At 36.1% G+C, this 131,009-nt stretch overlaps 20 protein-coding genes and 1 pseudogene across 31 annotated transcripts in view; 13 read left to right on the forward strand and 8 right to left on the reverse strand.

Annotated features, from left to right (window-relative positions):
• LOC115999212 (pentatricopeptide repeat-containing protein At5g04810, chloroplastic-like) overlaps positions 1–1,595 on the forward strand; it is a 7,457-nt gene extending 5,862 nt beyond the window's left edge. The window contains exons 9-10 of the mRNA XM_031239022.1: positions 54–183; positions 667–1,595. Coding sequence (XP_031094882.1) covers positions 54–183; positions 667–1,167 — 631 coding nt within the window. The 3' untranslated portion in view covers positions 1,168–1,595. The remainder of the gene's footprint in view (positions 1–53; positions 184–666) is intronic.
• A 1,278-nt stretch (positions 1,596–2,873) lies between these two features.
• LOC115997894 (protein SMAX1-LIKE 3-like) lies at positions 2,874–6,303 on the forward strand. Its single transcript, XM_031237314.1, has 3 exons — positions 2,874–4,199; positions 4,395–4,659; positions 4,864–6,303. The coding sequence occupies exons 1-3, from the start codon at positions 3,025–3,027 to the stop codon at positions 5,992–5,994; spliced, it is 2,571 nt and encodes an 856-aa protein (XP_031093174.1). The 5' UTR covers positions 2,874–3,024; the 3' UTR covers positions 5,995–6,303.
• A 17,884-nt stretch (positions 6,304–24,187) lies between these two features.
• On the forward strand, positions 24,188–26,985 carry LOC115999881 (probable inositol oxygenase). The gene is made up of 12 exons (XM_031239822.1): positions 24,188–24,323; positions 24,593–24,628; positions 24,727–24,793; positions 24,881–24,962; positions 25,057–25,261; positions 25,351–25,410; positions 25,504–25,556; positions 25,654–25,776; positions 26,251–26,320; positions 26,402–26,480; positions 26,570–26,651; positions 26,745–26,985. Exons 1-12 carry the CDS (start codon positions 24,290–24,292, stop codon positions 26,769–26,771), a joined length of 918 nt encoding a protein of 305 aa, XP_031095682.1. The 5' UTR covers positions 24,188–24,289; the 3' UTR covers positions 26,772–26,985.
• Positions 26,986–32,733: 5,748 nt separating this feature from the next.
• LOC115999556 lies at positions 32,734–39,562 on the forward strand (annotated as a pseudogene).
• LOC115998366 (inositol oxygenase 5-like) lies at positions 39,150–43,154 on the forward strand. Of its 4 annotated transcripts, none has more exons than XM_031237924.1 (11): positions 39,150–39,191; positions 39,480–39,597; positions 39,661–39,742; positions 39,849–40,053; positions 40,155–40,214; positions 40,298–40,350; positions 40,429–40,551; positions 40,640–40,709; positions 42,573–42,651; positions 42,743–42,824; positions 42,901–43,154. In XM_031237924.1, coding segments are annotated over exons 2-11 (783 nt in total). In that variant the 5' UTR covers positions 39,150–39,191; positions 39,480–39,595; the 3' UTR covers positions 42,928–43,154. The 4 variants fall into 4 exon arrangements, with proteins under 4 accessions (XP_031093784.1, XP_031093786.1, XP_031093783.1 ...); XM_031237926.1 differs by having other exon boundaries at positions 39,165–39,191; positions 39,480–39,546; XM_031237923.1 differs by lacking the exons at positions 39,150–39,191; positions 39,480–39,597; positions 39,661–39,742; ... (3 more) ...; positions 40,429–40,551; positions 40,640–40,709 and adding exons at positions 40,934–40,975; positions 41,264–41,381; positions 41,445–41,526; ... (3 more) ...; positions 42,213–42,335; positions 42,424–42,493.
• A 2,125-nt stretch (positions 43,155–45,279) lies between these two features.
• Positions 45,280–46,113, forward strand: LOC116000031. Its single transcript, XM_031240025.1, has 3 exons — positions 45,280–45,561; positions 45,677–45,723; positions 45,801–46,113. The coding sequence occupies exons 1-3, from the start codon at positions 45,390–45,392 to the stop codon at positions 45,939–45,941; spliced, it is 360 nt and encodes a 119-aa protein (XP_031095885.1). The 5' UTR covers positions 45,280–45,389; the 3' UTR covers positions 45,942–46,113.
• Positions 46,114–46,289: 176 nt separating this feature from the next.
• Positions 46,290–48,506, reverse strand: LOC115998182. The gene has a single exon (XM_031237675.1). The coding sequence runs from the start codon at positions 48,460–48,462 to the stop codon at positions 46,951–46,953; it is 1,512 nt and encodes a 503-aa protein (XP_031093535.1). The 5' UTR covers positions 48,463–48,506; the 3' UTR covers positions 46,290–46,950.
• An 894-nt stretch (positions 48,507–49,400) lies between these two features.
• LOC116000078 (uricase) lies at positions 49,401–55,328 on the reverse strand. 2 transcript variants are annotated; one of them, XM_031240097.1, is made up of 8 exons: positions 55,075–55,328; positions 52,394–52,486; positions 52,062–52,137; positions 51,002–51,111; positions 50,723–50,814; positions 50,383–50,556; positions 50,143–50,236; positions 49,401–49,783 (listed from the first exon to the last, which is right to left on the reverse strand). In XM_031240097.1, exons 1-8 carry the CDS (start codon positions 55,267–55,269, stop codon positions 49,700–49,702), a joined length of 918 nt encoding a protein of 305 aa, XP_031095957.1. In that variant the 5' UTR covers positions 55,270–55,328; the 3' UTR covers positions 49,401–49,699. The 2 variants fall into 2 exon arrangements, with proteins under 2 accessions (XP_031095957.1, XP_031095956.1); XM_031240096.1 differs by lacking the exon at positions 55,075–55,328 and adding an exon at positions 53,332–53,580.
• A 4,105-nt stretch (positions 55,329–59,433) lies between these two features.
• On the forward strand, positions 59,434–63,674 carry LOC115999557 (pentatricopeptide repeat-containing protein At3g18020-like). The gene is made up of 3 exons (XM_031239398.1): positions 59,434–59,682; positions 61,851–61,961; positions 62,142–63,674. The coding sequence occupies exon 3, from the start codon at positions 62,160–62,162 to the stop codon at positions 63,672–63,674; it is 1,515 nt and encodes a 504-aa protein (XP_031095258.1). The 5' UTR covers positions 59,434–59,682; positions 61,851–61,961; positions 62,142–62,159.
• A 16-nt stretch (positions 63,675–63,690) lies between these two features.
• On the forward strand, positions 63,691–66,980 carry LOC115998990 (pentatricopeptide repeat-containing protein At3g18020-like). Of its 3 annotated transcripts, XM_031238682.1 has the most exons (5): positions 63,691–63,875; positions 64,056–65,544; positions 65,587–65,667; positions 65,710–66,256; positions 66,412–66,980. In XM_031238682.1, exons 2-4 carry the CDS (start codon positions 64,074–64,076, stop codon positions 66,234–66,236), a joined length of 2,079 nt encoding a protein of 692 aa, XP_031094542.1. In that variant the 5' UTR covers positions 63,691–63,875; positions 64,056–64,073; the 3' UTR covers positions 66,237–66,256; positions 66,412–66,980. The 3 variants fall into 3 exon arrangements, with proteins under 3 accessions (XP_031094542.1, XP_031094541.1, XP_031094543.1); XM_031238681.1 differs by having other exon boundaries at positions 65,710–66,976; XM_031238683.1 differs by having other exon boundaries at positions 64,056–65,575; positions 65,660–66,976.
• Positions 66,981–69,981: 3,001 nt separating this feature from the next.
• On the forward strand, positions 69,982–72,200 carry LOC115999975 (apoptosis-inducing factor 2-like). The gene is made up of 4 exons (XM_031239958.1): positions 69,982–70,338; positions 70,476–70,732; positions 71,269–71,714; positions 71,793–72,200. Exons 1-4 carry the CDS (start codon positions 70,226–70,228, stop codon positions 72,060–72,062), a joined length of 1,086 nt encoding a protein of 361 aa, XP_031095818.1. The 5' UTR covers positions 69,982–70,225; the 3' UTR covers positions 72,063–72,200.
• Positions 72,201–73,061: 861 nt separating this feature from the next.
• On the forward strand, positions 73,062–76,487 carry LOC115999018 (vacuolar protein sorting-associated protein 60.1). Its single transcript, XM_031238736.1, has 7 exons — positions 73,062–73,130; positions 73,873–74,024; positions 74,849–74,942; positions 75,425–75,496; positions 75,604–75,715; positions 75,996–76,135; positions 76,270–76,487. Exons 1-7 carry the CDS (start codon positions 73,062–73,064, stop codon positions 76,321–76,323), a joined length of 693 nt encoding a protein of 230 aa, XP_031094596.1. The 3' UTR covers positions 76,324–76,487.
• A 189-nt stretch (positions 76,488–76,676) lies between these two features.
• Positions 76,677–79,247, reverse strand: LOC115999017 (glycosyltransferase BC10-like). The gene is made up of 2 exons (XM_031238735.1): positions 77,783–79,247; positions 76,677–77,090 (listed from the first exon to the last, which is right to left on the reverse strand). Exon 1 carries the CDS (start codon positions 78,886–78,888, stop codon positions 77,797–77,799), a length of 1,092 nt encoding a protein of 363 aa, XP_031094595.1. The 5' UTR covers positions 78,889–79,247; the 3' UTR covers positions 76,677–77,090; positions 77,783–77,796.
• A 6,145-nt stretch (positions 79,248–85,392) lies between these two features.
• On the forward strand, positions 85,393–88,671 carry LOC115998972 (dnaJ protein homolog). Of its 2 annotated transcripts, none has more exons than XM_031238655.1 (7): positions 85,393–85,538; positions 85,640–85,832; positions 86,751–86,916; positions 87,036–87,177; positions 87,262–87,538; positions 87,622–87,820; positions 88,038–88,671. In XM_031238655.1, exons 2-7 carry the CDS (start codon positions 85,683–85,685, stop codon positions 88,358–88,360), a joined length of 1,257 nt encoding a protein of 418 aa, XP_031094515.1. In that variant the 5' UTR covers positions 85,393–85,538; positions 85,640–85,682; the 3' UTR covers positions 88,361–88,671. The 2 variants fall into 2 exon arrangements, with proteins under 2 accessions (XP_031094515.1, XP_031094516.1); XM_031238656.1 differs by having other exon boundaries at positions 85,423–85,538; positions 85,634–85,832.
• An 894-nt stretch (positions 88,672–89,565) lies between these two features.
• LOC116000477 (putative RING-H2 finger protein ATL71) lies at positions 89,566–90,356 on the forward strand. The gene has a single exon (XM_031240566.1). The coding sequence runs from the start codon at positions 89,637–89,639 to the stop codon at positions 90,138–90,140; it is 504 nt and encodes a 167-aa protein (XP_031096426.1). The 5' UTR covers positions 89,566–89,636; the 3' UTR covers positions 90,141–90,356.
• Positions 90,357–92,092: 1,736 nt separating this feature from the next.
• On the forward strand, positions 92,093–93,141 carry LOC116000121 (putative RING-H2 finger protein ATL71). Its single transcript, XM_031240151.1, has 2 exons — positions 92,093–92,295; positions 92,404–93,141. Exon 2 carries the CDS (start codon positions 92,422–92,424, stop codon positions 92,887–92,889), a length of 468 nt encoding a protein of 155 aa, XP_031096011.1. The 5' UTR covers positions 92,093–92,295; positions 92,404–92,421; the 3' UTR covers positions 92,890–93,141.
• Positions 93,142–93,599: 458 nt separating this feature from the next.
• Positions 93,600–94,343, reverse strand: LOC115999558 (mavicyanin-like). The gene is made up of 2 exons (XM_031239399.1): positions 94,211–94,343; positions 93,600–93,844 (listed from the first exon to the last, which is right to left on the reverse strand). The coding sequence occupies exons 1-2, from the start codon at positions 94,341–94,343 to the stop codon at positions 93,600–93,602; spliced, it is 378 nt and encodes a 125-aa protein (XP_031095259.1).
• Positions 94,344–94,798: 455 nt separating this feature from the next.
• On the reverse strand, positions 94,799–99,244 carry LOC115999185. Its single transcript, XM_031238983.1, has 4 exons — positions 98,549–99,244; positions 97,026–97,181; positions 96,260–96,916; positions 94,799–96,112 (listed from the first exon to the last, which is right to left on the reverse strand). The coding sequence occupies exons 1-4, from the start codon at positions 98,912–98,914 to the stop codon at positions 95,084–95,086; spliced, it is 2,208 nt and encodes a 735-aa protein (XP_031094843.1). The 5' UTR covers positions 98,915–99,244; the 3' UTR covers positions 94,799–95,083.
• A 12,013-nt stretch (positions 99,245–111,257) lies between these two features.
• LOC116000110 (TMV resistance protein N-like) lies at positions 111,258–117,611 on the reverse strand. 5 transcript variants are annotated; one of them, XR_004094065.1, is made up of 7 exons: positions 117,469–117,611; positions 116,433–117,394; positions 115,166–116,270; positions 114,795–115,073; positions 113,924–114,703; positions 112,158–113,833; positions 111,258–112,045 (listed from the first exon to the last, which is right to left on the reverse strand). XR_004094065.1 is itself a non-coding variant. In XM_031240134.1 (7 exons), exons 3-7 carry the CDS (start codon positions 116,918–116,920, stop codon positions 112,667–112,669), a joined length of 3,819 nt encoding a protein of 1,272 aa, XP_031095994.1. In that variant the 5' UTR covers positions 116,921–117,064; positions 117,287–117,394; positions 117,469–117,611; the 3' UTR covers positions 111,258–112,666. The 5 variants fall into 5 exon arrangements, 4 of the variants coding, with proteins under 4 accessions (XP_031095994.1, XP_031095993.1, XP_031095995.1 ...); XM_031240134.1 differs by having other exon boundaries at positions 111,258–113,833; positions 116,433–117,064; positions 117,287–117,394; XM_031240133.1 differs by having other exon boundaries at positions 111,258–113,833.
• Positions 117,612–117,622: 11 nt separating this feature from the next.
• On the reverse strand, positions 117,623–121,940 carry LOC116000111 (TMV resistance protein N-like). Its single transcript, XM_031240138.1, has 5 exons — positions 121,237–121,940; positions 119,983–121,084; positions 119,541–119,810; positions 118,462–119,415; positions 117,623–118,370 (listed from the first exon to the last, which is right to left on the reverse strand). The coding sequence occupies exons 1-5, from the start codon at positions 121,752–121,754 to the stop codon at positions 117,816–117,818; spliced, it is 3,399 nt and encodes a 1,132-aa protein (XP_031095998.1). The 5' UTR covers positions 121,755–121,940; the 3' UTR covers positions 117,623–117,815.
• A 1,383-nt stretch (positions 121,941–123,323) lies between these two features.
• LOC116000389 (disease resistance protein TAO1-like) overlaps positions 123,324–131,009 on the reverse strand; it is a 17,326-nt gene continuing 9,640 nt past the window's right edge. The window contains exons 4-5 of the mRNA XM_031240468.1: positions 124,094–124,876; positions 123,324–123,986 (exon numbers count right to left, since the gene is read on the reverse strand). Coding sequence (XP_031096328.1) covers positions 123,375–123,986; positions 124,094–124,876 — 1,395 coding nt within the window. The 3' untranslated portion in view covers positions 123,324–123,374. The remainder of the gene's footprint in view (positions 123,987–124,093; positions 124,877–131,009) is intronic.

Raw genomic sequence — 131,009 nt, forward strand, 5'->3', positions numbered from 1 at the left:
TTTTTTTTTTTTTTTTTTTTTTTTTTTTTTTTTTTTTTTTTCCTTAAATGAAGATGGGCCCGAAGAGGTGATGTTTGGGAGGCTGCTGACCTTATGCAACAAATGAGAGAAGAAGGGGTTCAGCCGGATATTCATACATATACATCTTTCATAAATGCTTGTTGCAAAGCCGGAGACATGCAGGTATTTTAGTACTTATGGAGAACTTCAATTTCATATATATATATATATATATATATATATATATATATTTGGTAAATCTACCGGGTCTTTCTCCGTCCATTTAACGGTCCGGGTTCACCCGCATTCGCTCCGGGAGGTACGGGAGTTGGCCCAGGAGGAATTGTCACTTCTGGGAATTGAACCCGGGTTCTCCAAAAATTCTTCCCCACAAAGAGAGCTCACTTGCCACTTGAGCTCAATGTCATATATATTAACCATCAAAATAGTTACTTTTAGCATCATCTTAATCCTCACTTTGGTCTACCTTTTTGATTATTCTCCTAGCATTTTTTAGGCATCTCTAATGCAATCCTTTATTCCTTTATTGAGTGGTTACAATCAGCATTGGCATAGTCTCCTTAGCTTCTGTTAGAGCGCCTAAAATGCTGGTAGTTCTTTCAAGTGATAGAATGTTTGAATCAGTGTTGGCATATCATTTTTCAGAGAGCACTGAAAACAATAGAAGAAATGAAAGTCGTAGGAGTGCAACCTAATGTAAAGACATATACAACGCTCATACATGGTTGGGCACGGGCGTCTCTCCCAGAGAAGGCTTTGAAATGTTTTGAAGAAATGAAGCAAGCTGGATTGAAGCCCGACAAAGCCGTATACCATTGTTTAATGACGTCTTTGATATCAAGAGCTGCTGTGGCCGAAGATTACATTTTAACCGGGATCCAAAACATTAGTAAGGAGATGGTCGAGTCTGGAATGACGGTCGATATGGGCACTGCCGTCCATTGGTCCAAGTGCTTACGGAAGATCGAGAGGGCTGGTGGCAGTATAACGGAGGCCCTTCAGAAGACGTTTCCTCCTGATTGGAACGCACATAAAACTCATATTGCAACTACTGATATCAATAACAACGACGAAGGGTTAGACAACTGTGAATACGACTATGACACTTTCTATGATACCGATAATGATGGAAACCCTTCTGACTGATTATGCTTTTAGCGTCGTTAGTTGAGACTGGAGAGCTATCGAGTTTGTCAAATGGCGTTATTATAGCTTCCCGGAACTATCTGTTGGTACAACACAAGTTCTGAGACTAGATTGGCCTCGGTCACTCCAAATTGCTTCATGAATGTTTAGTAGGCATGCCATTAGGCATTGTATGTATAATTTCATTTATTTGATTTCATTTCTTGGAAAAATTTCTGTGATCAACTAGTACAGAGGAAGGGCTCTTCTTTTGTGACTCCCATGTCCATGATGCTATGTACTTGACCTTTGTAACTCTGATTGTGTTTGTGAGTTGAAGTGGCAGGGAGACAAAGGTAAAGACAACTCATAATGGAGACATGACATAAATCATAATCATGTACAGACATTACTTCACCTGAAATTGTTTTGGTTTTATTTTGTTGCTGGCAGTCTCTTTTGATGGACAAGTTGTCCTGTTTGAGATCAATTCTGTGGGTGTGAGCATAAATATAATATGAACATAAATGTGCACTCCAACTATCAGCTTAGATTTTTAGTTGAATGGAGCACATGCTTTAATTTGGTATCAATGCTTTAATTTGGTATCAAAGCTATGCAAAAGGTCATGGGTCAAACTTTCGCAGTCCAACTATCAGTTTAGGTTTCAATCCTCGTCTATAGTGGTTTTACTCAATTTAGTCCTAATTGACTTTTTGTGTCCGATTGAATTTGTGGGGGTAAACTCAAGAATCAAATATATCATTTTTTTTTCAAAGAGAAAAATATTGATGTACAGGCTGGGCCTGGTAACAGACCTTACAGTGGGCTAAAAGCAATGAAGTGGATGGGCTTTTGCACAAACAACCTTAAAATAGGTGCTTTTCTCAATCCAAACAATGCTTTATTCCCCTTGGATGTGGAGAGAGATTTATGATGAGAAGCTTGAATCACAAAAAAAACATACACAGTTTCCAATTCCTTCAAACAGACAGGCAGTCCTCCCTCTCTTTTCAGATCTCTCCTTTCTCTTTTCCTTCACTTTTCTCTTTTTACTAAAGCTTTGATAGAGATATATCTCTATTGCACACAATACCAATTCCATTCTCCATTCTCCATTCTCCATTCTCCAATCACCAACCAAAAGCTGCCTATTCATCATTCCTAATTTATAATAAATCTACCCATAAAACATAAAGCACCTAGCCATGATGTTTCCTTGTTATGTTGTATTTTTTTTAGGTTATTCTCCTATAATAACCCAACAACATACAAAACCTCAAATTTTTAATCATCAGGCAGACCAATTTCCAATTATGAGGAAATTATATCATGAACCACGATTCATTTTGCATTGTGAATCCTGATTCAAAATGACATTCAGATTAATTATGTGTCTGTCTGCACTTAACAAATTATGTATATGTAAATAAATTGGATGCACATAGTATAATTGTTAGACCAGAATTTACAATTCAAGGTGGACTCTGGTCCATGGTACAACAATCCCAAATTATCCTTCAGCTTTAATTTTAATTTAATTATCCCTTATGAGAGCCAAAAAGATAGACAATTTAGCTTTGCCTCACATGCTTTCCACTTTCTCATGCTAAGCCAACAACTACAAGGAAGGCACAACCCCCCCCCCCCCCAAACCCCACCCCTACCCCATCTCCTATTAATTCCCTTCACTACCACACCACAAACCCATAATCTGAACTCATCACTAGTCTCTTTCTTGAAATTCCCTATGAAATTCAAGAATCATCTCCTTCTCATCATCAATCTCTTTCTTGAAACACCATCACACTAGAGTTCTTGATTCTTGAAACCCAAAGACAAAAACTTGCAGGCAATTCAATCAAAACTAACAATAAGATGAGGACTGGTGGGTACACTTTCCAGCAGTCACTAACCCATGAATCTGCAGGCATTGTGAGGCAGGCAATGAGCTTAGCTAGGAGGAGAGGCCACTCCCATGTGACCCCTCTCCATGTAGCTAGTGCAATGCTGGCCTCTTCTTCAGGCCTTCTCAGAAGAGCTTGCCTCCACTCCCACTCTCACCCCCTCCAGTGCAAAGCTCTTGAGCTGTGCTTCAATGTCGCCCTCAACCGCCTCCCAACTTCCTCTTCCAACCCCATCTTAGGCCCCCATTCCCACCTCCCTTCCCTCTCCAACGCCCTCGTGGCCGCCTTCAAGCGCGCGCAGGCTCACCAGAGAAGAGGCTCAATTGAGAATCAGCAGCAGCCTATTCTTGCCTTGAAGGTGGAGGTTGAGCAGCTTGTGATTTCCATCCTTGATGACCCCAGTGTGAGTAGAGTGATGAGGGAGGCCGGGTTTTCGAGTAGCCAGGTGAAAACCAATGTGGAACAAGCTGTTTCCTTGGAGGTTTGTTCCACTAAGGAAGTGGCAAAACCATTAGTCCTAGGAAACAACAATAATAATAATAATGTTTCTCAGTTAAGGTTGCCATCATCATTTAGTAAAACAGTGAGGGATGATGATGTGATGGGGGTTTTGGAGGGTTTGATGAGCAAGAAGAGGAGAAACACTGTGATTGTTGGGGAGTGTTTGGCCACAGCTGAAGGGGTAGTTAGGGGAGTGATAGAAAAGATTAACAAGGGTGAAGTCCCTGGGGAGGACATGAGGCATGTGCAGTTCATTAGTGTTCCACTTTTGAGCCTGAGGAATGTGTCAAGGGATGAGTTTGAGGTGAAGCTTGGGGAGCTTAGGGCCTTAGTGAAAAGCTACATAAGCAGAGGTGTTGTTTTGTACTTGGGTGATCTTAAATGGGTTTCTGAGTTTTGGTCAAAATATGCAGACCAAAGCTCCCACTACTACTCTCCTGTGGAGCACATGATAATGGAGCTTAGCAGACTTTTGTGTGGTGGAATAGGGGAAAATAATAATGGCAGGCTTTGGCTTATGGGAATTGCCAGTTTTCAAACTTATATCAAGTGTAAAACTGGTCACCCTTCTCTTGAAACTCTTTGGTCTCTCCATCCACTCACAATCCCAGTTGGCACCTTGGCTCTTAGCCTCAAGCTTGAGAGGTATAGTATGCTCTCTTCTTGATCAAATTATGCTTTTTGTATCCTGTCAGGCTGGGATGTGGGACCTTCAGGTTTTGGGACCGAGGGAATTTTGTCTTGTGTGGGCAAATTATGCATTTTGTACCTACAAGTTGTGTGATGAGATGTTAATAAGGGTCCTTAATTTACAGTTTTTTGGTTTACTTATTTGTTCAGTGATCTGAATGGTGAATTTGGAAGCAAGGCTTTAGCAGTACAAGAAGGATCAAGCTGGGCACTTAGCAGACAACACCATAATAGTGTTGAAAAGCATCTGACTTGCTGTGCAGATTGCTTGGCAAACTTCAACAAGGATGCTAGAAACATAGCTAGCTGCACTGCTGTTGTTAAGACTGAGCCAACCACCACCACGAGCTTGCCTTCATGGCTCCAAAAGTGCAAAGAAGAAGAGACCACAAGACAAACCACCAATAATGATCAGGTATGCTCAATAACATATTCCATCTCAGTTAAAAGTTTAAACTGATAGCGAGTATCAATAATGGTACATATTGGGTTATGGCATAGAGAGCTGAGTCCAACAACCTGCTATCGAAAATTAAGGAAATAAAGTTACGTCTTCAGTAATAGTTATATTTTGGTGTAGTGGTAAGCGCTTTATCTGACAGTATATTCCTTATTCCAGGAATGTGATAAGATTAGTGATCTGTGCAAGAAGTGGAACTCAATTTGCAGCTCAATTCACAAGCAGCATACACTTTTTCCTGAGAAAACTTTGAGCTTCTCTTCACCATCTCCTTGCTCCTCAGCTTCAATATCTTCAAATGATCAAAGAAGCTCCAAGTTACACCAAAGCCTTCTGAGTTGGCCAGTCATCTTTGAATCAAACCAATCACCTAAAGAGCACCAATTCTTTGCATCTGAAAATGAGGCTGCAGAGGGTACAAATAGCATGATTATCCCAGATACCAAGCCAGACCTATTATCCAACCCGAATTCGAGTCCTAATTCCGCTTCCTCTAGTGAAGCGAGTGGGAATCATCATCATCTTTCCATGGAGTGTTTGAACAGGTTCAATGAGGTTAATTCGGAGAACATGAATATTCTTTGCAGAGCTTTGGAGAAGAAGGTTCCATGGCAGAAGGATAGTATAATCCCGGAAATAGTTAGCACAGTCCTTCAGTGTAGGTCGGGATTAATGGCGAAGAATAAAGGGTATAGAGGAGACCGAGAAAAGCAAGAGACATGGATGTTCTTCTTGGGGGTTGATTCTGAAGGGAAAGAGAGGATTGCAAGGGAGCTGGCTAGAATTGTGTTTGGTTCCGAGGATAACTTTACACCTATCGGGATTAGCACCTTATCCTCGTCCCCGCGGACAAGAGCGGATTCCACGGAAGAAGAAGTGGTGAGCAAGAAAAGGGCGAGAGATGAGCAAGGAAGAAGCTATCTAGACCGGTTCATTGAAGCGGTTCGAGAAAACCCTAGCCGGGTTTTCTTCATGGAGGATCTTGAGCAAGCCGATTTCCATTCCCAAAAGGGCATCAAGAAACTCATTGAAACCGGGAGCTTTACGCCGCCGCAAGACGGCGGCGAGGCGGTGGCAATGAAGGACGCCATTGTCATTTTCACCTCCGAAAACTCCGGCGCCGCCTCCAGAGCCCCCTCTCCTCCTCCTCCCCCACCAAAACACACTCAAGAAGAAAAGCCATGTTGGGATCTTAACGTTGCAAGTGAAGATCATAGTGACGAACCGAACAATGCTGGGATTTTGGAAGCTGTGGATAAACAAATCCTGTTTAAGATTCAAGTCCTGTGAGACCAGGAATTACAAATCCTGTTGGGTCAGGGTGTGGAATGGAAATCCATATAGTTTACTAGCACTCAGAAAATTATGTAGAATTTTTCCTTTTTTGTTTTTCTTTTTTTCTTTGTTTGTAATTTTATGTTGTTTAAATTTCAGAAAAAGAAATGGGGGAAAGGGGTAAAGTTAAGATTATCTGACAGGTCCCATAGATTTTAGGTGGAGTTGAAGTAGAATGAAATGAAATGTACATTTGACGTACACTTGTTTGTTCTTCTTGTGTTTTATTACTGTCAATAATTTTAATATATTTTATGGTTTTAAGCTGTGTAATCTCTCTTTGCTAATTGCAATATATAAATATAAGTAAGAAAGATTTTGTGAGAAAATGGAGTTAATTAATGGGAATATATAAAAAGTTAGGCAGAATTGAAGGTGCAGGAGGGATAAGCATGCATGCAAACACAGACAAAAATGAAAACGATGGATCAACAGGTTCATGCACGTCAAAGGATGCCTCTTTTTGTATTCTCCTCATCAAACACATTTGTCTGTCTAAGTGTGGGGGTGGGGGGAGGGGAGTTTGCATGATTTGCATGGCGAAGGAATCAATAATTTAAGGAAAAATTGAATTAGAAAAAAATCGTTGGTATATATAGTTGCAACATGTTTTACAAGAATTAAGTCCTTAGGAGATTCAAGTTTCACATATATGATTATAGGAACAAAACAGACCAGTCTAGTCAGTCTATCGACCATGCATTCGATACAATCACGGATTACAACTCTAAATGAGCGGGAGAACGGGAACATATTCTTACTAAAGATTTTCTGGGTGTTTCTTGTCCAAAGATTGTAGTGGCTAGTTAGTTTATTTTTCTTTTTGGATATCCCCTCCGAAAAAGATTAACATTAACTTCTAAAAACAAAAGAAAATAATAAATATTTTGACTCTTTTATTGTGTACCACATATTAAAGAATTCTCATCTAAATCAAATATTGTATCCAAATGATAAGTGGATCGGCTCAACTCAAGAACGTCAGACAACTTCAATAGGGAGCCAAACTAAGGATATTATATATGGTCAGGAAATTAACTGTTACATTAATTTAGCTGGGGATTACCCAAATGAGGACAATACACCTCACCCAGCTATACCAAAAACATAACTCTCAAACTCATAAAATTGATGTTTAAAATTGACATAAACATGAATATGTATGTGTGTCTTAGTTAACGTAAATCTCTTGCATGTGTTAAACTCTACATATATGGAGTGTCATTTTCCTTTCTAGAAGATGCATCCTATCCAACATTAAAAATATCTAAAAATCTATAATGAGAGTGAACAAAGGTTGGTACCATTGCCACAAGACAAAATACACTTGCTACTAAAATTCCACACATTCATTCCCAATAAAATAGTTGAGAAATAAATTCAAGTAACTTAGTAGCTCATTAAGTGAGAAGATCAATGGCCTGTGCGGCTCACAAGGAGCCCACCATTAGAGTGGTACCTTTCATTTATGTTTATTCTTCCATTACTGTTCAATACATTATGCTATAAGAATTGTACTATACAATTCTTTTGAACAAAATATAAATATTAAATTTATAAAAAATAATTTACGTTGTTGTTATTATTGTTGTTGTTATTGTTATTATTGTACAATAATATAAATATTTAATATATAAAAACTTATAAGACTAAATCCGGCCAAATTAGTACGCATGATTTATGTCTGTATTCTATACTTATTGAGTTGTACATTGCGCTACAAATATTTTACTATCATTTTTCTTAGATAAAATTACTATTACATAGTTAAACTACCATTGACTTTTTAAAAAAATTATAAACTATTATTTTTAAAAAATGTTTCAATATAACTATAATTTTAACATTGAGTACTAATATTTAGAATTTATTTTTTGTGCATCGCGCATAGAAATAATGACTAGTCTATGTATAAAATGTTAAATAGACATTAAAGATACTGCTATTAAATTTCTCAATAGCAATGAGAATTTCCATCCCGCTATAAAAAAATAAAGTACAAAGTATCATTTAAAAAAATATGAACTCAAAGTTTGGGCGGCATATAATATAAAATATGATATTATACATATGCGGATTGCCATTTTCCTTTCTAGAAGATGAGATTCCATCCTATCCGACATTAAAAATATCTCATGTATGTATAGAATGTTAAATAGACATTAAAGATATACCTCTATTAAATTCCTCAACAACAATGAGAATTTCTATCCCGCCATACAAAATAAAGCACAGAGTATCCTTTAAAAGAAAAAATAAACTCAAAGCTTGGACGGCGTATAATATAAAATACGATATTCATTACTTAAGAGTTAGTCCAAGAAAAAGCTCCTTTCTAGAGAAAAATTAGTTTGAAATCTCTTGAAAAAGAGATAATGGAATGTGCTTTAGATTATTTATAGTGTTTCTTTCCTCTTTTTTGTTTTATTTCCTTTTTCACTATAGGTTAATTTGCTTTATTTATATGAAATAAAAGCAAGTAGAAACCTTGAGAGACCAACTCACAAGACCAAATTAAAGAACGAATCTGATCTTTGAATTGAACCATCATAAACAAGTTGTTAGTAACTTTAGAATCACAAAAGCAAAAGTGTTTAGCCAAAGGCATTGGGATTGCCGCCGCTAGCTAATCCAACTAAGGAATATTTTTACATAAACTTGACAAGCCTAATCCCCCATTTTAGTATTATATTGTTTATTAAAATTTTAGGTAAAGAGAAATCATATCGATCAAGTTTAAAGTCGTGACATGCACATCATCAACACAGTGTTTTCTCGTCGATTAAAATTTTAAAGAAATAATTATTCTAGAAAATGCATTGATCGAAAAAAAAAATAGTTAAAATATCTGGTGTTATATTAAAAATTATTATGACCAAATTAAATATTTACTACTATGTTAAAACTTATAACTAGTAATTAAACATCACTCATACTAATTGTAAAGATTAAGATCTTATTATTGCGCAAAAAATTATAACTAATAATAAAAATACAATTTTATTTTCTTATATTTGTATAAAAATCAGCGCAACGTTTTGATATTGAATGTAGACTTAGCGCTCTAGACATCCGCCTAAAAAAATATAACAATTAAATTATTTTAAAAATTATTCCAAACATTTGCTAAACTTTTAAAATTTTAAATTTTAATATACCATTATTGTCGGACAAGGTAACAAAGTAGGATAAACGGATCGGATAAAGGACAAAAAATACACCTCCTTAGCTACTATAAAAAATGGATCAGGTTACCCCAAACTTTCCTATTCTACTAAGAATAAAATTTATAATTAATCCAAGCTTTTACAAATCAGCAAACTTCGACCAATCTTTGGGCATGGGGTAGGCTTAAATAATCTCCAAACTAGCTATTCAACTATTCTTCTTCTCCCAGTTATTCAACTATTCTACCTTTAGAGGTAACTGCAATTTAACAAAGGGATTAGTGTGTCCAATGATAGAAACTCTGGGTTACACAAAAAAAAACAAAAAAAAAAAACAAAAAAAAAAAACAAATCGAAACACAATATGGTTGGTAACTGTATTTTTGTACACATTTTACATGCACTTTACTTCATATTTAATCCCATTTTCAAGCATCAAATGTAGATATCATGTCAAAAGAGCTCTACCTTATTTGCTTCGTTTGTGCATTTAGGTGTAATATCTCTCACTTGAAACAAAACTGAGTATTAATTCATGCATTTTGAAGGGCATTGGAGTCAAATAGAGCATTTTGGATGCAAGAGTCAAAGGGAGCCAATGAGAAGTTAAGGAGATTGTTAAAATACTTCCCAGAGAGCCAAAGAGTGATGCCTTCAATGGTCATGATCACATGGACAAATGTAAGCAAAAGTGGAACAAAAGAGCAAGAAGTTGAAATTCTCGCACTCTTCAGTATTTGGACTATATCTCAGCCTAGAAATATCCAAATGAAGTGATTTTTTGTGCCATTGAAAAAAAAAAACTTGAAGGGATACAACTTTCATGAAGACCACGACGTCCAATTCTAACGTTAAAGCTATGGGTCACAAGTTCAAAAGTTATGTTCTTACCCATACCCTCTCGATCAATTGAGCTCATCGCATAGCTAGGGTCTTCCTAATGCAGTTACTTTTCTTGTGTGATTTGCGAATTATTACACATAAGCATAATTTACCTAGTACGTACCCTCAAATAGTGCCTACGAGTTTTCATCATCACTCAAAAAATATACTTTAAATTAAAAAAGAAAAAAAAAAGTTTCTAAATAATTCTAATTGCCAACTCATTCAACCCTCAGCTCATTGACTTGTATGAAGTAGAATGCATGCTTATCCAGTCACTGCTGATTTGATTAATTGGTAAAAAAGAAAAGAAAAAATTGTTAACGTGAAAGAGTTGAATATAATGGTGAGATGCATGAGACAAGAAAGAAATTAGTCAATGTCAATTCCATAAAAAGGGAGTACAGAATGAGTTTCACAATAAGGTTGCTCACGAAATGTCTCCTTTTTATATATGGTGAGATAATGTTTTCAATTTAATTAATCATATTAGCTTAATTGCTTTCACATTATACTCCTCCACTAATCTTATAACATCACAATCAATCACTAATATAATCAAAATCATACGAGTCGTCCATGTTTAATTGGCGATCCAAACTTTTTGGTGTAAATAAAATTAAATAAATTAAATAGCCTCAATGGGGAGTGAGTGAGTGGTAGTCCTTGTCATGTATATTGACGCCATGATCTCGAGCTTTGTTCCCACTTCCCATCATGTATTGATATATGGAGTGGGCTAGCAACTAAGCCACAAGTTTTTTTCTTTCTTTCTTTATTTTTAATAATTACTCCGTATTAATTACATTGGTATATATTTAAAAATAGTATTAATTTAATCATCATATTATTTTTTCTTATTGTTAGATTGCATACACCATATAATTTTTTTAAGATGACGAGAAAAACTCACAGTCATTATTTTAAGATGTGTGCTGAGTAAATATTGCAATTGTATAATAGTTTTTTTTTTTTTGTTTTGAAGATAGAAATAATTGATGTTCAAAATCCATTGAGAATCTTGACTATATTGCAGTAGAAGTAGTGTAGATAATGCTTAGCGAAGTTTGACCTATAAGATAAAGTGGAATATGGATCATATCCTATATCGTATAGTACAACATCAAATGGGAACACATTATTCTTGCAGACAAGTTGGAAAATTCAATATCAGAATTATATTCTTCAACATTATATATGCATATTAGTCCGACATTATATGCATGGGAGAACAGACCACTACATAATAATATTTGTCCTCATATATATATATATATATATATATATATATATATATATATATATATATATATATTCCGCCTTGCTAGCTTCTCTGATCTCTTATCCAATTAATTTCGTCAAATATTGTACGATTATATATGTCGTTGAAACATGTCAAAGTTTTTAAAAAGTATGTCGAACTCCTTTTCTATAAGTTTTTATCGCAACATTAACATTTTTATTATTTCATTTTTAAAATGCTCGCGATTAGATCAGATATCGTATCACATTGTTGTTATTAAATAAGTATTGAGCGGAGTAGATGGAGCGCAACTCCACACAAATCTTGTATTTAATTGGTCAGAAGTTTAATTTTTACCAATACCTTTTAATATAGGTAGGGCTTGATCATGCTTAAGTACGTAGAGTAACTTAATCAATCTCATCTATCTTTAAAAAAGAAATAAAGAGTTATACTTACTTTAACTAAAGTAAAAACTTAATTAAGCAATTAATAGTAAAAAAAACATTTAATTTACATGATTGTTTATGAGAGTTTAATTTTAATGATGTTGTGCATCATCAAGTTGTAAGTTTTTTTTTCTTCCCAAAAGAAAAAAAAAATCTTGCTCCTCTTTTTTTTCCCTGGACTTTTCTTTTTTCTTCTCTTTTTTTTTTTTTTTTTTTTTTTCTCTTCTGATCTTTTTTTTTTCCTTTGTTATAAAGAAAAAGTAAAAATAAAAATAAAAATAAAAATAAAAATATTGAAATTTTAATTTGCTCACCAATTTTTTTATCACTTAAAAATGGTTAAAATTTCTGACTACAAAAGTGAATGATTTTTTATTATTTTTTTTTTACTAAAGTTCTGTAGTTTTCTAACTACCCATTATCGGTATTTGAAAGTTTCTTATCACCCATCGAAGTCGATCAAAAATATCAACCGTCTTTGGTTGGAATTTCTAACCACCAAATAAAGTTTAAAAAATACCCAATGTGAACTACATATATCATGAAAAACAGTATAATAACCTTTAATTTAATTTAGTGGGTTAATAAGATGTCTTAATCTTGAAATTTATGGTGTAAGTCTCATTTGTTGTGAATCGATTTCAACCTGGCACCGGCTTCTATACAAGTATAAGAAAATAAAGTTGCATCTTTGTTACTAGATATAACTTTTTGCATAGTAATAAGCGTTTGATTCTAACAATTTGTATCCAAATGGACGAGTCTAAAATCATGTCATTAAAATGTGGTGCTGACGGCTACAAGCTATCCTGAGAAGAGATCAGATCAATTCAAAATCTCACGCAAGTAGATAGCTAGTATGTATAATGGAGGTAATACTTGATATGATATTATATGATATAATATAATATAATATAATAATATTATATATATACATACATATACATATATATACAAAATAAAAATTGCAATAATAATGATCAATTATTGATCGAAGTTGGAAATGGATGGTTAGTCATTAGTGGTTACATACCCTAATTAAAGGCATATGATTAGACAAAAATATAATAATAATGGAGCTGAGGGGGGTAGCCGTTATAGAAATGTGATGATATCTGAACACAATCTAGAAATGATTACAAATGAGGAAAAGAGGGCAAAAGGCATGGAATGGTAAAAGTAGAGAGTCGGCACTAAGTGTCCTTTTAGGGTTTTGTTAATACCCTAAAGTATCCATTATGTACACACTTTTGAAAGGCAATGCAACTTTTATCTCTTATTGCCAGTACTACCACCAACCTCTAACCAACACCAAGACAAGCTTCCACACTTCAAACTTTTCACTTTAAAGCCTTGCCTTTGTTTTAATTTATTTTGGACTTTTCTTTCCCTTTTTCTTTAACTCAATTCAATATGACTGAGTTATTACTTCCTCAAATTACAAATTTATGTCACCAGATTACAATGTATTCTCATATCCTCTACCAGATTACAATGTCTTCTCACTCCTCCACCGTCAACGTAACGATCCAAACCAATATAATAAGACTTTGATCATGTGGTATAATTAGGTCTGAGTTCGTATCAAGTCCTTTTTATGTATTAGGAGTCATTTTTTATAACCAGAAAAACTTGTAGTCACTATCTGATCTGAAGGTATGCATGCATTGAGTAAACCCTGCTCTAGCTCTTGTGTAATAGTTCATCACAAACCATACAAAAGAGGTAAAACACACCAGGAAGACCTTGTGTGACGGATAGGGGATTGACAAGACTTTCAATTCAGGTATGAGAATCGTGATCTACCTACTTTCGTGACTTGTTGAGAGCCATTTTAATCTGGCCTCAGAGAAATCTCCAATCTCCAACTAGGTACATAAATGGAAGAAAGGCCTAGTGTTTAGCACTAAGCAATAATGGAAATGCAAGTTAAAGCTTAGGGTAAGGTTAAGGAAAATAGTGATGAAGGTGGGATGTTGGGGTTTGAGCATATAATACATAGATATATGTATGTATAGTAGAATGAATGAATATATATGTAGGGTGTTTGTAGGAAAAGAGTAGAATGGAGACAAAGTTTCCACACAGCATGATGTTTTGCAGACTTTTCTTTTGGAAAAGAGAAAGCAGGAAATGGGAAATGGGTGATCTATATATCTTTCTTTTACATATGGTCACCATCTGCACAAAGCTTCCTTCTTTCTGTTGCAAGTGATTTTTGCATGAAAGTAAGGGAACTATCTCTCCGCCTTGGATCTGAAGCCTCTCCCTTTTTCTCTCTCTCTCTCTTTCTCTCTATTATCTCTTTAAATTTCTCCCCGGCCCCCAATACATTATACATACTAATAACCAAACAATGAGAGAATGATTTCAATCGGTTTTAGAATCTTTTCTTTTCTTCCCTTTCACCTTTGTTGCTTTAACTTTCTCTCTTCTCATGATGAATGCCTCGGATCCCTCAATAATCAGTTTCAAATTATGAATCAATGAGATTCAACTTCTTGCAAGGCTAGCTGGACTCACTTTATTATATTCTACTGCACTCCATATATATTTTCATTTATTTTTATATTCATACTACATACTCCAAACTCACCTCCAATCCATATATAAATTATTCATATAATTTGTAATCTATATTAACTAGCTTCTCCGGTTATGATATATAGTAAATATGTATTAGTTAAATTTGAGTTACTGATTTTACGCTAATAAATCAATGAGATTATGTAAGGTAGATAGAAGCTTTCAAAATGGGTTTAGCCTGTCTCTACTCTACCTGCAAAAAAGGGCAGGGCGACCTTTGGTCGGCCCATGGAGCTGAGGCTACCTAGTGTGTGTATATTAATGCATATATTAAGAGGGTTCAAGTGAGAACATATTCTCAAGTAAAGAGCATATCTGATTTATTTATTTGGTCAGATCATTATTTTGATTATTGCTTAAAAATAATAGCAATCCCGTATTTTTTATAATAATTATAAAATAAATTCTGTATTTTTTTTTACTAAAACCTTCTGCCATTAATGAACCGATTAGATGGACAGCTGAGATCAGTCATTATTGTTTATATAAGGATTGTTCTCATTTGAATCCATCCGTATATATAAAATTACAAATGCATTAATATGTACAAAACATGCCCACTCTAGACTTCTATTGTTTAAATCTTATGGTGGAGAAATCAACAATAGAGAACTATGAAAACATATTACTTACCACAAAACCGCACTCCACTTAGTAGCACACATAATCAACCTTTTAAGTGAACCACTGCCACTCTGCCAGGGCGTGGGATGGTAGCCTGATTGACACTTATGAAACATACACAGTACAGGCGTGAGTTTCAATTCTACTATGATCGAAAACCCGTTTAAGGTGCGCGTACATACTGTCAGAAAACCAAAACCTTATCAATGATTTCCAACTAGTAAATTGTGGGTAAAAACATATGATCGAATTCTGACAGTTGCAGTAGTACTACGATAATTACACTTAATGTGATAGGTTCTTTATGAAAACAACACTATTTAGTCACAGTAATTTACCCCTCCACAGGCAGGCGTGTGGACCACAGGAGTGAGAGATTGAATTTTGCCTTGTGGGCAAGAAAACCAAAAAACCTTAATATAATCAACACTCCAGTGCTGAGTGTGAGGCTTTAATTGTGTGGAGATTGGGAGATTCGTGGCCGAGGTTCGAGGTAAAATTGGAACAGCTAGCTAGGTAGCTTATGTTTGACGAGGAAGGAATGAGTTCACTGTATAACCACGTCTTCACGGCCCGACCCACCCAGGTCGGGTCTGCATCACACATAAAAGTAAGAGGATAAAGTTGGCCGCAAGGCAGACACTAAAGATACAACCTAGAAAGATAGTCATATATATATATATGTGAATATTATTGGGTTTTTGTTTCAGTTTAATTTTGTGTTTAGGGTTTATTTATTTGTTCAAAATGTGCAGCTAAGAGTGACGACCCAGTCAAAAAGAGGTGCCAACATAAAAGTGAGCAAGAATGTTTTTTTTTTCTTTTAATTTCTTTTCTTATTTTTTGATGAATAAAATTTTGTTATGTGCATGGCATCATGATACTGTTTCCAATGATTGTTTTGTCATTGTTCTGTGCCCCCACCACCCCACTGGTAGGCTGGATGGGTGGGGTGGGGGGTTGCGCAATACGCTCAGGCGGCATTGACATGTGCAGGCCATGGAGCATAGAGCTAAGGGACATAAATCATAATCTTCTTGAAACTAAAATATTGTATAGGGCGTCATATCCAATGTAATTATCCTACAAATATCATATATGGCAAATTATTGCATGGACCATGGTCCACACAGCTGTGTGGACCAAAAATAAAAAATATATTATTTTTGTATTGAAGGCACATTATTTTTATATTGTAAGTACATTATAGTATCAAATAATGTACCTTCAATACAAAAATAATGTACCCTAAAATAATGTATCTACAGTACAAAAATAATGTACCTTCAGTACAAATATAATGTACCTTTTATTTTTGATCCACACAGCTGTGTGGACCATGGTCCATGCAATAATGATTGGTCTAAAATGGACTAATGTGCCAAGTAGGCAAGTAGAGAGGAAAATTATTACCCTTCTTGAATTGAGTGGATTCGTTAGGAGTATTTTAAACTGGTTTATCTCTTTATAATTATTACGGGTAAAGTCAAGCACTTAAAGTAGACGTTTAAATAGTAGTTGTAGACTTTCACATTATTTCTCTTCTATAACGTGTAGTGTTATTCATTTACTTCATTAAGTATATTATTTTGTGTAGTTTAATTAGATTAATTTATAGCGTCATGAGTGTGACTATAGGCTTATTTGGTAAATGACGGATCAGTCATTTTGATGTTGTGACCTTGATCAAAACGTTAAAGAAGTTGTTTAGTTATTCAACGGTTTGGAATTAAACATTTCGGCCAAAAAAATTGGGCATTTTCCATGCATTTGGAGAAGGCCCATTTTTGTAATGTGGGTAAATCGGCTACCCGAACCCATTATCAACCGAATAGTGTGGACCATTCTCATTAGTCTTAACGGGTCCAAGCCCTATTTCAGGTCATAGTCGGAGCCCAATATTAGTGTAAGCAACAACATTCAAATGACCCAATTTTAAGCCCACTAAGGTTTAAACTAGCTGTCCACTTAAGCCCAATTTTGAATAAAACCGAGTTATCATCATCGGCCCATTACAAGATCTTTCGTCAGTTCGTGTTTCAAAGATTTTAAGAAGGAAAAATTGTAATTTATGTCCCTCCATATTATGTAAATTATCAATGTCACCCTTAAATTATTAGTGGTATAAATATTGCTCCTCAATTTTTAAAACGATACATATATTGCCCTTCCCAAGTGTAAATGTTGCCTCTCAATTTTCAAAACGGTACATATATTGCCCCTCTCATATGGTACGAGAGGGCAATATATGTACCGTTTTGAAAATTGAGGGGCAACATTTATACCACTAATAATTTAGGGGTGACATTAATAATTGATATATTATGGAGAGGCACAATTTACAATTTTTCATTTTAAGAATATTACTTTGAAAAATATTACGGAATATTAATAATCAATTAACATCAAATAATCCTTTACTCAGAAAAAAAACCATCAAATAATCCTCTATAGTGTCAATATTCAATATATGCACTAAATCTCATGTTAATATTAAATGTAGGGATAACAAGTATTTTTGATGTCTGTGATGAAATTTTTTTTATTTTCTCCATATATAAAAATTAATAATATAAAGTGTTTGTAGAGAATTAATAAATAATTGCGACACAAAGATTTGACGTGAAAACTATTATGGTAAAGAAATAAGAATTGAGAATATAACACACTCACAAATAAAGATTTATAAACTAAACATCTAAAATAAAGAATGTCTGAGAAACGCATGAGCTCTGAACCGATCTCCCCCCAACGGTCATCTGAGGACGACGACTTGCTGGAGCGCAGTACGAAGAAAACGAAGGTCCGCTGCGGATCTACGGGTTCTACGTCGACGGATGATGCTGGATCTTCTCAGTCAGGCGATCTGAGTTGGACTTGGTTGCGGAGACCCCGTTGGATGTACTGCCGGAGCAGGATCCAGCCGAGTCCGCGATGCAAGTTGAAGTGGATAACGTTTCCCCGGTCGAGGGTGGTTCTGCGGCTACGGACGAATCGGCGGAAGCTCCCCCCGGCGGTACGGGGGGAGGCGAGACCGAAGTCGTATTTGGATTCAGTGGTTGGCCAGGGAACGGATGCGGCACCTTTTTTAGTTGATATTCCACATGGGACTGACGTTTCGGGGAATGAGGAGGACGCTGATGACTTGGATGACGATCCTGCATGCCCTACTATACGTCTAACGGATCAGGAGAGGGAACGGATACGGGAACCTTGGAGACAAACTCTGATCATAAAGGTTATGGGTCGTCGCGTTGGCTATGCCTACCTCCACCGCCGCCTGAATTCGATGTGGAAGCCTAAAGGGAGGATGGAACTCATTGCCCTTGACAACGACTATTTCATCATTCGTTTTGGTTCGCGGGAAGATTTGGAATTCGCGAAATATGAGGGTCCTTGGATGATCCTAGATCATTATTTGATCGTCAAAGATTGGGTTCCCAATTTTGATCCTACGGCTGATACAACAGAAAAAGTCCTCGTGTGGGTTCGTTTTCCCAAACTACCTGTGGAATTCTACAATTATTTATGCCTTCGAAAGATTGGAAACAAACTAGGGAGGACTGTTCGGGTGGATCATACGACCAGTTTGGTTTCTCGGGGGAAATTTGCGCGTGTCTGTGTGGAAATTGACATAACCAAACCCCTCGTCTCTTCTTTTACTCTAGAGGACAAGGTCTGGCAAGTGGCGTATGAAGGCATACATCTGATATGTTTTTCGTGTGGGCTCTACGGCCATCGACAAGGATCTTGTCCCACGTTCCAGGCGGAGGCGATAGTCCAGAACCCTGTGGCGCCGGTGATGTCGGAGGGGGAACAGATGCAACACGACGATGTTCAGCAACGTCCACCTTTTCCGGCAGGACCTTCTACTAGAAAAGGGGTGCCTTCGCGTGCGCGACCCTATGGCCCGTGGATGATAGTAACGCGAGCAGATCGGAGACCTGCCGGTCGCCCCCCAGGGCAGACTGGTTCCACGGGGAATACTACGGGACCTCATTTTGCTACCGGTTCACGTTATGCGCCTCTAGAAGGGAATGATAACAGCGAGTCGTTCCAAGGGGATTGTGCCGATACGGTTGTTGGGTTGGGAATTGCTGCGCGGCACACAAGTGATCAGCCTGGAACATCACGGCAGCTTCCAGGGAACACTACCACGAGCGGTCGGTCGAGGCGGGCAAACGTGATTGCAAATGAGAAACAAATTGTGAATGAACCATCACAGAGCCGTTCCGCACCGGTCACCGGAGAAAGATCAACACCGAGAGTCTCTAAACTGGGTTCTAGGCGGGCTGCCGAAGAGGATGAACACATTGTTAACAGAGGCGAACAGGGGGGAAATGTCGTTCATTCGACTAGAGTGCTAAACGATGAACGTGATGTGGCACCTCTGCCGGGAAATGACAGATCCTCTCATGAACATCATGGTGATCCACCCGATGGTTTCGATCAGGAGGGAGACGTCATCATGGAAATTGAGGGTGATCAGGAGCCGGCTCCGGCGGAAGGCGCGTCCAGCCCTTCTGTCTGAGTCGTGCTTCATGTTTGTTTGTTTTTGTTTGTTTCTTTGGTTTTTGTCCTCTTTTCTTGTTTGTTGGTTTTCCATGAATTGTTTGATATGGAACTGTCAAGGAGCGGGGGGTCGTGCTTTCCTCCGTGTCCTTAATAACCTTGTTCAATCTCACAAACCGGACATCCTTAGTCTGGTTGAGCCCAAGGTCTCGGGCTACCATGCCACCTCTATCTGTAGAAAGTTAGGGTACTCGGACTGGGTCCGGGTTGAGGCTGTGGGCTTTAGTGGGGGTATTTGGGTTCTTTGGAATGCTACCCACGATGTCTCAGTCGTTTTTACTCACCCGCAGTTCATTCTTTTACAGGTTCAGGAACCGAACCATGCTAGATGGCATTTTGCGGTCGTGTATGGAAGTCCTACGCATCACTTACGTCGGAGACTTTGGGCTGAACTCACCGCTGTTCGACATAGTATTACGGGACCTTGGTTAGTTGCTGGGGACTTTAACTCGGTTGTGAGCCAGGATGAAACTTCAAATTACAGTGCTTTCTCGTCGCAAAGGAGCTCAGAGTTTGAGGAATGGATTCATAGCGAAGGACTTATAGATATGGGTTTCAGCGGCCCAATTTTTACCTGGTTGCGTGGAAGCTCGACTGGTAGTGCAAAGGGGGCTCGTTTAGACCGAGCTCTTTGCAATTCAGCTTGGCGCACTTGCTTTCCGGATGCTAGAGTGGCTCATTTACCACGCCTTTCGTCAGACCACACCCCGGTTCTCCTTATGGTTAGACCACGAGGGGAGAATAGAGGTTTACCTCCTTTCCGTTTTCAAGCAGCATGGCTCACTAACACGGGTGTTTTTGAGGTAGTGCAATCTTCTTGGCAGGTTGACAAAAGTTTTGAGGAAAACATTCCTAACGTTACTGCGGCTCTATCTCAATGGAACAAAACTACGTTCGGAAATATTCATCGCAAAAAGAAAGTGATTCTTGCGAGGCTGGGCGAGGTGCAACGGAGCCTATCCTCGGACTATCATGGAGGTCTTGTCAAACTCGAACAGAAACTTATGGATGAATACCAAGATATTCTTTACCAGGAAGAGTTATTATGGTTTCAACGTTCTCGTGAGGAGTGGATTGCCTCGGGTGATAGAAATACGGCTTTTTACCATGCTTCTACGACCGTCAGAAAGGCTAGAAACTCGATCACTACCCTTCGGGATGATACAGGGAATTGGATTTCAGACTCTATTGTACTCAAGGATTATGTCAGGGATTATTTTGTCCAACTTTTCGTCGGGGAAGCTGACCGGTGTCTTCCTTACACGGGAGAGGGTACCTTTCCGCCAATCTCACGTGCCCAGTGGAATGTTTTTAACATGGATATCTCTAAAGATGAGGTTCGCAGCGCTTTGATGGATATGGCTCCGTTTAAAGCCCCCGGACCGGATGGTTTGCATGCTGCTTTCTACCAGAAAATGTGGAATGTAGTTGGTGAGAGCCTCTTCTCTCTCGTTAAGAGTGCTTGGGAATCAGGTACACTGCCGGCAGGACTAAATGATACCCTCTTGGTCCTCATTCCCAAGTGCCACGCTCCGGAGACGGTTCGCCAGTTCCGACCGATTAGTCTTTGTAACGTCAGCTACAAAGTGATCACTAAAACGGTTACTAATCGCCTAAAGGGCATTCTTCCGTTGATAGTCGGACCTTACCAAAGCTCTTTTGTCCATGGGCGCCAAATCTCAGACAACATCCTGATTTACCAGGAGGTTATGCATTCGATGCATACAAAGCGGGGGCCGAAAGGTTTTATGGCCATAAAACTGGATTTCGAGAAAGCTTACGATCGGTTAAACTGGGATTTTATACGATCCACGTTGCAGGAGATTGGTTTCGACCATAAATGGATTAAGCTTATGATGCATTGTATACAAACTCCCACCATGTCCATCTCTTGGAATGGGGAGAGGCTGCCCCAGTTTTCACCACGACGGGGCATTCGTCAAGGGGATGCAATGTCCCCTGCAATCTTTGTCCTTTGTATGGAGAAGCTTAGCCAAGCTATCTCACATAAAGTGGCCGCAGGAGTGTGGAAGGGGGTTCGTTTGACACCGGCTTGCTCGCCTTTGTCGCACCTTTGTTTTGCAGATGATTTGGTTTTATTTTCTGAGGCGACTGGGGATCAAGTTCAGATCATTCGTGATAGTCTTGACCGCTTTTGTGTGGCGTCTGGGCAGATTATTAGTCAAGCTAAATCTAAGGTATATTTTTCTAAAAATGTCGACCCTGATCTTGCGACGGATATTGCCGCTCGACTGGGCTTTGCGAAAACGCATGACCTAGGTACGTACTTGGGGATGCAGTCTACTCACGGGAGGGTCACCAAGCAAAATTTCAATACCTTGTTAGACAGAATAAATAGTAGGCTAGATGGCTGGAAAGCTCGATTGCTATCAATGGCTGGTCGTGCTACTCTTGCACAATCGGTTCTCCATGCTATTCCTACTTATGCCATGTAGACCTCTTTTTTACCAAAGGGTGTGTGCATGGAAATTGAGAAAAAAACAAGACGCTTCATTTGGGGAGGAGTACGTTCAGAGAACAGTAATACCAATATCCATCTTGTGCGATGGGAGACGGTTACTCGCTCTAAGGAAACCGGAGGCCTGGGTATACGCAATTTGCAGCGCACTAATTCAGCCTTTATGGCAAAGCTAGGATGGCGTTTAAAACATGAACGGAATGCCCTTTGGGCAAATTTACTTACCTCCAAGTACGTGGTGGATGGATCTTCAAGGTGCTCTAACGTTTGGAAAGGCATACTGGCCGCTACGGATTTAGTTGAGGCGGGCACAATACAGTTGGTGCGGAGTGGTGTTCATACTCGTTTTTGGATGGACAAGTGGCTCCTACGTGACCCCTTATACAAGTATCTTCAGACGCCAATCGGCCTTCCCGATCTTTACGCGAATGTCCGTGATTTATGGGAGGAAGGTCGCGGTTGGAGATGGGAGTTTCTAGGTGCGCTCTTACCGGCAGCGGTGAAGCTTAAGCTTGCGGGATTCATGCTCTCAGAGGAGGCTGAAGCTGAAGACGGTATAGGTTGGGGGTTTGAACCTAGTGGCGAGTTCTCCATTCGCTCAGCTTATGCTCACTTGGATGCTCCGACGGATGCAGCTGACAATCGCGATTGGACTATTATTTGGAGGCTTAAAGTCCCTCACCGGATTTGCTTTTTTGTTTGGCTTGTTGTTCATGGAAGAATTCTTACGAATGTTGAGCGTGCGAGGAGGCATATTACGTCTAACATTTGGTGTGTCTCTTGTGCAGGTCAACAGGAGGATTGTGGGCATCTTTTCCGCGACTGCGATCACGCAACGGAACTCTGGAGGGCAGTGTTACGCCCAACCGTGCTGTCCCGCCTCGGCCAGCTTGGATGGGAAGAATGGCTCGTGGCGAATTTGCGTGGTGATTCTCGTTTGGGGTTTGGAGATGACTGGCCAGAGCGCTTCGCTATTAGGCTATGGTGGCTTTGGAAGTGGCGCAATGACAGAGTTTTTAATGGTCACTCAATGCCCAAGGACCAGAAGCTTCGGTGGTTAGATCGGCAGGAAGCTGACATTTGGAGCACTTTCGCAAAGCGTCGCAACATAGGGGTTTCACCCAGGAGTTGGGTGGTGTCTACTGTTGCTTGGATGAAACCGTCGAGGGGATGGGTAAAAATCAACGTTGATGGCAGTGTACATGCAACGCATAATAACATGGGATCGGGGGGGTTTGCCGGCTGTGGTGGCGTCATCCGAGACCACCACGGTAACTGGATCAGGGGTTTCTCGGCCAACATTGGTTTCTGTTCTATTGAGGAAGCGGAGGTCTGGGGGGTGTACCATGCTCTCAGTTTGGCTGCTCGTTTGGGGTACCAACGGGTCGTTCTTGAAACCGATTCTCGTCCTGCGGTTGCTCGTCTTAAATCCTCTGTCTCGACTGCTCGGTGTGTTAACAATTTGATTAGTCGTTGTTCGGCCCTTATGGCAGCTTTCCAAGAAGTCGATGTTCGTCATGTTTTTAGGGAGCAGAATAAGGTTGCTGATGGCCTTGCGAAACGTGCTCTTCAGGGCCTTGACGATTATGCTGAATTTCACGAGGTCCCAAGTACTTTGGCGCGATGCTTTATGGACGATGTTCTCGGTATGCAGTTTAGGAGGCGAGTCCCTATTACCGGGGTTGATATAACCTTGTAATTTCCTTTCGTTGTCTTTTGGGTAATCCCCTCTTCTTTCGATCAAAAAAAAAAAAAAAGATTTATAAACTGGATTTAGAATATTGCCATTATGATTTTTATTTGTGAATACAGTGCAACATCCAGGCAGATACAGTGAATAAAAAGGAAGTTTAGGATTCACTGATATGGAATATTTCAAGGTAAATAAATGCAAATAATAATAATAATTAATAAATAGATATTTGCATTACACAGAGCTGAGTCATCCAAATTAACGCATTATCTTACCCGTAATTAATTAATTACCCTACTGTTACGGGTGGATCAGTATTCATTTATGAAATTGCATTCAGATAAAGATATAATTATATCAATCTCATGTAACGATGACTCAGTTTCCTAGCAGCTATTGCCTTTAAGGACTCCAAAGTTTACAACTTTATTGGAAAAGGACAAACTCCAGTTACTTATAAAACTCAACCTTTGCAATCCCTTTTCTGCACAACCTCAGCAATTCAATTATCTTATTAGCAAAGTGTCATACGTTGCTTGTCTTTGTTCTTTCAAGATGACGATCCTTCTTCACCAAACCCAACCAGCTGGTATCTTTCCCCACTTTTTCTCAACTTCCGTTTGTTTGTGATTGATGATTTGAATACTAACTTTAACTTCAAATTTTTTTAATACACTCTGATATAATAATGCTAACCCTGATTAAGATGAGACTCGAATCCTTCATATTAGTAGTATCTGTTTGACATAATGCTAACCCTGATTAAAATAAGATATGAAACTGAAACCTTCATTATGGGATGAAGATAACACTGATGCAAACCTTAATTTCGTTATTTTGTTTTTTTTGCTTTTTCAGACTTGGAAATTCAGGAGAAAGGAATAGTGTCTGATGGTAACCATTCTTATTATTCTGAGAGTTTACCATGCCATGCATATAATAGTTTATGCTGCGATATGATTTTCTTTTGACTGTTTTGGGTGAATTTGCAGTGCCAAAGAAGGTGGAAGATGGTGGCTTCATTGTGCCTGAAAGCAATGCTTTTGGAAACACATTCAGGTCAGTTATCTTTTGATTTCGATTTCTGTATGGAATTGAAGGTTGTTTTAATATATGTTCACATTTTCATTGGGTTATTATTTGCAGGGATTATAGTGCAGACACTGAAAGAAAGGAGATTGTTAAGGCTCTCTATCGGCAGAGCCACATTAACCAAACCTATGATTTTGTAAGACGATTTTAGTAACATATATATGCAGTCTGGATAAGAACACGAGTTCAAAGAAAATGAGTTTTAATTTAATGATGAAAATATAATGTAGGTGAAAGAAATGAGGGAGAAGTATAGAAAGATGGATCGGGTGGAGATGAGCATATGGGAATGCTGTGAGCTTCTGAATGAGGTTGTGGATGACAGCGATCCGGATCTTGATGAACCACAGATTGAGCATTTGTTGCAGACTGCTGAAGCCATCAGGAAAGACTATCCTGATGAGGATTGGCTGCACTTGACTGCCCTTATCCATGGTTTGTAATTTAAACCAATGTAAAGCAAAGGCTAAATGCATTCTATTCTGGATTTCTAGTCTTTTAAAAATGCCATTTTTATGTGTTAGATCTTGGGAAAGTTCTGCTGTTACCAAGCTTTGGAGGGCTTCCTCAGTGGGCTGTTGTTGGTGAGCTATCTGTCAACAATTAATGCAACACAAAAGTTGTTTGAAGTTTTTATAATTTTTGTTCTAATCTTCAAATTAACATTATATTTTTAGGTGACACATTTCCTCTTGGTTGTGCATTTGATGAGTCCAATGTTCATCCAGAGGTTTGTTGATTGTTGTTAAACCAACTTTTATAGTATATATATGGATGGCTTGATTACAGTCATGAAACTAAAGTCTGTAAACAATTTGACACTGCAGTTTTTCAAGGAGAACCCTGATTACAATAACCCTGCTTACAACACCAAGAATGGGGTTTATTCTGATGGGTGTGGGCTGGAGAATGTGCTGATGTCTTGGGGACATGATGACTACATGTACTTGGTAAAGTTTCTTACTTTTTCCCCTTTTTCGGAAGGAAGCGAGTGAAACCCACAAACAGTACGTATCTTGTGCGTGCTTTGTGCAGTACCCACTAGGTAAACTCTACCGTTTATCCCTTACCACCAAATGACCACTTAAGCAGCTTGGGTTGCCATAGTTAACTTGACTTAAATGATGAAGGCAAGTTAGTAACCAACATTGTGTACTAGGTAAACTCCGTCATTTGACTCTAGCCAGTAAATAATAGGCAAATTAGCTTAGATTGGCCATAGTTGACCAGATCAAACTAAGAAGACCTAGTCCTTTGACCCTAGCGGGTACCAGTCTTTAAGTTTTCCAAACCAAAGGTCAATAAATTGCTTCTATTAGGAATTGAATTGAACCGGTAACAAATCAACAATCTGACTAACTTGGTTGGAGTTGTGGTGATATGTTTTAAGTTTTTATATAATTGATTTGGGTTTTTACTTGTAGGTGGCTAAGGAAAACAAGTCTACTCTACCAAATGCTGGGCTGTTTATCGTCAGATATCATTCCTTTTATCGTAAGTACTTTGAATTCTCCCCGGCCATTATATTTCTGTGATGTATGTATTTCTAAGTAATGTTATTTTTGTGGTATGAAGCTCTGCACAAGTCGGGAGCATACACTCACCTGATGAATGATGAGGACCGTGAGAACCTCAAATGGCTCAAGATTTTCAAGTAAATGCTTTCTGCATTTTCTTTTTCTTGTATTTGTTTTTTGACTTTCATTGTTGAATGAATTATTGTTGGTTTGTGTGTGTGTGTAGCAAGTATGATCTGTACAGCAAGAGCAAAGTGAGGATTGATGTGGAGAAGGTGAAGCCATACTATGAGTCTCTCATTAAGAAGGTGAATTTTGGAAAGTAGGCTAGTTTTTTACCATACTTGCACAAGTGGCACTTCACTTTTGTTTTTACTGATTTGCAAAATTTATGATTGCAGTACTTCCCAGAGAAGCTCAAGTGGTAAAATTCTTGGGAGTTTGGAAGTTATTGGTGGTTCTACTTCAACTATGGCTTATCTGCTTGAAAACTATTGTGTTGGATTGCTTTTTTCTTTTTGAAGTGTGTTCTGTTATTGTATTTTGGTGCATGTATTGAAAGGGAGTTGGAAATGTAATCTTTGGCTGAAATGGATTATTGTTTTAAGTGGAATGAAAATTAAAATATTTGCAGTTCCTAAAGTTCAAGGTTTTGTTTTTCTTTTTTTCTTTTAAAAAAGAATAAAGGGATCTGAAGGGAAAAACTTGAAACTATTTTAAAAATAGAATTATGACACATACAAAATTTGTTAGAGAAAGGAATATTGTGTGTCGATCCTCTAAAAGAACGGGTTGAAGGAAAAGGGGTTACCAACCACCCTTTTGTCTGTAGTTCTAATCTTTAAACAAATATAATCCTAATATTTTGAAAAACTTGTATTGAAAAATTTAACCCTTGGATTTAAGGATTTCATTTGGTAAGTTCTATTTCATTTGTTTCTGTTTCCATTATGTTTTTTATATATATCATTCTTGTGCTTTTATGTTATTCTGTGAGTAATTTGTTTAGAGCATCCACATTTGTGGATCATAGGAAGTTTTTTCAGACCAATAAATCAAAAGTGAGTTCATAACTAGTATGAGAAGGAATTTTTTTTGAAGTTTTTAATTTCTGCAAGTAATGGATTATTGTGCGGCCCAAACTGACACATTAAACATGAAAAATTAATGCAGGTGGCTGCGCGCCAGGTAAATCTCTTTTGTTAATTTTTTTTTATTACTTTTTCAGAAAGCTTTTCTATGCTTCATTTTCCTTCTTTTTTATTTTGCTTCTTCCCTCCTCTGACCCTAAACCCACATGGACACAAAAAAACCATCAAAAGTAAATAACTGATAAGGATGCTCTTAGAGCCTTTGAGTTAAAGTTGTATGCTTGTTTTAGATGTCTATTTGTTGAATATTGTATAAAGGAGATTCTTATTTTGAAATTATGAAGCTATTTTGCTATTTGATTGTTAATGTGTATTTAGCCTACTATTGCATCCATTAACATGTCATTAAGGGTATATTTGAAAACTCGAAAAATTATTTCTAAGAATGAGGGTGATTTTGTGGAAAATGACTTCCCGCAAAATTGGCGGAAGTCATTTTCCAATGTTGAGTACATGCTTCTTCTTCATTTTCTCTTAGACTTTCATTTTCTTCTCCCAAATAGCCAAATCTCTTCTTCATTTTTTTCTTCTCTCAAACTTTCTTCATTTTCTTGCTATTGGAGGAAGTCGTGAGTTCCGTCAACTAACAAAGTACTTTCTTTTTCTTTTTAATCTCTGGTGGACGATTTGATGACGAACCTCGACCACCGGAGATGGGTTTCCGACTGTGGAAATGAAAACCCACCGTCGAAAAGATGCGGAGTGGTTTTTCGCATTTTCGAAGCCGAAAATCAGTGCTTTAGTTTCTGGCTTCGTAAGCTATGCTTTATATATGATTGTTAAGGTATGCACATGCATGTCAAATTGACAAAAGATTATAAAAGTATGGTTGTTAAGGATAAGTGTTTCCTTAGAGAATTTTGTATAACCATTTTTATTTATTTTTGAGAATCCACTACACCTGTTTAAACAGGTATAGTGTAAAGTGATGCTTATATGGTCTATTCTGTAGTAGTGAGATGGTTAGGTTTTCTAGAAAATGAACCAAACACATCAAAACAATTTTTTAGAATGTAATCAAACACGAAAAACGAAAATATTTTTTGAAAAAATGATTCATTTTTCAGAAAATATTTTTCAAACACACTATAAAAGAATTTTGACCACAATGAAAGTTAGGTCAAAATTCTAGCAACTCATTCGATAATTCATATTTCTTAATTATCACTATGACAATATAGGAAATATGATGTTTGTTGTGTTCGAAGCCTCCAAGTACTTAATATTGATATGTTAGGAGACTGGGGTAATATATACCTTTGTCTTAGGTGGCTATTAGATTTAAATTATTGAGTGCATCCACTCAATACCTTGGTTCTTCTTAGTTCTTCTTCCCAATTAATCTTATGGATTGTAGTGTATTGTATGTAAAGTATGCTCTTTTACTCGAGTCATATTTCTTTCTTTATTTCATGTTATTATTACATGCTTTTGTGATTTAATTGCTTATTAAAGTTCGTGTTTGTCATCATCCTGACTTCTTCTATCTTGTTTTCTACTCTTACCGGGCGTTTGGTTGGAGGGAAGAAATTAGGTGGGAAAGGAATTGCAATTCCATGGAAAAAGAATAATATAATGTGGGAATAAAGTGGAGTTTAAATTTCCGTGTTTGGTTGGAGGGAATAAAATTACTAGGAATTTCAATTCCAATGTTTGGTATACATGGGAATTGAAAGGGAATAAGTAGTATAAAGTCCAAAATGCCCATTGTTATTAATATTATTATTATTAAATGACAAGTACACAAAAAAAATAACATATTCAATTCAAATACCACTCATATACTGTATCTCTTAAACTAGACATATTGTAATTAATTTTCATGCAAATACTTCATCAAATGTTAAGTTGCGTAAGGTCACATCCAAAAAAACATAAAAACAAAAGTACACAACCTAATTTTTTTTTTAATGTTAAGCTTTCTAAAAGCTTACATCCAAAAACAATTATAATAGACATATTGTAATTAATTTTCATGTAAAGAGAATATTAGACATCAATTTTAGGTTAAAAAAGAGAGGGGTAATTTTGTCTCAAGAGTATATTTTTTAATTCCTAAAATCCATGAAATTAAAATCCCGGGGGGGCCATGGGATTCTAATTCCATGAAAATGAGGGAATTGCAATTCAGCGGAATTGCAATTCCCTCCAACCAAATGAAGGAATTTAGTTGCCTTCGGAATTAGGTGGGAATTAAGTGAGAATGGAATTTAAATTCCCTCCAACCAAACGCCCTGTTAGTGCTAGTTTTTTTGAAATTTTATGATACATGTCATAGTTGCACCCTGGAACCATAATTTTAACACTATATTGTAATTTAATACTTTATGAAACTACTCGTCCTTTGAAAAAGTGATGTAGCTAGGGGAAGCACAAGAAGTTTGCCGTGAGATTGGGAGTAGAAATTACAATTCAACTCGACCCCAACAGAGAAAACCGATCCCCACTCCAGACGAGATGGACACAGATCAAGTATCATTTTATAATTCAAAATTTGGGACTGGAAATCTCCGCCCTAAAAAATTCCCGTGAGGATGGTGATTATTGGGAGTAATTTCTCGTCCTCGTCGTAGAACGGGGAATGAGGATTGAATTTGGCGACGGAGACAAGGATATTCGTGATCAATAAACAAGGATTAGAACACTTAGTTGGGCGTGCCAAAGAGAGATTATACTCTGTTGGTACACCTCGCCAAAAAGCTAGTAGCTAATTAATAAGTTAACTAGTTGAAATTAAAGTATTTGGTAAAATTAATTGTTGAATTAACTTATAAGCGTAAATAAATAAATAAAAAACATGAAAGAATAAATTAAGATATTAAGATTTTGATAAATGAAGGGTAGATGGTGTCTTTTTGTAAATTAATAAAGATGTAAAAAAAAAAAAAAAAAAAAAAAAAAAAAAAAAAAAAAAAAANAAAAAAAAAGAGTTAAAAAGTCCATAGCTTATTTTGAAACACTATTTTGGTAACATTTCAAAATAAGCTATTATTTTAGGCTTTTCTTGTTTTATCAAACCGAACTTATAGCTTATTTGTAGTTTAAAATAAACTATAAGCTCTGCCAAATAGATGCTTAACTTATATTTGGTAGAGTTTATAGTTTATATATTTTAAACTACAAATAAGTTAGCTAGTTATAATCTCTATTTGATAAAACATAGAGAGTTTAAAATAATATATAGCTTATTTTAAAAAGATATCCTAAATAACGATTCAAAATAAACTACTATGTAATAGCTACTAGCTAGCTTAAGTTATAATCTTTAAGCTAACTTATAAGTTAGGCATGCCAAATAGAGCTTTAATGTAACATTTCAAAATAAGTTATTCTGTATTGTTTAATTTTAACTACTCATTTTACCAAATAGAGCTTATAGCTTCTTTATAATTTTTTTTTTGGTGCTAATAAGATAAATTAAATGAGATTAGCTTCCGATAGACTTATAACCTGGATGTGTTATCATTGAAAAGCAAACAAAACAAAACAAAACAAACAAAAAAAAAAAAAAACAATATTTATCGCATAACAAAAATATTTCAGCCTTGTTTTAACGTCGCTCTTTTACAATATTAATTAGTTGGTGGCGTTATAACAGCATGAAGGTCTACCAACGTGAAATAGACAATAATATTTAAAAAACAATGAATAATGTTTAAATTGACTACTGAACGTATAACTTGAAAGTGTAATTAGACCGTTGAACAAAAAAAAAATGTAATTAAGCTACTGAACACTCCAAATGTATGCAATTTCACCTGATAGCAGATTACCTTCTATTTCATCAGGTTGCCTACTTACGTGGATGATGAGTTGATATTTTAAAATCTTTTTTAATAATAAATTTTTTAAAAATTTAAGAAATAAAAAAAAAAACAAAACAAAAAACAAAAACAAAAACAAAAACAAAAAAAACCAAAAAAAAAATAAAAAATAAAAAATAGAGGTGGCTGCCGGCCACCCCCTTCCCCCCACCCCTCCTTCGGAGACGAAGAGAGATCTCTTCGTCTCTGGGGACGGGGTGGCGACGTGGCGTGAGACGACTCATATATAATGAGTAATAAAAATTGATATAAGTATTTTACCTCTTTGAGAATTCAACTAGTATTATATAATGGAAAAAAATCTTTTGAAAAAAGAACAAGATAAAAACTTATAGAACCTGAGTGAATTTCTTTGACTTATTCTAAGAGAAATTGTATCTCTTTGAGAATTCAAATATGATTATAAATACTAAAATATTTATAAAAAAACAAACAAAACAAAACAAACAAACCTTTGAAAAAAGAATGTGGTGAAAAATTATAGAATGAACTTGAGTAAATTTCGTTGGGTTTGATAGTTTGATTTGTTCATTGATCATTTAAAAATGTAAAAAATTAAATCATTTTAATAGTAAGAATAACTAGAAAAATCGAATTGAAGAGTTAAACAATAAGTCTACACCCAAGTGTTTATTTTATCTTATTTCATTAAGGTAAAACATTGTATGAGGTTTTTTTTTTTTGTAGAATATTCAATTAATTATGAGTATTCTTAAAATATTTTATATAATCAAATCCTATATATATATCAAACAAATCATATACGTTCATTAATAAGGCAAATCATATATATATGGGGTAAAAATAATAATACCGATACATAATTTTTAAATCACAATTAAAATTTGTAAAAATAGAGAAAAATATTATGTAAGAGTAAGTCTTGTTTTTAATTGCTTAATATAACCCTAATTCTATATATTTTGATGAGTCCATTTTTAAATTTTTAGAAAAATATATACATATATATAATAAGTAATAAAATATTAATGATGCAATTGACCCACTGGAAATGACATAACTCCGCCGATGAACACATATAAAAGTTTATATGGTCGTTATTGCTGTTATTCGTCAATACAATTATAAACAGCAATATGATGAATACAGTAAATTATAAATATGATAGAATTTACACATATATTGAAATTTTCGTAGTAAATAAAAATATATATTTGATGCATTCCAAAAATATTGGAAAATTTTTAAAATCCTAATACTGCCAATAGCTCAAGCTGAGTCATCCAAATTAATGCATTATCCCACCCATAATTAACCTATTGGTATATGATTATGTAATTAATGGACATGCATTTGATAAACATAATTATTGCATATAAAACTCAACCTTTGCAATCTTTTTTTCACAACATCAACCAATCATCTTGTTAGCAAAGGGTGTTCTTGCTGCCAAGATGACAATCCCCGTTCAACAGCCTCAGCCTGGTATCTATCTTGTTCAGATTTTTTAAAAAAAAAATAAATTCTTTTGGCGAAAGGATGTGAATACCAACTTCAAATTCCGTTGTTTTTTGTTTTTGTTTTTCAGACTTGGGAATCCAGGAGAAAGGTATGTCGGCAAATGGATTAATTTGGCAGCAGCCACAATGGTTAGGCAAGTTGCAAAGTTTGATCAAGAATGTTAGGCAAGTCCAAGAGTTAGGCACCTACAAAGTTTGAACAAAAATATTTATTGTTTGGTCCCTACATTTTAGGCTAACTACAAAATGACCCCAATTTCTCAACTATAAATAGGGAGGTCATTTGCCATTCTTGTCATCCCAAATCATTCTATTCTTCCCTCATATACTAGAGATATCTCCTTCCTAGCAAGAGAGAATTATCCTTGTTTTCTCCTTGTTAGTTAGAGAGTGGTTGTAACTCCTATTTTCTCATAGTGAAATTCTTTTACCCTTGCCCGTGGTTTTTACCCTAATTTGTTTAGGGGTTTTCCACGTAAAATCTGTGCCTCATTTATTTTTCTTTCTCAAATTATTGTTGCAATCTGATCTATCCCACTTCCGCGGGCGCAACAATTGGTATCAGAGCCTTCAGATATATTGTTCAGAATTTGTTTCAACAACAATATGGCAGCGAAATTTGAGATTGAAAAATTCAATGGGAAAAATTTCTCATTGTGGAAATTGAAGGTGAAGGCTATCCTGAGGAAAGACAACTGTCTAGCGGCTATCAGTGAAAGGCCGGTGGATTTTACTGATGACAAAAAATGGAGCGAGATGAACGAGGATGCTATGGCGGATCTATACCTATCAATAGCAGATGGAGTATTGTCAAGCATCGAGGAGAAGAAGACGGCCAATGAGATTTGGGATCACCTCAACCGGTTGTACGAGGCCAAGTCACTGCACAACAAAATTTTCCTTAAGAGGAAATTATATACTCTTCGTATGTCAGAATCTACTTCAGTGACGGAACACTTAAATACGCTGAATACTCTATTTTCCCAGCTTACATCTCTAAGCTGTAAAATAGAGCCACAGGAGCGTGCGGAACTTCTACTTCAGAGTCTACCTGATTCGTATGATCAGCTCATCATCAACTTAACAAACAACATCCTTACAGACTATCTAGTCTTCGATGATGTTGCAGCTGCGGTTCTTGAAGAAGAAAGTCGGCGCAAGAACAAGGAAGACAGACAAGTCAATCTGCAACAGGCAGAGGCGTTAACGGTGATGAGAGGAAGGTCAACAGAACGTGGCCAAAGCAGTGGTCGTGGTAGATCAAAATCAAGTAAGAAGAATTTAAAGTGTTACAACTGTGGAAAGAAGGGTCACCTGAAGAAAGANTGTGTGAGCATTGTATAACAAGTAAGCAGCACCGTCTTAAATTCAGCACATCAAATTCTAGAGGCAAGGTTGTTCTAGAATTGGTTCACTCTGATGTGTGGCAAGCACCGGTTCCATCCCTAGGAGGATCAAAGTATTTTGTCTCATTCATCGACGATTACTCTAGGAGATGCTGGGTGTACCCTATCAAGAGAAAGTCAGATGTGTTTGCGACTTTCAAAGCCTTCAAAGCACGGGTGGAACTTGATTCCGGGAAGAAGATCAAGTGTTTCAGGACAGATAATGGAGGGGAATATACAAGTGAGGAATTTGATGACTTCTGCAAGAAGGAAGGCATCAAAAGGCAGTTCACGGTGGCATACACTCCTCAACAAAATGGAGTGGCAGAGCGGATGAACAGAACCTTGCTGGAAAGGACAAGAGCAATGTTGAGGGCTGCGGGCTTAGAAAAATCATTCTGGGCAGAAGCAGTCAATACCGCCTGTTATTTGGTGAATCGAGCTCCATCAACTGCAATCGAGCTGAAGACACCAATGGAGATGTGGACTGGTAAGCCTGTTGATTATTCAAACCTCCATATATTTGGAAGCATTGTGTATGCAATGTACAATGCCCAGGAAATTACAAAGTTGGATCCGAAGTCCAGGAAATGTAGATTCTTGGGGTATGCTGATGGAGTAAAGGGGTATCGCTTGTGGGATCCCACTGCCCACAAAGTTGTCATCAGCAGGGATGTTATCTTTGTAGAGGACAGGCTACAAAGAGGAGAAGTTGATGATAGCACGGAAAAAGAAAAGCCAGAAACTACTCAGATACAGGTAGAGGAGGAATTTGAACAAGATTCTTCTGAAGCAGAACTGGCGCACGAGGAACCAGAACCAGAACGCTCCAGAGCTCCAACAACTCGTCAATCAGACCGTGAAAGAAGACGTCCCACTTGGCACTCAGATTATGTTATGGAAGGGAATGTTGCATACTGCCTTCTAACAGAGGATGGTGAGCCATCAACCTTTCAGGAGGCGATAAACAGCTCAGATGTTTCTCAATGGACGGCAGCAATGCAGGAAGAAATAGAAGCTCTCCATAAAAATAATACATGGGAACTTGTGCCACTACCACAAGGAAGGAAGCCAATTGGTAACAAATGGGTCTTCAAAATCAAAAGGAATGGTGACGATCAAGTGGAGCGGTATCGTGCAAGACTGGTGGTGAAGGGATATGCTCAGAAAGAAGGTATTGATTTCAATGAAATATTTTCACCTGTGGTTTGATTAACAACAGTTCGTGTAGTTTTGGCGATGTGTGCTACATTCAACTTACATCTAGAGCAGCTAGATGTGAAAACGGCTTTTCTTCATGGAGATCTTGAAGAAGAGATATATATGCTCCAGCCTGAAGGATTTGAAGACAAAGAGAATCAGAACTTGGTTTGCAGGTTGAACAAATCTCTGTACGGTTTAAAGCAGGCGCCAAGGTGTTGGTATAAGAGATTTGATTCCTTCATCATGTGCCTTGGATACAACAGACTGAATGCAGACCCTTGTGCATATTTCAAGAGGTTTGGAAAAGATAACTTTGTTATATTGCTGTTGTATGTAGATGACATGTTGGTCGCAGGCCCCAACAAAGATCACATTGATGAATTGAAGGCACAACTGGCTAGAGAATTCGAAATGAAGGACTTGGGACCAGCAAACAAGATTCTAGGGATGCAAATTCACCGAGACATAGGTAATAGGAAGATTTGGCTTTCTCAAAAGAATTATTTAAAGAAAATCTTGTCACGTTTCAGCATGCAAGATTGTAAGCCAATTTCTACCCCTCTTCCTATTAATCTCAAAGTATCCTCAAGTATGAGTCCTAGCAATGAAGAAGGGAGGATGGAGATGTCTCGAGTACCGTATGCATCAGCGGTGGGGAGTCTAATGTTTGCTATGATATGTACAAGACCAGACATTGCGCAAGCAGTGGGAGTAGTTAGTCGGTACATGGCGAATCCAGGCAGAGAGCATTGGAACTGTGTGAAGAGGATCCTAAGATACATCAAGGGGACCTCAGATGTTGCATTATGTTATGGAGGATCAGACTTTCTTATCAACGGGTATGTGGATTCTGACTATGCAGGGGATTTGGATAAAAGTAAATCTACGACAGGATATGTGTTCAAAGTTGCTGGTGGAGCTGTAAGCTGGGTTTCAAAACTGCAAGCAGTTGTGGCTACGTCAACAACAGAAGCAGAATACGTAGCAGCTACACAAGCCAGTAAAGAAGCAATTTGGTTGAAAATGCTATTGGAGGAGCTCGGGCACAAACAAGAGTTTGTCTTTGTTTTGTGACAGTCAGAGTGCCTTGCATCTAGCAAGGAATCCTGCATTTCATTCAAGGACGAAACACATACGAGTGCAGTACCATTTCATCCGAGAGAAGGTGGAAGAAGGGACAGTAGATTTGCAGAAAATCCATACCACGGACAACGTAGCAGATTTCCTAACAAAGGTAATCAATGTTGATAAGTTTACTTGGTGTCGATCTTCCTGTGGCTGATAGAGACGTAAGCGACATGGAAAGTGCAAGGTAGAAAGAATGGTGTGAAGATATGATTGTTACAATCTAATCTTCAAGTGGGAGATTGTCGGCAAATGGATTAATTTGGCAGCAGCCACAATGGTTAGGCAAGTTGCAAAGTTGACAAGAAATGGTTAGGCAAGTCCACCTACAAAGTTTGAACAAAATATTATTGTTTGGTCCCTACATTTTAGGCTAACTACAAAATGACCCCAATTTCTCAACTATAATAGGGAGGTCATTTGCCATTCTGTCATCCCAAATCATTCTATTCTTCCCTCACTAATATTAAATTGAGATATCTCCTTCCTAGCAAGAGAGAATTATCCTTGTTTTCTCCTTGTTAGTTAGAGAGTGGTTGTAACTCCTATTTTCTCATAGTGAAATTCTACCCTTGCCCGTGGTTTTTACCCTAATTTGTTTAGGGGTTTTCCACGTAAAATCTGTGCCTCATTTATTTTTCTTTCTCAAATTATTGTTGCAATCTGATCTATCCCACTTCCGCGGGCGCAACAAGGTATAGTGTTTGATGGTAACCGTTCTTATTTTAATTGTTGTGTTTCATATGTATATGAGTAATTTTGTAAATGTACATGTATAGGGTTTATTATGCTTATAACCTGGATGCGTTATCATCATCACCAAAATATTGTCTTCTTTACTTTATGCATGCCATTGTTATTATCGTCTATTGTTATCATTTAATATTAATCTCAACACCAACGGTTTACTACATGCATATATATTAGTTTATATATGCTGCAATTATTTTGAAACTGTTTTTGCCTTTTTGGGTGGATTTGCAGTGCCAAAGAAGGTGGAAGATGGTGGCTTCATTGTGCCTGAAAGCAATGCTTTTGGGAACACGTTCAGGCCAGTTATCCTTTGATTAAGATTTGAGTATTCCAATAAGAAATTTAAAATGTATGGAATTTAAGGTTGTTTTATGTTCACATTTTGATTGGGATAACTTTAGTTTGTTTGCAGGGATTATAGTGCAGACACTGAAAGAAAGGATATCGTTAAGGGGCTCTATCGGGAGAGCCACATTAACCAAACCTATGACTTTGTAAGATGTTTTTAGTAACATATATATATATATATATATATGCAGTCTGGATAAGAACACAAGTTCAAAGAAAATGAGTTTTATATGATGAAAATATAATTTAGGTGAAACAAATGAGGGAGAAGTATAGAAAGATGGATCGGGTGGAGATGAGCATATGGGGAATGTTGTGAGCTTTTGAACGCGGTTGTGGATGACAGTGAATCCCGATCTTGATGAGCCCAGATCGAGCATTTGTTGCAAACTGCTGAAGCCATCAGGAAAGACTATCCTAATGAGGATTGGCTCCACTTGACTGCACTTATCCATGTTGTTTCCAGTTTTTTTTCAATTCATAATTTAAAAATCTAAAATGCAGTCTAGATTTCTCAAGTCTTTTAAAAAATGTGGTTGGTTCTTGATGTTTTAGATCTTGGGAAAGTTCTGCTGCTACCAAGCTTTGGAGGGCTTCCTCAATGGGGCTGTTGTTGGTGAGCTATCTGATCTGATCTGTCAACAATGCAACACAAAAGTTGAAGTTTTTATGATTTTCTAAATATCTCTAGTATCTCTAGGGAAGAATAGAATGATTTGGGATGACAAGAATGGCAAATGACCTCCCTATTTATAGTTGAGAAATTGGGTCATTTTGTAGTTAGCCTAAAATGTAGGGACCAAACAATAAATATTTTTGTTCAAACTTTGTAGGTGCCTAACTCTTGGACTTGCCTAACATTCTTGATCAACTTTGCAACTTGCCTAACCATTGTGGCTGCTGCCAAATTAATCCATTTGCCGACAATCTCCCACTTGAAGATTAGATTGTAACAATCATATCTTCACACCATTTCTTTCTACCTTGCACTTTCCATGTCGCTTACGTCTCTATCAGGCCACAGGAAGATCGAAGTAAACTTATCAACATTGATTACCTTTGTTAGGAAATCTGCTACGTTGTCCGTGGTATGGATTTTCTGCAAATCTACTGTCCCTTCTTCCACCTTCTCTCGGATGAAATGGTACTGCACTCGTATGTGTTTCGTCCTTGAATGAAATGCAGGATTCCTTGCTAGATGCAAGGCACTCTGACTGTCACAAAACAAAGAGACAAACTCTTGTTTGTGCCCGAGCTCCTCCAATAGCATTTTCAACCAAATTGCTTCTTTACTGGCTTGTGTAGCTGCTACGTATTCTGCTTCTGTTGTTGACGTAGCCACAACTGCTTGCAGTTTTATCTCCTTCCTAGCAAGAGAGAATTATCCTTGTTTTCTCCTTGTTAGTTAGAGAGTGGTTGTAACTCCTATTTTCTCATAGTGAAATTCTTTTACCCTTGCCCGTGGTTTTTACCCTAATTTGTTTAGGGGTTTTCCACGTAAAATCTGTGCCTCATTTATTTTTCTTTCTCAAATTATTGTTGCAATCTGATCTATCCCACTTCCGCGGGCGCAACAAGGTATAGTGTTTGATGGTAACCGTTCTTATTTTAATTGTTGTGTTTCATATGTATATGAGTAATTTTGTAAATGTACATGTATAGGGTTTATTATGCTTATAACCTGGATGCGTTATCATCATCACCAAAATATTGTCTTCTTTACTTTATGCATGCCATTGTTATTATCGTCTATTGTTATCATTAATATTAATCTCAACACCAACGGTTTACTACATGCATATATATTAGTTTATATATGCTGCAATTATTTTGAAACTGTTTTTGCCTTTTTGGGTGGATTTGCAGTGCCAAAGAAGGTGGAAGATGGTGGCTTCATTGTGCCTGAAAGCAATGCTTTTGGGAACACGTTCAGGCCAGTTATCCTTTGATTAAGATTTGAGTATTCCAATAAGAAATTTAAAATGTATGGAATTTAAGGTTGTTTTATGTTCACATTTTGATTGGGATAACTTTAGTTTGTTTGCAGGGATTATAGTGCAGACACTGAAAGAAAGGATATCGTTAAGGGGCTCTATCGGGAGAGCCACATTAACCAAACCTATGACTTTGTAAGATGTTTTTAGTAACATATATATATATATATATATATATGCAGTCTGGATAAGAACACAAGTTCAAAGAAAATGAGTTTTATATGATGAAAATATAATTTAGGTGAAACAAATGAGGGAGAAGTATAGAAAGATGGATCGGGTGGAGATGAGCATATGGGAATGTTGTGAGCTTTTGAACGCGGTTGTGGATGACAGTGATCCCGATCTTGATGAGCCCCAGATCGAGCATTTGTTGCAAACTGCTGAAGCCATCAGGAAAGACTATCCTAATGAGGATTGGCTCCACTTGACTGCACTTATCCATGGTTTGTTTCCAGTTTTTTTTCAATTCATAATTTAAAAATCTAAAATGCAGTCTAGATTTCTCAAGTCTTTTAAAAAATGTGGTTGGTTCTTGATGTTTTAGATCTTGGGAAAGTTCTGCTGCTACCAAGCTTTGGAGGGCTTCCTCAATGGGCTGTTGTTGGTGAGCTATCTGATCTGATCTGTCAACAATGCAACACAAAAGTTGAAGTTTTTATGATTTTCTAATCTTCAAAATATTTTTAGGTGACACATTCCCTCTTGGCTGTGCATTTGATGAGTCGATTGTTCATCCAGAGGTTTGTTAATAACCCGACTTTTCTCTAGCTTTGATTACAGTCCCGAAACTAAAATCTGCAAACGATTTGATATTGCAGTTCTTCAAGGAGAACCCTGATTATAATAACCCTCTTTACAACACCAAGAATGGGGTCTATTCTGAGGGATGTGGGCTGGAAAATGTGTTGATGTCTTGGGGACATGATGACTATATGTACTTGGTAAACTCTTTTTTTTTTTGGTCACTTTTCAGAACAGTGCAGATATGTGTTTGGGTGTTTATGTAATTGATTTGAGTTTTACTTGTAGGTGGCTAAGGAAAACAAGAGCACCCTACCAAATGCTGGGCTGTTTATCGTCAGATATCATTCTTTCTATCGTAAGTATTTTCTCGATTCTGTATGATGGCGTTTCGTATTTTTTGNATCTCCTTCCTAGCAAGAGAGAATTATCCTTGTTTTCTCCTTGTTAGTTAGAGAGTGGTTGTAACTCCTATTTTCTCATAGTGAAATTCTTTTACCCTTGCCCGTGGTTTTTACCCTAATTTGTTTAGGGGTTTTCCACGTAAAATCTGTGCCTCATTTATTTTTCTTTCTCAAATTATTGTTGCAATCTGATCTATCCCACTTCCGCGGGCGCAACAAGGTATAGTGTTTGATGGTAACCGTTCTTATTTTAATTGTTGTGTTTCATATGTATATGAGTAATTTTGTAAATGTACATGTATAGGGTTTATTATGCTTATAACCTGGATGCGTTATCATCATCACCAAAATATTGTCTTCTTTACTTTATGCATGCCATTGTTATTATCGTCTATTGTTATCATTAATATTAATCTCAACACCAACGGTTTACTACATGCATATATATTAGTTTATATATGCTGCAATTATTTTGAAACTGTTTTTGCCTTTTTGGGTGGATTTGCAGTGCCAAAGAAGGTGGAAGATGGTGGCTTCATTGTGCCTGAAAGCAATGCTTTTGGGAACACGTTCAGGCCAGTTATCCTTTGATTAAGATTTGAGTATTCCAATAAGAAATTTAAAATGTATGGAATTTAAGGTTGTTTTATGTTCACATTTTGATTGGGATAACTTTAGTTTGTTTGCAGGGATTATAGTGCAGACACTGAAAGAAAGGATATCGTTAAGGGGCTCTATCGGGAGAGCCACATTAACCAAACCTATGACTTTGTAAGATGTTTTTAGTAACATATATATATATATATATATATATGCAGTCTGGATAAGAACACAAGTTCAAAGAAAATGAGTTTTATATGATGAAAATATAATTTAGGTGAAACAAATGAGGGAGAAGTATAGAAAGATGGATCGGGTGGAGATGAGCATATGGGAATGTTGTGAGCTTTTGAACGCGGTTGTGGATGACAGTGATCCCGATCTTGATGAGCCCCAGATCGAGCATTTGTTGCAAACTGCTGAAGCCATCAGGAAAGACTATCCTAATGAGGATTGGCTCCACTTGACTGCACTTATCCATGGTTTGTTTCCAGTTTTTTTTCAATTCATAATTTAAAAATCTAAAATGCAGTCTAGATTTCTCAAGTCTTTTAAAAAATGTGGTTGGTTCTTGATGTTTTAGATCTTGGGAAAGTTCTGCTGCTACCAAGCTTTGGAGGGCTTCCTCAATGGGCTGTTGTTGGTGAGCTATCTGATCTGATCTGTCAACAATGCAACACAAAAGTTGAAGTTTTTATGATTTTCTAATCTTCAAAATATTTTTAGGTGACACATTCCCTCTTGGCTGTGCATTTGATGAGTCGATTGTTCATCCAGAGGTTTGTTAATAACCCGACTTTTCTCTAGCTTTGATTACAGTCCCGAAACTAAAATCTGCAAACGATTTGATATTGCAGTTCTTCAAGGAGAACCCTGATTATAATAACCCTCTTTACAACACCAAGAATGGGGTCTATTCTGAGGGATGTGGGCTGGAAAATGTGTTGATGTCTTGGGGACATGATGACTATATGTACTTGGTAAACTCTTTTTTTTTTTGGTCACTTTTCAGAACAGTGCAGATATGTGTTTGGGTGTTTATGTAATTGATTTGAGTTTTACTTGTAGGTGGCTAAGGAAAACAAGAGCACCCTACCAAATGCTGGGCTGTTTATCGTCAGATATCATTCTTTCTATCGTAAGTATTTTCTCGATTCTGTATGATGGCGTTTCGTATTTTTTGTGAGTAATTAATGATGTGATGTTCTGTTATGAAGCTCTGCACAAGAATGGAGCATACACACACTTGATGAATGATGAGGACCGCGAGAATCTCAAGTGGCTCGAGATTTTCAAGTAAATTCTCTATTCGTTTTTCTTGATACGTGGTTTTGTTTTCTTTCTCCTTTGATTGTTAACTTAAGCTAAGTCTGGTTTGTGTGTGTAGCAAGTATGATCTGTACAGCAAGAGCAAAGTGAGGATCGATGTCGAGAAAGTGAAGCCATACTATGAATCTCTGAGTAAGAAGGTGAGTTTCATGAGCAGATTTTTCAGTGTCTAATCACTATTGGTTTACTGAGTTGCAAAGTGTTTGATTTTTGCAGTACTTCCCAGAGAAGCTCAAATGGTGAGATTGTTGAGAGATTTGAAGTTATCAGCTCTCTGCTTCAACTGGCTTTTCCACTTTCTGTGTTTCATTTTGGTGTGTTTTGTTATGTAATTTGGTGTATTGAAAGGGAGTTTAGTACTTCCAGAATAATAATGTATTGGTTGGAACCCCCACCCCCCAATAAGACAATCTGTTCTTCTTTTAAGTATTTTGAACTTCTTTATGAATCTGTGATTTGTTGTTTCTCTAGTTTGATATCTAAGCTGTTGTGTCCCAAGCTATACACTGAACTTGATGAATATATATTAGGTCAAACCACCAGTGTGAACATGCATTGCCCATCTTCAAAATATGATGGAAGTGTTTTAAGGTTGGTTGCCCGCAAGTACAACTTAATTGATACTCAAATAGTAAATTGTAAGCAATGACATAAAATCGAGCCCTGATAGTTATTGCACAAAGCGTTCACCTGGTCATTCCATGTTTCAGAATTTTTCGCTTCCAAGTTCCAGCACTAGGCATTCATTCTTGTGGGCGCCTGTTTAATGCGCTCTACAATATTTAAGCACGAAATGAAGCATTGTCAATGGTTCCAACACCTAGGCAAACACCCCTAGCTGTTTTTCAACATTTCTTTACTTATTTTCTAACTAGATTAGGCGTAGGTTACTTAACATTTTAGAAGCTTATATTAGAGAATTGCACTTACATTTCAAGATTTTGTCTTTTATTTAATAGATAAGTTCCTAGTCCCTATTTCCTTTATCTCCCTTTCCATTATGCAATTTACATTTTATACTTGTATTTTTGTGTTATTTATGCTTACGGATAGTGAGTAGTTCACATAAGAGCTAAGGTTAGGGTGTGATAATCAATTTAAATCGAGTATTGCATAAAATTTTTTTTAAAACAATGTCTAACCTAAGATTTTTGAGATTATAAAGAAATTGTTTTTCTCTTTTTTAATATAATGTTTGGCGCACAACATTCATTGACATATTGTTTAGGAGTTTGGTCACCTTGAGAGTTGGACCAATAACTCTAGTCACTCCTTGCATAATCATCCATAGTTCCCCAGTATCATCCTCAATAGTGGAGTTTTTTTGTGGTGTTTGATGAGTTTTTGTAAGTATGATTAGGAAAGATAAGATGTGAGGGAAGAGAAAAAAAAAACAAAACAAAACAAAATAAAGTTGATTTTAAAAAAAATCTAAACAACGACAGTAGCGCGCCTAGCTAGTGCATGCAAATGGCAATGGCAGGTAGTGGGTCCCACATTTCTGCCAAAAATCCCTTCCTTGCAGGAGGAGCTCCCACATTCTCTTTCTTCCTTCTCTCTCCTTCATGTTGGCAACTTTTGTCTCAAAATTGTGAATAATCCACTAATGTAGAAATAGGTGTTTGGTATTGATATCATGAGGGCAAGGTGATATCTTATCCTAATTCTTAATTAGTAATTGACATTAAACTTGGATTTTTGTGTGCATCCCCTTAATATCGGGGTTGGCAATATAATCTTGGCATGATTTCCTCAAATGCCATAGGTTATATCTTGTATCAAGATAACGATGCTCTCTTAATGGCATTTTATCCCATTATCTTTGTATTGCCTAATTTATATTTGATTGTTATTTGCCTTGCTTACCATTGAAACCGTATTATGTTTTTCTTAGTCTTAATGGCACTTTATCCTATCCCATTATCTTTGTATTGCCTAATTTATATTTTATTGTTATTTGCCTTGCTTACTATTGTGCTTACCATTGAAACCATATTATGTTTTTCTTATCTTTTTGTGCATTTCCTATGGCTTGTGCGAGAATTGCTTTTATATGATGTGTCATAATCCCTAACCAAAAGTGCGAAGTTTACCTTATGACCCTAGTCAGTAAAGGAACACAAGAAAGTAAATCAGTCTAAGTTGTACATAGTTGACTGGAAGTCAAACTTGAAACCTCCTTGCGATTACCAAGCCAACTGTCCGACCAACTTAGCTAGGATTGCCCCTCCAAAATCACTATCTGGATGATATGGATATGACAACAAACACAATTATATATGGCAGTCAAGTTCATTCCATGTCATTTATGGGCAACTAAACAATTGAAACCAAAAGTCCCATATATGATATATGCATACATTAGACAAAGATGATTATCATGTCTCATGAATTATTGTTAAGGACTCCAAGTCTATAACTTTGTTGGGTAAGAACATTTTGAGTTACCTATAAAACCCAAACTTCACTAACTCCTTCACAACTTCAAGGCATTGCATTGTATGTAAGTTCTCATGACTATAATCGTCCCCACAGTGGGCCACAACATTTTGATATGTCTAAGCTGTTATCTTAGATTGCAAGGATAAGATTTTAGATTCAAGTGGAGGGGATTTTGGAAGGGAAAAGTCCTGTGTGTCCCAGGAGGATTGGGATTTTCCATATTTACTCTCCCCTGATGACTTAGAAAGATAGACAGATTCATCATGCTGATATCTTCTATAAACTATGCTTCAGGAGCACTATATGTAAAGGGAGCAAACACCCGAGAAAGACGAAACATTACAGGAAGAGTGAGGGTGCAAGGCAGGAGAGAGCTTCTCTTTTCAACGTTAGCAGCTGTCGAGCTCAGTGACTCCAGAACCGAGCTTCTTAACAGTAAATTAAACTATCTGTTCTGTGTATATTCTCGTGTTTCACCATTACTTCTTAGCTTTGACCTTTGGGTTCGTGTTTTCTCAAGTTCTAAAACATTGGAAACGCTTTTTGTCAGAGTTTTTAAAGAAATCTGAAGAGAACAAGGAGAAAAATGACAAGGAGGTCAGCATTTTTGGGTTCATTTACACTTTCAAGAAACTATTTTCTGAGGACATCTTTCTGATTTTTGTTTTATGCAGAGGCTGGAGAGCTACTATAAGCGCAACTACAAAGACTATTTTGGTGTGATAGAAGGGACTCTGAGGCAAAAGGTGCAAAACAAAGAGCAACTTACTGAATCAGAGCAGAGGATTCTCGAATGGCTTGACAAAAACAAGTAAATAACTATGACTAGATGTAAGAGAATATGTCTGTTCAGATAAATCTTGTGTTTTGAAGGAAAGTTAAAGCATTTGAAATGCAGAGATAGAGCAATCAAGAACATTGGCACCAACAGTTTTTCCCTCATTCTGCTACTTCATTTCAATCAGTGTATTTGCTTTAATTTAATAATTTCGGGTTGGGTATTGATGAACTACAAGCTACACAGGAACACCAATTCATGCACACATTTAACAGGGGCACCGCCATTTGGTACAGAAGATAACTAAATTGGTCTGTATGTTCATATATAAGTTTACGGAGAGAAAATTATTCTGCAATTTGCATAAACAGTATAACACAAAGGCAATCCAAATCGTAAACCGCATAATATATTTTGGCAGCTAAGAGAATTCATAATCTGAATTGAGAAGCAATGTCAGTAAATGACCAACCAAACTCAGTGCCACTATGAATCCAAAATTAATTTCTTATTCTGTTAGCGAAAAAAAAAAACTGAGATTTGGGATCAAGAATAATTAGAATATACTACTATGTTAACAATACCTGCCAGATATAATGACAGAATTTGCTGTTATAGCGCCCCTTTTGCACCTTCCTATGGTCTCTGCCTCTCCCTGATTTCTCTACGTAGTTCATTGTTATTTCCAACTATAAACAGAAGATTCATCCCATAAGTGCTCACTGATTGAGCAAAAGTTGAACTTTTAGACTTTTAGTTGGCTATGGTCAGTTTATCCACAATCAGAGGGAAGCCATTCACTTCTTTCATAAACACAGACCACATCGGTCTAAAGTATTTCTTCATATTTTTTTTGCTCCATGGTAGTCAAATATCCACTTACGAGAGAAACTCATCTGCAGTGAGTATAAATAGTACTGCTAGGTTCGATCAGTAAACATAATATTGGCAATTTGGCATCTCCAATACCTCCTTCAGCAGATCGCTGAAACCTGTAAAGTGATGATGTTTCTGTAGCATTAGTGCCTACACATTTTCTTCCAAACTTATTTAATATCCTCATCAGCACGATCAATGATGCCGTGTATATGGTCAGCAACAATCCGTGCTACAAGCTCAGGAGAGAACTTGGTCGTCATATCAACATGTGCTTGCTCTCCTTTGGTTTTGGCCTCTTCGTAATTGGTCATTACATGCCTCATTAGCATTTGCAGCTTATCAACAGATGGCTCAGCCCACAGGTGCCCCTTGAATGGCCCTTTTGCAACTTTGCTGAATGTATCAACAGATAACGGGTAGCTATTTGCTTCTGTCATGTACTCGGTTGGCCCTGACCAATTCGTGGAAATCACAGGCAGAGACATTGCCATTGCCTCGACAATAGGCCTACCCCAACCTTCTCCTCTAGATGGCAAAACAAATGCATTTGCCGCCTTGTAAAGCCTTGGCAGATCAACCTGAGGTATATGGTCATCAATCACATAAATCGGAGCCCAACCACAATGGGGTTCTTTCAGATCAGACCTCTCCACATACTCAACAATCTTGTTTCCAAAATCTTTGTCGGTATGATACGGATTAGTCAACAGAAACAATGCAACACCATCATCTCTATCAAACTCTCTCAAGTAAGACCTCAACAATACATCCCATCCCTTTCTATGCTCCCATTTGAAAACACTCAAGAAAACAAACTCCTCTTTCCCCGAATTCGATTCCCCCAACACTAAACTCCCTCTTGCACCAATATCCAAAGGCTCATACTTGCCTGGATCAAAAAACTCCACATCCACAGCCTGAACAACCTTAACAACCTTCAAAGGATCAACCCCACTTCGCGTAAATGTTTCCACATGAAACTCAGTAGGAACCCAAACATAATCCATATTGTTACACCTATTCACATGATCAGCACTAACCCTATCAGTTTCAAACATGGTCCTCCCAATCACAGCCTTGAAATTCTCATACCCAATTGGGGGGCATGGTAGGGTTTCAAATAAAGGAGGGTACCAAGCCCCAGGCTCACTATGACAAATCACGATAGTCTCATCTAGTGTACACTGAGTTTGATGAAGCTCAATTGCTAAATTTCTCATCTCCACTGACAATCCTTCCCAGAATTCAATATTTTCAAGATCCCCGTGTTGCTCAATTCTGAGGCTAAATTTTGGGGATTTCTGATGTTTTGCAAATTCATGTAAGGATAAGATGTATGACCAGGATTCTGAGCTGTACCCGCCTCCTGATAAGAAAGGAGCCATCCATAGCACGCAGTGAGGAGGTGTGGAGTCGGTGTTTGTGTTTGAAGGGGTTTGGTTTGGGGTTCGTATGGTGAGAAAATTTAGGAGGCGTTGTAAAATGTTGGGGTGGGGGGAGAGGATGGATCTTAAGAGGGGGATCTTGTGGTGGTTTGTTTGAGTGATGATGGCGTATGAAATTGCTGAGAAGAGTATCAGGACTGAGAATAAAGTGAAGAGCTTCGAGGTCAGAGGCTTCGGTGGTGATGGTGGCCACGGCGCCGGCCGGTCAAGCTCTTGGCTTTCTGGTGTATTCATCGTAGAGTTGCTCAGTGCCTCTAACACTCAAAGTCGCGATACAAATTAAACTACCAAATATTAATTTAATCTCAATAGTATTAGTATTAGTAAAATGATAGTTTTGATCCACATCTTTAATTCTTATCAGTTTCATTTACATTTTACAAGTTATAATTATTATTTTAATATCAATTTACATCCACAACTACTGTATTATTTTAGTGTCAAAGTGAGATCAATCTACTTTTTTCTCAAGAAACACAAAGAGTCAATATCGTCTCCATTAAGATTTGAACTCACCCTCCTTCATATGGGAATGCAATCGGGTCACTGATTACAACATCTTATAATTTAGTAATAAATCAATTTATTCATGCTCAAATTGAGATCTAAATTTAAAAAGACAAAAACACCCTTAATAATTTCATATTCATTTTGACACTAAAATTATAACCGTGGATGAAAATTGGTACTAAAATAATAATCGTTGATTAAAAATTGATAAAAATTAAATATATAGACCAAAGTTATCATTCTACTATTACTCGAGGGCTAAAATTGGTAAATCCCAAAAGCACTTCCTTTATAGTACGTACCGGTAGATAAAATTACTCCATAGTAACTAAAAAAAAAAAAAAAATTGTTCCATCATTTTTTAGCTCATTTTCTCTTTTATAAAATCTTCTCAGGTATAACTAGGTATGTTATAAACTCTTTATTAATTTAAAATTTTCCTTGTTTTTTATAGTGTTGATTAATACAAATAAAGGATTTTCTTTTTTTTAAGTAATCTCAACATATGATGGAGTTTTTACTTGGTTTTGTTTATGTCTCTTTATAACAATTCTTCTCCGAAGGCTTCAGATGCCAAACCTCATTGTTTTTCCTTGAAAAAATATCAACTATTAGTCTACTTTTAAACTCTGAATGAAGAAAATGAATATACGTGTTTGCAGTAAAGTAGCAATCTGAACACTAGTGCAACTTCCATATTATGGGGGTAAAAAAAACCAAAAGCATCCATTGAAGTGAGCACATTACATTTTTGCACAAACAGGTTGATCATTAAGGGGAACCATGCACAGTAGCAGCAATCTAGATACAAATTACAGCAGCTTTATTCACCATATTAACAAGTGCATCATGTCATAAACGAGTCAACAGAGATTTCAGCCTGTGGTTGTTTCAGAGGACACGGAAGGGTATTATAAAGCAAATTAGCAGACTCTTGCAGCCACCTTTGATCATAACCTATTCAAATCTTTGAGTGGATGCGGCTCAGAGTTGCCTCAATTGACCCATGTGGTTCATCCGTTGGTAAATACACATCGTCCCCAAACTGTAATGTATAACAACATGATGTTTTAGTACAGAAAAAAGCAAAATTTTCCATCTTTGTAAATAGTTTATGTATACAAAACTAAGAAAACTGAAGAACAAACTATCTAATGTAGTTAAGATGTGTGGGGTAGCCTAGTAGTAGGTTCAGTCAACAATATATGAACCCATCAAAACAACTAATGATCATAGTAAAGCCGAAAGCTTATCCAGGCTTGGCTGGCCATTATTATGTTATATATATGCAAAAGTGATTTGGCAATAGTTTACCCGAGACAGATTGCATGCCTTGGTTGTGGGGGGAGGGGGTATACCACTATTATTTATCACTCAAAATTAGCAGAATATAAAGAACCCTACCTTGACAATGGCAGGATTGTCTTTGCTTGACAGGTTCACAGGTAGAAAATGAAGATTTGGCATCTTTAATTGGATTGATACTAATTCAGGAAACCTGAAATCATGACACAACCAAAAGGTAAAATATCTTTACCCTAGAAATATGAAACTCGATCTAATGTGGCTTTAAGAGTAGGTTTGTAGAGTACTAAGCAATTTGCATTATACTGTTTGAAACTAGAGTGAAAATATAGAGAGAACCTGCCAAGAGCCACCTTTGCCATGTCATAGAGTGTACTTTGGACAGATGGACTGTATACACCTTCTTTAGGACAGCCAAAGAAAGTACGCAGCAGAACCTTTTTCACATCCATATACATCTCTGCGAAATAATGGTTCTTCATAGGAACACTTGAGAGAGATTTGAAGGAGTACCTGTTGTTGACCAATATGTTTGGTCATAACGAAAATTCAGTTTCCAAAATCTGTAATAAATGCACAGCAAATAGATACTGCATATCTAACAAACAGGAAATAAATTGGACAAACTTGGTTATTATATTACATTTAGGAAGAAAAAAAATCCTTACCAAGAACTTACCTCCATAATGCTGTGATCTCTGTTGCAAGCATCCTCTCCTGTGTTTCAGGCAACATAGTGTACTTGTCCCTTATGAACCCTTCAAAACCTGACTGTAATGGTTTACCCAACAAAAAGTAAAAGCACATTTCAGTTCAGCAGTCTGGAGTTTGGACACAACATTGTGTGAGAGCAAGAGAGATAGTGAAGTTTAATATTAGTTCATCTGATATCAAAACATCTTAAAGGGGGAAAAACATGAAAAAGCCTATAGAGAATCTCAAAACTGATACTAGTTACCTTTGTTGTCTTCAGCACTGCCAACCCCTCAATACCAGAGGTAACCTGCAACACGCCTGATTTCTCCAGGAAGACTTCCGTAGTATGCTTCTCAGACCCAAGCTTAAAACCTTTACAATAACAAAATACAACATCAGAGAAAAAATACACACAAAGGACACAGAGATGATTCCTTTTCCACTACACAGAACAGCATTGTAATATATTTTGTATTGGATGTTCAACAAGAATTGAATTGAACCAACTGCTAGGTCAAGAGGTATGTCGGTTACCAAACAGATGGAAAGATGGAGCTTTTAAATTTTAATAATAATAATAATAATAATAATAATAATAATAATAATAATAATAATAATGAAAATGAAAATAGAAAAAAAAATTAAAAAATTAAAACCATGGTGACAGCTTTCAGCCCTTTTTGGTTTTAGACATACAGACCCAATCTAGTGACACCCTTTACAACATCCAAGGTCAGGGAAGCTTATAAATTCATAAACTGACAACAACATTCTGTGACTGCAAGCACGACATATATGAACTAGCACTAAAAGATTTAGACAAAAATATTTCCTCTCAGTTGAATGCAACCTCAATCATAAATTATGTCTAGTTTATTATTTCTGGGTTTTAGCTTCACTAGCACTTGAAAATTTTAAGTCTAGCCCAATTGAGTCCGAACCCCATCCCTTGGACTCAAGCTCAAACGCTTGCAGCCTAACTGAAAAGATGAAACCAGTTGTGAATGTTAATTGCACCAAGTCAGCAAAGGCAAAATTCTTGCAATGAGATAAGTGTTTCAAATCTTTTTAGTAAGAAAGTTTCACATGATGTATCATCATCTCTTAAAATGCAATCCTACTGCAATAGAAAATCATTGTCATGTACTCCTATCGATGCCATGTGATTATAATATGACTTCTCACAATATCTTTATTTACACGAGGAGATGATGAAACATTAGGGATGTGCATGGAAACAAATGGTAATCTTCAGATAACAATAAATAGAGAAGTGTACTTAATCACTTTTTACTCATCCTTGAGATATATGAATAGCTTACCATGTGCATGTGGCCGACCATTTATGTTAACACGCTCCCATGGCTTTTCTACTATCCTGATTATTGCAGCAGTGACCTATGGGAAAAATAAATATAAGTAACAGCCATGATTGGTCAAAAGTGTTGAATAAATTTTGCAGAAAAATCAAATAAAGACTATCATTAACAACACCTGAATTTAGTCAACCATTACTGCTTTACATACTATTAGAAAAAGTATAATCAACTAGTCAACCATTAACATGAAACTAATCTGTTTCCTGTATTAAGAAACAGAACAAACTTAGTAATAAACTAGCATAAATAATAGGGGCTTAAATTGTGTAAATTACCTGCTTATAATATGAAGTGAAGTGCTTGGCAAGTTCAATAGCAAAGTCCTCCACTGGGAGTCGCTGGGAACATTCCTTGGCCTTAGCATATACCTGTTCAATGACCCAATTGATATAACTAGATGAGTATAGAACAGAACAAGGTGGCTTGTGCCCCTGGAAAGCATTGTTGAACGCTATAAAATTTATTATTTCTTCTTTCAGTTATAATGGGGATAACTACAGTGAAAGCAAAAAAATTACAGTTGGAGATAAATATTTAAAAAAAAAAAAAANAAAAAAAAAAAAAAAAAAAAAAAAAAAAAAAAGATTGAGCAATCGCCAAATTTATCTGCTGGGCCTCAATGAACCAGAAATATACACTCTCCTGGATCTCCTAAATTACATTAGAAACTGCAAGATGAGAATTCATATCAACTTCATTAACTAGTTTTCTCCTAAATTATATGTCGGTGCAGGCATATAACAAAGCTTCTTATATAATTATACGCCCTTGATCTGAGCTAAGACTATGAAACAGAAGATACTACCTGCCTACCTGGTATCAAAAGACACAGAACTTATCGTGATTATAAATGACTAACTACTTTCAAAAGATATGGCGGTGAATCCGTGATGATCGTAGTCAGATGCACCTTCGTAACTTAAATAAAATCAAAACCGTTCAAATATCTATGAACGCATGATTTCATTTAGAACAGATCAAATCAATCTTGTAACTGAAAATCATACAAAGCAAATCAAAATTCCATAAAAGAGTACAAAATTCGCCAAAAACAGTCTTAAACAATTAAGATCTCATACATACAACCTGATACGCCAAGACAACGAAGCATGAAAGAATAATACGATATCTCAGGCAATCGCAAACTCGCAAATACGCTACCTACAGCGACATTGATTCAGTGAAAGATAGAGGTGTAGAGAGAGAGGCATACAGTGTTCTTCATGGTATCGGTGGCGACGATGTCTGAGTTGTCGCCTGCGACGTAGGCGGGGAGGCAATCGGAGAGGAGGCTTATGCTGACGTTCCATTCGGAGAAGTGATGCGTACCGTCTCCGTCTCTCCATACCCGGCCAACTCTCACCCTTGCCTTCCCGTGCCTCTGCTGCAGCTTAAATCCGTCCTCCATTTTCACCCCAAATTAGTTAATACGGAGTATGTTACAACCAAGACACAACTTTGTATGTATATAGCTTGATCGTTTTCCGGCCAGTGGTTTCCAGCTTCCTGTGGGCCATTTTAAATTGGGAAATGCACTTTATGATGTCATTGATGTGTATCAAAAAATTATTTTATGAGTTTTAGTACTGTGTAATAGGATCCAAATCTATTTTGACGTAGTTTATTTACTTACTAAATGTTCACTATTTATATACAAATTGTCAAATTGTGAATATTTAATATATAAACTGTGAATATTTAGTATGTAAATTATGTATTTTAAACACGAATTTACACTGTAATGTGGACCCAGATTTCATAATAGTTCACCCATATCTAACTCTTAAATTCAATTTCATCAATTATACTTCTTGATGTGTTAAGTATGGATAGAATATTTTATTTTGTTAGTCCATGAAAAGTTATTTACATCTAAAATTTGTGAAAAGAAGTAAAAGTTTAGAGTAAAATTTATGAATACAAATAGTATTTTTTATATTTTATTATGTCACATAAATATGTAATTTTCCATGTTTAATGTATCACGAGTATCAACACAATTAATAAGTAATAATTGATATAAAATAATACTGACGCATGTCACGTATAACATTAAATATTTTATTAAAAAATATAGTTCAAATAGCATTTTGTTTCCTATGGTTATGAACATATGACAATTTTGGCCTTTTTGAAAATATGTGAAACATTTATTAAAAATTAATAAGAAAAAGTGTTAAATAGACCACTAAACTTCTTGCTTTCGTGCAATTAGGTCACTAAAGTGCGCAATTGGACCATTAAACAAGTAAAATTTGTGCAATTAGAATATTTTTACAAAAAAATTCAGTAANAAAAAAAAAAAAAAAAAAAAAAAAAAAAAAAAGATTGAGCAATCGCCAAATTTATCTGCTGGGCCTCAATGAACCAGAAATATACACTCTCCTGGATCTCCTAAATTACATTAGAAACTGCAAGATGAGAATTCATATCAACTTCATTAACTAGTTTTCTCCTAAATTATATGTCGGTGCAGGCATATAACAAAGCTTCTTATATAATTATACGCCCTTGATCTGAGCTAAGACTATGAAACAGAAGATACTACCTGCCTACCTGGTATCAAAAGACACAGAACTTATCGTGATTATAAATGACTAACTACTTTCAAAAGATATGGCGGTGAATCCGTGATGATCGTAGTCAGATGCACCTTCGTAACTTAAATAAAATCAAAACCGTTCAAATATCTATGAACGCATGATTTCATTTAGAACAGATCAAATCAATCTTGTAACTGAAAATCATACAAAGCAAATCAAAATTCCATAAAAGAGTACAAAATTCGCCAAAAACAGTCTTAAACAATTAAGATCTCATACATACAACCTGATACGCCAAGACAACGAAGCATGAAAGAATAATACGATATCTCAGGCAATCGCAAACTCGCAAATACGCTACCTACAGCGACATTGATTCAGTGAAAGATAGAGGTGTAGAGAGAGAGGCATACAGTGTTCTTCATGGTATCGGTGGCGACGATGTCTGAGTTGTCGCCTGCGACGTAGGCGGGGAGGCAATCGGAGAGGAGGCTTATGCTGACGTTCCATTCGGAGAAGTGATGCGTACCGTCTCCGTCTCTCCATACCCGGCCAACTCTCACCCTTGCCTTCCCGTGCCTCTGCTGCAGCTTAAATCCGTCCTCCATTTTCACCCCAAATTAGTTAATACGGAGTATGTTACAACCAAGACACAACTTTGTATGTATATAGCTTGATCGTTTTCCGGCCAGTGGTTTCCAGCTTCCTGTGGGCCATTTTAAATTGGGAAATGCACTTTATGATGTCATTGATGTGTATCAAAAAATTATTTTATGAGTTTTAGTACTGTGTAATAGGATCCAAATCTATTTTGACGTAGTTTATTTACTTACTAAATGTTCACTATTTATATACAAATTGTCAAATTGTGAATATTTAATATATAAACTGTGAATATTTAGTATGTAAATTATGTATTTTAAACACGAATTTACACTGTAATGTGGACCCAGATTTCATAATAGTTCACCCATATCTAACTCTTAAATTCAATTTCATCAATTATACTTCTTGATGTGTTAAGTATGGATAGAATATTTTATTTTGTTAGTCCATGAAAAGTTATTTACATCTAAAATTTGTGAAAAGAAGTAAAAGTTTAGAGTAAAATTTATGAATACAAATAGTATTTTTTATATTTTATTATGTCACATAAATATGTAATTTTCCATGTTTAATGTATCACGAGTATCAACACAATTAATAAGTAATAATTGATATAAAATAATACTGACGCATGTCACGTATAACATTAAATATTTTATTAAAAAATATAGTTCAAATAGCATTTTGTTTCCTATGGTTATGAACATATGACAATTTTGGCCTTTTTGAAAATATGTGAAACATTTATTAAAAATTAATAAGAAAAAGTGTTAAATAGACCACTAAACTTCTTGCTTTCGTGCAATTAGGTCACTAAAGTGCGCAATTGGACCATTAAACAAGTAAAATTTGTGCAATTAGAATATTTTTACAAAAAAATTCAGTAAATTCGAATATATTACTAGCATGTATGTATTAAGAGTGACATTTTCCTCTACCATACTAGTTGGGAGTCAATATTGAAATGTTTTTAACTCAAATTGAACTTAAAAAAATAGAAAAATGTTATAACTACACATATTGTACTTGTTTGATTGTTGAATTGCACAGTTTTTAAGTTCAATGACTCAATTGCACAAAAGTGAAAAATTCAATGGTCTATTTGACACTTTTTTCAAATTAATATGGTAATATTTGAAGCTAATTCATAAGTCTAAAAGGATGTTTGGTGATTGCGCAACTTCGTGATTTATCTTTACAGTGACTCTAGGGTGAAATCTTATAGGCTTAGATTAATCCGACAAAAATAAAATCACCTAAATTTAAAAATAAAATAAATATAAAGAGTTCTACTGCATGAACTATTAACTTTATTCTTAGTGTGAGAATGAATTATAAGTTACTGTATTTTTATTCTATAAGTCTCATTGAAAATATAAATATCAAAATTTTAAGTGAGATAGTAAAATTTAAGAATTCAAATAGGAAATAGTAATATTTTTATAAACAAAAAAGTCTTCTCAAATACGGAGTAATAATTAAAGAGAAGAAGGCATGGACAACATAGATACTGTATACGTTTCTTATTCGAATGCTATGGTACAATTCTGACCATAATGAAGATTTATGCGTGTCAGTAAATAACTTCTGTACTTTCAAACTCACTTATTCCACAAAGATGGGACGTCTAGGCTGATTCACATCTTCATCAACAAAAATACGATGTGATTTTTTGTGGGGACAATAGAAAATTTTGAGAGATTTGTTGTGGGGACAAAAATAATGTGGAAGAGATTGAACAGTGAGCCTCATCAAAGAAAAATAATAATAAAAATTAACACACGTTCACTGGGTGCGTTTTTATGTATTACAGACAAAAATCCTTTAAAATGTATCCCTAATGACGATGCTATAAGTGATCAAATTTTATTAGAGAAACAAAAATAATAGATAAAAATCATGACCCCCGTTAAAGACACTAATGTGACGCTTTTCTCAATTATGGACAAAAATAAAAATATTTTGAAAACGAGACAAAAATAGGAAAAAATCGTTTCGGACATGTGTTTGAGGTCAGAAACGCATGTACCATTTGCATTTCATTTTTAATTTTTTTTCGAAATACAATATCCGAACGCAAGTGGGACTTGCGTCTGATGTTTAAAATACGATAGACGCAAGTTCCAGTTGCATTTGGTGTATTCCAGTACATTGGAGAATACGCACGTGGGAGATGTGTTTCTCGTATAATATGAGAGACACATCTCCCACATGCGTCTTGCATTGCCGGTGTATTCAAACGCAAGTGGGAGATGCGTCTCACTTGCATACTCCAACTTTTTGCCGATCTAATTATTCGAGAGTGGTGCAATTGTAGATTTTTTTTTTTTTTTTTGCAACTTTATGCCAAGTAAAATTGTTGCAACTTTTTGTAAAATTGTTGAAACCACTAAAACTTATGACTTATATATGTATATGAACTATCAAACATTTTGTACTCAGATGTCATGTAGTGACTCTTTTATATGGGAGGTCATGAGATCGAGCCTTAGTGTGGAGGCAAAAAGTGTTTGGTTCATATACCTATCTAAAATCATAAGTTTTAGTGGTTTCAACAATTTTTATACAACTGCACCACTCTAGAATAATTAGATCGGCAAAAGGTTGGAGTAGGTGATGCAATACGCATGTAAGAGATGCGTCTCTCATATTATACGAGAAAGGCATCTCCCACGTGCATATTCTCTAATGTACTGGAATACACGAAACACAACTGGGACTTACGTCTAATATCGTATTTTAAACGTCAGACGCAAGTCTCACTTGCGTTTGGATACTGCATTTAAAAAACAAAATTTAAAAGCGAAACGCAAATGGGACATGCGTTTCCGACCTCAAACGCATGTCCCAAACGATCTTTTCTTATTTTTTGTCTTGTTTTCAAAACATATATTCCTATTGTTGTCCACGATTGAGAAAACAGAAAAAACGTCATATTAGTGTCTTTAACCCCTATTATATTAAGCAATCAAAGTATGTCGGTAAAAAATGAGAGTACATATAAAATCACTCCAACATTTTTTTTTGGTAGGTCACAACATCCACATTTTCTTAATAACCTTACTAATATATATATATATATCAACTATATTTTAATTAATCTAATCATTTTAAATCATAATTGTACTTAACTCATCCAAATTTTAATGAAATTAATAATTAAAAATATTTATTACTAAAATTATATATTACATCAAAAATTATGTTACATTTTTTAATAATAACAAAATTAAATAAAAATAAAATAATGAAAATCCAGTTAAATTAAAACAAAAACAAAAACAAGAAAATGTTGGTGGCCATGACATTAGGGATGAAAAAATAAGTTAGACTGGGTTGAACTTTGAATAAATTAGGCATGACTTACTATGAGAACTTGAGGCTCAAGTCTATATGTAGTTTTTTTAGGTCCAATACTAAGCTTACGATAGAACCGGCATAGTTTGAAGCCTTTTTAAAAACTTATTTAATATGTAGGTCATTAAAGAGACTTTATTGTAAGATTTAAACTAGTATTTTACTCGTGCGATAGCACCAAAAAAATTATGTTATTATGAATGAATTAAAAAAATTAGAAAAAAATAAAAAAGATATTAAAATGAACAATATAATATTATAGTTAGACTTCCATATATTTGGTCAAGTATCCATTTTCATAGCATACGAAATTAAAATTGAAATTGAATTTATATATGGTTAATATAGTTTCTAATCATGTACATATTTAGATAAATTTTACATAATTAAATCAATGTTGGAAAATAGTGAATAAATCCATAAAAAATATAAATAAATATAATATATATTTATACGAAAATAAGTAATTTAATTACATAAATTAATTCCAACCAATTTTGGTACAAAACCAAAATAACACACACACATATATATATATATATATATATATATATATATATATATATATATATAATCCATAACAAATGCCACAATAATAGTATACATAAATAAATTTTAAATTAAAAAATACAAATTGATTGACCCAGAACAAATAGGGCCGTTTACAGCATTCATTGAAGCCCAACCACAATTTTATATTTCAAATAAGCATTCTGATTATTTGGGCCTAAAAAATATTAATTTTGTTTAATCCAAACACCACAAAAAAACCCCAGCCCCAAAACAAACTCTAACCCTAGCCCGCATTATCCATTCGGTCACCACTCAGACCGACTGCGCTCCATCTTCTCGCCTCCGGCCGAACATCCTTCGCCAAACCGTCGTGCTCCTGCTTCTCGCCTCTCGCCTCTCGCCTCAGCAAATATCCATTGCCGAACTTTCTTCGCCAAACCGTCGCTTTATCTTACCTTCTACGTTCTGTCACGGCTGGCGATCTTTATCCATGGCCGAACTCCTCGAGATCTCTCTGAAAGAAGTAACTCCTCTCGTCTAAAATTGTAGGTTCGATCTTTTTTCCTAAAATTGTATTTTTTAAGATCTACAAATTTTAATGTGATTTACTGACTCTTGCCTACAATTTTTTTTTAAAAAAAGTTTTCAAGAACCTAGATCATAGTGATAATAATCAAGAACCAAGAGCATAGTTTTAAAATTGTTTATATAAAATTGCTTTACAATTAATATTTGTTTAAATTTATTCATCCCTGGCATATTATTGTACATGCATAATCTTTTTGGTTCGTAAACTAAAATATATGTAAAACCCAGATGCATTAAAAAATTTTAACATTCATGAGTCATCCATTGATTTTCCCTATTGAGTTTTTATGATATTTTGCTAGAAATACTCCATTCATACTGAAAAAAAAGTCTGTTCAGAAAATATTTAAATACTTCTACTGTTAAGATTACATTTTCTGACAAATTTTATTGTCCAAATGTAAGGTATTTTGATTGTAATACTCCATTCTAAATTTTCAGCAATTTAAACTGCATAAAAAAGAGAAAATGAAGATTTAATCCTGCATAGGGATTTTATCCTAAACCCTACTGTATAATTTTGCTTTTTATAAGGCTAAAATATTTAGCTTAATAAAAAATCTTAACAGTTTCCTTACTGGCTGGTACTAGCATTGCATATGTGATATTATCCATCGGAATAAGAATCCTAGACCGCCCCATATTGGGAGTCCTGTTATATTATACTCCCTCTGTTCCATTTTACCTGTCCTATTTACTATTCATTGGTCAAACCAACTCTTCCTTCTTTGCTTATTTTCTTTAGTAATTTTTTATTATTTTTAAATTTAATTTTCTGTGTTTAATAGTACTTTTAATGTAGTTTCTAAATATATAAATTTTATATATTAATGGTAAATTTAATAATATGAAAAATTGGATTAAAAATTACTTCAGTCAAGCCTTGTTAAACGAATCAGACATCCATTTTGGGACGGAGGTAGTAACTAATAAGCCCTAATCTTGCTAATATTACAAGTGCTAAGTCCAATCCTTATCGAACTCTTTTGTAGCTTTGTGTTGAGGGTCCTTCTTGGGCTTTCTTGATCCAATTGCTTTCTTGGGCCGGTCCATGTAGTCCAGGCCTAGTGTATTATCCATCATATATATATATGTTTTTTTTTTTGGCAGAATCGTAGACTTTAGCAATTGCATATTTTTTTTTGTTGAGTTTTTCATAGTGTTTGTCTAAGTATGGATTAAAGAATAAATTTAAATATAAATTGAAGTTCAAGTTCTACTTCTTTACTGTTTTTATTTTGAATATCTATATAGAAGAAGAAGACTAAGAATAATATATTAATAACATTACCTACCTTGTGAGAGCATAATGAAGAAAAATATACACAGTGAATACATATCTTCTTTCCTGGTTTATTAAATTTACAGTTAGCATTTAATAATACAGACCATGCCACCCAAAATGTATTACTCATTACTCAATTTGTTATTTGGTACTCATACCCTTCATTCATTTGCTGGAAGTCTTATCATTTATCCATACACAAAACTATGTTGCAAGTAAAATCATTTTGGTATACATACCCTTCTTTGTGGTTAATAATATTTTCTTTCCATTCTAAAGCTATGTACATTAATTCATTTTTCATGTATTCAAATGAATACTTAGGGTCCGTTTGGAAAGCAGGAAAATGACGTTTGGAAAATGTTTTCTGGAAAATGAGTCATTTTCCGGAAAACAGTTTAATTTCCAGTGTTTGGATGTATTATGAAAAATTGTCTTTGTGTGTTTGGTTCATTTTCTGGAAAATGAATAGAATTGTATAATTAAACATTGTAATTGTTTTATTTAAAATATAAAAAAAATTATAATAGTTATTAAAATAATGGTATTTAATAAAAAGAATAGAATTTATTAAAAAAATAAAAATAACAAAAATAAAAAATTTTTAAAATAAGGTAGCAAAGGTTTCCAGTGGTTTCCTCACCTCCTTGGTCCATGGTCATGGGTGATATGGTTTGGTTTTGGTTGAAAACATGCGATACATTTATTTTGGCGATTCCGTAAAATGACTTACGGAAAAAAATTTCGTAAGTCATTTTCCGGAAAAATGAACTGATTTTCCTTTGTCAACGGAAAAAACATTTTTCGTTGACCATATTTTCCGGACGTTACCAAACGCAGAAAACTCGAAAAACATTTTTCGGAAGTCATTTTACGGGTTACCAAACACACCCTTATTTGAATTCCGGTGACCAAGAGAATTGATCTTCAACGAAATCTCATTATGACCAAGTAAGTAGATTTGTATTTTTTGTGGGAAGTGGTTTGACACCCCTCCTCTTTTTCTTGTTGATTGTCTTTTTGATAATTTAATACATGAAGTCTTTTATCTCAAAAAGAAAAAAATTTTACCATTTCATTAATTATTTTTCTATAAATGTGACTTAAAAGTACAAAACCAATCCCTTGTAGGCAACATAACAGACACAAATGTGTTTTCGCAAATTCTCGTCAACATCGTCTTCCATAGCCTGCTGCATTCGATCGCTTTCCAGCTCCCCACTCCCGTGCATCTTCCACACCACCAACCATTTCAAAGAAGAACAGCAAGGTCGGGAACTCGAAGTTGATCAACACACCGTTACAAATAGAGCCTACTGGACTAGGAAAATCCACAAGCTCTGCTCTTTTGACCGCAATGTCGACGAAGCTCTTCGCCTCATCGATCAGCTCCGTCTCTACGGCTACTGCCCCGATTCCCTCAATCTTAGTAGCGTTATCCATGCTCTGTGTCATGCCCGCCGCTTCCCCGAAGCTCACCGGCGGTTCTTTCTTGCTGTTTCCGCCCATTCTAACGTGAATGAGAGCACTTGCAATGTTATCATTGCTCGCTTGCTCGATTCGCGGAGCCCTGAATCAACCCTGCATGTTATTCGCGCTTTATTTCGCGAAAAACCTGAGTTTGTACCTTCTTTGATGAACTACAACCGTTTGATGGATCAATTTTGCGCTTTATCAAGGCCTAGAGATGCGCACCAGGTGTTCCTTGAAATGAGAAACAGAGGGCACTGTCCCAACGTTGTTTCGTACACGACTCTGATCAATGGTTACTGTGGAGTCGGGGAAATTGGTGACGCTTGGAATCTGTTCGATGAAATGTCTGAGCGTGGAGTGAGTCCTAATGCATTTACCTACAGTATTTTAATTCGTGGGGTCCTTAGAAAGAGGGACATTGAGAAGGGAAAAGCATTGATTGGGAATCTTTGGGAGGTAATGATTGGTGAGGAGGATATGCATGTTAATACTGCAGCATTTTCTAACGTGATTGATTGTCTATGTAGAGAAGGGTTGTTCCATGAAGTTTTTAGGATTGCAGAAGATATGCCTCAAGGAAAGTGTGTAGTTGAAGAGTTTTCTTATAGTCAAATGATTGATTCACTTTGTAGGTATGGGATGTACAATGGGGGTGCTAGAATCATTTATATAATGAAAAAGAGAGGATTCAAGCCAAGCTTAGTAGCGTATAATACAATAGTACATGGAATTTGCAGAGAATGTGACTTTTTCAGGGCTTATCAACTATTAGAAGAAGGGATTCAGTTTGGATACTCTCCCTCTGAGTTCACCTACAATCTCTTGATAGAGGGTCTTTGTTCTGTATCTGATCTTGACAAGGCGAAGAACGTTCTGAACATCATGCTAAATAAGAAAGTTGTAGATAGAACTAGGATTTACAATATATATCTGAGAGCTATTTGTCTTAATGATAATCCAACTGAGCTGCTGAACACACTTGTTACCATGCTTCAAACACAATGCCAACCTGATCTTATAACCCTTAATATCGTGATCAATGGTTTCTGCAAAATGGGAAGAGTTGAAGAGGCTCTGAAGGTGCTGCAAGATATGATGAGTGGGAAGTTTTGTACCCCTGATGTAGTGACCTATACGACAGTCGTTGGTGGTTTGCTGGAAGTTGGGAGGGATGAAGAAGCTCTACANTAAGTCATTTTCCGGAAAAATGAACTGATTTTCCTTTGTCAACGGAAAAAACATTTTTCGTTGACCATATTTTCCGGACGTTACCAAACGCAGAAAACTCGAAAAACATTTTTCGGAAGTCATTTTACGGGTTACCAAACACACCCTTATTTGAATTCCGGTGACCAAGAGAATTGATCTTCAACGAAATCTCATTATGACCAAGTAAGTAGATTTGTATTTTTTGTGGGAAGTGGTTTGACACCCCTCCTCTTTTTCTTGTTGATTGTCTTTTTGATAATTTAATACATGAAGTCTTTTATCTCAAAAAGAAAAAAATTTTACCATTTCATTAATTATTTTTCTATAAATGTGACTTAAAAGTACAAAACCAATCCCTTGTAGGCAACATAACAGACACAAATGTGTTTTCGCAAATTCTCGTCAACATCGTCTTCCATAGCCTGCTGCATTCGATCGCTTTCCAGCTCCCCACTCCCGTGCATCTTCCACACCACCAACCATTTCAAAGAAGAACAGCAAGGTCGGGAACTCGAAGTTGATCAACACACCGTTACAAATAGAGCCTACTGGACTAGGAAAATCCACAAGCTCTGCTCTTTTGACCGCAATGTCGACGAAGCTCTTCGCCTCATCGATCAGCTCCGTCTCTACGGCTACTGCCCCGATTCCCTCAATCTTAGTAGCGTTATCCATGCTCTGTGTCATGCCCGCCGCTTCCCCGAAGCTCACCGGCGGTTCTTTCTTGCTGTTTCCGCCCATTCTAACGTGAATGAGAGCACTTGCAATGTTATCATTGCTCGCTTGCTCGATTCGCGGAGCCCTGAATCAACCCTGCATGTTATTCGCGCTTTATTTCGCGAAAAACCTGAGTTTGTACCTTCTTTGATGAACTACAACCGTTTGATGGATCAATTTTGCGCTTTATCAAGGCCTAGAGATGCGCACCAGGTGTTCCTTGAAATGAGAAACAGAGGGCACTGTCCCAACGTTGTTTCGTACACGACTCTGATCAATGGTTACTGTGGAGTCGGGGAAATTGGTGACGCTTGGAATCTGTTCGATGAAATGTCTGAGCGTGGAGTGAGTCCTAATGCATTTACCTACAGTATTTTAATTCGTGGGGTCCTTAGAAAGAGGGACATTGAGAAGGGAAAAGCATTGATTGGGAATCTTTGGGAGGTAATGATTGGTGAGGAGGATATGCATGTTAATACTGCAGCATTTTCTAACGTGATTGATTGTCTATGTAGAGAAGGGTTGTTCCATGAAGTTTTTAGGATTGCAGAAGATATGCCTCAAGGAAAGTGTGTAGTTGAAGAGTTTTCTTATAGTCAAATGATTGATTCACTTTGTAGGTATGGGATGTACAATGGGGGTGCTAGAATCATTTATATAATGAAAAAGAGAGGATTCAAGCCAAGCTTAGTAGCGTATAATACAATAGTACATGGAATTTGCAGAGAATGTGACTTTTTCAGGGCTTATCAACTATTAGAAGAAGGGATTCAGTTTGGATACTCTCCCTCTGAGTTCACCTACAATCTCTTGATAGAGGGTCTTTGTTCTGTATCTGATCTTGACAAGGCGAAGAACGTTCTGAACATCATGCTAAATAAGAAAGTTGTAGATAGAACTAGGATTTACAATATATATCTGAGAGCTATTTGTCTTAATGATAATCCAACTGAGCTGCTGAACACACTTGTTACCATGCTTCAAACACAATGCCAACCTGATCTTATAACCCTTAATATCGTGATCAATGGTTTCTGCAAAATGGGAAGAGTTGAAGAGGCTCTGAAGGTGCTGCAAGATATGATGAGTGGGAAGTTTTGTACCCCTGATGTAGTGACCTATACGACAGTCGTTGGTGGTTTGCTGGAAGTTGGGAGGGATGATACGACAGTCGTTGGTGGTTTGCTGGAAGTTGGGAGGGATGAAGAAGCTCTACATTTATTACGTAATACAATGCCTATGAACGGCATTACTCTTGGTGTTTTACGTAATACAATGCCTATGAACGGCATTACTCTTGGTGTTCTGACCTACAACACTACTCTCCAAGGGCTCTTCAAGATGCATAGGGTTGATGATGCCATGGAGATGTTCAACTGCATGATCGGCCACGGCACTGCTGCTGATTGCACAACTTACACTATTATAATTGACGGGTTATTCAAGTCAAAGCGAATAGATGAAGCTAAACGCTTCTGGGATGATATTGTATGGCCATCAAGAGTTCACGACAGCTACGTGTATTCTGCCATTCTTAAAGGTCTCTGCCGCTCAGGAAGAGTAGAAGAAGCATGTGACTTCTTATATGAGTTGGTAGACTGTGGGGTTACTCTGTGCCATGTGAATTACAACATTGTCATTGATGGTGCTTGCAAGTTAGGGTTGAAGAAAGAAGCATATCAGATTCTTGGAGAAATGAGGAAGAATGGGCTTGCTCCAGATGCTGTAACATGGAGAATTCTGGATAAATTGCATCAAAAAAGAGGAATGCAATTCTGTGACTCTGAGGATTTAACCCTGCAATCCCAAGAACCACTAGTGAATTGAATCAGTGCAAGAATTTGCAGGTCAGTGTAATCCCAATATGGGGCGGTCTAGGATTCTTATTACAGTTAATTATGTCATTTATATTCATATTACTAGGAATTCATTCACAGCATTGCAACATATTGTATAGTATGTGAATAACATGTCTTATATTAAGGTTGTCAATATGCTGCAGTGCTGTGAATGCAGTTTTATTTAAATGACCACCTTCAAAAACAGTAGTTGAGGGCAGTGTTGACATACTGACTGCACATGATAAGGACTTGAACCCTTAACCAAATCTAAGTGATGATGGTGATCTAAGCATGATAATATACAATCTAGCTCTGTAAGATTTGTAGACTGAGAACTATTCAAAAGCTAAAGAGTGATGAAGTTGACATCCCAATAGCAAGTCTGATGGTGACAAAAATGGGAGATGCAACTGATGGCTCTGTTAAGAGATGTATGCTGGACGAATACTCAACTAACAAGGATTCCAGAAAAGTCAAAGAGAGTTAATTGAAAACTGAGAAAATAGTTTGTTGTGTTGTGAGGTCTAATGACAGATTGATAGGTACATTGTACATCATGCAAAGGCAGGACGTTTAAATGAATGGCTGGTCATTTTCAGTTCACATTAGAGTGCATGTGATACTGTTTTCATTGGGTGTTTTATGTTGTACTGTTCAAACTAAACATATGTATAACAGATCACTGGATTGTCTTCTGTTTTAATTGAATTCTTTAAGTGTCAGTTATTTATAATGCACTGTCCAGTATTTTTTTTTTAAAGATTTTTTTGCAGGGATGAAAATTCTTAGATGAAGACTTGCAAAGCACTGATTATAGGCTTTCTAAAATACCTATATGCCAGTCAATGCCCACTGTATTAGGATATAGTCAATGCCCACTGTATTAGGTTTAGAATAATGTATGGGGTCCATAAATCTAAAGTGAAATGCTCTAGATGCTCACTGATAAGTACACTAAATCTATTTGCACTTATCTTCTAAAATAACAATATTTAAACAGAGAATCATTTATAGTTGTGATGTTCTTCCTGAGTTATCTGGTTGTAATAATCCAACAGCCCTTGAGTCTTATCTTTTTTTATAACTGTTGTCTTGATAATACAATACACTCATACCCTTAATGTCATTTTACATTCAATCAGCTACTAGTAAACAGCTAATTTACCAAACAGTTTTTTATAACCAGCTAATACAACCAGCTGGTCAAACCAGTTAACACAATCAGCCATCAACTACTAGCTAAACGAACCAACTATCAACTATAAGCTATCAGTCGTTTGCCAAACACCCCCGAAAATGCCACCGCATAATTTTTTTAAAATTGAATCTGATTCGTTGATCTGGCCATGTGGACGGCTGTGAAGCGTTCTCATTTCTTACCTAGGCGGCAGTTCGCATGAAAGTGCATCCATATATATATAGAATTAAAATTTTAGTTTTTAGACCTTGTAGTCCAGTGGCATCAAACCCTTCCCTTTATGCGGGAGGTGGTGGGTTCGAGCCTCAGTGGAGGCAATACTGACTCTTGTGCTTCAATAGGTTGAGAAAGTAATTATGAACAGATACTGCATTGTAATAGAGTTAGTAGTATTCAAAAAATTAAAATTACACTAATTTAAGATTTTGACTAACAATTTATCGGGGACGGCTTAATTTCCCGCGGGGACGGGGATGGAGACTATTTTCCATTCCCCGCCAGGGATGGGGACGGGGTCGGGGTTTCGGGGACGGGGATGGGGAGTATAGTTCCCGCCCCGCCCCGTTGCCATCCCTATCTCTAACAGAAAAAAAAAAAATATCCGTTGAGCGCATTAATCATTTTTTCAATAGAATACACACAATCAATAGCCTAAGTATTAACATTACTAGTTTATGAGGTATGGTACTCGAAATCAATAATATACATAATTATGTACTAGAATACACAGAATCATATACCATAATACACAGAAGTTATGAATAGAATACACAGAATTTTTAGTCTAAGTATTATCTCTGCTATTTTATGAGGTATGGTATTGAAAATCAATCTTGTACAGAATTACATACTAGAATACACAGAATCAATGAAAATGATACACAGAATATAAGCCCGAATACATGTCAAAACAGAATACAGAGAACTCATCTTATAAGTTAAGGCCGAACGGGAAACAAAAAAAATCGTTAATTAAAAGAATCAAAACGACGTCGTTTTGAATCGAGATGCACAATGCATTGTGCACCCTGGTCCATGATATAAATTGTCGTGCAAACACCCATTGGGCACTACTAGTGCTCGAAACATGAGCTAGCATTTTTTTCTTTCTCAAGAAACCCATAAAAAAAGTCTCACTTGTAGAAACATATGTTTTCTATTATGAAGAGGAGTCAATGATTGTTAATCGAATTGAGCACATCAAATGAGATGAATAGAGTAATTTTTATCAAATGTTATATTTATTTGATAATTAGTTATTACCCGCGCTTTGCGCTATTAAACCAATGCACAATGCGTATTTTTAAATTAATGTTCCTTAATTAGTTAAAGTAGTCATATAATATAATAATGAGAGAGAAAAAATGCTAAATTAATAAAAAAAAAAATAGTCTCGATCCTTATATATTTTAATAAAACATAACGAAATTGTAAATAACTAAATTGGAACTAAAATAAGTAGAAACAAATAAACCACTTACATGGGAGCAAATGACGTGTCATCATTGTCATTTGTTTGGACACCGGTCCGACCATTTAAAATCTATGTGTAATTGTATTTGTGATCAAGTACTTTATAGTTCGTCCGGACAGGTTTTACAATGACATTTGAGATGATGTACCATTTGTTGGTTTGTAAAGTAATATCATACATTTCAATGTCATTATCAAACACTATTGATTGAATTCGATTTCCTTGCATTTAGATATAGCATTTACACTGATGTTGGTGGTGAATGAGAGCATTTTCATAATAATAATAATACTAATAATAATAAAAATATAATAATAATAATAATAATAATAATAATAATAGTAGTAGTAGTAAAAGGGAGAAAATTTTTACTATTTACTTACTATTTCATCCTCAAGTACAATGAGCATAAACTTTTTCTCAGGCGTTCCAATAACGTTTTTTGGTTCGTTTTTCTTAATAACATAAACTGTACAACTCCAGCTCACAGTTTGTCTGTCAATATCAACTAACTTTACTGCATTTTTCATTACTAATATCTTTGTGTCATGGAAAATATGTTCATAAAGGATGTTATGAAATAATATAATGGGAACCACAACATAAATTCAAAAACCATAGATTAGGGAGTTAAGAGTAACTAAAATGTGTAGATTATAGAGGAATATAATGAGAACCACAACATTACATACAAGGATACAAGTATAGATGGACAGATTATAACCCAACGGGGTAGCTCAAGTGGCAAGTGAGCTCTCTTTGTGGGGAGGAATTTCGGGAGAACCCGGGTCCAATTCCGTCAAGTGACGATTCCCCCTTGGCCAGCTCCAAACTTCAATTTTTTTAGTTCCAATTAAGGGTCTAACATTATTGGCTCGTAGATAAAAGTCACATTTGTAATATTTATTGAATAAATAAATTAGTCTGATTAATTACGAGTTAATCAAATTAAATTAATTTTAAATTTAATATAAAAATTTGTTCATCAATATAACATTTTCATTTTCATAACAATTCAAGAAGATGGAGCAGATAAATACATAACCAAAAAGAGAAAAAGAAAAAAAAAAAAGGAAAAAAAAAACACGAAAACACAGCAGAATCCGAACGGGATATTGTTCTTCATTTTTCGAATTAGCTTCACACCTTTCCTGGCGTTTCTTCTCTCATAGAGAAGAGCCCAGGGAGGTTACCTATCATTCTATCAATAGGCATTTGTATTTTGATCTGTGTTAGCAAATTTGTACACATTTATTCCATTTCTGTTTTGTATTGGAACGAATTTTGGTTTTGGTGTTCGGGCATGGCGAGCTCAACGACGGCGAAGCAACGGGTGGTGGTGGTTGGCGGAGGAGTTGCCGGCTCTATCGTTGCCTATTCCCTTCAGGACCATGCCGACGTATTCCTCATTGATTCGTAAGTTTTATAATTCAATTCACACGGATCATTGTGGAAATGTGAATCAATTGAAGCAATATTTCAAATCGTTTTAGCATTTTGCTTCGATTATGCGTTCATTCGTCGTGGTTAATCCGGATTGTGGAACATGACAGGAAGGAATATTTTGAGATTCCCTGGGCAAGTTTAAGGTCAATTGTTGAACCGGCATTTGCAAAAAGATCATTGATTAACCACTACGAATACCTTCCAAAAGCTAACATTATTGTGTCTTCCGCTGTTGACATCAAGAGCTCTCAAGTATTAACAGCACAAACCCGCCTAATTGGATATGATTATCTCGTAATTGCCACAGGACATGTATACAATAGCCCTTGCACAAAGCAGGACAAGATCTGCCACTACCAAGCAGGTAATAACTCAGATTGCATAACATGTTCATGGACTCTTTTTTTTTTTTTTTTCTTAAGAATGACATTAATGTTTGGGCTTTCATTGCACTGAAGAATTTAAAATTTGAGTATGCACTTACTGTTTTGAACTTGAAATCGTAGCCGCTGATGAGTAGGTGTTTGAGATATGGATGAACATTAAAAGTGATCACATCGGCTACTACTGATGGGAATCCGGCTAATATATAACTCGGGTCAAACCCTAAGAGCTGGCTTTTGTGATGCAGTTAAGGCTGGAGTTGTATTGAAGTCTGGGTTGTAGTTATGACTTGGGTTTGTATAATCGTATCATCAAGCCCTTCCATTTACAAGTTTTTACTGATCTATTACAATTTTAGGTGGGAAATTCGATAGAAACAGTTATCTGTTTTCCAAGTTCATTGAACAGAAATGAAGTGCTGCCAGTTTTATGTTTTGTTGGTCATTGAAAATTTGTAATAGCTCTGAACAAGCACTGAGTCTTTCGCTAATATGAATTTTTTTTTCTGGTTTTCAGAGCATGACAGGATAAGAGCTGCTAATTCGGTATTGATTATTGGAGGGGGAGCAACAGGGGTAGAACTGGCTGCTGAAATCGCGGTGGATTTTCCAGACAAGAAGGTGACACTTGTACACGAGGGAACAAGGTTGGTTGAATTCATTAAAGAAAAGGCTAGCACAAAGATACTGAACTGGCTAATCTCGAAGAAGGTGGAAGTCGTCCTGGGGCAATCTGTTGACTTGGAATCTTCTGTAGACGGTGCATATGTGACATCTGGTGGGGAAACCATAGTTGCTGACTGCCATTTTCTCTGCATGGGTAAGCCGGTTGGTTCTTCGTGGCTAAAGGAGACTTTCTTGAAGGATAGCTTGGATGAGCAAGGAAGATTGTTCGTCGATTCACATTTGAGGGTCATGCATCACAACAACGTCTTCGCTGTTGGAGACATCGCTAACACTAACGTAAGTCGAATATTAAGTATTAACACTTTCTGTACTCTCTACAATTCTATCCTCACTGTAATTATGATATCCATCCAGGAAACCAAACAAGGATCTTTGGCTCAAAAGCATGCATTCTTGGTTGCCAAGAACTTGAAATTGTTGATATGTGGAGGAAACGATGACAGATTGGCTGCATATAAGCCGTCGAGTTCAGGATTGGCTATTGTTTCTTTGGGGAGACGAGAAGCTTTGGCTCAAATTATGTTTATGAGCTATGTTGGACGCCTCCCTGGGTTGATAAAATCTGGTGATCTGTTCGTTGGCAGGACTAGGAAGCAACTTGGCCTAAACCCTGATGCTTCTTAGTTTACTAAGCCACTCATTTTACTGTGAATTCTTTCTTGGTTCTCTGTACAATGTTGCAAATTATACTCGGTTAAGTGCAAGCTGTATATTAGTGTCATATTTTAAATATCACATAACATTTTTCCTCTTATTATTATATATATAAAATACTAATAGTAAATACCTTATGCCTCATACCAAAAGACCCAAATAGTAAGGTAACTTTTCTATGGACCATGGTCCACACAAATGTGTGGATCATGGATACAAGGGTCGGGGATCAGTCTTAACTATCTGAGCTATTATATTATAATTTCTATTTATATTCGTATATTAGATAGTACTTATCAGATAATTAAAAACATATTTTTTATTCGTAATCTATACAGCTGTGTGGAGATTGAAGTAGAAATTGGAATTAAAAATGGTATACTTAATGCTCAAAAATTGACAATAAAAAATATGGGAAATTAATGTTAATTTGACTAAAATATTTTACTAAATTATATAAGCACCAAGTAAATGTCATTATGTAATAATGTTAACCAAGTTAATTGAATAATTAATTTAAAAATATTTCAAATTCGGTAACCCTTCAATTAGAAAAATTTAAATCTTTAATCGGTGAAGATCTCCTAATTCTAAAATTCCTTGATGAAATGTAAATATTAATAATCAATCAAATTAATTGAGCTATGTGGTAACAATGATACTTTTCTGAACCCGGAAGGATCCGCTTATCCGAAATCCCCAAACGAAACGGGCCAAACAAGGAAACCCTTCTTCGATTCAACTCTTCACGTCGTCATCGCGAAAATAAGCTCTTGTTGCTTAGAAACTTCGTCCACAGCTTCCCTTGGTTGAAGACTCAAAGTCGTATCATTACATTCTCAACGCTTGCCGGTTCGGCATTTTCTCTCCCGTACACATATATATCATCACGATTTCGATCTCCGGCTTGTAGCTTGAATTCGCGACCCTCAATCTCACGCTAACCCGACAAAGTCGCAGAACAGGAAAATGAAGAGAGTCTTCGGTGTTAAGAAAGACAAAGAGCCTCCTCCGTCCATTCAAGACGCTTCCGATCGGGTATTATGGCAAACTTGTTTGTGATTTGATTCAATTGTTGCCTATTAAGAACTAGCACAGCTGAAAAGTTTTATAGTGTGGTCTCCATCTATGGAGCTCAGAAATTTCACAGCAATTAGCAAAACAGAGAAGCTGATTTTTTAAAAAATAAAAAATAAAAAATTATATGCTGAGTTTGTGTTTCTAGATGTTTTATGCTAGAGTATTTGTGCTATAAACCAGCCGGAATCTGTTTTTCATGGGTTTTGTGTCGATAGAAAACTCAAGCTTGCTTAGGGTCTGATACTGACACTTTTTGAGGTGGTTATGAAGATTAATGGTAGAGCTTTGGTGTATCTTTTGAATTAGTTGTTAAGCTATAAGTCTTAAACACTTCATACTAGCTTACTACTTGTGATCTTGTATTAGTCCTGATTTCTTGCAACTTATTTAAGCTATAAGCTATAAGTTGAGAGCCTGTGAAAATAGTATTTATTGATTATTTCGTTGTTTGCTTTGTAAATGTATATTGCTTGAATTTGAGTCTGCTTGTGTTGGTGAATACAAACTGTTGATTGGTTGGGAAGTTGTATATTGTTGTCTAGCTGTGATAGTTGTCTGACACTCTGACTGGGCTCTCTGTGGCATTAAAGGCTGTATTTTTCTAGTATTTTGTCTCTGCGGTTCTGTGTTTTGGGGATAGTGCTATTGTTAGTTGTTGGTTGAGAAGATACTTTAATCAAATATATATCAAATCTTGCAGATTAATAAAAGAGGTGACACCGTGGATGACAAAATCAAGAAGCTGGATGCTGAACTTGCAAGATACAAAGAGCAGATAAAGAAGACCAGGCCTGGTCCAGCTCAAGAGGCCGTCAAAGCTCGAGCCATGAGGGTTCTCAAGCAAAAGAGGATGTGAGTTATATTGTTGCTTGTTTATAGAGTATGAATTGCATCACTAAAGTGTGTTAAGCACATTAGTCCTGTTAGTTTTGGCAGATGACATTACTTTACATTTCAGCTTTCCATTATTTAGACTCTTACATCATTCATAATTGCAAAATAGAAACAAAAGGTAAAAACACAAATAGGAGCTTATTTGTTTCTTCTTGATTTTGTTTTTTAAAACCTCTTCCAGCAAGATGTTCATGTACTGAAACAATGAAAAGAATATGAGCTTGTGATGAAAGCTTAAGTTGACTTGTTGAATTACAATATCACAATTGAGAGAAATGTGGTTTTCAGTTTATCTTCAGCTTCTTTTGGTGCAGCTAGACATGTTGATAACAGTACTAGCTATGTTGATCTTACCTTAAAGTTTAATGTTCAATCCCTGAATCTGTTTGTGAATAGAAACAGAAAACGGTTCCTATAAGAATCTTGTAAAACAGAGTTGAGTTTAGCTCTTAAAAAAATTCTGTAGCTGAATAAGAACAGAAAAAATTGTGCTTCAGAATGTAGGCAATTGGCTAAAAATTAAAACTTTGTAGGTTATTATGTAATTTCTCTATTGTTTCCTCCTACTACCATTCAGAGAAGAATTGCACATTGTAGGGCATTGGATTTAATTAGGAGTAAAGATATTTCTCTATACCTGTTTAGTTCGATGTTAAGTGGGATTCTCATAGTTGTGCTTTATCAGTTGTTTCTATTTATGTTAATATGATTTATATTCCCTCACATTATAAATGTATTTGTTGTTTTTGTCCATATATGAACTGTCATGTAACTCTGAACAGGTATGAAGGTCAGCGTGATATGCTCTATAATCAGACATTCAACCTAGATCAAGTTGCATTTGCTTCTGAGGGGATCAAAGATGCTCAGCAAACAGTATGTTTAATGAACCTTCTATGCTTTTTTCCTGGCTTGACCTGTTTGCTTAGTCTACTTGTGTTTCATCAATTGCTAAATCTACTTGTGTAACATACTCTAGAAAACCATTGTGTTTGAAATTGAAATATCTGAATGCATACTTGAACCATTTCATGCTCTCTGGGCTAGGTCAATTCACAGTGAAGTATGTCTTCTTCTTGATAGTTCCCCCATGGGGCACAGCTTATGGGTCATATCTTGTAAGGATATGTTTATTCTGCAACCTGATTGGAACCTGCTGTCTACCTCCCTAGATGTAGGACAATAATCAACTTGTTTTGAGGAAGGGATCTCTTGATTTTGTGTCCTAAGTATCACAAATTCCCAAGTAGTCTCAATTTTATCTGTAGACTATACTTGAGGCTTAATTGGGCATTAGTTTCATACTTCAATTTGTTTATAATTGAATTTTCTGGTGCTCACTCTTTCTTTTTCTCCAGATGTCAGCTTTGAAATCAGCTAATAAAGAGTTGAAAGGAATGATGAAGACTGTGAAGATTCAAGACATTGATGTTTGTGTTCACATCTACTTCTAATCCTTCTATATATTTCATATTCTTTTTGCATTCTTAGTTCTTACATAACAATTTGAGTAGCTCATAATGGGAAATTGATGTAGAACTTGCAAGATGAAATGATGGACCTTATGGATGTTAGCAATGAAATTCAAGAAACCCTTGGTAGAAGCTACAGTGTTCCAGAGGACATTGATGAAGAAGAACTCATGGGTGGTAAGCTTAGATGTCAAATTTAGATATGATACTTAATATTGAATTTGGAGAAAGATATCCCAGCAAAATTAATTTTTTATACATCTTTTTTCTCCCTTGGTAAAACATGACATAGACTCATAGAGATTGCTGTTTTTATTGATCAAGCTGTCTTCCAAATTTCCTTCTAAAGCAGAGCTATATCCAGAAAAATAGCCTTTTAGTCAGTTTAGAACATGGTTTTCCGTTTTCTATGAAATTACCACATCTCAGAAACTTTATTGTCATCTCCACGATGCAGAGCTTGATGCTTTGGAAGCGGACATGGAAACTGAAGGTGACAGTGTCCCTTCATACCTTCAACCAGACAAGGAGCCCGATCTGGACTCAGAGCTTAACTTGCCAGCAGCACCAACTGGGCATGCCCCAGTACCAAATCAGGTACTTGTGAATTCTGATATTCTGGGCTATTAAATTAGGGAATTCAATTCAATTCAATAAAACCTATATATACTGATGGAAAGTAAAAGTTGTGCTGAAACTAACTATAAAGTTTGGTGAATGATCCTTGACAGGCGGAAGATGAACTGGGCTTACCTGCTGTCCCCCGGGCCTCACTTCGCGGTTAGCTACACCATGCACCACAGTAGTACTTTTGACTCCTTCATTTTTCCCTAATGTCAAATATTGGTTGGCAAATGCTTGACATAAACATACTGTGCAGTGTACTTCGTATTTGTTACAGTTCTGGGTGTTAATTAATGTGTCGTAATAATGGATTAATTTACAACTATATGCACTTGTACGGAGTATTTTTTTTTTTTTTAAAATTTTTTTAATAAATGTTCAAAGTCAAACACATACTGCAAAAGAAGCCAAAGCATGAAACACGAATTTCAGCCGACACACAGTGACAAGGTACTTGTATATAAACAGAAGACGACACGATAAAACAAAAAAGAAATTGAAATGAGTCGTCAGGTAGAGCAAATGGGAGATCTTTCATTTAGTATTTTATTATATTAGCATTAAGACTAAATTTACTGAAAAGAAAAGGGGGGAAGAAATGCAACGAGCATTCTGCTACTTTTTGCGTTCTTCCTTTTTCCCCCCTTTCCAACTCCACTCTAAGCCCACACACACCATTACACCTTCCATCCTTTTTCTCACATAAATTCCCACACCTAAAATAAAAAAAAATTAAAAAAAAAAACAATACACAGATGAACTCATCATTCCCTGCACTGTACGTACGTATATACACCATTCCTTTTTTTCTTTTTTTTTTTTTTTTTTTTTTTTTTTTTTTTTTTTTTTTAAATTATTAGGCCTCTGCGCTGGCACCTTGACCCTAAGCTGCTTTGAGTACCCAGAAAAGAAGAAATGTATGGCCTTCCTGCAAATTTTAAGTCAAACACCATTAGCTGCAGCCGTCAATGGCGGATCTTAGACGTCCAAAACAGAAGCATGAAAACATAACTCCAAAGTGTAACATGAATGGTCTAAGGCCACATTACAACTAAACAGCATTAATAACACGTGCACTACAACTGCACATAGCCAAAACTAATGCAACATACATTAATTAGCAATTAGCAAATATCTAATTGTGCTATATTCTGAGGCTGAATTGGAAAACAAACGTAACAATCTATCTAATTCAATTGCGTCTCTGACTATTAAGATTTTCAATTTTGATACATGATTATTCAATTCCTTTCACATTTGTTAGCCTAAGCTAGGCAAAAAGCACAAAATATAGCTCTTGACTTTTTAATGCACTAAAATTAAAAATTTTGATAGTTAATCACCTAATTTGGAATGGAATGGTATTATAGCCGAGGGACCAAAAGTGAAACAAAAAAATAGAATTATTAATCTTGGTCTCTTGGGAAAACTACTATGCAACTACTCGCATTTTTAGCCATAATTTCTGTGTTTTGGAACAGTTAAACCGGACATAAACGTCGCCATAAAAATAGGTAATAATAAATATTTTGGCCAATAACTATAAATTCCCTACCCGACCGAGTTGACTCGGTGGTTAAGATCAAGCTTAATGAACGGAGCTGTAATTGGAAAGCTTACCTGACCGACCGGAGTTAGTCCTTGAAGATGACCCGATCCGCTAGTTCTAGCAGCGGCTTCAGGCAGTCGAAGGAGAACTTCCTGGCGAAGAGGAAGGAATAAGTCGAATTCGACTGCCGGAGCGTGTGAATGAGCTCCGGCGAGATTTCCGGCGGGTGGTACGTGTGCGGGTGGCCGCCGACGCTCCCGGTCCAGTTGACACGTGTGAGAGTGTAATGCGTGCAGCCGTCGGGGTCCTCCATGGACAAAAGCGTCGGGAAATAGTGCTCTTCCGGGTAACACGTGTCCTTATCGAAACACGGCAATCTGAACTTCCTCCATAGCCTCCGGTCCCTTATAACCATCAAGGCATGGCGTCGGGCCAGGACGAAGAATTGCGACCCGACCCGGAACCGTTCGAACGGAACTTCCGGTAACATCACGTCCTCTCCCCTGGCGACGTAGCGGTCCCACAATTGGGGCTCGTCGGACAAAATCTCGATGAAGCTCCGGAACATCGGGAGCCTCGGCGACGACGAAGACGAAGACGACGATTCGGCGAGCTGGGGAGCGAAGAGGGAGGTGTACACGAAGGCGAAGGAGTGCAGAGGGATGCAGTGCTGCGAAACTAGGGCGAAATAGGAATTCAACGAATCGTCGAGGATCGCGGCGGCGAGGAGGCGGCGTCCGGCGGAGATCAGCGTCGGGGACGACCGTTCCGTCTTTTTCGCCGAAATAAACCGCCCCTGGAACACGCCCCCCGGGGGCGTGATCTCCACGGACGGATCCGCGTGTACGTAAATATTATACAACCCTTCGTTCCCAGCGAAGAATTTCTCCCACAACGGCGCGAAATGAAGGTCAGTATTCGTCAGAAACAGAAACGCTATTTTCGGCCGCGAACTAATCGTCCCAAGATGAGACACCGAGCCCACCCCCCTAACCCCACCACCACCTCCACGGTGGACGGCGGCGAGATTAGCGCGGCGGAAAAGCGCCAGGTCATCAAGCTCATCCGGGAGAGAGATTTCGACGTGTTTGGGCGGCAGAAACCGCGGCACAAACACGAAGAGAAGCGGACAAGATAACAGAAGAGCAAAGGAGAGAACAAATGGCGTATTAAACATTTTTCCCAAATCAATCCAAGAAAACCCCAATTAAAAAAAAAAAAAAAAACAAATCTTTAACACAAATTATCTAATCTTTTTATATGAACATCTGCACATACAACGAGAAGGGCTTCCGGGAATCGTTAAATTCGTGGCATATGTGCAGTTTACAATAAAGATGGGATGAAGAATGAAAAGGATGGAGGATTTTATGTATATATATGGGCTAGAGAGAGGGGGGGAGGGGGGAAAGAAGATTGATGAAAGTGGCAGAGAGAAATGGCGAGGATTGGAGGCCTTATTATTCTACAATGGTGATGGAGAATGAGGACGATACAGTGAGAGAATTTTTCTATTTTTTTTTTATTTTTATTTTTTCTAATTTTAGGCTCTAAAAAATCGACTTTTTCTACTATTTTTTTCCATCTTCCATTTTTTGTTGGTTTAAAATAATACATTAAAATTTCCATCATATCATACAGACATAAAATTCCCATAAATATATAATATATACTTGCCATTAGTATTTCCCATACTTACAAATTGCTTATGTGGGAATTTTGACCAAAATAAAGTTTGATTATGTTGTGTAGCTATTAAGCATCTTTGTTATGTGATGTGTAATAATGTCAATTTTGTTTACATTCTCGTAACGTTTTAAATTTAAATATATACCTAAATCTAATCTATATATATAAACACACACATACACATAGGATTGCAAAAAAAAAAAAAAAAAAAAAAAAAAAAAAGTAAATAAATAAATAAATTTAAAAAATAATAACTCGGCCAATTTGGCGCCGAGGTGATCAAGTTAGGCGCTAGTTAGCCGATTGACTAGGTGGGGCCTAAATGCTAAAACGTCACGGTTGGACAGCACCTAGACGCGATTTTTACAATACTGAAATAAGAATTGTACTCTACAATTTTATTTTTTTTTACAAAATATCTCTACTGTTATAATACATGTTATCTTATCATTTCTTTTATTATTCGATAGTAATAATGTATGTAGACATTAGACATTATATATTCGAGTTATATATAAGAAATATAAGAGAAAAGTTATATAAGAAATATGTTTGATTTTATTTAGATTTTAATTAAATGTTACTATAATTATATTTAGTAATTTATCATATTTAAAAATTCTTACTTTAATAATATTAATCATACAATAATTATTACGGAATACTTAAATTATCAACTATACTTTTAATATAATAAGAATTTTATCAGAATTTAAACAAAATTATATACTATTGTTTAGAAAATATTATAATATAATTAAAAATATGGCATTGAGTATTAATTAATATTAGACATATATTTTTGTATATCACGCATATCTACTCAATTAATATTAGACATATATTTTTGTATATCACGCATATCAAATACTAGTTAAAGAATTAAAGAAATAAATGTCAATAGAGCTTTTAAATTATATTTTATACCTCTCAACTTGGGGTAATATAGAGCTATTATTATATTTAAATATTAAACTATATATTTAAAAAAAAATCTATTTGTCCTTATCAGTTTTTGTTGATCAAACGGAGGGGCTATCCAGGCAACAACTTAGGCACGCCTCTTAATAGTACGTTTTCATTTCAATCATTTGTCCAAGGAATATTCTTAGTGAATGTTTGGTTTACGAAATGTAATATTACCTTAATAAATGTTACATTCATATATTTGATTGAAATTGGAATATATAGTATAAACATGTTTGATTTAAGGGTTATCTTTTTATGTTATAATTATTTTTTTAATACTCTTAACATATTTTCATGTATTTCAATAAATTTTGAAATCAAAATAAATAAATAAATAAGACAATGGTAACATATATAAGTACATAATTTAGAAATAATTAATTAAGAATTTGAACTTGAGAACCAAAATTCCTTTATAAGCTAACATGACAAAATAAAAATAAAATAGAATATATAATTACAAAAATAATTAAATATGATACATATAATACACTAATATAAAATATATATTATAACAATTAGAATGAAAATGAAAAAAATAGTAAATATGCATGAGAATTTTAGATAGTTCAAGAATTGTGAGTGAATCACGTTCTTTTCAAAATTCGATGTGAAGGCCAGGTGTATTACATTTCTTGGAGAATGTTGTATAACTTAACCAAACACCACGTGATATAGTTGTTACCCAAAACTTAAACAACTTTAGTAGGAGGTGAACTCAACTCGATCGATTGCTGAATGGTAAAATTAACGCCTCATTGGAATCACTTTGGATGATTTTAACATTACAACAACCCTTGTCGCATGAGTAATATGTGATATTGTGTGTATAAATTTATAAATAACCAGAGCTTTAAAATTACTAAATTAGTAGTATGTTTGTTGTACCATTATTAAAGTAAAATATAATATGAGATGAAAGAAATGTTTTTAAACTTATTTTCTTGTGTTACTTTTATGTGGGGGAATGGGGCACAAACATTCAATTTTGGAGCAAAAAGTATTTCTCTTGTCGGCATTTACAAAATAAATAAATAATCATTTGAGTATACACATGCAGGGTACCTGATGGATGGGTATACACCTAGTCGGACTAGGTATGAGAGGATAGGCGAAGTCAGCGAATAGGCCGAGTGTGAAAGATATGGTACCGGTTGGATGAGCATTGTCTAGTCGGTCAAGCGGGCGCCGACAATTAGGCAGACGCATACAGTTATACGGGCATACAAGTAAAGTTGGTCAGTTAGACGGAAGGATGCCTGGCGTGGATAGGCGGGAGGAAGAACAGTCAAGGGAGCCAATTGAGTTATCAGATGGGACCTATAGGTAATCAAATAGTTAGTAGCATGGCCAAGGAATAGAGCCATGCAAACAGATGCTCAGGCGAAGCGCCGAGCAGCGCCCGAAGAAAATGGGCATGCTAGAGAGCTGGGCGAGGGTAAGAAACCGAGTGCCTAGAGGAGTCTCACCTGACTGGCCGAGTAGAGTAGCTGGGTGAGCGGACAACTAAATAGATTGGTCGGTCATAACATAAGATTTGTCGACTCCAGTGAGGACTCGGGCAAATGTTAAAATGTTAGCTATGTCCATAAGAGATTTAAGGAGCAGATATTGGGGAAACTATAAGGAAAGAAAATTAACTGTATTTATGGCATATTAGGATTACCTAAATTATTACACCGATGGTCGATAAAATCAATAGTACAATTATTATTTTATCTATGCTATTAAATAATTGATTTGGATAAATTGAATTTGCTCCATTAACACATTCATAGAGAAGACACGTACCTACTATGCAAATCGACTTATCATGAATCGAGATGATTTTGAATGAGGGTTGCATATCTGATATCTTCTAGCACCCTCCCTATGGATTGTGACATATTCGTGTTGTTGTTTCTTTTTTCCCCTCGTTACAAGTATTTCATAATTAGCTTCGCCAAATACACTCCGCTGTATAATGATGCTTTTCATGAATAATTGTTTCTTAGAAGGAATGTTTTTCAGTTAATTAGTTACGGTTGCTTTGTATACGCAACTAAAACTATGACTCATCTGCCAATAGTGATCCTGGATTAAGAACATCCTTATCAATAGAGTTTTTTCACGAGTTTTTGAGAAGTTTTTTTTTTAAGTGTGATTAGGAAAGCGAAAATAAGAGGGGATGAAAAAAAATAAAACAAATATGATATTAAAAAAATAATAAAAAAAAAATTAGATGTGTCAGGCGCACCTGACGCGTCCACCGAGTGCTGTTGTGGCACAGTTATGGATCCATTTGTAGAGAGCTTACTGTTCCAAAAACTAGTTTCGCAGAGGTACCAATTTCACTCTCTCCTGCCATGTTGGATCAATTTTAACATAAACCAAATAATATCCACAGTTGTGGATGCTCTCGTTAAAGTATGCAATTATGACAATAACCTTAGCATAGTTGGTTACTCGTGTGACTTAAAGGTCATGACAGGAGGCGCCAATGTGAGAATCACATGTAGAGGTGTTGAAACGAGGCGGCGGGGCATATGGCGAGTGCGGGCTAAAAAGCTGACAAAATACGGGCCTAATGAAAGCCGTCCCGCCTTAAGCCCTCGGGCCTTGGTGGGGCCCGCCAAATTTTAAATATTTTAAATTTAAATAAAAATTAATATAAAAAAATATTAAATATTTATTAAAATAACTAATAAATAATCGTTTTCAAAAAAACTAATAAATAATCAAATATATAATGTGATACTCCCTGTCGACCCGCCAAGCTCGCGGGTTAGGCAATGGCGGGCTTTACGGGCCCAAAATATCAAAGCCCGCCCTGCCCTTTTCGCGGGGCATGACGGGCTAACTCGATGGGTTAAGCCCGTTTTGACGGCTTTAATCACATGAAGACGATACTTTTTTCATTGGGTTGATTACTAACAAAGTTGTGATCATTTAATTTTTAAAAAAATTTATAAATAAAATCATTGTCCATGTATCTAATGAGATTTCAAAGGTGTTGTTGATGGATTTGGTCATGTAATAATAATACTATGATCAAATGGGATGTTTAAGAAAAACTAAAAGTAGATTGTGAGATATGACTAAAAATGATATTAATTCTAATTTAAATTTGTATAGTGTATTTAGTTAAAGTTATATAACATTATGTAGGTAATTTGAGTATGATGTTCTCATATCATATTATTTGGTTTAAATTATGCAATTACTCAATACTTTTAGTATTATATTATTGCTACGTACAATTTGAATATAAGGGTTTCTTTGGAAACTTGGAGAAATCATTTTCTAGGTTTTCAGCTAGAAGGAAAAAATGGAAGTCAATGAAAAATATGGATATGGTCAATGAAAAATTGAGGTGATTTTCCAAAAATGACTTCCCATTTTTTTGTGGGAAAGTCATTTTCCGTTTGCAGCAGTAAAACATCCGATCATTCCCGCCGCCACCATCATCACCAACCACCACTTGCTACCCCACCATTCACCTCTACCATCAACACCCCTCACCACCATCCACTACCAACACCCCTCACCCCCCCCCCCCCCATCGCCACCACCACCACCACCCCACCACCCACCACCACTCACTACTGCATTACCCACCCACCACCACCACCATTATATATTTTAAATAGGGAAAATGGCATATTTAGTCCCTGAGTTATAGGGGTAGTGTAGACTCAGTCCCTAAGTTATGGCTATATGCGAGTTTAGTCCCTCAGTTATTCACAAAGTGGCGAGTTTAGTCCCTGGACATTAAATTTGACGAAAAAATTAAAAAATATTCAAAATTTGAGGGGTAAAATAGGAAATTCACATTTTATTATTATTCTTATATCAAAACCACTTTTACAACATTATTTTTCACTTCTTAGCCTAATTATTTTCAATATTTTTCATTTTTAAAAACATTTTAATAACTTTCAAATGACTTGTTAGGAACGTGACTCTCGTATAACACATTTAAAACTTAGCACAAATAAAGAAATGCATGATCATTGTATTTAGGTGTATGAAACACACTGTCCTAACAAGTTTTTATTTTTTTACTAAGTAACAAATGTAATAAAATTAAACTTTTGAGATAGGATAGTGTGTAAAAAAATCTCAAAAGTTTTAATTGTATTACATTTGTTGCTTAGTAAAAAAAATAAAAACTTGTTAGGATAGTGTGTTTCATACACCTAAATACAATGATCATGCATTTCTTTATTTGTGCTAGGTTTTAAGTGTGTTATACGAGAGTCAGGTTACTAATAAGTCATTTGAAAGTTATTAAAATGCTTTTAAAAATGAAAAATCTTGAAAATAATTAGGCTAAGAAGTGAAAAAATAATGCTGTAAAAGTGGTTTTGATATAAGAATAATAATAAAATGTGAATTTCCTATTTTACCCCTCAAATTTTGAATATTTTTTAATTTTTTCGTCAAATTTAATGTCCAGGGACTAAACTCGCCACTTTGTGAATAACTGAGGGACTAAACTCGCATACAGCCATAACTTAGGGACTGAGTCTACACTACCCCTATAACTCAGGGACTAAAGATGCCATTTTCCCTTTTAAATATTTAAAATTATAAATAATTATGCTCATTTTTCAGAAAATGAACCAAACACACTAAGACAGTTTTATAGAATGCAACCAAACGTATAAAAGGAAAATGTTTTATGGAAATGAGTCATTTTTTATAAAACATTTTTCAGAAATCATTTTCTAACTTTCTAAACACACCCTAATATTGGAAGTATTCATCCTAAAAATTTCCATCTTGGGTGTGATACAATTTAATTAAATTATTTAATATTTAATTAAAAGTATCTGAATCAGTCCATTCATAATATTTAATAAATATAAATCACATCATAGAGTGAAAATGTTAAAAAAAAAAATTTAGGAGGTTTAATACTGAATAGTATTTTCCATAGTATTATTGGGTGCATACGTAGTACTCCTCTCCCATATTAGAGTACCACTGTACCAAACGTGAGCTTAAGGGGTTCTAGATTCTTCGTTTGTTGCCGTGTGATATGGTCGGTGGTCATCCAATCTAGACCGTTGATTTATCCACCATATAACCACGCCTTCGTCCCAACCCTAACCCTCTTTGGTTCTCACACTGAAAGGGCAAAGCTCCGAAGGCCTCTCTCCCCTATTCCCTCTGCGATTCGCATAGGTCAGCTTCTCAGCTTTCTCTCTTTCTATTTTTATGCGCGATTGTACTTGTATGTTTGTTATGTGCCATTGATCGAACTGATTGGTTGATTATACTTGCAGATTTTATTTGATTTTGTGAAAGCGATCTGAGAAGGAGAGGAAGATGTTTTCGAGAGCACCGAAGAAGAGCGATAACACCAAGTACTATGAGATCTTGGGAGTTCCTAAGGAAGCTTCCCAAGATGATCTCAAGAAGGCCTACCGTAAAGCCGCCATTAAGAACCACCCCGATAAGGGTGGGGATCCAGAAAAGGTATCGAGTTTTTGTTTGGTTTTAAATTTTTTGGTTTAATTAGTAATTTTTATGTTCGTTTGGAGAATCATTTTCATTTTCATTTCCTAGAGCAGTTCGTTCTGGATTTTGGTTGTAGCTTACGTGTCTTGTATGGATCCACTTTCATGCTTTGGAGTTTTTATTGGGTTTTATCCCTTACTCCATAGACCCCTTAAGCTAATCATACTTGATAGGAGCAGTCCAATGTTACAATTTGACCCGAACATACCCAAATTAGGAAACTATATCCACAAATTATGTATTTTGTCAATTCTTGGTAGGCATTAAACAGGTAATATTGGTGCCACTCAGCAAGTAACAAACGTCAGTGTGCAGACAAATAGGAGATCAAGGTGTTACATTTCTTACAATTTTCTTTCTATCCCTGCCTCTCTGAACCAACCATTTGTTTCATCTCACTAGATAGAAAGTACAAAGGTTTATTTATTTTTTCTCATTTTTGTGACCTGCTTGACTTCACAGCTTTCATTGTTTTGTGAGTTAAGAACGTTCACATTTTGGTGGCTGACCAATTTAAAATTCACATTCCTCATGTTTCATTAAAAGCAGCTTCTTTGATGTCTAATTGAACTTTCTCCTAATGCCAGTCTAGTTGTTAGCTCTATTTATTGGCTCCAATACAAAAATTATGTTGTTGCTCCTGTATGAGTTCTTAAGCTCAACGAGTCATTGTGAAAGTCTTACTTGACCATCATATCAATTACCTGTAATGTAGTCACATAAGTGCATTATTGAAGAGTCTGAGTGGGCATAATTTGGGATCATTTCTGCAGAAGCCTTTATATATTTGCTTTTCAATGAAACTGAAAATTTTGAATGGAAAATTGTTGTAAACTTATTAGTGGAGTATTGAGTGGTTATACTTGTTTCTTGCAGTTCAAGGAGCTTGCTCAAGCTTATGAGGTTCTGAGTGACCCTGAGAAGCGTGAGATTTATGATCAGTATGGTGAAGAAGCCCTCAAGGAAGGAATGGGCAGTGGAGGTGGTATGCATGACCCATTTGACATTTTCCAATCATTCTTCGGAGGCAGTCCATTTGGTGGTATGTCCTGTATTTTAATATTTCACTAATACTGCCTTGTGATCTACTTGCACTTTCTGCAATATTCAGTATATCTGAATAAACTAATGTATATTTCCTTCAACTTATTTTGGTTCCAGGTGGTGGGAGCAGCAGAGGCCGTAGGCAACGAAGGGGAGAGGATGTTGTTCACCCTCTTAAAGTTTCTTTGGAAGACCTTTACAATGGGACATCAAAGAAGCTTTCTCTGTCCCGCAATGTTCTATGTGTGAAGTGCAAGGGGTAAATGTTTCATCCAATCTTGTTTAGGTATATGTGTTTATGTTATTTAGTTATCTTATCTAGTAATCTGCTCTGTCCTTTCAGGAAAGGGTCTAAATCAGGTGCTTCAATGAAATGTTCTGGTTGTCAAGGGTCTGGGATGAAAGTTTCTATCAGACACCTAGGCCCATCTATGATTCAGCAGATGCAGCACCCTTGCAATGAGTGTAAGGGTACTGGTGAGACTATTAATGACAAAGACAGGTGCCCTCAATGCAAGGGAGAGAAGGTAGTGCAGGAGAAGAAGGTTTTGGAAGTTCATGTGGAGAAGGGAATGCAGAATGGTCAAAAGATTACATTCCCTGGAGAGGCTGATGAAGCTGTAAGTACATTTGCATAGTTGTATTTCATTATTTTTTGTAATATATAACTTGTCACTGATATCTGAAAGGATTTTTTGTTCAGCCTGATACTGTCACTGGAGATATAGTGTTTATCTTGCAACAGAAGGAGCACCTAAAGTTCAAGCGAAAGGGAGATGACCTCTTTTTTGAGCACACATTGACCCTAACTGAGGCCCTTTGTGGTTTCCAATATATCTTAACACACCTAGATAATAGGCAGCTCCTCATTAAGTCACAACCTGGAGAAGTTGTTAAGCCTGGTAAGTCCTCCTACCTAGTAAGGAATGGTTTCTGATTGCTGTGTTTTATGAAGAAGTGGACTTTATATAACAAGAAATGTTGCCATTGGATTTTCACCTTCCTGTGTTGTATATTTTTTTAGTATGATTTCAATGGGCTCTATATTGGGTTGCTTATCCTTGTTAGAGTTTATGTTCTTGTAACTGTCTTTTGATGGTTCTGATATCTATGTTGCAGATCAATTTAAGGCAATAAATGATGAAGGCATGCCGATGTACCAGAAGCCATTTATGAGAGGGAAGCTTTATATCCACTTCACTGTTGATTTCCCTGAATCATTGTCTCCTGACCAATGCAAAGCTCTCGAGGGTGTGCTGCCCCCAAGGCCTTCAAAGCAAATTACTGATATGGAATTGGATGAGTGTGAGGAGACCACTCTGCATGATGTAAACATTGAAGAAGAGATGCGCAGGAAGCAGCAGCAGCAAGCACAGGAGGCATACGATGAAGATGAAGATATGCCTGGTGGGGCGCAGAGGGTGCAGTGCGCACAGCAATGATTTGGTAATATTTTAATAGGAACGCCGTAGTCCATAAGTGTTCTAGTGCCACCATTTGCTCAGGGGTTCAAATAGGATCAGTTGAGTTGATGGTGACCTCTAGAAATTTGTCATGTGCTATAGGATTTAGATTTATAGTTTTGATGGTTTGGCAAATTTCATCCGCAGCACAAACTGATAATGTAAGACACATTTATTGTTTTAATTTTTTCTTTTCAAGAGTGCCTAAAAGTTGCAATTTGCATTGATGTGTGCCTCAACAATGTTATCTGCAGATTTATTTATTTATCCACATTTTGTTGAAATGTTGACAGTTCATGTGGAGTATTATTTTACCCTTTGATTTTGCTTGATTGATAATAGATAATTAATGTAAAAATTGTCAAATATTAATGAACTAGAAGTTTGATCTTCAATGTATCCTTGGGATCTTGGATGAAGGTATTAACTCAGGTAGTCAGTCTCACAGATACAAATTCATATGACCCTTTGTACATTCCACAGAGGCTGTTTTATTTATTTATAAATTAATGATGCAAAATTGTTGACATAATATGCATGGCTATACTTAAATAGGTTGGATTTACATTCATTATATTTGCATTAGGTTTAAGTCAACAGAGTTAAATGCTTCATTAGCTATTAACACCAAATCTTACCTCCACCGGTTTGTTCTGCCGTTTAGCTCTATCTTCCCTGCTTTTGGAGTATGACTTTTCACTTGGCATACCCCCCACGAGCGCATGTTAAACTAAATATTAAAGTAAATCACTCATCTTTTTTTGGGTGTCTAGGAAAAAAATTGCACTTACAAATTTTGGTCTAATTGTTAGGTATGAGAATTATGTTCCAATCACAGAAAATTCTACACGGGTTTAACCAAGAAAATGTTAGTTGTTAAATATTATTCATCTTTCATAAAATGACAAGTGGAAGTTGATGACTGAACCAATGAAAGATGCAAACTGGCAAGTTTCAACTTTAGAGATTCTTTGTTCTTTATGAGTTGCTTGAGGTTTCTGTCTCTACTTTAATACTTTGATTTGTTTATAAATTATAATAATAATAATATTATTATTATATATAATAACGCTCCTACAGGGCCCTATACATTACCTTCCTAGCTAAATGACTACCCTGATACCATCTTCTACCCTTCTACTTTATTATATCAACTTCAATAGTTCAATATAATCCATTTCCCTTTCACCATACCTCCAAACCCAAACCCATCATCTTTTCTCCACGTTTTCCCAGAAAACTCCAAAACACAGACATGACGGGTAACACCACAATGGTGGCCGCTGATTCCGGGGATGATTCAGGAGAGCAGGAGAATCCCGGCGGTTTTGGGTACAGCATTGGCTTCTCCATAGGAATCCTTTTAATCCTCGTAGTCGTCACTTATTTCTCCTACGTTTGCGTTAAAACTCGCCCCGGAAACGCCTCGCGTAGACGCGCCGTCACGGCGGCGGAGGATGACGATGAGGAGCGGATGAGCAGGCGGCGGCTCGGCCTCGACGAAGCTACGTTGGAGAGCTACCCGAAGCTTGTGTACTCGCAGGCGAAACAGCATGAAGGGGATTCCGCCGTTTCTTCTTCGGGGTGTTCTATCTGCTTAGCAGATTATAAGGACGCTGATATTCTTAGGCTTTTGCCTGATTGTGGCCATCTTTTCCATTCCAAGTGCGTTGACCCTTGGCTCAGGCTTCGCCCTACTTGCCCCATTTGTCGAAACTCCCCCCTCCCATCTCCCCTCCCCTCTCCTCTCGTAAGGTAAGCACAGTTCATCTGGTTAACAAATCCCGAGATATAATTAAAGATATCACGATCTACCTTCAATTCGTGAGGAAAGCAAGTTCGGGCACAGTTCATCTGGTTAACGAATCTAGAGACATAATTAAAGATATCACGATCTACCTTTTTTTACCAAAGCTTTAGGGTAGGAATTGAGGTTTCTATTTTTTCGTTTGTTTGTTTAAGGTATGTTTGCTATCTGTCCAAGCACAGTTCAACTGGTTAATGAATGTCAAGACATAGTTAAAGATATCATGGTTTATATCTTCTTTATTTAAAGTTGTAGAGTAGGAGTAGAGGTTTCTATTTTTTCTTTTATTTGTTTAAGGTAAGTTTGTGATTATCAATAGCTTTCCTGATGGTGCTGATCAAGTAGGTAGGTGGGTAGATTAGGATTCAAGATTTTTTTATTTTTTTTATTTTTTTTGGTTTTGCATTGTGTATGTATACTCAAGATTGGATTAGTTTAATCCTTCACTTGTCACCATGTGGATAGTTTATTATTGTGAATGCATACAGAAAATGATATGATGATGCTACATGGATAAGTCATGATTAATTCTTTGCCAGAACACAGCTAATTCAATCAACACAAATGATTAGCTTCTTCAAGGAACAATCCTAGCTTTGTCCCTCCTAATTATTTAATGATGATATATCAACTCATATAATGTTTGGAAAAAATAAAAATTTTGGTTCCTCAATTATATAGATTGATTATTGATAACTTTTGATCTCTAAAATAAAACAAAAGTGGTGTTTTTGGTCCATATTTATCAAAGAAGTACAGTAACAAATTTATAATTTAAATTTATACGGTTACCCGACATTAATAATATTTTTTCACTCTAATTGTGATATGCAATTTACTCATTTGAGTGCTAAAAGTATCACATCAGCATCAACCTTTAAGGACAAAAAACAAAGGCATTAATATTCAAGGGATTAAGTCACTATATTCAAAATCGAAGAATAAAAAACACCGTGTTTACTATAATGTAACATTATATCTTATAATGATAAAGTCGGTTGATTGATGTGATGAAAGAAGAAGAAAAATGATGGAAAAGTGATATAAAATATATATTGACATAGTATCTTTGGACATATAATCCTTTTTCTTCAATCAGGGTGGAGGTGATTGCCTACCGACCAGAAGAAATATACATGTGAAGAAAATGAAATCCTGAAGACAAATTTGCAAGAAATGGTGGACTTATCAGGCTAAATTATACAAATAATGTTGAATGCATTATATTGAGCTGGCAAAACAGACAAGTGGATGGCTTTATTGGCTTTTGCTGCTAATCATAACGTAATGTAACAATTACATTTACTTCCTTTCTTTACTCTTTCATTCTTCATTCTTTGTTTTCTGTGCTCTAAATGGATAAATAAATGTATTTTTATTTTATTTTCCTTTCTCTGATTAATAAACACGTCCAAGTTTAGTTTAAGAGACTGCAAACGCAATAAAGGACTCTAAGTTAATTGATAATTGTGGAGCATGATCCATCCACATTTTATGTACCTTATATGTTAATTGTAGTTACATAATTTAAATGTCGTTTTCAGATCAATATCTACAATACAAGATAGATCGGCCCATGGTATAATTTGGGATGATGAACTGATAGGGGTAAATTATGGACTGATAGGGGTAAATTATTGTGTGTACCGTGGTTTAAAACGATGCTGTGTTGATATTTAAAAATTTTTTGCTCTGTGCACGCATTAGAATAATAAATATTTTGAAGTAAGATAATGCATTTTATGAATTATAATAATATATTTTAAATGCTAAAATAATATATTTTATGTGTTTGTAAACGTAGTCCACACAATAATGATTGGCTAATAATAGGCTGCGCAAGCATCATAATCTCTTCTTGAGACTTGCAACCAACTTGTAAACAGTGGATCAAAGTCAAACACTGCAACCCATATGGGAGAAGAAACAAAAAACGAAGATAAAAATGGAACAAAATTCTGTTTTGACTAACCAATCTTAGAGCAGAAGGAAAATCAATTACCTGGGCCGTTATACAGATAAGTTGTCTTCTTCATGATCTTTCATGCTTTAATTTCGAGCGTCATAAGATATCAACACCAGATCTTACCGTCACCGGTTTCTTCAGGTCCAAATCCAGGCTTTTACTCATCTTTAATTTATTATGTCAAATCCATTCCCTTTTGAATACCTCCAAAAACCCTAATCTTTTTTTTTTTTTTTTTTTTTTTTTCAGAAAGCAAACACAGACAAGATGGATTATGACACAGTTGTAGGAGGTGGTTCCCAGGATGATTTGAGCGAAGAACTGGAAAGTGTGGGATGTTTGATCGTTTTAATCTTAACAGTCATTGCTTATTTCTGCTACATTTTTGTTGGTGTTTGGCCAGGCAATACTTCACGTAGAAAGAGGCGATTAGGCATTGATGAAGCTACGCTAGAGGGATTCCAGAAGCTTCTGTATTCGCAGCAGAATGAAGGGGATTCCGCCATTTCTTCATCTTCAGGGTGTTGTATTTGCTTAGCAGAGTATAAGGATGCTGATATTCTCAGGCTTTTACCTGATTGTGGCCATCTTTTCCACGTCAACTGCGTTGATCATTGGCTCAGGCTTCGCCCTACTTGCCCACTCTGTCGAAACTCTCCTCTCCCATCTCCTAAACCAGATGCCGAAATGCACTATGCGTTTCGTTTCTGCACAGACGACTCAATTGGTTTTTAGTAAAAGACACACTTGATATGATTTTGTACAGACAACTCAGTTGGTTTCACGCGTCGACAACTGAGTTGTGCAAGGTGTGAAGATCGAAGTCGGGCTAGAGAATTTTTAATTTTTTCTTTGTGAGCAAGTTTAAATGGTATATTTTGTGAGGTAAGCCTATGATCATCAATAACTTTCTTGGTGCTGCTGATAAACTAGCTAGCTAGGTAGAATAGAATTCAAGTACATTGGACTAGTTTAATGATATGTAAATTCTTTTATAGTTATATATCTAGTAACAAATATGAAGTGCTATCAAATAGTAAAATAGAAAATGCTGCTTATACCCTGCAGGAAAGTATATACCCTCATCACACGATCTGTCTTAATAGATTAAGAGCTGCCCACGGGCAGCTCGCAGGGGTGAAATTTGTCACAAGAGACTAAGGATTAACCCTTCTATAAATTGTCGGGCCGGAGTGGGCTATTCAACATTTTATCACAAGATTAGAAGCTAAAAAAATGAGATGGCGACTTTAAAAATAAATGATTAGTTAACAGTTAACACGTGAAGAGAAAAATGAAAGAATCCATCGACTTATAAAGCTAGACTAGTCAAATAGTATCAAACAAGTGGGAGATTTTAAACAAACTTCGAAATCATATAAATAGAGTTTATTCATTGTCATTGTGTCATAGGTTGGTGAACGAGATTTGACTAATTCATAGCATTAACTACCGGCCGGAGAAGTCTCTGGCACAGAGTTGGGTGGCTGGACAGCAACATTAAGTTTCTGGCCTAGTGAACAATAGTTCAAGACACTGCAAATGTAGTAAAAGACTCCAGGTTCCCTCAGGGGAATGGTCACTGGACCATCATCTATGAAAGCTTGGTAGGGCTGATTGGCTGTGCAGTCATCATACTCTCTTTTTGATACTTGCATCACATTGTAAAACACTGCATCAAACTCAAAAACTGCAACCCATACAAACAAAACCAAATCTTATTTCCAAGAAAAGTCGATTTTCACGCGCGTTCCAAAATTTACTCAAATCCTACTCTATTTCTATAAAGATTAGGATGGAGTGATGTAAATTGAAGCATGTGCTCCATCTCAACTAAAAGCCTAAGCTGATGGTTGGATTGCACATTTATATTTATATATATTATTTATGCTCAACAATGGGATTTGAATCTAAATTTATTGTTGGGAAAGAACAGTTTCAATCATGAGTTATAAATCATGAAAATGAAAAATTATTCACTAAATTTGAGAGAGAGGGGGAGAGAATATACAAAGAGTGTCTCCAGGTTGGAAAAGTTGGGAAGAAGACCAATTACTATAGAAGTCATTGTTGGGTGGGATTGTCCAATGAGAGTCATCTCCCACCATGTGTTGCACTGCAAATGATTGATACTTCAAAGCAACCACCACTACAACTACAACCACAAATTTGCACGTTTGCATTCCCATTCTTGATTGGTTTGCTCTCATCTGTAGATTTTGAAAGTGGGTTTTGTGGGCAATTTGTAGGGTTAACCACAAAATCAAGAGGTGGGCCCGCACATGCAACTAAGTTAGTTTCTGGGTAGTAAATTGTGGCAAAGACACATGAATGAGTTTGGCAACTGCACAAATGCAGGAGTTACACCGAATGTAGTGGGCTCCACGGTAACCGCACAGACATAGAAGTTACACCGAATGTGGTGGGCTCCTTGTGGGCACTGGACTATTGAGTCACTGTGATTTACACTTTCACTATCTTGTCGGGTCGGGGTGTGAGAGTCCTAGAGCAAGGGAATTTCAGCTTTTGTGAGCCAGAAAATTAAGGGATTGATGGATGTAACTGTTTATCCACACTTGGGGGAATGTATAGAGGCATAGTGGAAATGGAAGTTGTAACGTTTGTACAGTTACAACAACTAGAATGGAAATTAAAGCCAAACCAGATTTTACTCTTACCAAAATTTCATAAAAATTTACACAGCATAATCTCAAACAGGAAAGTTGTCAACCAAACAAGGAAGCTTATGTATGTTCTATGGAGAAAGAAAGAGATGCCCTTTAGAGAAAAAGGTTATATCTCACAAGTGGGCTTATCCAGTCTAAGATCATATATGTAAAAACACTAAAAATAGAATGAAAAAGGGGATAGGGTTAGTAATGTACTCATATACTCTCATGTACTAATCCTAATTCTGCAAGAGTGTTTCCTAGAGATCAGAACTTGCTTCTACTCCTCCATCACAAGGTGAAAGTAGTTTGTAATTCGTATAATGGAGTTCGATTTGAAGCCGCTGATGAAGGGGCATAGATGGCACCAAACCCTTCTTGAGATCAACTTGTAATTCCCTAATGGGGATTGCTGCCAAGAAGCTCTTAATGTACTCTTTGCACGCGTCTTTGCCTCTGCATATAATTGATTCTTGCTCGTTATTGTCAGGCTCGCCATCACTACATGTAGTAGCCGATTCTTCGTTGTTTTTCTTGGGGGCGTTGACAATATTATGCTCGGTTTTAGCACTAGCAGATGAGTCTTCTGTTAGTTGAGTCTCGTTAGGCACCAGTGAAATTGTAGTGTCTCTGTCGAACCTGAGGATAAAGGCTTGGTTGCAGCCCTCGTAGAGCCTCTCGCCCAACGTGTCGATGATGTAGTATGCATCTTGCTCGACTTTCAGAACGAAGAAGTGGTCGTTCCAGCTTACAATGTAGATTGAAGCATTGTCTTGAGTGGATTTAGAGATCTCGTCCCAAATGTTGTCGAAAGACATAGCCCCTTTGAGAAAATCGAACCCTTCGTCTTCGATTCCTTCCGGATGGAAGAACCCGATGAAGGACTTTTGTGGGGCTACTGAAAGCGGGCTGACTTTGGCCTCGAGGACTGTCTCTAGATCGAAATGCTTGTCTGGAAAACGTTCCCTATAGCTCTCGTTTTCGCACAGGTTCCTCCACTCCAGAGAGCCTTCGTGAATCAGGCTGTCCAGTTGGGACTTGATGGGCATCTCGTCACGATTGGAATGAAACCAATCAGCAATCGCGACAACCAGAGCTGTACACGCACTTTCTCCCGCTGCCCGCTCACTGCGTTGGTCAATAGACGCGAAGAAAACCTCAGTCCTCAGCTTCATTTGTCCATCGCGGCTTATGATCTCTTTAGCCTCCCAGCTACCCACGGCAAAGTTGTCATCCCCGAATTCAGAGACAGAAGACCGACTTATGGTTGTACCATCTTCAGTTCTCCACTGTAGCAAAAACAATATATACATCGTTAATGCCAGTTAACGTAATTGACACATTATACTAGCCATTATATTTATGTTCTCAACTACCAAGAAGTTCGTTAAACCAATATTAAAGAACACAGAGAAAAGACGGATGAAATTGCATACCCCATGAGAGGAATCATCAGAGGGACTAAGCTGTCGTCGATCAAAATCAATATCATCACCGCCTTCCTCTCCATAGTGTTTTTTCAATAACGGTTCTCCTTTGCGTTTAGGAGATCTTAAGTTCAACTTCCTCTTCCCCCAGGGAAGAATTTTGCGTTTTGAACTCTGCTGGATAGATTGATCAAGCACCACCGACCCAGTTGTATCCTCGAGATAAACGCACCCTACATCCGATTTTCGATGGCTATAGTAGATCCAATCCCCATTTTCACTACTCGCATGATTTGCAAAAGCCAGTGTCTCATAACTCACTGTCTTCCTCATAAGACTACCCTCCTTTCCTTCCTCCGATTCCCCTTCTTCCGAGTCACTTAGCGAGTCCGTGTCTACAGGGTAATTGTACTCCGTATCACAACTTCGGACCGAGCACCTTCCATCGCTCCCCTCATCCTCCCGATATGCCTTCTTGCGCCCTCGAACAGATAACGCCTTGAAAATTCCAACTTTACCAAGACTTGCTCTCAATGGAGAAGCATCATTTCTGTCTTTTGACAAAACTTCTCCACACGTAGGATACATTGGATGCGATATTTCAAACTTCTGAGCCGTTTCTAAAGCTTCACGATCATTTCCCAGTTCCACAAGGTTAAGAGACAGCTGCAGCATGTATGAACAACGTTATTCATAAAAGCATATACAGTGTAAACAGAAAACGTAACCAACATAGAACATCTAGTGGCGAACAAATAGTGTTTATTGTGCTTACACAAAGTAAAGGACCGATTTCACTGCAGCAGGTGGAAGTTTCAAGCGGAATTCTGATTTCAACGTCTTTTTCTTTAGCTGCTGAAGCGAAGTCTGAAAGGTTTAATGTTCCGGTGGCAATAGCAGGCGCCTTGTTTGTAGGTCCCTTGCTTAAGCCCTACGATATATAAACAGTGAAAGAGTGTTACCTCATAATTATTCACCAACGCGAATTAATAATGGAAGTATAAAAGTAAAAACATCAGAAATCAGATAACAAACGTTAAACGGGAGGTAATTAAAAGGATTAATTCTTCTTTGAAAAGTCAGATTTTGGATCAGAATTCGGAACACAATTAGACCATGTTTGATACCAGTATCTGCAGAATATGCTTGCTGCCATCACCTCAACCCTTATTATTTCGCTTAAAAAGTAACAAAAGATACAAGATAAATGCTCCGATATTGTGGAGATATAGAGGAATATTCCATTAAAGGAACTTTCCAAACTATGCACCGCGATTATTTAGGTTAAAGCAAATGAAAATTAATAGAATAGGTGTCATCTCTATCAATATTACATCACCATTACTGATGACCACAAGCTCCTGAGGTGGGTCCGATTGCATAAATATAATCATTTCATACCAGAAAGCTAAAATTCTTTTGACTAGCAGAACGTGGGAATAACAGTACTGCCCAATGCTAAGCACAATCAAACTACATGTAAGATATGCACCAGAATCACTTTTATGATAAAACAGATAATAGAAAAGGCATGCTGGGTAAAAAAGCCAAAAAGGGTTATAATGGTAACTGCTTTATCACTACATATAGAGCCAGCCACTGAATATTTTGGTCTGTGGTAACAAAAATTCACCACTATTCTTGCTAATCAACTTCAGGATAAATAGTTTAGTGCAACCTCTTGGACTTGGATTATCCTCAAGGTATTTATGACAATATACCAGTGGATTGACTTTGGGAAAGCTGAATATTTTCTTGTCTGCTAATTTTCCTAGAAAAAGACATTGGGGTACAGAGATGAAAAAGCCAAAATCCAAGGGAGTTCTGTGCTCACTCACAATTTTCCAGGAATAATTGTACTTTCTGAAAGCAATTCAGCAGGTCATACCCAGCATAATAACACTGATGAAGCCCTTTCTACTTTTAATTGCTAAATATGTAAGGATTACTGAAGATTTTTGTTCATTTCATACAAAATTTAACAGATTTTAGTTCAGTTATATCAGATGGAAAGCCAAAAAGGCAAAATCTTCCCATGTTTCACAGCAATAAAAAACCAATGCAACAGCAGAAACAAGAAAGCAAGACCATAAAGCTGAACAAACAAAAGATGAAAAGTGCCACATGGAAAGCTCAGTTGGTTCCTATGTGATAGATTCTGGGCAAGAATACATGGTCGAGTCTGGACAGCCCGACCTGAAGTTACACCTAATATGGTAGACTCCGGCCCGTGAGAAGAGGGAATTTCGACTTGTGTGAACAAACAAAAGATGAAAGGCAGTTGAATTAGAAACTCACATTGAACACAGAAAAGGCAACCTCCCAAGGAAGAAAGTCATCATCTTTGTAAGCAGAGAAGTTGCATTCACACTTAAACTCCTCTTTCCACTGAACAACCCCATCTTCCCTGATCAAACAACCCTCCTTTGTGAAATTCCTCCTCACTCTCCTCCTCAGAGAGTTCAAGCCCAAAGGATTCACCTTTGCTGACCCCTTCCACCTGATCTCAACAACCAACCTTTCAAAATCTTGAAAATCCCCAGGGCTCTCCACTTCTTCAGATGATATGCTCAGACCCTTTAGGCAGCCAACAACAATCTTGGCCTCAAATTTCTTGGAGGATAACGGAGGCCACGGCCTCCACTTCATCATCTTCACCACCATCTTGTTCTAGCAAATTCAACCAAAAAAAAAAAAGAACTTCAACCCAACCCAAACTAACAATACAGTCAAAAGGGTTAAAAGGGTCAGCTTTTCTGAATTAATTGCAGCTGCATATGAGTAAGACCCTCTTTCACCCTCTACCTAAACATATATGTATATAATGAGAAAAAACAAAGAACAGAAACGAGAGTTTTCGAAGGAATTAGGTGCTGGGTATAAAAAAAGGTCCGAGCTTTTGAACAAAAGAGAAGAGAGAATGGAAAAACAGAGGGAAGATGCAGAGAAGAAAAGCAGAATGGAGTTTGGAGAGATAGAGCCGGCAGTGTGTAAAAACACCTAAGAACTAACGTCTCTATTTCTACTAGGAAGATGTTTGTCACTCCTGGTTTTCCGGGCCTACTATTTCTCTCTCTATCCTCTCTCCTCTTTCTTTTACTATCCTTTTTCTGGTCAATTTCTTTAAAAAGATTCGCTTTTTATGGGAGGTAAATTGTAAGGAAAGAAAATTGTTAAATTTATCATCTAAAATCATCCCTGAATTATGGATGAGATAATGGGTGATTCACTTAAAGTCATACTCATTTACTCAACAATAATATGATTAGTTTTGATATATAATTTTAGCAAGTTTATTCAAAAAATTTGTGATTAAATAAATTTTTATTATTATTTAAAATTATTTTCTAATCTTTATTCTCAAGCAAGACGATATTATTTGAAAAACTAAATTTTTACAACTTGGTGAACTCTCTCTTTTTTTTTTTTTTTTTTTTTAGATTGGTGAACTCTCTTTTTTATTTTTTATTTTATTTTATTTTATTTTTTATTTTACGTAATAGTAGATTTCATAAAATAATAAAATATAAAAAATATTTTAATAGGTCTGCGAATATTAGTTCAGTATGTAAAAGAAATACAAAAATAGTAATATGTCAAAAATGATTTTAGCTGCGCTCAAATGTAACATTGTGCAATGAAAAATGTTATATATACTAATTCTTTATATAACATTTTATAAAATATAATATTGTGAATATAAGCACCATTTATTATTTAAATAAAATTACTTTACCAATCATAAATTAATTATATAAAATTAATTTAAATTATATAATTTTTAAAACAAAAATTGATATATCCTCTTGAGTTGTTGTTGTTGGTTTTAGAGAGAGAGAGAGAGAGAGAGAGAGAGAGAGAGAGAGAGAGAGAGAGAGAGAGAGAGAGAGAGAGAGAGAGAGAGGGGGCACAACTGATATCATTTCAAATGAATGATCAATGAATGATCACAGAATTGAATCCCAAGGATGGGGGCAAAAAAATGGTGAGTTAACCAATTAAGTGATTTCTTTAACTATATTAATTAATTGCTTGAAATATTTATATCCTTCCATCTTCCCAAATATTTATATCCTTTCCTCCCAAAAGTTTGACATAACAAATATTGTATGCAAATAAATAAATAAGCCAAGGGATTAAAGAATTGAATAAAGTACGTATATCCGACGATCAATAGTGTGATTGAGCTTGGAAAAAATTTCAGGCGAATAGATTAAGCAGTTATTTTAATAATCACAATACACCACTCTTCATGGTGATTGTCTATTGAAATTCTTAGTTTGAACCAATTAGTTTAGATTACAGACTTTCTCATAAAAAAATAACTTTATTACTTTATTTCAGTCAATGAAGCCGATATTTATTGACTATAAACACAAAAATATTTAGTATATATACCCATTGGAGAAGGACCATAATAACAGGATTTCTACCAAAATATTTAGTATATATTAATGATGGGATAATGACTGGGATATGTAGTTTGGTACAAATCCTGTTATTGTGATCCTTCTACAATGGGCCAACAAATAAATTAATGAAAAGATTACAAAATGATATCAAGAAAAATTGACAAAATTATTTGTGTCACAACTCACAAATTAAACTAGTTATGGGTGGGATGGAGATCTAGCTAATATGACTTTACCCTAGTTTTGATATTTGTTCAATTTGAACTTAGAATTAGATCATGTTTTTCAATTTTAAGAATTATTGAAAATGCTTATCATAATCTTTATACTGAATTAGATTCAATACTGTTTATTTTAAAATTAAAATCATTATGGTATGACTTTGATTCTAATTCTATAGTTTGATTGAATTTGAAATTAAAAATAGAATAGATGAGACAAAGTTATTCTAAATAGAAAAATGGTGAACATATTTTTTTAAATCACAAAATCTTATTATTATATATTTTCTTTTATCACTATCTAAAGACATGCACTAAATAAATTCTATTTTATATAATAATCTGCCACCTTCTAGTACGAGAATCATATTCTACTTACTTAATTAGGCACTCTTTTCGGGGCACAATACCCTATTTTTTAGGTGACGAGGGAGCCACTATTTGATGGTGTGCACTGAATAAATTTCGTTCTAATGTAATAGTCTGTAAACAATACTAGAGAGGTATGGTATTGACAAAAATCAAACTCGTAATCTTTTTATGTGAGAATCATACTTTATTTATTCGATCATCCCTTACTAGATAGGAAATCCTATTATCTCCTACTTATTACACGAAGGCATGCCTCCTATATAATTGAGTGTGTTGGGATGGTATGGATATCAATAATTTTGAGGTTGTATGTACAAAGCTAAGATATGCTGCAACATAATGATATCACAAATTTCGTAAAGGCAAGACATTAATCTTGTGGAAAACAATGAAGACATGCACTCATGAAACGGTCAACATTTTGTAAAGATTAATGTTATGTTATTTTATGAAATAATATTCACTATTTATTTACTTATAATAGAGTTGATTAATTTATAAATATTCAATGAAAAAAAAGGAGTTAATATATACTGCACCAAATAGTGATTAAAAAGTAACGTTTTTTATATTAAAAAAGAAATATAATGAGTTTAGTGGGGTATATTATAGTTTTTACTATATTACTATATTTAATTGGTTTGTTATTAATTATTAATGTATGAGGATTGGTTTGCTTAGGTGAGTCCGACACTTTAAACTGACACGAAAGATGTTTGTAACATTATTGACAGGTCGATTAGTTACCCAACAAACAAAAAAAACGTAAGGAATTGGAATGTGAGTCATTCTTTGTTGCCACTCCACCTTTTTTTTTTTTTTAATCATAATGTCAATTATATTCTTAGAACGTCCCCACATGTCACATATATATATAGAATTGCGATTTTTTATTCTTCTTATTGGTTGATTTATAATTTTTTTAGACAAGAAAAATGCGTAACTACTATTTGATGGTGTGTATCGGTAAATTTTATTCTCCATGTAATAATTTATAAACTACACATGAAAGATAAATCACACTAAGAGAATTCTATGCAAATGACTCAACCGAGGGAGTGTTAAAAATAATCAAACTCATAACCTTTAAGTATCAATTTATTAATCGCGCGCATGGCTTATAAAAATATTTTGTGATTAATTAGGTATGAATTGATCAATTTATATATTATAAATAAATAATATTATGTTAAAATATATACGAGTCATGCACTCATGTTACACTTTTACAAAAATCACTAGATAATAGTGGTATCATTATTTTATTAGATATTTTATGTGAATTTTGTGTGAACTCATAATATAAATCATTACCATTTTAATAAACATAGGCGTGGGTACACACATATATATTACATATAGGGGACGGTTCATTTGAGAACACTTCCTTCCATAAAATGTGTGAACATACATTCAAATGTTAGGAGATCTTACCATTACTAAATTTTCAAGTTTACAATAATTATAAAATGAACATCGCTCTTAAAAGTTATTAATAATTATAAAATTGATCCTGTTTTTTTAATTACTAAAATCTCTCCGATCACTGATGAACCATGATAAACGGCTAAGATTGGTCTTTACTTTGTACACGAGGACACTTTCATTTGGTCATCCCCCACACACACAATATGTGTGTGTGGGTGTGTTTTTTTTTTTTTTTGGTATTCCATCCTGTCTTTCTGATTTCAAAGATTTTCGAGTTTAATTATCTTTTTCTAATTTTGCATGTTCATTTATTTTCCCCCACATTTTGGATTTTATGTAAAGATGAGAGTGTCCATTCGTGCATAATATCTTCTTGGAGTACGCAAATGATTTTTGCACGTTTTTTTTTTTTTTCAATCTTTTCCCATAAATATACTTATAATTTATAAATATACCATTTATTCTGCAAGTGTCGGTCATTTTTTGAGATCATGGGCCTGGTTTAGTAACATAATTTTTTTATTTTTTTTAATTTTAATAATAACATAGTTAGTTTATAGGTTAATTTTAGCTTGTTTAACTTGGTTAAACAATCAATATGAGTGTTTGGGTAATCGACTTTGATTTTGCATGTAATCAACTATCAACTAACAACTAATTTACCAAACATTTTTTTTTAATAATCGGTTAATGCTATCAGCTAGTCAAATTCACTAACAGCTATTTACCAATAGTACGTCCCTATATCTTATATGAATATGATTGGTTTTGGTTACGTTGTGGCGTCTTCGTGTACTTGATAGAGAAAATTTGTGGCTTGACAAAAAAAGAATCTATTAATGTAGTAATATCTAATTATAGTAAATATTTATCACATTTTTTCCATATCTATTAAATGCTAATAATTGTAAATTAATTACTGTCAATATATATATAATAATCTTACTCAATCTTGCATTCATTTCTTATCTTATCTTATAAAATAAATAAAATGCAAAAAATAAGAAAGATTGCAGTTTTTTTTCCTTGTATAAATTTGATATTGTTTATGTTCACTGAATATCACAAAATCAACAAATAATAATTACATATTTAGATTATACAATATATTTGACAAGAAATGTTGGGAAATCGAGGCAACGTCAACTAACTGACACTCTTTAGGAAAAAAGAGAACAACTAAACCAGAATATGAAGTCTGTGCCGTGTTACAATAACACTGCCTTAAAAGCGTTATTTGCCCGGTAACGGTGTAGTTAAGAATCCCGGCACGCTTTCGACAGGTTACACATACTAACTGGGCTAAGTTTACACAAACTATAACCCAGACGAACCTCACTTTGCTCAGACAATGGGACAGAGAATTAAAGGAGGAGGGAGAAAGCTTTGTTTTGTTCGCCTTTCCAAATGGGGAAGGTTGCTACATTTATAGTAAGTGATGTAGCAACCCACCCCTTTCATCAGCCACAAACCAACGTGAAGCATGGCAAACAAGACACGTGTGAGGCTAAGCTTCATTAACTCCTCTCTTCTTTGAATGACTCCAACAATCCCCCACACATTCAAAGTAGAAAGCTAGAAGGGACAATGTCTGAGCAATACAAACGAGCTGACCTTAATATCAGTGTTTAAACTTGAACCGATACGTAGTGACATTGAGTAATTTTCTTCCCGAGAGTGATATGAATCTTGAACTCATCGGTTAGACAAATTTTGAACTCAAGACACACATCAACTCTAAGATGCAGGTTCTATGAAAGTCAAACTCTTTGACTGTTTATGATGAAACCTTAATATACAAGTCTGTTGTGTCTATCTCAATATAGACCTTCAACCTTGTCAAGTCTATCTCAACATAGACATATAAACCCTGTCAGGTCTATCTCAGTATAGAAATTTAATTCTGTCAAGTCTATCTCAACGTAGACATTTAACTCTGTCAAGTCTATCTCAGTATAGACATGTAACTCTGTCAAGTCTATCTCAATATAGACATGTAACTCTGTCAAGTCTACTCAATATAGACCACCTTTAAAGGCTACAGAGTAGTTAAAGACATAAACCTTGTAGTTTACTAAGAACATCGTGCTTCTCATATACTTTTACTCAATTGGACATCCAGATGCCAATGAGTGCTCTAGAAAGATAGCTCGTTATCTTTCAGAAATGGTGGTTAACCTTTTTTTTTTCCCTTAAGTAGGTGATTTCTTTAAGCCTACTTAAGAGCATTAAGAGCATTTTGTGCTCACTCTCTCAATTATTAAGCGGTGAATTCATCAAGTCCGTCTCAATCGGACCACCCATCTCATAGGGTTATAAATTCATTAAGAGCTGTAGCTCAACCTCACTAGTACTTAGATCATTAGAATAACCAATTACTATACTAGTTTGTGAATCTTTCCATGGCTTCGTTTGACCACACAAGTGGGATCCACCATGAATTCATCACGTCTTGGAATTTAAGGCATTCCATCTACAATTTAACGACTAATCTCATAATTAGTCTTCACTATTAACATAAGTTGATCAACTCCATCAAACTTATGTACACTTTGACGAGTATTTTATTAACTCATAAATAATACCCTAGAGATTTTCATGTTTAACATGAAACATCCTCTTTTACCATTATTCTCGGTAAAGTAAAGAAACTTATAGAAAGGAAATATAAAGAGCCGATTACCCCCACAATGCAGCGATTACAAGTATTCTTCTCAAAAGTACTTGATATTTTACTCAGATTGATCTTTGGTGCCCAACATTGGCTCCTGAGCAGATCGACCTATGCAATCTTTATAGCGTCCTGCACTTGGTTAATTCACTCTCAATAGTGAAATATATTTAAACCACTAAGGTTTCACTATATTAATGAATCATGGATCTTCAAGATCTCCCAATTAATATTTTAAATCATATATACAAATACTCATTACCAGTAAGCCACGAAGATAATATTGTTTGTATGTTGCATGTTGCTTCAAGTTGAACAACATAATCATAAATTTCACATACTTTCTTGAAAAGTAGATCTCATGCTCAAAGATTATATACAAACTGGCATTTATTAGGGAAAAGTTTATCTACATAAACTCATCAAGATGAAATTTAACATCTATAACTTTAGCATTCAAGGTTATGCTATTCACAATTTTCCCTTCACTACATAACTTAAAGGTTATGCTATTCACAATTTTCCCTTCACTACATAACTTATATATAGCATTGTTCACAATTTTCCCTTCACTACATAACTTATATATAGCATTGGAATAATGCAAATCAGTACACATCTAAAAAATATTCTCAAGAGAATACATAGTACTCTTTCTTAACAAAAAGGTAGTATAAACCAACTTAAGCAATGCTTATTACAAAGTTTCGATAGCATGTAAAAGCCAATCTCATTTCAGGTGAGAGTCAAGTAGCACTTTAACTAGCCTGCATGACCAACACCCTACTTCTTAAAAACTCCCAGGTCGAGTGGTGAAACCGAGGTTTACTTAAAAACCACCTTCCTAGACAGAGTATTCAAGAATAATGACATATCCATGCTACCAACACAAGGTGAAGAGTTTTGATATATGCTTATCACGTTTGACAAAACTCTTAGTACACAAATCAAATATTTCAAAATATGTGACTGTATCTCATTAAACAGTTCATATCTCTTTGTGCAAGTCACTATTAACTGTGTCTATTAACATGCGACAATGTCATTAGCATTCAACACATTGAAATGACAAGCACTAATAGGCATTCAAAATTTTACATAACTCAACTAGCATTTGGTACTAATACTATCCCATTTTATGCGAGCTCTTAGAAGCTAGAGCAAAAAGGAATTACTCAAAATAACTACCAATTACTCAAAATAACTACCAATTAAGGGAATACTATACTCATCTTGTTCCATCAGATTGACCTCTGTGAATTTTACGCTTGCGATGATAGCACTGGGATGCTCGGTGTCCATGCTTACCGCACACGAAACAACATCCTTTGATTTTCTTCACTTTTCCACTCCTTTTGTTATTGTTGTTTCTGACACTTTGAGTTCCAACATCATTGACACCATACTTTTCTGATAGCATTTTCCAAATAACTTTGGCCGAGTCTTGTTTGACATAGGTGTCAAATAATTTGTCAGTCATTTGTGACAGGAGGTATCCTCTAGCTGCTTTGTTGTCATCTGTAAATTGCCTCAGAGTTATACCTGGTTCTTGACCAGGAGTATAATCCAGTTCAAGACTAAATGCTCTTGGTCCTTGAAAGGGGAACCCTAGCGGAGCAGGTTCGGGTGGATCACAGAACAGCACATAGACCAACTTCAGTTGTTCAAAGAGTATCAGCATTCTTTGCGCCCATTATTTTCATCGAGGGCGGTTATTTTGGATAAATCGGGTATGGCAGAAGGAGCCATCGTATCGAAAGGTTGACTATTGCCAAATAACGCTTTTAACTGTTGGTAAATCGAGGCAACGTCAACTAACTGACACTCTTTAGGAAAAAAGAGAACAACTAAACCAGAATATGAAGTTTGTGCCGTGTTACAATAACACTGCCTTAAAAGCGTTATTTGCCCGGTAACGGTGTAGTTAAGAATCCCGGCACGCTTTCGACAGGTTACACAGACTAACTGGGCTAAGTTTACACCAACTATAACCCAGACGAACCTCACTTTGCTCAGACAATGGGACAGAGAATTAAAGGAGGAGGGAGAAAGCTTTGTTTTGTTCGCCTTTCCAAATGGGGAAGGTTGCTACATTTATAGTAAGTGATGTAGCAACCCACCCCTTTCATCAGCCACAAACCAACGTGAAGCATGGCAAACAAGACACGTGTGAGGCTAAGCTTCATTAACTCCTCTCTTCTTTGAATGACTCCAACAAGAAATACACTCAATCAAAATATATGTTTTTTAGTTTGACTACAAGTTTTATTAACTAGTAAACTATAACGACACAAAATGAAACTAATTCTATTCGTATCGGGTAAGATTTAAAGAGTTGGAAAAGACCTATGCCATTTTATCCACAGCCTCGATGGTACAACCAAATTATATAATTAAGTACATAATAAAGATAAGCCAATTTTAGTTTAAAAAAATGTTCTACTTACCTAATCATATAGATTTGTTTAGAAGTGACAAAACCTGCAGTCATAAGATGCTATTAACAAGTGTTTAACTACGCGTGATTAGCATCCAAAGTATAGTTAATTTAATTAAGAAAAATACTTGTTCAAATAAAAGAAAGAAACTGAAAAAATGACCACATTGAAAGCAACTTTTGAATTTGTGATTTGTAAGTTTGCTTAAATGTTCAGCCAAAAAGAACATATAAGAAAATGGCTTTCTTTATTTTTTATTTTATAAAAAATATCGCTTATTCTAAAGGAATTCTTATTATATGTTGCTTTGTGATATTTTTGGATTCTTGTTATTGCATCCATATGCAATAATTTACTATATTCATGTGAATCAATCATTTAAAAAAAAAAACAATTCTTTCTCTGATTCCATGAAATGGAACCCGGAAAGATATACATGTTACGCAATAATTTTAAACCAGAAGAAATCTTGTAAAAAATGATATATATATATATATATATATATATATATATATAACAAGGAAATTACGCAATTACCACTTGAGAGTGTATGCTAGGTAAATCCCGTCGCTTTTATGTAATATCCTGCAAAGCATGCAGAAGAAATAAACTACACTAGGAAGACTCGGTACGATGGGCTCAGCCAAAAGGGTATTGATAAGAAATGAACGTAATATTATGGTACAAAAATAATATTTCATTCACTTAGTCACTCATTTCAGACATGACATAAATATTCACACCATTAATTAATAAATAATAACAGAGTCATTTCTAGTGTATCATAAGGGATGTTGCATCCCCCTCAATGAGGAACTTGAGGCTTATCCTCCACAAAGGAAAAGAGGAAAATGATCCATTACTCGCGATTGTATTAATTTTTTTTTAATTAATTTATAGTGAAATACGACTAATTTAAAAATACGAATTACGTTTTTATTGAAATTTATAAATAATGCGAATTGAGAATAAAAAAATTAGCAATATGGAGAATCAATTGTTTTCATTTATTTATTTACCCTTCTTAAAAAACAAAAAGAAAAAGAAAACATTGATGGAATCCCTTCAAGAACCAACTGGCACTTGGAAATGATCAATCTAATTTGTGATAAGCAATGGTACGGTGGAACCAAGATTTGACAGTGAAGGGCGGGGCAATTTTTGGGGTTTTTTATTTTTATTTATTTATATTTATATTTATTTTTTTTATTTTTAATATTTTATTTTATTTGGGGGTGGGTGGGTGGGGGCAATTTTTGTAGTATTTTAAGATTTCAAAGTCTATTTATTATGGATTCAGACTATTTTTTTTCCAGGCTATTTTTATAAACTTGTAAAGTTCTATTCTTATATTACTCTCTTATTTTAAAAAATGTTGGTACTCTAATTACTGAAAATATAAAAAAAGAGTAATGCTATCCACCTTGTCTAAAATTAAAAATTTTCCTTCTAATCTTCTTTTTCTTACGTGACATTTTCTAATTGTATAACTTATAATTTTCTTTTTAACTAATGGTGTGACCACTTAATTCATGGTTATCCAATTATTATAAGCCACATCATGAGAGAAAATTTTTCCTTCCAATCTTCTTCTTCGTACGTGACATTTTGTAATGAGTTCTACCATGCATACTCCTAAATTCTACTCTCTCATGTGACAAACAATGATTGGTTATTTTAATCATGTGGGTCTACATAAAAGTATCTACATCAAGAACTTGTGAGTTGTGAGAGAGAGTAAAAGTTGGGACTGAGAAATATAAAATGGGAGTACACCAAGTATTTTCCTTTTCTAATTGGACAATTAACTTTCTTTTTAACTAATAGTGGGGCCACTCAATTCATGGGTACCCAATGATTATAAACATCATAGGAAAAAATATTAAGGAAAAATAGCATTTTCTTATAAGAAAAATATACCATGATAATTGAGAGAAATCAATTTTAGAACTATTGTATCTAAATTTAATAGGTGGCAAAAATATGTCATTTTTCTAAATTTTTATAGAATAGGTTACACTAGAAATTTTTTCTTTTTAGAAATTTAGGGACGGACCGCTCTCCTACTCCCCTAGTTCCACCACTAGTGACAACTATCATTTTCTCTAAAATAAATGATACATATCAATTCAGCCAACCTCATTATATGTATACATGTCAAATTTATGATAATGTTTTATCTTTTTTTCCCTCAAACTAGACAGCTCTTTTTTAATGCATGTATTTGAAAATTCACAATTCCTTGACCTCAAAAAGCTACTCATTTGATGGCCCAAAAATTTTAGAATTTGTCAATGGCACATGGCAAAGGGGACCCCCATTGGTTGATCTTATCAGTGAGCACTAAGGCAAGCAAATTGGGGGAAAAAATAAATAAGAAGAAGAAATCTTGTGACACACAAGAATTGACCAGTCTCCATGTGGTACTAAAAATATGATTGAGGACCCAAAAAAAAAAATAGTTTGCTTTCAATCTTTCCATCAATTTCTCTTTTTTGCAAAGGCACTATGTGGGGTTGACATCACACCAAAGACTTTTAAATGCCAATTCCCATGAGAGAAAAGCATCAATCATTTCTTGTGGCACACAGCTTTGCACATTCATTGCCCATTGCTCCCATTTGATATTTGAAATTCAAAACTTTATTTTCTGGTTGACTTGCTAATGATTTTGTGGTCGAGTGGCATGGAGTGGTTCTTCCAAATGAGAGGTCATGGATTTGACTTACAGAGACAAAGACAAGGTGATTTGCACCTTGTTCACTGGGACGCATGATAATGATAGACAACTGTTCGCCACTTTCTTGATTAATTATTTAGAACTATATAATTATAAACCATAACTATGATTAAAATGGTCTTAAACTTTAACCCCAAACCAGACACAAAATATGTTTGCCTAGAGACAAATAACTAAACCACAAATAAAGGTTTTAGACCAAAAAGACAAGTCAATGCCACGCCTATTCCCATATTGGCATGCAGTTTTAAGGATTGAATCCTAATCATCAATGCCCAACATTATAATTGTCCAATTGCTGTGGTTGTTACCAACAAACCTTTATACAATTTCACGTATTATTTTATGGTTTTTATCTTTTTCACTTTCAAGAATTTCCATTTTCTTTGGGAATAAGTGGAGGATATATTACCTATCACCCTACCTAGAAAAAGTGTAATCTCTGAGAAAGAGCAGCACGTGCACTTGCGAAGTCAAAAAGCATGTAATGTTCTCAACTCATAGTGGTTGAAATTTAAAAATTTTTGGGAAATATCTTTTGATTGATGGATAAAAATTGTTACATTGATTGTATTATATGTATTTTTTAAAAGTCAGTTGAATTATTCTTATGTTGTGAGATGTGAATACCAATACAATATATAAAAAAAATCAAAAAATTCTTATGTTGTGAGATGCGAATACCAATACAATATAAAAAAAAAAAACAAAAAACAAAAAGGAGATGTCCCAAAATGTCCTGGATTTATGTGCAGGACTGTAGTTTCCACCATTGTATGCAGTTTCACAGAGAGTGTTACATTAAACCATTTAAGAATCCATTTAAGAATACACAGAGCCAATCACTTCGTTGAAAAATATTGGCCGATCAAAGAAGATGAAGATCCATTCTTGTGGACAGTGTACAGACAGGGTGGAAACTTGGGAACTGACGGGACGAGTCGCGGGCGACACAGAATTGGAGCAATGGCTTTGCTTATTGCTTTCACTTCCTTCCTTTCTTTTTTTTTTTTTATTTTTATGAGGTTTATTCCTCACCCTGTGACCCTAGCCGGCAAAGGATCACTTCCTTCCTTTCTTACTTCTTCTAACTGTTGCAATCTTTGGACTTGATTTGCTGTGGCCTCCACTGCCTAATGAGAAGCTCCCTCCATCTCCGATTTCCAGATAATGTGATGCCTGAAAGGCAGACGAATTTTGCTGCCCACCAGATTGAAATGGATTAGAGAAGCAAGTGTTGAACAAGACAGAGAGGAAGTGGGAGAAAGGGAAACAACATGATGATGCAGAAGCTTTTGCAGTTGCAGATGACTCAACCATGCTGTCCTCCATATCTGTTGAGCCATTGTTTCCATTTCTTGGTCCAATTGTGGAAACAGAATTTCCCAACACACTCCGGGAATTGGAATTGGAAGTTGATCCAAATGCAAAGCCGGGACCTCTTGAGGCACCAAAGGTGAAGTCGGTTGTTGATCCTGCTCCAGCACTGATGGCCAAGATATCTGTGTGGACACTGCAAAATCTACTGGATGAGGAAGCAGTAGAATTTGCACTAAAGCTATATACACAGGGGGTTGTGCTGCTGAACATGGAAGCAATAGAATTGACAGTAAAACTGAATGCACCTGGAGTGGCATTGTTGGACGAGGAAACAATCAAGCCGCCACCAAAACTGAATAATGCAGTGGGAGTGGTGGTGGTGCTGGAGGAGGAAGTAGTAGAATTGCCACTGAAACTGAAAACACTCCGAGTGGCGTTGCTGTACAAGGAAGCAGTAGAACAACCACCAAAACTGAATACACTGGGAGTGGCATTGCTAGACGAGGAAGCAATAGAATTTCCACTGAAACTGAATACACTCCGAGTGGCATTGCTGTACAAGGAAGCAGTAGAAAAACCACCAAAACTAAATACACTGGGAGTTGCATTGCTGGATGATGAAGCAATAGAATTACCATTAAAACTGTAAACACTAGACATGACATTGCTGGCTGAGGAAGTAATAGAGTTGCCACTAAAACTGAATGCACTAGCAGTGGCTTTGCTGCTTGAGGAAGCAATAGAACTGGCACTAAAACTTAATACACTGGGAATGGTGATGCTGGACGAGGAAGCAATAGAATTTCCATTAAAACTAAATACACTGGGAGCTGCATTGCTGTTCAAGGAAGGAAGCAGTTGAACGGCCACCGAAACTGAATACATTGGGATTGCCATTGCTAGATGAGGAAGTAACATAATTGGCATTGAAACTGGTTACACTGGGAGTGGCACTGCTGGGCGAGGAAGCAATAGAGTTTCCACTGAAACTGAATACACTAGCAATGGCTTTGCTGCACGAGGAAGCAATACAACTGCCACTAAATACACTGGGAGTGGCATTGCTGGACAAGGAAGCACCAAAACTGAATGCACTGGGAGTTGTGATGCTGGATGAGGAAGCAACAAAACTATCACCAGAACAGAACACGACAGGAGTGGCGTTGCTGGATGACGACACAGACAAATTACCACCAAAACCAACTACCCCAGGACTATCAAACAATTCACCAGTAGTGGCATTGCTAAATGAACAAGTGGCCGAACTACCATCAAAACGGGATACACCAGGAGTAGATGAAATGTTGTAATCACCTGTATAACTTGAACAAGAGTATGTGTCTATTTCCGCTATTGAATCATAGACACAAGAATTGGTGTCTATTTCCCCTATTGAATCATAGTCTATGTCTAAATCAGATCCCTCATTGGAGAATGAGGGTGGATAGTTATAGCTTCTAGGCGAAGTGGTGTATTCACTTATGTCATCCATCTCCACATTTCTATTCATACGAAAGAAAAACAGATGCCCGTCTTTGTCCTGATATATTCCTAGCTGAATTTTGCACTCGCATGCCAGATTTCTTTCAGGAGTATCTAGAAACACATCTTGTTCTTCGTCTGATCCCTTTTCAGGAGTATCTGCAACCACTTCCAGTTTGTCTCCAAATTCTATGGAGCCTCTAAAATGGTGTTTCGGTATGTATAACAACCATATATCACCATCCTCAACTTTCCACCCACCACCCATCGCCCAATATTCAAGCAACTCAGCATTTGTAGTTCTGTTATTGATAATTACAGACTGTGCCCCCTGATCAAAAAACCCAAAGATCATTCCTATGAACTCATGCTCAAAAAGCAATGGCATTCGAAGACCTGTGGATGAAGAACATCCAACTCCTTGGAGAAGGCTGATATTCCATTCTAGAAATTCATTGAGGGTGAAGAATATCTCGATAATATCACCTTTAGAATGAGCCTGCAATATATTTAGGAATATAATACATGACAATATGACATGCATAGCCATCTAAATATGAGAACTAAAGCAAGAAGAGAGATCACTAACCTTGAAGAATTCATCAGTCAAAGGAAAACTAATCAGGGCACTGCAATTCCTTATATCAACTTCTTGTAGAGATTCAAGAAACTCAAGTCCTTGAAGCTGAACCAAACTTTCACATCCATGAAGATCCAATATGTTGAGTCTTTTTAAGTTTGACAGATCCGGCAGCAATTCCAGTGAGATACAGCCATACATAAAGAGTTCTTTTAGGCTAGGAGGGAATTCTTGGACCACTCTAAGATTAGTGCAGTGAACCAATGTGAGAGAGATTAAATTGGAAAGATGAAAAAGGTTAAATGGCAAGACATGACAGTAACTGCTAATTATGTACACATATTCCACTGAGGATAAACCCCCAAAACAGATTGGCGGAAGACCAACTTTGTGCCCATGGTCGTTGTTGACCCGCAGAATCTTCAAGGAACATAAATCTCCACAAGAAAATGATAGATGGGAAAAAGCATTCACATTTACATCCAGCTCCCTTAGGCGCTCCAATTTTCCCAAGTCAGTCGGCAATTGGATGTCTGAACAGCTCCACATGCTTAGTTTCTCAAGGGCCTTCAACTGGCAAATGCTGTTTGGCAGTTCCCTCAGCTTAGAACAAAACGATAAATCTAACTCCACAAGGCTTTTCAAATCCCCTATTGACTCTGGCATTTCAACCAAATTAGAACAATATGTAAGGGACAACCTCTGTAGAGTTTGTGCTCTGGTGAAGTCTGGGGTTGTTTTCAGTTTTCCGCAACCATCAAGTTTTAAGATCTTCAAACAACTAAAATGCTGTTCAAATCAATAAAAGACTTGCAGTCAGTCTCTTATGTTCTTATCAAAGTAGTACTTTTTTTGTATAATAGTAAATAATGCATCGAACCTGCAAACGAGGTTGAAATTCCTCTATATTGCTACCTTGCAAATCTAAACAAACAAGTTTCTGCAAACGAAAACTAGATGGTATGTGTCTTAACTGGCAATTTCTCCAAGAAAACAACCTAAGGTCACTGGATAGGTACTTGAAAGATCCTTTTAGATGCAAATCACCATCAATTTTGAGTATCCTTAATTTAACCATCCTTGAGAACAATTTGGTACTAAACTGCACATTCTTTAACATTTGAGAATGTATAATCATTCCTTCAATTGCTTCGGTGCCCTGGCAAAAGTAAAAAAAAAATAAAAATCATAATAGTAAGTTAGACATGACTCTTGTAAATACAAGAAAAACTGAACGAGAACGAATTGAACCTTGTTTTCTTGAAGAACTTGAGAGACATCATCAGGTAAAAACAATCGACTTCTTTTCCCAACATCTCTGGGTGAATCCATTCGAACAACTTCTCTTCCCATGTCTCGAACTAAATCGTGCATCTGAAGCTCACCATCTTTACAAACCGTTAACAAACTTCTATCAACCAAAGTTTTCATTCCACTTTCAGCGTAGAAACCACAACCATTCAATATGGGTACAACATCTTGTATGTCAGATCCAATGAAAAAACATGCAATATCTAGAAAGATATTCTGAGTGTCATCATCAAGTGAATCGTAGCTTATTCTAAGAATTTTCTGAACATCGCCATGGGGAATTTGTCTTAATTTCTCGAAATCATATATCCATTCTTGTTTTGATCTTCCACGAAAGTGTGAGCCTAAAACCACAAGTGCTAACGGAAGCCCTGCAGCATAATTTACAATTCCTTTTGACAGCACATTGTAGCCTTTTGCGGGGGGAAAACAACCAAAAGCATGCCAACTAAAGAGCTGCAGAGATTCATTTGAGCTTAACCTTTGCATCTCATACTTCTCATCCGTTCTAAGGTCACTCAACAAATGAGCATCTCTAGTTGTTATGATGACTCGACTGCTTGAACCAAACCAGTCCCTTTGTCCTGCAAGCGATTCCAATTGACTTATATGGTCTACATCATCAAGAACGACGAGAACCCTTTTTGATCCCAGCCTCGCTTTTATCAAACTAATTCCTTCATCCACATTATCAACTTGAAATTTCTTTTTCTTGAGAGTTTTGCAGAGAAGTTTCTGCTGTAAATGAGTTAGACCAGCATGTTTCTCGGAGGCTTCTGATCTAACATTTGCAAGGAAGCAACTACCCTCAAACATTTGAAATGTTTGATTGTATACAGATTTAGCAAGGGTAGTTTTCCCTATACCTCCCATGCCATAAATTCCAATCATTCGAACCTCGTCATTTGTTCCCAGTTGCAAGACTGAAAGTAGTTCTTTGGCTCGGATATCAATCCCAACCGGGTGTTTTGCAACATTCATGTATGTACAGTTTACCTCCAATAACACTTTCCCAATTATTTTATCAATAAGCTTTGATTCATACCTGAAAATTTTTATTGCAGAGAAGTATTAGACCACACTGGCAAATTAAGTCTAAGGAAAACAGGCAAATGCACTGTAAATTTAAATTCTTGGATCCCAATCCCACTATTCTAAGAAGTAAGAACCATTATAAATTAACTCTGGCAATAAGAAAATGGCATACCCGTCTGCAACATTCTGCAAATCCCAACCTGAGAAATTTGCAACCTCAGTGAGTGCAGCTTTCCACTCATTAACTTTTTCATTGGTAAACCGTTGTCTGTGTTGAGTCAAAGCATCACCAAATCCACCCGTTTGTTTGCGGACCTCGGAAGGATGGACATGGTAGAATACAGGAAGAACCACTTGCTTTAGCCTCTCCTTGCATTCCAAGATCTTCACCAGTTCTTCAAGGCACCATCTGGAGGAGACGTAGGTTTCGGAGAATACGATGATGGAAACCTTGGACTGTTCAATGGCTTTCAAGAGCTCAACAGAGATGTCCTCTCCTTTCCGGAGCTCTTCCGAGTCTCTGAACGTGTTAACTCCAACCCGGCACAGCGCGGAGTAGAGGTGATCCACAAAGGACCTTCGCGTGTCTTCGCCTCTAAAACTCAAGAAAACGTCATATGACCAGCGAGGAAGTGAGGAAGATGATGTGGCATCAGCCATGGCCGAGATGAAGAAGCTGATGAGGCAAGTTGGTTGTTACTACTCGTTTTCTGCAGACCTGGGCTTTCATGCTCTTTGTAAAGTTGCCATTTTTTGTAACGCAGCGGAGAATTCGAAAGTCAACTGATTCTTTCCAGGGGGGTGCTGCACAATGGTTGAAATTTTGTCTGATTGTGGAATTTGGATGGAAGGAAGCTTAAACAATTATTAACTCTCATAAAGTCAACTCATACATTGTCATAAGAAAATTCTTATTAATAAAAAAATCCATGCAATGATTAGCTAGCCACCCAAACAAAGACATTTTCAAAACCTTCCAAATGCAAAAACTGGGTTCATTAGAATTTTTGTTGGGTTCAGAAATACCATCTTTGTTCAATCGAACTACAAGCTTAAAACAGCCAAAACGCTCCGAATTGAAAATCTACTCTCTTTGCATCGCCTTGGCAAACTACTGGTGCTCTGTATCAATGTCTGAATCAGGAATAGCTTCAGTTGAGATGACATGAACAAAGTATCAGTTGAGATGAAGAAGTCAGGTTGCTTACCAGTAATTATCCGGCAGTTGTGCGATTGTTGAAAAGAATCAAACTTATAAGTATCATCCCAGGTTGCTTACAAGTGGATATCAAGAGTGCTAATAAGTAATCAGAATCGAACTCATGCTCCACTCATTCAGTCACCCTTTTTAGGATCGAAAGAAATGAAAGTGTTGGTTTAACTCAAGTATATTATTCATGTACAAGCATTCTTGTGTTTACACAATCTATAGAGCAAACCTGATGGCACAACATTACCATACAAAACAATGTGCACAAGCCAATAAGACTATATATAGAAGAGATTAAAACTGCTGCACAAGCCTTAAAACAGTTAATCAATTGAGATAATTGTGTCAGTCAGAAAAACCAAGACATCGAAATAAAGGGTGAAGGCATAAAGCATCCCAAATGCAACTCCCTTCATTCTGCTGCTCTCTTTCCATGCCTGTAATTTCATTGTCTATAGATTCAGGGTGGAATTTTATCACCACATTTGGGTTCATAGGAATGAAGTATACCTCACCCTCTTCTTCATATACTATACATGTTTGAAGAATGCTTCTCTTTTTCCATCTTTGCTCAGACGACGAATGCAACTCTATAAGCTCCTCTACTTCTTGGAATTTATTGGGTTCTGTAAAAAGATTATATACTGTGCATCGAACCTCCATATCATCATCTGGATATATCAACTCTGTTCCAATCATTTTGTAATCCAAAAATTGCAGCCGAAACAAACATAAAATCTCCACAACAATAAATATCCCTTTTTTCTTCAAAAACAATGGCAAACTGTAATTCGATGAACATCCAGCTACTTCATTATTGCTGCACAAGTATTTTGAAACCATGTCTTTTGAAACACTCATTTTAAGCCATTCACGGCAGTTTGGGTTTTGCAAAAGTGCCTGCGTATATTAAAAACGACAAACATTACCAGCTGCAATAAGAAAACATTATAGGCAGTTTCAGAGAGAGAGAGAGAGAGAGATCACTAACCTTAAACAAGTTCACAAACCAAGATTTACTGCTCAGAGTGCTACAATTTCTTAAGTCAATTTCTCTTAACTCAACGAGATTCTCAAGGCCTCGAAGCTCAACCAAATTGCTGCAGTTATAAAAATACAAATAATGTAGCCCTAATAAGCCAGATAGGTCTTGTATGTCTTCCAGCAAGGGACAATCATCTAACAAGAGATCCTTTAAGCTAGGTGGAAGATCTCGTACGCTTTCTAGCAAGGGACAATTTACTGCAAAGAGATTCTCCAGGCAAGGTGGAAGATCTTTAATCACTTGAAGGTTCAGACAGTTGTCCAAGCGGAGTACTTGTAGCTGGGCAAGATGACAAAGGTTTAAGGGCAAGGAATGGAAACAACTATACCTTAGATCTAAATCTTTCAATAAGGATAAATTCCCACGACCAGTTTGAAGATCTAAATTTGCCAATAAGGATAAATGCTGCAAAGATTGGTAAGGAGCCCTTAAAGTTTCCAAGGAACATAAATTAGCATATGAAGATGTCAAATGCCCAATAGGTTTCACACTCCTATACCCTTCCAAAAACGGTGGTAGTAGCAGAGTTTTGAGATATCTCAAAGATCCGCAAGAAAAAGGTAGATGTGACACCGAAGTATCAATTGCATTAAGCAGACCTAATTGCTCCAATTTGCCCAATTTAGCAGGCAATTCTTTTATCTTGGTGCACCCTCGCAGATTAAGATCCTTAAGAGATTTCAACTCACAAATGCTACTAGGAAGCGCCCTGAGATTCTTGCAAGCACCCAAATCTAACTGGACAAGGTTTTTTAAATCCTCAATTGATTGTGGCAATTCAACCAACTTTGAACAACCCCACAGGGAGAGTTTCTTTAGACTATGTGCTCCACCAAAGTTGGGGGCTCTTTTAAGATTCTTGCAAAGAGCAAGCACTAAGACCTCCAAGCATGTAAAATGCTGTTGAAATCAAAATATAAAAAGCAGAGGTCAGCTTTTCCTTATCTTTTAGTGTAATTAAATTGTGATGCCTTTTCTTTAAAAAAAAACATAATATCAAAAGAAATAATATATAAATTTCAAACCTGCAAATTAGGTTGGAATTCCTCAATATTGTCTCCTTGTATTTCTAAAATAACAAGTTTTCCCAAGCAAAGATCAGACGATATGCATCTCAGAGGGCAATTTTTCCAATAAAGCAATCTGAGTTCATTGGACAAGTATTTTAAAGATCCCCGAGCATTCATGGACAAGATTTTGAGTAATCTTAATCTGGTCATTTTAGAGAATACCTTAGTATTCAAATTCACATTCTTTTGCAAATATACGATCATTGTTTCAATTGCTTCGGTACCCTAACATATAAAATAATTTCACATCATTAATACATTACTAAATGACACAAATATGATGTAAATGTCCAGGTCAAGTAATATGTCCCTAATTGGAAATATAAATAACAAATAAATAATTGAAAAACTATAAAATGTAATTAACTAAAAAAAACAACTAGAAACAAGCATTTACCTTGTCACCCTTGAGAACATCAAAGACATCATCAGCTAAAGTCAATCTGCTCCTTTTTTCAGGCTGTGTAGGCGCTTCTTTGCGAACAACTTCTCTTCCCATATCTCGGACTAAGTCATGCATAGAGAGATCTTCTGCTAACAAGCACTTATCAATTAAAGTTCTAATTCCACTTTGAGCATAGAAATTACTATGATTCAACACCATAACAATGTATTCTTCATAGAATCCACCTATAAAAAAGCATGCAATATCTAAGAAGATTCTTTGAGTATCATCGTCAAGTGCATCATAACTAATTTTGAGAATCTTCAAAATATCATTATGAGGAATCCTTCTTAACTTCTCAAAGTCATTGCTCCATTCGTGAACGGACGATCTTGCTCGAAAATGTGAGCCTAGAACAGTAAGTGCCAAAGGAAGTCCACCAGCACAACTTACTATCATGTTTGATAGTTCAATAAAAGGCTTCAAAGGATTTGGGTTCTTAAAAGCATGCCAACTAAAGAGTTGCAAAGATTCCTCGTCACTTAACATTGCAACATTATACTTCTCACAATCTTTTCCGAGTCCATTCAGTAAATTGACATTTCTAGTTGTAACAATAATTGCACTGCCAGAACCAAACCAATTTCGGTCCCCGACTAATGCGTCTAATTGACTCTCAAGGTCTACATCATCAACAACAATGAGAACCTTTTTTAATCCAAGTCTTTCTTTGATCAAATTAATTCCTTCAGCAACATGATCAACTTTGAAGCTCTTTCTGAGAATTTTACAAAGAAGTTGCTCTTGTAATCTTTTCAAACCTACATCACCTTCATTTGCATATTCTTTTCCAACATCTCCAAGAAAGCAACTACCATCAAATGTTCTATAAATTTGGTTAAATACAGCATTAGCCAGGGTTGTTTTTCCTGCCCCACCCAGACCATAAATCCCAATCATACGAACATCATCGTTTGCTTCACTTTGCAAGAAAGAAAGTATGTTTCTAATACGAGCATGAATTCCAACTGGATATTTGGCAACATTCAAGTATGTACGGTTCACCACTTGTAGAACATTTTCTACAATTTTGTCAATAAATTTTGATTCATACCTGTAAATTAAATTCTGGTTGAGTATATTATTGGCCAAAGAATTGTACGCACATGAGAGGAATAAGGGACAAAGAAAACAATAAAATACTAACAAGAAGTATGCAGAAATTTTATTATTTTTATTTAATAAAAATGGAGTAATTAGAGGTACCAGTCGACATCATTCTGTAAATCCCACCCAGAAAAATTAGCAACCTTAGTTAGAGCAGTTTTCCATTGGCTAATTTTTTGGGGCTTGAATCGTTGTTGATGTTGAGAGAATGCATCAGCAAAGCCACCTGTTTGTTTTCGGACCTCAGAAGGATTCACATCATAAAATACGGGAAAAACCACCTGATTTGCGTTTTCTTTACATTCCACTATCTTCACAACCTCCTCAAGACACCACCGGGAAGAGGCATAAGTTTTGGAAAACACAATAATGGAAATCTTTGATTCTTGAATAGCTTTGATGAGGTCAGTGGAGATGTCCTCTCCTTTACGGAGCTCTTCTGCATCTCTGAAAGTGTTAACTCCAGCTCGGTACAATGCCGCATAGAGATGATCTGTGAAAGACTTTCGTGTGTCTTCACCTCTAAAGCTCAAAAAGACATCATAGTAGTGCCTGCGCGGAAGTGAAGAGGAAGACGGGGGAAGGAGCAGTTGATTAGTTTCAGAAGTGGATTCCATGATATGATGGTGGTGGAAACATCTGAAGGTAAAGGTAATGAATGAAGGAAGGAGAGGTTGCTTAAATTAGGGTTACTACTGATACTTCTTCATATCTTGTGTAAGAAATGGAAATTGGCATGAAGTTTCTTGGATAAATAGCAGCAGCATATAAGTGTCCGCTCTGAATCCACTCATTGAATTGCCCAAAACGGTTAGAATTAGTGAATGCCAGTATGCCACGTAAGAAAGGGCCCCAATTGGAAGACCAACTTCATTCGCAATTTTTTTTATTTATTTTTTTATTTGTCAATTTAGGTGATCCAGCTACACTGCGATTAATCTTAAGCTCATAGGATCTAATCCTTAGAGCTATAAATCATGATTTTTAATTTAGGTGATCCAGCTACACTGCGATTAATCCTAAGATCACAGGATCTAATCCTTAGAGCTATAAATCACGAGTCCCACAATCAATCACCGATAAAATACTAGTCTTCATGTCCAGACTATCTCCTCCAGTCACGACCTTTAAGTAAGGCGACGAACCAATTCCGCTAAACCCTAAAGATATGATAATTGATGGAAAAAATTATTTTGGAGCGGCGGAAACCAACTTACCTTATTAATTAACTGATATGAGTATAAAGACAATGAACTGTTTGAACTTTGAAGTAGACAAGTTGGTATTGTAATCGCATTATTTCTCAAAGAGAGTACAAAGGAAGTTTTAATAAGACATTCCATGTCCTTAACCTAACAAGTCAAATGTAGTTATTTAGCGTCGTCTGCTCGCGACAGATGATTACTACCATCGGTTTGACCATGTCGCTCGCTTGCTTCGATTGACCTCATGGTCTACCTTGACCACCTGGCGCCTCCCTACTCCCTAGGGGTCGCTCTAACCCAATTCGGTCCTTCTCTTCCTAGGTTAGTTCTTTACTTCCTTTCAAATTTATTTACTTCAACTTGAGTTCATTTTTAATATATCCATCAGTGCTATTGATATAATCTAACAAATTAATTAGGAATCGGTGCGAAGGAAGTTTTAAAGTGAATGCTAGAAAAAGCAGGTGGAATTGCCATTAAACTATTCTACAGTCTACACTTATGGAAAAGCCATGCATGAAATTAGGGGTGAGCACGATCCAAAAAAATCAAAGAAATCCAAACTCCATAGCAAAATGGGTATTCGAGTCCAAGGATCTCCAATCTAATCCATATCCGTATTTGTAGCATGTTTAATCAAGTTAGGTAGGCATACATGTCAAAAAAAGGTTAGGTAGACATATTTTTTAGGATGTATTCAGTATTGAAAATGTAATAGAAAAAATTGAACTCGGAATGTATTCAATACTGAAAAAGTAATAGCAAAAATTGAACTTATGACTTTTTGGTAAGATAATTATGTTTCATTTATTCAATCACTTCTTTTGAGACAAATTGTGCGTGTCAAATAATTAGATCGAATGAAATGAAAGTGTAGTAGATTATAATTCATGGAGAAGCATTCTTGTGTTAACACAATTTACAGAGGAAAAACATTACCATACAAGACTATATATGGAAGAGATTAAAAATGCTGCTTGCACTACCTCCAAGATCTTCATGACAAGGCTGAGCAGGCAGCTACTATACAGATCAAGAAGGCTGCTTAATCAGTATAAACAAATCCTTATCCATCACTGTGTGTCCTTGCTTCAATGAGGAGCCCTCCGGAGACCTACTTCTGTGTTTTATAGTAATCACAGCAGATTCCCTCAAGCGGAATGTAGATTTATTAGGGTGATGGAATTTTATGACTGGATTCATAGGATAGAAGCACACCTTATCGTCTTCTTCTTCTTCATGTACTATACATGTTTGAATAATCAAATTCTCTTTCGCTCCTTGCTCAACTGATGATGGATTTAACTCTATAACCACCTCTACTTCTTCCACTTTATTGGGTTCTGTAAAATGATCATATACTCTGCATTCCAACCCCTTATCATTATATTCATTATCATATTTATAACTAGTCAGCGGATAATGCCGCTCTAATCCATTATTTGCGTACTCGAATAAAAACCAATTGTTGAACAAGCATGAAATCATCACAACAATGAATATCCGTTTTTTGTTCAAAAACAATGGTGAAGTGTAATTTGCAGATGAACATCCAACTGCTCCGTTGCTCCACAAGTCGTGTGGAACCATGTCTTTTGAAACACTCATTTTAAACCGTCCAAGGGTTGGGGTTTTAAAATGTGCCTGCATGCGTATATTAATTAAATATATCAACATATATGCTATGAGAAAGCTTTAGATCATTATATATCAGAGGCAGCTTGAGGGAGAGATCACTGTATTGTACTAACCTTGAAAAAGTTCACACACCAATATTTACTGCTCAGAGCGCTACACCCTCTTATGTCCATGTATTTTAAATGAACTAGATTCTCCATGCCTTGAAGCTCAATCAAATTACTGCAGTTACAAAGGTTCAAATCCAGTAGCCCTGATAAACCAGATAGACCTTGTACGCTTTCTAGTATAGGACAATTACTGGCTGACAGCTCGGAAAGCCTGGGTGGAAGATCTTGAATCACTTGAAGGTTCGGACAGTTGTCCAATTCAAGACGTCTTAGGCGGAAATGATGAGAAAGGTTAAAGGGCAGGGCATGGAAGTAACTATAGCTTAGATCTAAATCCCACAACCAGGATAGACTCCCATCACGAATTTGAAGGTCTAAATGTTGCATATACTGGTAAGGACCACGTAGAATTTCCAAGGAACTTGAAGATGTCATACACCAAATAGGTTTATCCGATGCAGAAGTCCGACTAGCATCAAGCACACATAGCTGCTCAAGTTTTCCCAAGTTAATAGGCAATTGTTTTAGCTTGGGGCACCCTCCAACACTAAGAAGCTTGAGAGATTTCAAGTTGCCAATGCTACTAGGAAGCCTGATGAGATTCTCACAAAATCCCATTTGTAACTTGACAAGGTTTTTTAAATCTCCAATTGACCGTGGCAATTCAACCAAATTTGAACAACCCATGAAGGACAATATCTTTAAACTATGTGCTCCAACAAAACTTGGGACTTTTTTAAGTTGCCTACACTTCTCGAGCCTTAAGATCTCCAAACATTCGAAATGCTGTGGAAATGAACACAATATATATAAAAAAATTGTGGTTAGCTTTTCATTATCTTTTAGTCTAATTAAATTGTGATGCCTTTCTTTCAAAAAATATATAATGTTAAACAAAATATCATACAAATGACATGCCTGCAAATTGGGTTGAAATTCCTTAATAGTGCTGGATATTATATTTAAACTAACAAGTCGCTTCAAGCAAAGATTAGATGATATGCGTCTCAAGGGGCAGTTTTCCAAATAAAGCAATCTAAGATCATCTGACAAGTACTTCAAATGTCTCCCATCATTCATGGATAAGATTTTGAGTAATCTTAACCTTGTCATTTTAGAGAACACCTTAGTATGCAAATGCACTCCCTTTGATAAATCTATGATCATTGTTTCAATTGCTTCAGTGCCCTGGCAAAGAAAAAATTTCATAGCATTGTAAAACATTCCTAATTAAGTGACATAAATGTAATGTAAATATAAATGAAAATCACAAATAAATTATTTAAAAAGTATAAACATGTAATTAACTTTTTTTTTGGAAGGCAAAAAAATGTAATTAACTAAGCAAGTGATTTAATAAAACAAAGCAAAACAATAAAGTAAATCAAGTACAAATGAGTGTTTTACCTTGTTGCTCACAAGCATATCCAAAACTTCATCATTCAAAAATAATCTACTTCTTTTTTCAGGCTGCATAGGAGATTCCTTGCGGACAATTTCTCTTCCCATATCTCGAACTAAATCATGCATTCTAAGACTTTCTTCTAACAAGCATCTATCAATTAAAGTTCTAATTCCACTTTGAGCATAGAAACCACAACCATTCAATATCTTAACAATATCTCCTTCTGAGAAATCTGGACTAGTGAAAAAACAAGAAATGTCAAGGAAGATTCTTTGAGTATCATCATCAAGTGCATCATAACTAATTTTGAGAGTCTCCAAAATATTTTTATGAGGCCCATGAGGAATCCTTTTTAACTTTTCAAAGTCATCTATCCATTCTTGAATTGAAGATCTTGCTCCAAAATGTGAGCCTAGGGAGGTAAGTGCCAAAGGAAGTCCACCAACATAACTTACAATCATGTTTGATAGTTCTATAAAAGCCACCAAAGGATTTGGGTTCTTAAAAGCATGCCAACTAAAGAGTTGCAAAGATTCCTCCGCGCTTAAGACTTCAACATTATACTTCTCACAATCTCTTCTAAGGCCATTTAACAAATTAACATTTCTAGTTGTAATGATAATTCTACTACCTGGACCAAACAAATCTCGTTCTCCAACCAATGCGTCTAATTGACTCTTATCCTCTACATCATCAACAACAATGAGAACCTTTTTCAGTCCAAGCCTTCCTTTGATCAAACTAATTCCTTGGTCAACATGATGAACTTTCAATCTCTTTCCATTGAGAATTTTACAAAGAAGCTTCTCTTGTAGACGTTTTAATCCTACACGCCCTCTATCTACACACTCTTGTCTTACATCTCCAAGAAAGCAACTACCATCAAATGATCTATAAATTTGGTTAAATACAGCTTTTGCTAGGGTTGTTTTTCCTACCCCGCCCATGCCATAAATCCCAATCATACGAACATCACCATCTGCTTCACTTTTTAATAAATAAAGTACTTCTCTAACACGAGCATGAATTCCCACTCGATATTTTGCAACATCAAAGTATGTATGGTTCACTACTTGCAAAACCTTTTCTACAATATTGTCAATAAATCTTGATTCAGACCTGTAAATTTTATTTGAGTAAATTATTGGCTGGCCAAAGAATCATGTGCAAGAGAGGAATAAAGGACAAGGAAAACAAGAAAAGAGTAACAATAAAGTATGCAGTAATTTTTTTAAAGGGGAGAAATCAGAGGTACCCGTCAGCAATGTTGCATAAGTCCCATCCAGAAAAATTTGCGACCTTAGTTAATGTTGTTTTCCATTGCCTAACTTTTTCTGTCCCGAATCGTTGTTGATGTAGAGCCAATGCAACACCAAATCCACCTGTTTGATTGCGTACCTCAGAAGGATCCACATCATAGAACACTGGAAGAACCACCTGACTTGCATTTTCTTTACATTCCACTATCTTCACAACCTCCTCGAGACACCAGCGAGAGGAAGCATACGTTTTGGAGAACACGATGATAGAAACCATCGACTCTTGAATAGCACTAAAGAGGTCAGTGGAGATGTCCTCTCCTTTGGGGAGCTCTTCTGCATCTCTGAAAGTGTGAACTCCTACCCGACACAGTGCCGCAAAGAGATGATCCGTAAAGGATTTTCGTGTGTCTTCACCTCTAAAGCTCAAAAAGACATCGTAGTGCCTGCGCGGGAGTGAAGAGGAAGAAGAGCGAATGATCAGTTGATTAGTTTGGGAAGTGGATTCCATGATGGTTGGTGGAAACAGCAGGCTGTAAAAACAAGGAAGTATAGGTTGCTTAGTGTATGGTTAGTAGTGCAGCTGATACTACTTCATCTGGCATTTATATATACACATCATATCTAGTGTAAATTGGTATGAAGTTTGTTGCATTTATATACACATCATATTGGTTTGTGTGTGTATATGTAAATTGCTCTGAACCTACTTGTGTCACATAAGAAAGGGCCCCATCCAATTGGAAGACCAACTTTAAATACAGAAAACGGAGAAGAAGATATGATGAGGGTGTTTCCAGTTTCCCATAAATCTAACAAATTGGTGTGAAGTTGCGGTGTGAATGCATAGACTTGAAAATGCATATGTAAATACCATTGAACTATTCAACACCTTTGATATGATGGAAAAGCAATACATTTTTTTCTACTTCACATATACTCTACTTAACAACTAAAGCATTCACCCACTCGTACTTCAATAACTTGTGATTCATACATGTATATTTTTGTTGAGTAAACTATTGGGTGTTGAAGAATATATATGCATATTAAGAGAATATATAAAGGGTTAATAAAACAAGAAAATACTAAAAAAAAAGTGTTCAATATTCATACTAATTTTAATTTATAAAAGGGAAAGATCAAGGTACACGTAAATTTTGCAATATATATGATATTTTGCAACATCAAAGTAGGTATAGTTTATCACTTAATTTGCTTCTTCTACAATTCTTTCAATAAATTTGGATTCGTACCTGTAAATTTTGTTGAGTAAATTATTGGCAGAAGAATTGTATGTATTTGGCAAAGGATCACAAGGGTAAATAAGTTTAGATTATTCATAGTTGACAGATTTAAATCAAGAAGGTCAAGTTAATTCCGATAAAGAGTCGAATTTGAAACTTTGTAATTACCAAACTAATTTGATTGGGGTTGCCCTACTGTGATGATATTTGGGTTGACAAAAGAAAGCAATTGTGAGTTGGCAGGAAAATTGAAAGAAGCATCCATGGAAATTTAGAGGCAAGTTCCTCCCTTGATTGGCGATGTTAATTAGACGGTAGAAGTGTAGACGCCAAAGAAAATTAGAGTAGGACAAGTGAGAAGGGCTCCATTTCTATGAGTGGCCCTATCCATTATTTCATTTTCTCCTAGCTACAAGTTTACACTGTAGAAAATTAGAAAGAGTATTTGTTTGTTATTAAGTGAAAAATATCAACTACCTCCTTGACCTTGAGCGCAGAAACTCCTCAGCCATAACCATTCAATATCTTAACAAATTTGTAATTCCACTTTAAGCAAAGAAATCACAACCATTTAATATCTTAACAATCTCTTTTATGTCAAAATATCCTCCTCCCCTAGTAAAACAAAAACAATACCAAGAATTTTTTTTTGAGATCATAGTGAAGACTGAAGATCGCTATCTGATACCAGATTAAAGATTATTGCTTGGGCGGGAGAATGGAGCAATTCAAGAGGTCAAATTCACTCTATTTATTATAATAAGAGATTATTATTATTATATATTATTATATGAAATATAAAAAAAATCTTTTGTGATGTATTCAAGATTTTGAGTCGAGTCGAGTTTGAACTCAAAAGATTAGAGTTCAAGTTGAGTTCGAGTCAAGCTTGAGTTTCGATTTTGAAACTGAGCTTAGTTTCAAGCTTGGACTATTTGAGCTTGGCTTAACTTGTTTGCACTCTTATGACTCCAATGAACAAATATAATGATGTTAATACAAACTACAAATGAACTACATACACTAACTAATTCTTTAGCTTGCACTAGCCCCAAGATCTTCAAGACAAAGACTGAGCAGGTAGCTACTATACAGACAGGGCCGATCTTGAGGGCGGGCGAGATGGGCCCTGGGCCCAACGTTGGGAGGGGTCTCCTAGCTTGGATTTTAATTTTTTTGATGAAGTTAAAAAAATGTTTATATATGCAAAGATTTGAATTCATGAATTCAAAATTGTTTATTAATTTTAAATCTACTTAACAATTACAACCTTGTGATAATATTCCTGTCAGCTTACGAAGTCCACCAGATGCATGGACATGGTATTGGGAGCCAAAGGGAAATTATTCTGTGAAATCCTGTTACCGAAGCTTGGTTGGTGAGATTCAAGAGACACATGGATGGCATAAGGTTTGGCAACTGCATGTTCCTCCAAAGGTTAAGGTGTCGGCAGAATTAGGCAAATGGATTAATTTGGCAGCAGCCACAATGGTTAGGCAAGTTGCAAAGTTTGATCAAGAATGTTAGGCAAGTCCAAGAGTTAGGCACCTACAAAGTTTGAACAAAAATATTTATTGTTTGGTCCCTACATTTTTGGACTAACTACAAAATGACCCCTATTCCTCAACTATAAATAGGGAGGTTATTTGTCATTCTTGTCATCCCAAATCATTCTATTCTTCCCTCATATACTAGAGATATTAGAGAGTTTGTTGAGTGTATTTCTCCTTCCTAGCAAGAGAGAATTATCCTTGTTTTCTCCTTGTTAGTTAGAGAGTGGTTGTAACTCCTATTTTCTCATAGTGAAATTCTTCTACCCTTGCCCGTGGTTTTTACCCTAATTTGTTTAGGGGTTTTCCACGTAAAATCTGTGCCTCATTTATTTTTCTTTCTCAAATTATTGTTGCAATCTGATCTATCCCACTTCCGCGGGCGCAACAATTGGTATCAGAGCCTTCAGATATATTGTTCAGAATTTGTTTCAAGAACAATATGGCAGCGAAATTTGAGATTGAAAAATTCAATGGGAAAAATTTCTCATTGTGGAAATTGAAGGTGAAGGCTATCCTGAGGAAAGACAACTGTCTAGCGGCTATCAGTGAAAGGCCGGTGGATTTTACTGATGACAAAAAAATGGAGCGAGATGAACGAGGATGCTATGGCGGATCTATACCTATCAATAGCAGATGGAGTATTGTCAAGCATCGAGGAGAAGAAGACGGCCAAGGAGATTTGGGATCACCTCAACCGGTTGTACGAGGCCAAGTCACTGCACAACAAAATTTTCCTTAAGAGGAAATTATATACTCTTCGTATGTCAGAATCTACTTCAGTGACGGAACACTTAAATACGCTGAATACTCTATTTTCCCAGCTTACATCTCTAAGCTGTAAAATAGAGCCACAGGAGCGTGCGGAATTTCTACTTCAGAGTCTACCTGATTCGTATGATCAGCTCATCATCAACTTAACAAACAACATCCTTACAGACTATCTAGTCTTCGATGATGTTGCAGCTGCGGTTCTTGAAGAAGAAAGTCGGCGCAAGAACAAGGAGGACAGACAAGTTAATCTGCAACAGGCAGAGGCGTTAACGGTGATGAGAGGAAGGTCAACAGAACGTGGCCAAAGCAGTGGTCGTGGTAGATCAAAATCAAGTAAGAAGAATTTAAAGTGTTACTGTGGAAAGAAGGGTCACTGAAGAAAGATTGTTGGAATTTACCTCAGAATCCAATCTCAAGGAAATGTTGCAAGTACCTCAGATGATGGAAGTGCTCTCTGTTGCGAAGCATCAATAGCCAGGGAAGGCAGAAAAAGGTTCGCGGATATATGGCTTATAGACTCGGGAGCCACATATCACATGACCTCAAGGAGAGAATGGTTCCATCATTATGAACCAATCTCAGGAGGATCTGTGTACAGCTGCGACGATCAGCCTTGGAGATTTCGCATTGGAACCATCAAGCTGAAGATGTACGATGGAACAGTCCAAACTGTTCAGGATGTAC

This window comes from Ipomoea triloba, chromosome 12 (assembly GCF_003576645.1).
Source record: "Ipomoea triloba cultivar NCNSP0323 chromosome 12, ASM357664v1".
Lineage (NCBI taxonomy): Eukaryota > Viridiplantae > Streptophyta > Magnoliopsida > Solanales > Convolvulaceae > Ipomoea > Ipomoea triloba.

Excerpts from the sequence above, each read along its gene's own strand:
- LOC115997894 (XM_031237314.1), top strand. The coding sequence starts at position 3,025 with ATGAGGACTGGTGGGTACACTTTCCAGCAGTCACTAACCCATGAATCT. Across the intron at positions 4,200-4,394 it reads CTTAGCCTCAAGCTTGAGAG|TGATCTGAATGGTGAATTTG; the intron begins GTATAGTATGCT and ends TTATTTGTTCAG. Across the intron at positions 4,660-4,863 it reads AAACCACCAATAATGATCAG|GAATGTGATAAGATTAGTGA; the intron begins GTATGCTCAATA and ends TCCTTATTCCAG.
- LOC115999881 (XM_031239822.1), top strand. The coding sequence starts at position 24,290 with ATGACGATCCTTCTTCACCAAACCCAACCAGCTG. Across the intron at positions 25,557-25,653 it reads AGTCCAATGTTCATCCAGAG|TTTTTCAAGGAGAACCCTGA; the intron begins GTTTGTTGATTG and ends TTGACACTGCAG. Across the intron at positions 26,321-26,401 it reads CAGATATCATTCCTTTTATC|CTCTGCACAAGTCGGGAGCA; the intron begins GTAAGTACTTTG and ends TGTGGTATGAAG.
- LOC115998366 (XM_031237924.1), top strand. Across the intron at positions 40,054-40,154 it reads CTTGACTGCACTTATCCATG|ATCTTGGGAAAGTTCTGCTG; the intron begins GTTTGTTTCCAG and ends TTGATGTTTTAG. Across the intron at positions 42,825-42,900 it reads ATGAATCTCTGAGTAAGAAG|TACTTCCCAGAGAAGCTCAA; the intron begins GTGAGTTTCATG and ends TGATTTTTGCAG.
- LOC116000031 (XM_031240025.1), top strand. The coding sequence starts at position 45,390 with ATGCTGATATCTTCTATAAACTATGCTTCAGGAGCACTATATGTAAAG. Across the intron at positions 45,562-45,676 it reads CAGAACCGAGCTTCTTAACA|AGTTTTTAAAGAAATCTGAA; the intron begins GTAAATTAAACT and ends GCTTTTTGTCAG. Across the intron at positions 45,724-45,800 it reads AGGAGAAAAATGACAAGGAG|AGGCTGGAGAGCTACTATAA; the intron begins GTCAGCATTTTT and ends TGTTTTATGCAG.
- LOC115998182 (XM_031237675.1), bottom strand. The coding sequence starts at position 48,462 with ATGAATACACCAGAAAGCCAAGAGCTTGACCGGCCGGCGCCGTGGCCA.
- LOC116000078 (XM_031240097.1), bottom strand. The coding sequence starts at position 55,269 with ATGGAGGACGGATTTAAGCTGCAGCAGAGGCACGGGAAGGCAAGGGTG. Across the intron at positions 50,557-50,722 it reads GAGATCACAGCATTATGGAG|GTACTCCTTCAAATCTCTCT; the intron begins GTAAGTTCTTGG and ends GGTCAACAACAG. Across the intron at positions 49,784-50,142 it reads ACAATCCTGCCATTGTCAAG|TTTGGGGACGATGTGTATTT; the intron begins GTAGGGTTCTTT and ends TATACATTACAG.
- LOC115998990 (XM_031238682.1), top strand. The coding sequence starts at position 64,074 with ATGTGTTTTCGCAAATTCTCGTCAACATCGTCTTCCATAGCCTGCTGC. Across the intron at positions 65,545-65,586 it reads GACCTATACGACAGTCGTTG|GTGGTTTGCTGGAAGTTGGG; the intron begins GTGGTTTGCTGG and ends CGACAGTCGTTG. Across the intron at positions 65,668-65,709 it reads TATGAACGGCATTACTCTTG|GTGTTCTGACCTACAACACT; the intron begins GTGTTTTACGTA and ends GCATTACTCTTG.
- LOC115999975 (XM_031239958.1), top strand. The coding sequence starts at position 70,226 with ATGGCGAGCTCAACGACGGCGAAGCAACGGGTGGTGGTGGTTGGCGGA. Across the intron at positions 70,339-70,475 it reads GACGTATTCCTCATTGATTC|GAAGGAATATTTTGAGATTC; the intron begins GTAAGTTTTATA and ends GGAACATGACAG. Across the intron at positions 71,715-71,792 it reads GAGACATCGCTAACACTAAC|GAAACCAAACAAGGATCTTT; the intron begins GTAAGTCGAATA and ends ATATCCATCCAG.
- LOC115999018 (XM_031238736.1), top strand. The coding sequence starts at position 73,062 with ATGAAGAGAGTCTTCGGTGTTAAGAAAGACAAAGAGCCTCCTCCGTCC. Across the intron at positions 73,131-73,872 it reads TTCAAGACGCTTCCGATCGG|ATTAATAAAAGAGGTGACAC; the intron begins GTATTATGGCAA and ends CAAATCTTGCAG. Across the intron at positions 74,025-74,848 it reads GTTCTCAAGCAAAAGAGGAT|GTATGAAGGTCAGCGTGATA; the intron begins GTGAGTTATATT and ends AACTCTGAACAG.
- LOC115999017 (XM_031238735.1), bottom strand. The coding sequence starts at position 78,888 with ATGTTTAATACGCCATTTGTTCTCTCCTTTGCTCTTCTGTTATCTTGT.
- LOC115998972 (XM_031238655.1), top strand. The coding sequence starts at position 85,683 with ATGTTTTCGAGAGCACCGAAGAAGAGCGATAACACCAAGTACTATGAG. Across the intron at positions 85,833-86,750 it reads AGGGTGGGGATCCAGAAAAG|TTCAAGGAGCTTGCTCAAGC; the intron begins GTATCGAGTTTT and ends TGTTTCTTGCAG. Across the intron at positions 87,178-87,261 it reads CTATGTGTGAAGTGCAAGGG|GAAAGGGTCTAAATCAGGTG; the intron begins GTAAATGTTTCA and ends CTGTCCTTTCAG.
- LOC116000477 (XM_031240566.1), top strand. The coding sequence starts at position 89,637 with ATGACGGGTAACACCACAATGGTGGCCGCTGATTCCGGGGATGATTCA.
- LOC116000121 (XM_031240151.1), top strand. The coding sequence starts at position 92,422 with ATGGATTATGACACAGTTGTAGGAGGTGGTTCCCAGGATGATTTGAGC.
- LOC115999558 (XM_031239399.1), bottom strand. The coding sequence starts at position 94,343 with ATGGGAATGCAAACGTGCAAATTTGTGGTTGTAGTTGTAGTGGTGGTT. Across the intron at positions 93,845-94,210 it reads ACCCAACAATGACTTCTATA|TTTTTGAGTTTGATGCAGTG; the intron begins GTAATTGGTCTT and ends TATGGGTTGCAG.
- LOC115999185 (XM_031238983.1), bottom strand. The coding sequence starts at position 98,914 with ATGGTGGTGAAGATGATGAAGTGGAGGCCGTGGCCTCCGTTATCCTCC. Across the intron at positions 97,182-98,548 it reads TTGCCTTTTCTGTGTTCAAT|GGCTTAAGCAAGGGACCTAC; the intron begins GTGAGTTTCTAA and ends TATATATCGTAG. Across the intron at positions 96,917-97,025 it reads AAATCGGTCCTTTACTTTGT|CTGTCTCTTAACCTTGTGGA; the intron begins GTAAGCACAATA and ends TACATGCTGCAG.
- LOC116000110 (XM_031240134.1), bottom strand. The coding sequence starts at position 116,920 with ATGGCTGATGCCACATCATCTTCCTCACTTCCTCGCTGGTCATATGAC. Across the intron at positions 115,074-115,165 it reads AAGTTCTTCAAGAAAACAAG|GGCACCGAAGCAATTGAAGG; the intron begins GTTCAATTCGTT and ends TACTTTTGCCAG. Across the intron at positions 114,704-114,794 it reads AATTTCAACCTCGTTTGCAG|CATTTTAGTTGTTTGAAGAT; the intron begins GTTCGATGCATT and ends TGATTTGAACAG.
- LOC116000111 (XM_031240138.1), bottom strand. The coding sequence starts at position 121,754 with ATGGAATCCACTTCTGAAACTAATCAACTGCTCCTTCCCCCGTCTTCC. Across the intron at positions 121,085-121,236 it reads TTACAGAATGATGTCGACTG|GTATGAATCAAAATTTATTG; the intron begins GTACCTCTAATT and ends TTTAATTTACAG. Across the intron at positions 118,371-118,461 it reads GGTTTGTGAACTTGTTTAAG|GCACTTTTGCAAAACCCAAA; the intron begins GTTAGTGATCTC and ends TAATATACGCAG.